Here is a 144179-nt window from a genome sequence, read left to right as displayed (position 1 = left end):
ACTTTGAAAGAATGCGACTCGAGCTTTGAAAGCTGCGTTTAGAGGACATCTTATCTTCCTCAGAGCAGTTCTGTCAAACTGAGGTTAACGCTAACAAAGCCAACTCCGTTTCCCAATAATAAAAAGGATGAAAGTATTTTCTAAATGTTTTCATTGATGAGGAATTTTTCTGATTAAAAGAAATTCCTGAAAGTTTTTTTTTTTTGTTTTTTTTCCCCCAAGGTTGTTTCTGATCAAAAACTGGTGTGAAAAGATAACAGCAGGAGGTTTAATCAGTATCTGTCTTTGTTGCATCTCTCCAGTCAAGTTGCCTTGTTAAGCTTTTTTGTCCCATCGTGTAGATGGATCGCCTCCACCTCTTCTGCCCCGTCAGTGGTGACCTTCGCTGGGTTTCTGATGCGCTGGGACATCACAGAGCCGCTGTGGGGACCCTTTTTCTGCAGCTGATGGGCCACCGCGAAAGGCAAGGACGCTGCCGCCGTGGATCTATCACGTAAACAAACGGCCGCTTCCTTGAGCGGCGACGCAGGAATACATCAAACGGCGGGCTAACAGCAGGTCACCGATGCAGGTGTTGTGCCAAGAACAACAACAGAAGGTTGGCGGTGGACGATTTCAGGAGCTTTTCTGGCATTGTGGTTCACTTAACTTCCACAAGAAAAGTTCAGCAGAAACATTCACTTTATCTTTGTCAGAATAAAAAGAGTTCAGCGTTCATTCTTGACCAAATGAGTTAAATCTCCCGTGATTTCTTTATTCTGTCCCTTCATGGAGTCAGGCTTTCTTTTTTTTTACCTTCTTGATCAACATTTCTACAGACCTTTTATATGTCTTAAGCTGTTCATTTCTCTACTTTCCTGTCCAGTCCAAGCCTTGTCCTGCTGATTGCAGATTGTTTCAGTGCATATTTAAAAACGGGAAAAGTGGACAGGTAGTGGACAAATGTCTACATCAGTACTGGGCGCCACATCTTTCAGAAACAGGAAAACATGACGTTTCTTTCTTGTTAATACTGCTGAATAAAAAAAACAACTCAAAGCTGAGTATAACTCCATTAGTAAGGCTGAAAAAAAAACAGGAGTTGAACAGAAACTTAGCTAAAAGACATGCATGAACACAGGGTTACTCATACATTATCAAGCAAAGGTATTTTTCTTTTTTCTCATTACAATCTCAAGCTTCAGTGCATTTTTTATTTTATTTTAAAGATTCAAAGATTCTTCATTGTCACCGCGTGTTACTGTGATGAAATTTCTTTTTGGCCACTCCAGCTATGAGTACAGATATTAAAGACAAACAAACAAACAAACAGGCAATGAACAATAGTTTTTTTTTTCTCATTATAGCGTCCAAAAGATTATAAAACAAATGAAATGGATGAAGATTTAAAAGTTTGTTTGAACTAGTTGTCCCTCATGAGTCACAGATAACAGATAATGCTTATTGAGAATTGATGATTTGAGGCTTTATTTACAGAAATGCACATTTAGATATTCAGAGATGACAGTGTGTAAATAGACAATACCATTAAGGTGATCTTGGCTTTGACTGGGCCATTCTAACTAGGGCTGTGCATAAAAATCAATACAAAGATTAATATCGATATTTTTAAAATATTCAATATTCTGCCTTTCAATAGTGACACAGCTCCCAACCCCTAGGGGGCGTTATAACAGCGCGTCATTACTGTTCACAGAGAGGAAGAGCAATTGAGACGAATTTGCGGAACGGCCGACAGGATTTTAGAAGCTCCTTCGTCCCTAAAATCAGATGTTTGGTTTCTCTGATACGTTAAATGCATTGATCCAAATGCTCTTTATTTTCCTGTTAATATATCATTGTTCAATAAATTGAACATAAGTATAACATTTGGCTGGTTCTGTTAATTTAATGACTTTGAGCATTAATTTGAAAGTAATAAATATCGATAACGAAGTCAAATCAAATAAAGCTGAGCTACGTATAGAGAATCGTATCGAATCAGCTCCTCCTAGATGATACCCAGCCTTAATTCTAATACATGTAACCCTCCCGTCTGAACCATTCTGTAGAGCTGCGGTTGCATGTTTAGGGTTATTGTCTTCCCGATGTCAATTTGTCTGCAGCCTTTAACACATTTTCTACTGGGACTGTCCCATTTTTCTCATTCCCCACAGCATGATGCTGCCACCACCATGTTTTGCGATGAGAACGGTGTGTTCAGGGTGACGTGCAATGTTAATTTCCCTCCATGCATTGTGTTTTATCTCTAGGCCAAAAAGTTCAGTGTTGGTCTGGCCTGAGTAAATTGATATCCTGTGTTCTACGTGTCGTCTTGATAATTAGTGCGACAGTAACAAAGTCAGTCCCTGACACATTAGTGTGGTTGTAACTTGGCGTATGGGCATTAAACGTGGTTTTAATCGGGACTTTTGGGGCAGCTAGAAAACACGACAGATATTATCCAGTGAAATCCATCCATAAACAAGGTGGGGACCCTGACATTCCTCAGTCCTTGTGGTCTCCCAGTTAGCCTCACAACCTCCCGGTTCAGTCGGAGGTTGATAAACTTCCCATGACGCCCCCGTATGATTAATGATGTTTAGCAAAATTGAATTAAGGTTAAGAGAGACATGGCTGCAGCAGGAGGGGGGCGGTCAGAGGGGAGGAAAGGGGGCAGCGTGGGGTTGAAGGTACCAAGCGGGGTAAATAACTTCTTCAGAGGAAATATACGACGGCCCCTCCTCTGCGCCCTCGCCGCCATGCCAAGTAATTACTCGCCCCGGCCTCCTGTAATAATTCCTATTACAAGCAGAACGGAAGAGTCGGTAACTCAGCGCGCGGGACAAGGTGAAGGCAAGGCCACGGAGCAGCGGATCAATATTTCATTTACTCACCCTGGCTCACCATCCCGGCCCTGGATCAAATACGGAGGGAGACGGGGGGGGGGGGGGGGGGGGGGGGGGGGAAGGAAGGAGAGAAGAAACAAGGTGCACTGAAAACGACGCAGGGCTTCTAATTTCCTCTGGGTTTGGGGAGAAGGAGGGGAGCTGTGGAGGTGCAGGTGTGGGTACGTTACAGTGCAAATGTGTAAAGTTTCTCCCCAAAACTCCCTGTCCGTCATTTAAGGCCAGCACACAGAAGAATTAAAAATGATTATTTTGTTTTTGCGTTTGTCCATAAAGTTGGTATTTCAAAGTTAGGAGGCTTCTTTAAAAGGTGATGCTGTTAAAAACTTTCTGTTGGTCCCAAAGTCAAAATCCTGCGTCTCTCAGATGTCTGTGAATAAAAGTGGGAGCAGAATGTGAGATTTTAATTTACTTTAATTTACTGTCTGAAAATGGCGGTTTTCCTTGCGTTTTCGGATGTTTGGTGAAGACGTCGGTGAGGCAGAAACAGAGAGTCTGCAGTTTATTCGATTTATTCTGTTTATTCTGTCAGATTAACCTGATTTTAAAGTTCAACATTCAGCATTAGAAGAGAATCAGAGTTCACAGCTTCTCAGTTTATACACTTTATATCTTTAAAACAGCTTTTCATCAATTCAGGAAGTTTCCTCACTCCTTCCTTCCTCCCTTTTTGTCCTTCCTTAATTACTCCTTCCTTAATTACTCCTTCCTTAATTACTCCTTCCTTCCTTCCTTCCTTCCTTCCTTCCTTCCTTCCTTCCTTCCTTCCTTCCTTCCTTCCTTCCTTCCTTCCTTCCTTCCTTCCTTCCTTCCTTCCTTTTGTTCCTTCTCTCCCTTCTTTCTGTCCTTCCTAACATCCTGCCTTCCTTTCCTCTTTCTTTCCTTCTTCCCTTCCTTCCTTCCTTTCTTTTCTCCCTCCCTCACCCCTTCCTTCGTTCCCTCTTTGCTCCTTTTTTGTCCTTCCTTCCTTCCCTCTTTCCTTCTTCACTTCCTTATTTCCCTTCCTCCCTCCCTTCTTTCTGTCCTTCCTAACATCCTGCCTTCCTTCCTTCCCTCTTTCTTTCATTCTTCCCTTCCTTCCTTTCTTCTTCCCCTACTGCTCCGCTTCTCTTTCTTTCCTTCCTTCCTTCCTTTCTTCTTCCCTCTCGAAATCCTTCCCTCTTTCCTTCCTTCTTCCCTTCCTTCCTTCCTCCCATTCTTCCTTCCTTCTCTACTCCCTCCCTCCCTTCCTTTCCTTTCTACCATCCTTTCCTTCCCTCTATCCTTCCATTCCTTGCTTCCGCTATTCCTTCCATCCTTGCCTGCCCATTCCTTCCTTCCTTCTTCTCTCCTTCCTTCCTACCTTCCTTTATTTTATTTAACATTTACTTAACGAGGAAAAAGTCTTATTTTGATAAAAATTCTCTTTTACAGGCAGCAGGTTTTACATGTCAGTTACAAACATTCACCCTCACATACAAAACAAAACCTACAAACCAGTGAAAGAAACAAATGTCAGAAGTAACAGATTTTACAATATAATTAAAAATGATCGGTTAAAACAACTACATGTTAATGTGACAGCATCTCTGTCATTTAAAAGTCTTTTAAAAGATTCAAAGGAGACCAGCTCCCTCAGATTTAAGTCATTTTGTAGAAGGTTCCATTCAGAAGGAGCAGCAAACTGAAAATATACAAAAAAATGACTGTTGTAAAACTAATTAGTTCTTGTGTTATGATACAAAGAGATTTTTTGGGGGGAGTTTATTGTATTTTGGGTTTTGATTATTCATACAAGGTAACTTATTGCTGCAGTTGATATAAAACAGATCGATGTTAAGCCAAAGGTTGATACTTTAGATCATAGACATTATATACGTAGACGCGTCATTGGGCGGGATCTGCCTATGCTGCGATGCGTCAGAGCGTCCGCCATCTTAAATGTGGCAAATCTGCAGTTACTCAGTCACTTAAACAGTATCAGAGGGACTTTAATCTCAGAATATACTTTGTATTCGGAATATTTTTATTTTTGTAACATTACAAGTTTTTCGTATCCCTTTAGCTTCATTCTCCTGAATTTATTCTCGTAAAGAATAAAAATAATTAAAATAATCTAACCTGACCCTCTTAATTCTCATAATATGACGTTTTTCTCATAACATTACCACTATGTTGTTTTTTTTTGTTTTTTACTTTATTGTCCTAGGTATTTTTTTTCTTATATTAGTAATTTTACCTCTTTAATACTCCCCCAAAAAATCTGTTCCTAAAGTTTCACATGTGACACGGTTCTATGAAATAATGAAGACCACAATGTTTAGATTTAACAAATGGATCCTTATATTCATAACACATACACATATACACACACAAATATACACACACACACATATACATATATATATATATATATATATATATATATATACATACATATATATACATACATATATATATATATATATATATATATATATATATATATATATATATATATATATATATATATATATATATATATATATATATATATATACACGCATTTTTTCTAGTGTTACCACTCTGCAGCTTTAGTGTGTCCAGTTTTGCCCGTGGTGCAGCCTTAGTTTATAGAAGGCAGATACAAGTAGTGAAATCAGCCAGAATACATTTCCATGCAGCACAGGAATGAGGCATCTTCTCTGATCCACGTTCACTACAACAGAACTTAACTTTTTCTGGAAAACAGAAAAAGTTTTGTTTTTCTGGAAAACAAAACTTGCCAAATGCGGTCAGGAGAAGGGCGAAAAAATCGTTTCCACCAACCAAAGCCTTCAGAGGCGTTCTCTGATGTTCTTTTAATGAAACAATATTAGGTAGATTGGACAACACGGAAGAAATAGCATCAATGTTAACGCTTGCTTCCTCGATGCGAGCCGCCATTGCTATCAAAACAGTCTCACGTCATGGTCGCTTCTCCACTACGTCACATCTATGAAATGCCAGCCCTGCGTCCTGATTGGCCAGACCATAAAATTGGTTGGAGAAATCACTTTCAATGGGCGATGTCCCAGATGTATGTGAGTGGAGCTAGGCGGAACGAAAATTATCTGGCGGAGTCAGGTTAATTCTGATGGCACCTTAAATCAAAGACTGCTGATGTCTGCTGGGATGATCTTGCTGTAAGGCAACAGCAGTAATAACTGCTCCACCGATTATATTTTCAAAATCTTGTATGACCCGATATGTGACCACAGGGGTTTTAAAAAAGACTTTTTTTTTTAGTTCTTTACCAAAGCAACTCTCCTCCTTCTGCCGCCGAGCTGATGGCGGGCTTGGATCGATAAGCCAGAACACTCCCCAACTTCCTCGTTCTTCTCCCACAATCGTTTCGGTCCAGTCTGAACCTTGAAAGGTCAGATTACCTGAAGAGAGGACACAAGACGAATGCATTACACACTGAGGGGAGTTATGGGTTGTTTTTTTTTTTTTGGGGTGGGGGAGCGGGGGTGGATTTAATAAATAACAAATTCCCTTCAACTCCACTGAGGCTTGCTTTGTGTTTAATTGCACTCTATTGATTTTTCTCTCTTCTTTTCTCTTTTCGTTCTTGGGTCGGTCATTGCTCTCATTTTGGAACAATCAGGTGGCCAAGGTGGCCCCCGAATGTCATTTACTCCCCGTTTTCCCCCCCACTTTTCTCCTCTCTTTACTTCCAAGCAGCCTTCTAATAATTCTTTGTGTTTCACACATTTTATTTTTTTTTTGTTGCTGTTTCTTGTCTTTCAAGGTGATCTCTGAGCGCTGTTCCTGAGGCATTTTGATTGCCTTAACTCTCGGCATTTTTGGAGTGCTTGGAAAAAAAAAGATGAAAAAAGATGAAGCAGTGATTGTATTGCTTTTACAGTCTAAGAGAGGTATTTGCACCTGTAGAACCCGAACACCGCACTGTTTTTAAAAAAAGAAAAGAAAGAATTAGAAACGCATTAAACTTCTGCAGGCAGAACTTTTATAACAGACATGAGTCACTTAGCTTCACAAAGAGGCCGCCTTTAATTACATCTCTTACAGTACATGAGCTCAGGTTGGCCAAGTGTTTATTATCATAATTTCTTTGTCCTTTGCTTTCTTCAGCATCACTCTTCATATTAATCAAAGTGTCAAAAAGTTTGAAAAATGCGCTAAAGGTGACTTTGAGTGTTGCAGAGAACGCCAAATAACATGAAAAATAATACAACTCCCGTTAATCCAACTTAGCCAGTGGCCCTCACCTTTAAATAGGAGTGTGTGGTAAATTATATGTTTTGCGCTGACAGGGGGGCATGCAAAATGTCGCGAATAAAGCTGCAGCAGTTCAACCTTTGCTCTGACGAATCAGGTAGAAAAAATCCCACATGTCAACACAGCCGACAGGCCCCTCAGAGCCCAGTAGATGGACGGAGGTGTATATTTTCATCTAAAAGCAAAGCAATTTGCAGAGATCCTCCCCTTTAAAAGCCGACTTGACATTTCCTGCCATTATGAGCACAATGTGCTCTATTATAGAATGAGCGGCAATTAAGTGCATGTGAAAATGTCAGATGAATTACAGCTTAGTGAGGTTAACCCGCTGACCTGAGGTGAGCGTCACCAGCGCGATCCTTCCCTCGGAGAGCAGAGCACGACGACGCAGATCCGACCGACTAAATCGGACGAGGCGACGCCTTCAAGGAAAACAATAAACTTTTCAAGAGAGCAGAAAAAAGATGGAAAGCTAAGCAAGGTTACGGCGTTTGGAAAGAAAAGAACTGGTTCAGATATTAAATCTCAATGAATCAGAATATGAAGGAAAAGTCTATTTGTCTCAGTAATCCATGTAAAAAATGGAAACTCCCATAATATGGAATAATTACTGATTTATTACTGATCATGAATTGATTAAGAATTTATTACTGTATTTATTACTGATTAAGAATTACTGATTATGCAGTAATTTCTGATTTCATTTCAATTAATTTAGCTGAACATGGCTTACAGCTGGTTAAAACTCTCTTAGAATTTTTTTATTTCATATAGGACTAAATATATATATAAATTAATAAATGTGGGTCTTCTGAGAAGTATGTCCATCTACTGGCTCTTTTTGTATGAATCAGTGCAGCGTGACATGGAGGCGATCAGCCGGATGTTCCACGTAGGCGTTTAGGAGTGCCTAAACGCAGGCCCATTTCTCTTTAGCCCATGCTATGCTTCTCACTTTTTCCTTCCACTCAACTTTTCTTTAATGCGCTTGGACACAACACTCAAGAGCCTAGACAGCCTTAGCAATGACCTTTTGTGGATTACACCCCCAGGGGAAGGTGCCGATCACTTTCTGCCCAACGTTTCCCAAGTCAGCAGTCTTCCTCATGAGAGAAGGGAACAAGTTAAAATATTCGCACTGAACATCTTTCGTATTCAGATTTTTGGGTTTTTAATTAGCTGTAAGCCACAATTATCAAAATTCACAAAAATAAACGGTTAAAGTATATCTTTGTTTAACCAGTTCAGACAATGATCCCTTTTCGAATGGAATTACCTTTTTGATTATATTCTAATTTGATGAGATGCTCCTGCACTGTATGTAATGACTACATTAAAAAGCAGGTCGTGTATGGACAAACTAATTTATGAATTATGCGTCTCTAAAGCTTTGGAAGAAGAACCGTTTCGACTTTTATTGACCTGAACATGAACTGGTAACAGATTAAGTGACTTCCTCCTGAAAATCTGTGAAAATCTGTGAAAATCTGTGAAAACGATGAGAACTTACTGTCGGTTATCTTCGATAAGAGCGATCATTCAGTCTCTTGACAAAAACTTTTCTTTTTATTTGTCTTCTGCAAAGAATAAACTCTGCCCTCACGCCGGTAGAGCTTGCAAATACAGAAAATCACAGAAAAGAAGAGTTCCCTAACAGGATACGGTGTTACATTTAAATATGTCAGTTTCTATGCGCTATTGAACACAGCTGTTTTCAAAGTAAGAAATAGTTTGATTTAATTGAATTGCCCTCCCACTCCCACCATGAGGTTCTGCTAACCAACGGTGACAACGACTCCAGCAGAGAAAAACATCTCTCTGCATCTCCAAAGACCTTGCAGTGGCAGTGCAGGTCTTGCTTGTGCTAATTATCTGAATTACCTGCACACGCGCAGCGCCCTGACCCATTTGAGCTGTTCCCCTCTGTCACATGACACTGATACCCCAGAAAAAAAAACAGAAAGTCATGGATTACTTATCAGTAGAAACAAGAAACTCACAGAAATCATCAGCAATCCATTTCTAAGGCGACCCAGCAGACTGCATCAAGCGATTGACCTGCAGCATTCACTCTTTCTGGATGAACTTGCAGCCACAGAGAACAGCCGCTGGGCTTGTGTCGTTGACTTTGCAACAATCTCTCATACCGAGGATGCATGTGGCGACAGTGGAAAGAAAAACTCCGCTTTAACAGGGAGAACCCTCCAGCAGAACCAGAACCAGGCTCAGTGTGAGCTCTGTGACAAACAACTGGGGGTTTGGGAATGTTTGTCTCTTCCTGCCAGAGAGACAAATCTTCTCTACTGTGGTGTCTCTGCATTTTGTTCCAGGCTCCACCAGATGTGGCTGTGGAGCTCTATGTTCACAAGGGACATAATCGTTCTTCATAGACCAATATTGTAAAAAAGACAGATTCCCTTACCGATAAAGTTCTGAAACATTTGTGTCTATATGTCTAAGTCTGCCAGGAAACTGACAACCTCAGTAGCTAGATCCTCTTGAGGCGCCTTGATATTGGACCGGCCCACCAACGTTTATCTGAATAACAAACATCTGAAATCTCAGTGCGCATGCCCAACACGCTCTCTGTAGACAGCAGTGGGGCACGAATCCTGTGGCCCCAAGCTCGGATCGTCCAATAAAACAATGGAAATGCACACGTTACGTTTACATTCTGCCTAAAAATGTGCGACCATCGAGACAAGGCAAATTTATTTGTATAGCACATTTCAATCTGAAAAACTCACACGGATAGAAAAGACAATTAGAAGAATTTTATTGATACAATATTTTAAGACTGGAAACATTCACGCTGAATTATACTTTAATATGCATAAGCAGACGTATGAGAATAGGGATGTTTCTACCCAGGCCTGAAACTGGTGGTAGAGTGGAGATAGATGAAGTTGGTTAAGTCCATATAATGATCTGTTTGAGCTTGATGTCCAACTTGATAAGCGCAGGTTTGCATGAACTGTCCATGATGAGCAAGCATGAAGCGACTGTGGAGAGGAAAAACTCCCCTTTGGGAAGAAACCTCTGGCAGAACCAGGCTCAACATGGTGGTCTTCTGCCGGACCGATTAAAGTGTGACAGGGAATTCCATAAGAGGAATTACACTCTGATAGGGACGAGGATGAAGGAGGACCGTAGGAAAGACAGATGGAGCTTAGCTATGATGGTGGAGAAGGGGATGGAGGTGGGTGAATCAAGTCATCAGAGTCCAAACCAGACATCGCACAGCCACTGCTTGCTTGCTGGGTAGAAGGCTGAGACGTAGATGTGGAGTTCTTTTAAGATGAACCCAGGATGCTGATTGGCTTCGTGGAGGAGCAGTTTAAAGCTGATTGGCTTGCGTCGAACGGATGGAGGTAGGCAATAGAGTTTCTTCAGTTGAATTTCCGCTTAAGCTCCATTTTAGTTCAAGTCAACGCAAAGTGCTCTACATGATTAAAACATTGGAAAATAAAAACAGAATAAAACCAATTAAAAAACTGTTGGAATAATATGTAGGAAAATTGAAACTAAAAGCAAATATTAATCTAGTGTTGGTTGGCCTTGTTAGCTCATTGAAGGATTGATGTGAATCTTTTCTGTCCAATAAATGAACAGTATGGGTGAGCCTTTATCTGTAATTTTATGTATAAAAATGTAATTACATTTAGCTTATACAAAATGTACTTTCTAGTATGTTGGTTTATGCTAATTTATCTGTTTAATTTAAAATTGATTAAAGTCAGTTTGTTTGCATCACAGTTGCTGCTAATAGGGGTTGAGTTTTTGTGCCCCACTTAACTTACCGTGCCAGAGACGCCACCGCTACTATACCATAGTATCATATCTTCACCCCGAATTTTGATGCTTTCTACTGTTAAAATATACTGAATTTTATTTAATATTGGAACCTTCTTTTTTTGCATACTGTCTGCTTTAAAACATTGTTGTATTGGAATAATGGGGTTTCTGACCATTACTAGCCGTGAATAAAAGGTTAGAAGGTCAGCGGTCCCACGGGAGGACCTGAATGGCTGCACAGAAACCACAGTGGATCAGATCAAACCACATTTTAAACCCAAATGGCAACATTTTTATCTGATTAATGTGGCCAAGACGGCGCAAAATAAAACAGAAATGTACAATAACAAAAAAAAAAAAATCATACCACTCAATTGATTTCACTGCAAAAAGAAAAGAGAAATCGCTTTTGTTTCCGCCGTCTTACTTCATACTGACATACTAATCTCAAACGACACATTTCCAATGCAGTCTACCAGAGGTCATGCCTCTTTAATTATCCAAACAGGTCAAAGGTTGCAGACACTTATCATGTGGTGAGAGGTCAAAGGTCAGCGAGCGAGGTCAGATAGGTCAAGGCGGCAGCGGGGCAGCAGGAGAATGTGGCAGCAGGGGAGCAGATCGCTCTCTGTAGCTGGCTCTGAAGAGCCCCAAGGCTGATTGAAGATGCTTTGAAGGCTATAAAAAAAAACTGGTAAAAAGGAGAAGAATTTATTTAGTTTGCTGCTTCATCTTAAATCATGAAAGCTAATCCTGTCTGTAGCTTTACAAAACGTTAAAGAGTGAGCTCACATGAAATGACAAGTTCACCAAAAACTTCCTGTGATCAGCTCGTGGATTATTTTCACATGACTTCAAGAAATCCGCTTGTCCCTTTTACAGGACTGTCTCAGAAAATTAGAATATTGTGATAAAGTTCTTTATTTTCTGTAATGCAATTAAAAAAACATGAATTGTCATACATTCTGGATTCATTACAAATCAACTGAAATATCCCAAGCCTTATATTGTTTTAATATCGCTGATTATGGCGTACAGCTGAAGAAAACGCAAAAATCCTATCTCAAAATATTAGAATATTTCCTCAGACCAAGTAAAAAAAAAAGAAATTATAACAGCAAAACAAAATCAAACATTTGAAAATGTCCATTAATGCACTCAGTACTTGGTTGGGAATCCTTTTGCACAGATTACTGCATCAATGCGGCGTGGCATGGAGGCAATCAGCCTGTGGCATTGCTGAGGTGTTATGGATGCCCAGGATGCTTCAATAGCGGCCTTTAGCTCATTTGCATTGTTGGGTCTGGTGTCTTTAAGCTTCTTCTTCACAATACCCCACAAATTCTCTATGGGGTTCAGGTCAGGGGAATTGGCAGGCCAATCAAGGACAGTAATGCCATGGTCAGTACACCAGTTACTGTGAGAATCTGATGTCGTCTCTTAACCACTACCATACTTGTGATTTAGTTTACTGAACCAAGCTGAGTGTTTTTCAAGGCTCAGGAAACCCTGCAGTGTTTCGAGTTAATTAGACGATTCAAGTGATTAGTTGAATAGCCTACTAGTATACTTTTTCACGATATTCTAATATTTTGAGATAGGATTTTTGAGTTTTCTTCAGCTGTACGCCATAATCAGCGATATTAAAACAATAAAAGGCTTGCGATATTTCAGTTGATTTGTAATGAATCCAGAATGTATGACATTTCATGTTTTTTAATTGCATTACAGAAAATAAAGAACTTTATCACAATATTCTAATTTTCTGAGACAGTCCTGTATTTCTTTATTCCCTTTTATTTACAGTCGTTGTCCTGCTGGAAGGTGAACCTCCGCCCCACTCTCATGTTTTTTTTTTTTTTGCAGTCTCAGACAGGTTTTCCTCAAGCATTGCCCTGTTTTCCATCGCTCTTCACATCCAACACTGACCAGCTTCCATGGGCTCGGTGTGGAAAGGCATTCCCGAGGCATGACCCTGCCAGCACCACGTTTCACCACACGGTCGGTGCGTTCCATGTGTGACGAGCAGTTTCAATTATCTGCCACACATGCGCATGTTTTGCATGAAGGCCAAATTGTTAAATTTTGATCTTGGCCACACGTTGAGTACTCATAACTCTAATAAGCAGAACGTGTTTCATCTCTTGGCCGTCATTCAGGGCATGAGAAAACATGAAAATTTGTGCTGGATTTCTACAGAGATCAGCTGGACTATATTTACTAATTGAGGGACTTCTGAAGGCAGCTGTTTGCAATGGATTTTATTTAGAGGTATCGCACCAAGGCCATACCAATTAGAGTGAGGGGGGTAATTCATACAAAACCATTTGATCATTTGTAGAAATAGGCTTGATCAAACAAGTCTTAGACTTAAAATAACTAAAAATGAGTGAATAATTATTTTTTTTAAGGTATTAATTGACATTTTGATTTGGTTGTATTATTTGGTGGCTGTGTAACCGCGGAAAAATCTAAAAAAAGACTCCCAAAGACACGGCCAGTTGTCTCACTTAGCCTCACTGAATGTGTTCAGCAGACACACACACACATTTTTAATTGACTTTCCTCTGATTTAATTAGCTTCATTAGAAACCTGTCTCAGTTTAAATTTACACCACCTTCGTTTCCCTCCCAACTTAACCCCATCATGTCTCCTGCAAGCTCCTGCACACACTCACACACACACACACACAGACACACACATCCAGGAAGCTGCCGAGTGAGGCGATCGAAGCATGCTGTAGGTATTTCTGTATAAGTATACACGCACAAACACAACACAACACAACACACACACACACGGATGTCCACCAAGTTGCAGTGATCAAAGCAGACAAAGGCGACAGGTAGACGCACCGCAGCCAATCACGGTCAAGCCATAGTGGGTGACCTTGCAGAGCTGCAGCTGATTGGTGGTGTCAGAGCTGTCAGTCATGTCACGAACCTCCTGGCAGGAGACAGACAAAGGAGTGTGTGTGTGTGTGTGTGTGTGGTGTGAATAGTGATGAGAAGAGACTGACTCATGAGGAGAAAAGGAAAGACATCAAATAAAGATACCAGGGAGATTTTTAGGTTCTCGCGTGTTGTGTTCTCTCATTAGGCACCTGGACTCTATACTTTTAAGAGCTAATGATCTTTAGACACGCTCACCTGCCTGCTGTGGAGCAGATAACCCAGCGTTCTGGCTACCGTCTCAGCACTCAACAGGGCCAAACAAACCAACTTGTAAGCCGGCAATTATTAGTGTGCACTCCTTTATTTTCCCTGCCATCAGAGAGATTACGAGTATAATCGGCTTAATGAGCTCCAAACTAAAGATGGGCTTCAGATTCCCCCCCCCGGGGGTGTGTGGGTGAGGAGAGGCTATTATACGAAGGACGCAGTCAACACGTTGCTGCTGTGCTCGACAGTCCAGCTACTCAAATAAGTGTTTTCTGCAGAGGCATCAGCAGCCTCTTTGTTGCATGTGTTCTGTTTGCGTGGGATTGTGAAGAAACCCACAACAGATAACTTTTTGGAATTGACCTTGAAGTCTTGAAGGCTACAATCAGCAGAACACAAGTTGACTCCTGCAACCGCAGTAAAAAGATTTAGCTATTTACGAGTCTTGTTTACCGGTTGGATTAGATCATGGTGAGTGAATGACGAGCGGATGGGTCATTGTTTCCAGTGGTGTGGTGAACGCAGAGCTGAACCGGTTCAACAATATTGGAAATACAAGCAAGGAAAGATTAGATTAGATTAGATTAGATTAGATTAGATTAGATTAGATTAGATTAGATTAGATTCAACTTTATTGTCATTACACAGGTACAGGTACAAGGCAACAAAATGCAGTTTAGGTCTAACCAGAAGTGCAATAGCAGCAAGTGTAGGATAAACAATGGTTCCATAAGTACAGGACATGGATATGTACTGAATAAATATAGAGATGAATACTATTGTACACAGAATTTTACTGATAGATTTGTCCTATGAATATAAAATATAGTATATAGTATATAAAGGCAAGGCAAATTTAAAATATAGGAAAATAAAAACAGAATTAAAGGAAAGTTGGAATAAATTGTAGAAATGTTTAAACAAAATAAAACATGGTGAAATGGAAACTAAGCAAATATAAAAAAAAAGGGAGGACTACAGACTTAAACTAATGATGTTTCAGTAAAACAGTTTAACTAGAACAGCCAAAAGGCAACCCTCAACAAATGTGTTTTTAATCTTGATTTAAAGGAACTCAGGATTTCTGCACTTTTACATTTTTCTGGGAGTTTGTTCCAGATAAGTGGAGCATAGGAACTAAATGCTGCTTCTCCATGTTTAGTTCTGGTTCTGGTTCTGCAGAGCAGGCTGGAGCCAGAAGACCTGAGTGGTCTGGAGGGTTGATGCCCTGATAACAAGTCTGTGATGGATTTAGCAGGCTAAAGGAGGCGAAAGGAGCTTCTTCTAAGGACAGTCAGAAGATTCAGAGGCAGGTTAAACAGCTCCGAGTTGAATGACAGCTTTCTGCCATTGGATTGTACCGATGAAGATGGTATGGACACGTGGTATCGATGACTATTTGATCCTCTCTTTGAGGATTGTAACAAAATGTAACTAAATCTCACATCCAGGTGTTACCCCCACCCTCAGATCAGTGGTCCCCAACTCTGGTTCTTCGATCTTATCATTGATTCTTGAGGACTAAAGCCAGGGATCATTGACAGTACCATTGCATCCTTTATCTGAAGTCAGGGTGGTTGATAAACTATCCTCTTATGGATTGCCATTGATAGGCAAAGATTGATTAAATGTAAAAAAACAGCAGATCCATCCTGTGAGAAATATTCTACCACTTGAACCGCAGCAGAGTCCCCAGAACAGTTTAAATGGTTTATTTTGACAAGCTAAACCGGATACTTCTCTGGATAAAAGGGGGAATAATGGAGCTCAGGTTTGTCCATCTACAAGGTATTCAGGTAGGTGTAATTGTGCTATTCTGCATGTTTTTAAGTTTTTTTTTAATGTTTATCAAATAACTCTCAGTCTGTTAGGTATTGTGCGGTTTATAATCAGACCAATTGGCGGACAATAGTTGAAGGGATGATTCGAGCACTGGCATTCTTCCGCACACATATGTAATAAATGACAGACAAGTTCTCTTCAAGTATAAGAATTTATTAACAAAAATAAATGCATATCCAGAGAACACCATACGTATAATGTTTACCCGAATTAATCCTATTTTTCGATCAACAAATCCTCTCTACTACTAAAACTACTAAACAAAAATTAAGATTAAAGAAATTAAGGAGCTGGGTACACGCAAAAGAACAAAAGGACAAAAATAAAGAGAGTCAATCTTGGGTTTACTGCAGATCTGAGAGAACCAAAGTTCATCTTAAATAATATGGAATGAGGCTAAATTAGATTAACTAATTGGAACATTTGGCATGTGATCAACAATGCAAACCCGCGTAAGTTTAACAGAATCCTTTTAAAATTCTTCACGAGACCAGAGAATGAGGCATGCATTTAAAACATACTGGCTTTAAAGGTTTAAATACTGCAACATGGCCCCCTACTCTGATGAAGATCAGAAACAACAGAATGATGCTGTGAGTCATGGATGATCTGCGCCAGCTAATCATCTGTTTTACTGCAGGTCAGAGGCCACGGTTCTCTACAATAGACGTCTCTTTACAATACACTGATGTGCCCTTGTGATGTCATTTAACCTTGCTGACCTGGCCAGTGTTTTAGAGCTATAATTAGCTATTGACCTCATCTCCTTCCAGCTTACCCATTACACCCTGTGTGACCTCACCGGCCCCAGCAGTGGGCGCACGTGACGAAAAATAAGCGATCAAAACAGTTTCATTTCACTTTTGCTTGAATTGTTGCATTTGCATTAATCTAAATGAAAAAAAAAGAACTCTAAAACTTTGATAATCTAATAAATTATTCCTTAAAATATAATGTTTCAAAAGTATATTGTGCCAGGATAGGTCAGAGAAAAGCATTCCACTGAGAGCAAAAAAGGCAAGCTTTTTTTATATATATATATAAAGTATATACAAGCTGCGTCTCATTTTGCAGGCTGCGTCCTTCGAAGGACGCATTTTAAGGCCAGTGACGTCACAACGATGCGCGGAGGCTGTCCAATTTTGCAAAAATTCTGAGGATGCTTAAAATGCAGCCTACGAATGCGTCCTCCTTTTCCCCAAATTCTGAGGATGCACCGCTACCATCCTTAGTGGCCTCGCCTGCCATAAGATTTCCCGAGGTGCTTTGCGCGCTTTTTTTAGTGATAGTGAAAGTAGTGATTTAAGTCAGTTATTTACAGGGTTTGTACACATTTAACTATTCAATTCAAATTACTAAAGTTACAAACATAAGCTTATATCAAGTCTTACAAATAAATATAAAAATTTATATTTAAACATATTCGTCAATCTGCTGACGATCAGCGTTTGTTTAATAACTGGTATATTATGATCATTAGCAGCCCCCTGTGGGTGAAAATAATAGCAGGTAAGGCAAGGCAAGGCAAGGCAAATTTATTTATATAGCACAATTCAGTACAAGACAATACAAAGTGCTTTACATGATTAAGATATACCAAAATAATAAAATGTAGATATAAAATAGAATAAAAGCAAGTAGAGATAGAATGTAGTAACAAAAAAGAACATTAAAAACAGTAAAACTGTTTAACTAGAACAGTCAAAGGCAATTTTAAACAGATGTGTTTTTAATCTTGATTTAAAAGAACTCAGGCTTTCAGCACTTTTACAGTTTTCTGGAAGTTTGTTCCAGATAAACGGAGCATAGGAACTAAATGCTGCTTCTCCATGTTTAGTTCTGGTACTAGGTATGTGGAGTAGACTGGAGCCAGAAAGGTAAATGTTACCTCTCCACTGCGCTCTCCCAGCCTGAGAAAAATTCGTCGCCGGTTTTGCTGCCGCCGAAGCCGTCTAAACCGACTCTCCTACTCCAATAACAAGTAAATAAAAAAAAATAAAATACAAATTTCCATATCTTTTTTGTGTCGTTTATCCTGTCGGTTTTTGTCTGGCGCTGTTTTTCCTGGGCTTGGAGTAGACGTGATGACGCAGCCTGCGAATTGAGACGCAGCTACAGAGTCTGAGTACTTCAGTCTAAACTAAACCCATGGGTTAAAATGCAACCTCAACACATAAAAGGCCAATATCAATATCCGAACCCACAGACAGAAAATAGTAAAAGCAAACTGCATACTTGTTAGGACTGAGTAGGAAGCGTCGACTCTAATGTGTACTTTATAGTTATATGATGCATATTTGTTAATGAGCAGATTCCCACTAAGTCATTAAATAGACTTTTTATACGACTTCTAGCTAACCGTTTTTTAATTGTTCCTTCCAGGGTTTGAGAGATTAAAGCTGATAAAAGCTTTGGCAGAAATGCATTTTGAGCCTGGCCCCAATCTCCCCATATATTAGCTTGACTAAATCCAGCAATTTCCCCTCCTAGGATCACTCCATTGATAGCTGAGCTTAAAAAAAATAAAAAACTGTCTTTTTACTTTCTCTTCTTCCATTTCCACCTGCACGTCTTTACAGCGGCCTGCATTTTTATATAGAGGAATCGCATTTTTATTGAGCTGAACCAACTGTAATCTGATGCAAAGAGAATGCAACTTGCTTGCACCTGCTCTCTTAAAGGGCTCGTTTATGTCATCATGCCATCAGCACTATTTTATCTCTGAATAAGACAGTGACACAGAGTAGGTGGTGTTAAATGCGTTGAGGTTTGAACCCCCACCCCCCACCACAGTTAAACGTCATGAGGCTCAGGAAACAATAAATCTGAATGGAGAAAAATGATATTTTTTACAAGCCAAATTCCAGGCTGGGGGTGAGCATTCATATTTCTGCACAGGAAGTAATTTAACCCCTCAACATCCCCTAGCTTTGGGTTAACAAAGAAGAACCTGTTTCTGTTTCTATCAGACAGAAAGATGCAGTTTGTGTATGTAAGATGATCGCCCCCTGGTATTCATGGACAGGAGAGGGGCAGATGGGTCGTCCATCGACACCCAAGCATTACAGACTGAGATACCAGCAGAGGAGAGGAGCTGGATTAACACTGTTTCATGGTGTAACAGCTCTCTGTCTGGATGTTAAGAGTTTTTCACACAGGATTTGACAAAAGGTTTAAAAACACAACTCAAAATATTAATGAAGGGATTAGACGTTTTTATGCCTCATGCAGCATCAAAGGCATCAGTGCATTAACTTTACTCCTTGCATCGAGAAATTCCTGGGATTTTTCTGAATGGGCAGACTTTGTGTAATACCATACCGCTTTATTTATAAAGCACGTTAAAATAGCAGCCAAAGTGTTGTAGAATGTAACCACCGCATATAGAGGTCCCAGAACAAAGCACATCAAACGGCAAAGATTAAAAAAATGAAAAGAACACTGCAAAAAGAGAACTAGTAATAAGTAAAATTTTCTTGAAATGAATGTATTTGTCATTGATTTGAGCAGGTAAATAAGATTATTTGCCAATGGAATGAGTATTTTTTACCCCTAAAATAAGATAATTAGATATACTTCACTTCAAATAAGATAATGGAGATGAATTGTTCTTATTTTAAGTTAAAACATCTTATTCCATTGGCAAATAATCTTATTTACCTGCTCAAATCAAGGAAAAATCCTCTCATTTCAAGAAATAAATTCTTATTTTAAATTCTATTTTTGCAGTGAAGGAGTCCCAATAACCAGAATAATGAGGTTTAGAACAACTCACACAGGGTCAAAAGTAAAGGAATAAAAGTGTGTTTTTAAACTAGACTTAAAAACAGGGAGGGAGGGAGCCGGCCTGACACGTAGAGGTATGTCGCTGCACAGTTTTTGGACCTGCAACAGAGAAAGCTCTGTCACTGCGGAGCTTGTATCAGTGAGAGCATCGGATCAGCTGACCTCAGAGAGCGCTGGGGGACATGTGACTGCAGCAGATCAGACAGAGAAGAAGGCCAGAGCTGTAAAGGCATTTAAAACGTACAAAAGGATCTTAAAATGTATCTGCAAGTGAACCAGGAGCCAATGAAGGGATGCCAAAACTGGAGAAATGTGCTCTCCTTTGCCTGTACCAGTTAAAAATCAGCATTTTGAACAAGTGTCAAGAATGCAATGGCGTTCTGACTGATTCCATAAAGAAATATATCACCACTGTCAAGCCTGGATGTTTTAAAAGTATGTATTACTGTCTCAAGGTTTCTTGTTGCAAGAATGGGCTTCAGTTGAGACAGTCATCTCAGTTGGGTGTGACAATTAATTTCACATGACCATTTAATTTCATGGAAGGGTCCATTACACTCCCAGATTAGTGAAAGAGAGGAACGGTTGATGTAGAGATTCCTGTTTGTGTCGCTGGATGGAAACAGGATGACATCAGTCTTCTTCTCATTTAAATGTAAAAATTATTTAAAGTGAAAAGTGGGACTTGAAACTAGGAGTTTTTAAAGATTCACTGTGATTATCTTGTGGTTTACTTGTTTTATTGTAGAACTGAGCAAGGGAAAAAAAATAGTTTAGACCTTTCAAAATTTAAGACAGATCTTTCAAATGGAAAAGTTCTCAATCACAATTTATGTTTTATTCTCTGCATGTGTAGCTGGCCAAGGTTTTGGTACAATTACGCATACTGTCCAGACTGTGGCTCCCTTAAGATCACAGACGTAAAGTTGGATGGAGAACCTGGCCATGTTTATTTTATAGCTTTATTCATGATTACATGAATAAAATCAATCACACGATGGGTTCTTCTCGGGTTCACAGCTGTAGAAAGTGTGTTAGGAAAGAAACTTTGGTGGAAATTCCAGAAAAAAGTTGCTCTCATGATGGGTCCCTCTGTGGTGTAGCGGGCAAAGTCCGTGTCTTCCATGTTTGGGGACCTGGATTTGATTCCTGGTCGTGTCAATAAGGTTCTCTGATGTAAAAACCCAGCCATGTCTGTGTGAAAGTTGTAGTGTCTTTTCAGGCAACCCCTGAAAAAGGGAGCAGCCAAACATTCTCACATTACCTTCATAATAAAACAATGATCCCTATGAAAAATTGTGAAGAATTAGGGTTTCTAATGCTCTAGCCCAGGAGTCACCAACCTTTTTTAAAACCGAGAGTTACTTCATTTCAAGTCATATGAAGGGCTACCAGTACTGACCTTTGAAAAAGAGGACACAGAGCTCACCTTAGTTTAAAGCTATAGTTGTGATCCTCCTCAGAAACACTTTAGTTATACCGGTTAAAATGGTCCTTCCATCCAGAAAGTAATCAGTACATTACTTATCCAGAAAAAAGAGGTAAAAATATTTATCTCTGCGGGAGCTGTAGGCCTGTAAAAACTCTGACCAATCCCTGTCGTTCAGTCCAAATGGCAGGGATTGATCTGAGTTTTGGTCCCTCAGGTTCCTGGGAAATCACCTCATCTACTGGTTGTCCCACATCCCAATCATTCTGACGCGCTCACGTAACACCAGTGTGTGTGCTCGTTTGTTGTTGGTTTCTGCTTGCTGGCTGCACATGCTAACTTCAGTCTAGTGTTTATGTATCCGGTAAGCTTAGCGGCTAGTTTAGTGGTTAGCTTAGCGGCTAGTTTAACGTAAAGTCCCTTAAATTATCATTTAAAATCATTTAAAATCATTTAAGGGACTTTAGTTTAGCGGTTAGCTTAGCGGTTAGCTTAGCGGTTAGCCGTTCATTAGCTCTGCTGCTCTCACCGTAGACAATGACCATTGCTGAGAGTCGCAAGAAGCGAACTGCGTTACAGTTTATGAGAAGAAGAAGAGGAAGGCTTTAGTAGAAAGAAATAAGACCAGAGTGGATTTGGGAGACTTTTTTTCAGTAATTTCAAGAGGCACTTGGAGAAACTTCTGGAAAAATCTCCTACTCTACCTTTAATGCAAAATAAGCATGTTTTTAAAACTTTTTTTTTTTTGCAATACTGTCACTTCTAAATCTATATAAATGCAGGTTTAATTAAAAAGGGAGAGCAGCAGAATCAAATAAAAGTCTAGATGCAGCTCACTGGTGGGTTTTGCTATTTTCAGAACTAGCTGGATGGCGACATTTGAGGTCCTTGGGGGCTACCTGGTGCCTGCTGGCATCTTGTTGGTGACCCGTGCTCTAGCGAATGAAAACGTTGAGATGTGCAGGATGTGGCTTTAGTTGCTCTGGTAAATTGTGAAGTGTGTGAGCCCTAGTCTTTCAGTCGTAAAACACCTAGTCTTTTCTGAGAACACTGGGAAGTTGTGCAGTGTTAGGGATGGACGATATAGCAAAAAAGCATATCAATAAAATAGAAATCATTTTGGATCGATATGAATAATCATCAAAAATTCAAAACATATATTTTAAGTGCAGCCCTGACCCTTTTATGCTGTTGGTTAGTGACCTATTTTTAGAAACAGAAGAAACAAACACTGAATTCCAACTCAACCCTTTATTCAACCAACTTTTTACCAAATAAGAAAAAAAACACCTGCTCTCTGAACTCTTTGAAGGGGCGGAGCTTGGTGACGGAGCGTTCCTGGGTCTGCATTGTGATTGGTTGGGAGGATATTAATGACTGTAAAATTAACCTACATGGCTAGAATGCAAAAGAAAGGAAAACTTTTATTCCATTGAACTTTTTATTGACCCTTTTTTCTATCATGGATTTACGTCTATGGATCGATAGATATCGTTATTTAATTATCGTACAGCCAGCCCTATACAGTGTGTCCCCAACTTGTAGTGTAACTCACCTCAAATCAAAGTTGCAGATAAAGTGTATAAACTGTTTAAAACCATGGAATTCTGTTCATGAGTATAAACCCATGAAAGGATTTCTACCAAGCCGATGCTCAAAGTGTTTTTTTAAATGTACTTTTTGTGATGACTACACAGTGGGAGGGGGGGCTAGCGCTGTTGCCTTGCAGCGACAACGTCCTGGGTTTAGATTCTGACCTACACACGATACCCGAGCTTTTGTCTCCATAAAAGTTTTCATTGGATTTCTTTTACGAGGCAGGACTCTGGAAATTTTAAAGCTTCGGGTTAATTTGAAATTCTAATAATTTTATTGTCCAGAAGGATAAATCTTAAGTATTGTACGTAGATTTCTTTCTTTTCTTCTCTCTCTCTCTTTTGGATAATCCATGAGTGGGTCAGTATTGTCAGATGTAAGACTGTCTTTTCCCGCTCACCACCTTTTGACCTGAAGCCGTGACGGAGCAGCGGAGTTTGGGAATCACGGACCATGCGCGAGTGTGTTTCAGCCTCTGAGGCTCGGCGAGGGCGCGCTGAGTTACAATGTCAGGGTCACCTCTGCAGCGCCTGGTGCACACCCTTCACAATGTGCCACCTTGAGGTAACAATGGCTCAATTGTTCACTCAGACAATGCTGTCTGAAGGCCAGGGTTAAAGGGGGAGGATGCAGGAGAAGGGTTGAGAGGACAGCGGGGTGGAGGGGGGGACGAAGCACCTGGTAGCTCCACGGATTTGAGGTGGAAGAGTCGGGGGGAGGAAGGGTGGTCACAGTCCGCTGATCAGCAATGGTGGTTTCCAGGAGCCGAGGCGACCGCTGACCTGAGGCGGGCTTCACAGGCAGGGGGTTCCTGGGAGGGATGAAGACGGGACAAACTCACTCAGAACCTGGATATGTTCCCCACAGACCCGTGAACCACCGGACCTTTGCCCTCAAATGGCATTACGTTGTGTTAACTTCCTCTCTGCATGGTGAGATGGGAGCATTAGCATTCTGCGGTCACTTTAGCAGATGTCCTTCAAAGGATACCAGACGTTATCAGCCTGGACAAAATGATTGTTTAGTTTTGTTCTGATACGCGTTTGTAATTGCACTGAAAGAGTTGAACAGACATTGAAAGTGGACTTAGCGTGTCAACAACAATTAAAACAGAAAATTAAAAAGGGGAATAGGTGTCTGATTGTGAGTTTATCATAATTTGCAGCATAGTATTCTAGGGTTTAGGCATCTGTTGAGAAAACCTTACTCAGGTGTAAAGTACCAGCGACATTTTACACAGTATTTTGATGCATTTATGATAAAAAAAATTAAAACATCTGCTTTCACTTTAGAAGCTAATGTGGCTCGTTTAGGTTAATGAATAAAAACTGATTGAAGAAAAATATGTTTGCAACATGGTGTTTTTTGGGTTTGCTGTTAAAAGGACATTTCAGCAACAAAAGACAAACTTACAAACTTTTATTTTCAAGTGAGAAAACAAGAAAAATGTGAAAACATGAACTTAATTTTTACAGCAGCATATGGGATTCGCCCCTTCGCCATATCCAGGGATAACTCTTTTATGGTTAAATGATGCTGATGTAAAGGGAGTTAAGGTGAATTACATTTAGACACTTTAAAACATTCATCCCAATTATCCAGACAATTAAATTCAGCTTACACGAGCAGTTGAAAACCACGTGACCTCTAGTTGACTGCGCGATCCTTGCTGTCAGCACCTCATTATCTACTGTATGTCGCACACGTGCACTCACAAATCCATCACTGCAGTAGCCACAAAGCAAATATATCCCATCATTGCCTGGGAATAATGAGCCCATTTTACCCTGACACAGTTGTCTTTATGAATAGTGCATAAACCCATCCTCACGCTGGATCCTCCGGGGTGAAAGGGTGATACTGCCATGGGAGGTGGGAGAGAGCTCAAACACATTTATGCCTTTTATGCCCTCCCTCTGAACAAAGTACTCCTACTTATGCAAACATACAGATTATAGACACACATGACAAATCTACACGCGCATGCACTGATTTCTTTTCACTGAACTCAAGACATTAGAGTGCTTAAAAGCTCCCTCTAAACACGGCCCAAGGCCAGCACTGAGTGCTGCGGTCTTGAATGGCGCTCCATCATTGCTGCATTCGGCTGCCTCTGTGGATAGAAAATTTGCTGCTGTGCATACAGGACAAAGGAGAATCCTGCACTTTACTTTGGTTTTAAATACAGTATCATCCGCAGATTTAGTTTATTTAATCCCAAATCTGTCACATGTTTTTTGCGTGTCCCTCTTTGCAACATTGTTGGATATAGGTGGTTGTGAATGTGTGGACATCCAGTGATCTGAGCCTGTCTTGCTTCTTCACTCCTCGTCTTGTCCTCTGTGTTGTAAAAAAAAAAAAAAAAAAAAGGCCTTTGTTGCTCTGCGGACTATAAATCATTTACAGGCTTTGCATAAATTTGTGTAATCTCTTCATGGGGGCTGGGCAGTCTATCTGATTCACTGGAAACCGGAGAGGAAGCGCTCATGTTGGCTGTGCCACACTGAGATGAAGCAGAAACCTAAAAAACAATGCAGTGGAGAGAAATACCTTTATTAGTCAACTCTAGAATGCCACCTGTGGCATATTGCCTTTTAGATGGCAATATTATTATTTAAATCTAAAATCCTTCAGCATGTTTTTAGTAGAATAAGTGATTTCGTATTTTGAAGTAGGTTTCTAAGATTCTTGATGCAGCAGATTATTGATCGCAACACATAACTTTTCAATAACTTAAATAATACAGTGTTTTCTGCAAATGAACAGATGGATACAGACATATAAATAAAGTGAGTATATCAACACAAAATAGCAATTGTATATTGTTGACAGTTTTCGTAAAAATAACATTCTATTGAAAATGTTTATTCATGATTTTTGCAGCTAATCGAAGTAATATTCTATATTTTCTTTTGCACAATGAAGTACAAGGAACCACATTTTAAAAGTTTAGTTGTTGTTGGGGCTTTTGTTTTTATTGCTGTTTCTGATTCAGGTTTTTTATGTTTTCATCATCTGGGTTTTCTTGTTTTAATCACTTAAAAACAAGAAAACCATCATTCCTTTTATCTGTTGCGGATTGTTTTTACATGTTTACCAATTTATTTATTCTGTTTCTGCATAGTGTGGACACGGTTAGCAAGCTTTTGGTGCATTGTGAGAATTACTCGTCTTTATCATTGTGAAGAAGCTCCATTCATGTTCACCTGTTAGATAAATAAAAACTGATCTAAACTCAGATTATGTGTAAAATGTATTTTAATTAACATAAACCACTTGAACTTGCACTCGTTACCCCCAGCCTCACCACAAGCTAAAGTTGGCATTTCAGCGCAGCTACCGGCTGCAGGAAGTTAGAAAAAGCTTACTTACGCTTTAACGACAATTACTCGTCAACTTCATTAAATTGATGACTCAGGCTAGTAAAGCAAGGCGAGCTGTTAGACGACCAAGAAATATTTGGATGTGCCACAAGATTTTCTAAAATCGTAGAATTAATGCTTTTAAACAAAACTTTGACGGGGGCCTAAAAGTTCAGTTTTGGTCTTATCCAACCAGATCATGTTCTTCCACATTTTGGCCAAGTTCCCACATTCATTTGGATCTTTTACAGCTTTCTTCCAACAATTGCAATCTTTTTGCAAATTTTCCAGAAAAGAGCGCTGAAAGAACGTACGTACCTACGACACACTGTCAAGACTTTCAAAACTGGAAAGTGGCATTTCTTTTTGCTGACGCTTCACAATTATAAATTACTTTGGGTTTATTTACCGCATAACGTTCCCCCAAAATACTTTGAGAGTTGACAGAACGTGGAAAATCTGGAGGGGCACAAATTCCTTTGCACAGCAGCACATATGAATTGAGACTTCATTCTGGAGCTTGTAGTAGAAAAGCACGTTTGGAAATCTATATAAAACATGAATAGAGAGACAATGAATGCAGCTGAAGGGTTCAAGGCAAAAAAAAACTAAACAGAAAAATGAACACGGTCGTTCATGAAACCCTGACCAAATCATCCCCCCACTATTCCATCCAAGTTAGCTTTTTTTAGGGCTAATCCCAGTAAAACCACTGTGGCGGCTGTCACAGCGTCCTTGTGGCTTTCCCATTATTTGCTGCGCAGCATTTTTTTTTGTCTGGGTGACATCATTGCTACAGTCTGTCCCTCTGTCCTTCAGTGCAATAAAAGCCTGGTTAAAACTCATTAATTGTACAATAACTGTGATGTACTAATACGAAACAGATGAGAAGTTTCCAGTATTGAGGCTTCTCTTCTTTATTAGCATAAAATTACATTATATTCCAGTTTATCACAAGAGCTCGGCTTCATTTTACAAATCAGATCCGGTAATAGCTACAACGCTTGAATTAATTGGAATATTTCAGGACATCATTTTTGTCTCAGAGCGCGCTTTCTGCTCTCATACTATGCACGCTCCGTGGGTTCTGGCCGCTGCAGTCACACAGACATGCTCAGAACTCCCTCGGTGCTGCGACGGCGTGACAGTAAATCAGTGCAAGGCGGAGCTCAGCTCTGAGACAGAAGATAAAACATGCATTTTGCCAACTCTCTGCTCTAAACTCTGGCTTGCTTCTGCAGCCAACCCACTCCTCCGTGAAACACCCTGAAGACGTCCAGCCGAATGAAAACGCCCTCCTCCTCCCTGCCAGACGCAGAGGGACTATCTGAGCAGCACTTTCTTGTCTTAAAACAGACGTGTGAACATCAGAAAACAGGTCGGCACAAAATGTGAACTCAAAGAAATGAAGTAGGCCTTATATTCCTTTGGAGAAAATCTGCAGCCGTGGGTTTGCTCCTGTGGCTTGAATGCTCCCAGAGCATTCATAGTGCTCATCCTCCCTTCTCCCAGTCTGCCAGCGTTCCTAGCCTGTTTGTCCAGCCTTTTATTTACTAGAGGGCATCCTCCTGTCTCTGTGTTTCTCTGCTGTTCTTTAAAGCATTTTTTGCCTTGGTTTCACCAGTTGTAATGGGATTTTGAAGTATATTGTTTCTTTCAACCTCCTTCCTCATACCTACATGTCCACCTCACACCATATTAAACCCCCTCAAGGTTAAAAGCTCTTTACCATTATGTGTTTACTGTCATGGCATTGCACGGCTACAGCTCGGAGACTCCTGCAACATCTTTGTCAGGAGCATTCCTAACTAAGTAACCGGGTTAAAACGACTGTTCAATCAGAGCCTCTGAAGTGAGGAGCAGGATTAAATCCCGCAGCAGTCTGTTGTGTGATGAGTTTTAGTCGTGCAGATCAGGCTCCACTCCTCCCTGGCTCTCTGATTTATACAAACATCACCGCACACGCAAATCAAAAATATAAAACAAAAAGGGCTCAGGGCTACAAATGACAATCAAAGAATAAAACAAAAAAAAAAATAGATCTTAAACAACATTCAAAGACAAGGATCGTAATATTGCTGTGAAAAAGGCTTCAGTCACCCCTAATTTCTTGTGTTCTACTCTTGTATGCTTTATGAATATAAACAGTTAAGCTTTGAATGAAGTCTTTCTGTATGTTTGTCAATGTATAAAAGAAGTTTAGTTAAGGATTTACTTAGCTTATTCCTTTGTTTTTCCTATGTCTGTAATGTTTTCCTGTTCATGTACGGCACTTTGAATCTTCTTGTTACTTAAAAGTTCAAAATAAATAAACTTACCTTACCTTGCCTTGATCCACAGTTCCCCAGGTTTTCTCAAAGTATTTAAATATTTTTGGAATTTGAAACACCTTCCACTTAACTTTGATCTACCCACTACACTTTGAAGAGAAAAAAATGGTCCACCGGGAGCATCTTCAAAGATCACATCATCAGAGAGGAAACAGGGTTTCTGTAATGATTCCTGTTCCTATACCTGTTGCCCCATGACGTCATTCACTGCTTCTTGTGATTGACCTGCAATTAAGTCTGAGTGATTACATCTGCGGTAGCTCTGATTACTGGGAGCTGCCCATGGGAGGAGCACTATGTATTCCTGGCTCTCCCAGTATGTAAGCGCCAGATTCTTGAAAGGCATTTTTATGAGTAGACCATCCAGAGTTCCTTGTATTGCCCTCCTGTTATTGACCTGTCTTATTCCTGGTGTATCAGTGGCAAAGTGAAAGGCAAATGGAAGCCTGCATTCATAAGAAGCTGTACAGTAAGGGCAAATGTATATTTTTAGAAAATGAAAAAGTTAAAACACTGTATAGCTATTAGAAATATCATGCCCAGAATGAAAGAAATGGGCAACTGAGTGGGATAATTTACTGGATTTTCTAGGCTTCAATTCTTGGTGATAATTTCAAAACGTGTACAAAATATGTCTGAATATTTATGCATCAAGAAACTAGAGAAAACTGTGAGCTACTGTGGCTCAGTGGGACCTAAGAGTAGTCATCTTCCAATCCAGGGGTCAATAGTCCCCCTGGGTTAGGCCAAGTTGCCCACTGGTGTATGAGTGTGTGTTACCGACTGGGTGAAAGCGGCTTTAAGTGCTTTAAGTGGTTGGTATCACTAGATAAGCGCTATGTTTATTCGAGTCCATTTAGCACATTTACAAGAGAATGGAACATGTCTGCAAGTGAAAGCAAGAATGTAAACAACTTTTTGAGTTTGTTGGGGGCAGTGGTGGTTATAAAGTCTCAGTATGACCCTCAGACAAGGCAGAGAACTTCTGCTCAAGACCAGTTTAAACGATCCCAAGAGCATAGAGAGTTTTCTCTCTGTGAAGATTATTTTTGTTCTGGTGGTAATGATCCTGTTGGTTTCTTTTTCTCGTCATGTGCTTTTGGTGCCCATACGTCATTATTGTGCATCAGCTTGCCCAGGCTATAAATGAGTTTGAGGAATTTAAAATTAGAACCTCCTTCCCAAATCAAACGAGATCACTGCGGTATGAGAGGTGGGGGGGGAGGGGGGTCTTAGAGAGCTGAGCCGCTGCAGTCGTCCAGGCTGTCTGGTTTGTTTCTGTCTCTCAGCGTAATCCCAGACTGACTCCTAGATGAGAGCAGACCTCAGTGGGGGCCGTACCATCTGTTGAAGAAGTCCACGTTTCTTCATATCTGGGCTCATCAAATTCTTCCAAAAAGTCAAATTTCAGACCAACGCTAGTTATTTTTTTCCAGGATTGCTTGCCACCACCTTATCGTTCAGATCTCCAAATCTAAATATCAGATCCTGTCTCTAACCGTTGCATTTGCTTGCAGCGAGACGAGTCTCGTCCACGGCGTAGATAAGAAGGACGTTTGACCTGGAGGAGAGTGCGGAAAAATTGACAGGCACTGAAACGAGTCACACAGCAACAATCAAATGGGTTTTGAAGCAGTTGTGAAGTAAAATAAGAGCCGCAGCGTGAGTCCTCATCGCCTGGGCTTTCAATCAGTCGCTTCCCATCTCTGCCGTTCGAGCACAGAAACGCACACGCGCAACACACAGAGACTGGGAGGATGCACAAAGCCAGACTCTTCGTCTCACACACAAATAACTTGCCAGGATCATTTCACACGATCTCAGTGGGAAACCCCATCAACTTTCACAGCAGGGAAGAGGACAATGAAACGCATCCCAGACAACTGCACCGAGCAGGCAGACACACACACACACACACACACACACACTGCTGCTGCATTTACTCAGAGAGGCTGCAGACACACTCACGCATGCCACCAGAAGATGTAGGAGCTTGTCTAACTCAAAGCACCAAACGCTGATGAGGTTTGAAACATGAAATCATATTCAGATGACTGCTGACAGGAAGATACTGAACTGAACGTTTAACATAAATGTGCTGCAGAGATAAAGCTAATATGACGCTAAATTTATTTTTCATGTAACTTTCTTTTCAATTTTCAAAAAAATGAAGTAGTCTGAAACAGGGGTCCTTCTTCTGTGATCCAGCAGGGTGCATAAGGAGCTGTTTATTTTATTTTAATAAAACGTTTTATGATGAAAAAAAAAAAAATAGTTGGAATGTGTTTGTACGGTTTTCTCTGACAAAGGCACAATTTAAAAAATCCAGAGTGTTCTCGCAGGGAATCCCTGCCTCAAGTACATTATGACTGAAATCAGTAGAAATGTCTGCACACGTGCACAACACAAAGGCTGTCTGCAATAAAAAGAAATAGAAAAAAAACACAGAAGAAGAAAATGGTGGATAGTAGAGTACTATTTGTGCTGCTGACTCTTCTAAATGTAACCACAGCTCTCCAACACATTGTTCATTTTCTACCCAACTACCTCAACCACCAGAGACGCATTTCATCCAGGTCCACTGAAAAGATGTGTATAAAGAACGTTTATTGGTTGTGGCGGCTTTTTAAGGCATAAAGTTTTTGTACACATGCACATGTTAATAACATAGCACCAACTAGTGGCGTAGGGTTAGGGCAGGGGTCGGCAACCTTTACCACTCAAAGAGCCATTTGGACCCATTTCACACAGTAAAGAAAACACTGGGAGCCATAAAACCCTTTTGAAATTTTAAATTAAATCACACTGCATATAACACATTTTTTTTGCTACAGAATGGACCCAGAGCAGAACCAACGCATCTTTGCCTTTTTTTTTTTTTTTTTTGTACAAAGTACAAAACTTCTACTGTTGTTTTATGGAAATCATCAACTCTGCTAATGTCAGAGTTGTTATTTTGAATAAAGCTTGGTGCGAGTAAACCTACGTCATGGTTGGATTATTTGATTTTCATCCCATATAAACGGTACTTTCAGAATACTTTTCTTTTAATCTGAACCCATTTTAATCACATCCGGGAAAGTTACGCACGTGAACGAGCTCCTGTCATTAACCAGCTAACAAGCTAACAGCTGCATTAGACGAGCTATCAGACGTTCAGGCGGCACCTGAAGCTCGACTTCAGCTGTGCAGGACTCTGCTCACAGCCTCGAGCAAAGCGCTGTTCGCTTTTCATCACTTTGAAAATGAACAAACGTCAGATATAGAAATGACTCTTACCCTGCTGTTTAGCTCTCTTCACCCTCATCAATGACTCCATGTTATTTTAGGTCCCGTGTCATCGTGGTCCCCTTGTCATTTGTAGAATTTACTAGAAAAAAAAAACAACATCTGAAAATACCGCCTTCTCTGTGCTCACTGTGTTTATTTTGCTCTGCAGCCACTCAGCAAGCATTATTTCTTCTTCTTGAGTTTATTGGCAGTTGGCAAACATCTTTTCAGTGGGCATTACTGCCACCAACTGGTGAGGAGTGTTCGTCAGCCAGCATTGACGACTGCCTGCCAACAGATGAGCCGCATCAGAGGCATCAAAGAGCCGCATGCGGCTCCGGAGCCGCGGGTTGCCGACCCCTGGGTTAGGGTTACTCTACTTTACTGTTTCTACTTTTGCTCCGTAAATGGAGAATGTAATTGTCGTTTAAATGTGTTGACAGAAACGGGGTAAAAAAAAAAAAAAATCCCATTTTGGATCGTTGAGTTGTTGCTGTGTAAACATGGCCTTAGTTTGCCAGTTCATCTAAACTGCTGAATGAAGGGTCTCTGTCCAGGGTGTACCTGGACAGATCTGAGTGAAGAATGGAGACCGTTGGTCAGTTCAGGCAGAAAGGAGGAAATACAATCGAGTCCTGAGGCTTTTACAGGGCCTGGTCCCCTTTTGATGTAAAACTCTTTCTTGTTTCCAGATAACCTTCCTCAGATGTGACGTGAACCATGGTTTATCATCAGGTCTTGGTCTGCCCACACGTCTTCACAAAAAACTGATCTGTTATGTCTCTGTGACAGTTAACGTATTCAGGTCGGTGGATGAAGCTTCAAACACTCTGTAACATCCATTTGGACTCATCGCCCCACTTCCTAACAGTCCTAACTATTTAGAGGCTTCAGGTTTCTGCCTGCGAGATGGAATAACATCAAGCAGACAGTGATCAGAGTCCTAGAGCTGCATGTGGAACAGCATGATATGCAGCTTTTAAAGGTGCAGAGCCACATTATTTATTTATTATCACGTCCTGCTGGCGTATTAGTTGTTATTTTGGTGTTTTATGCTTTGTTTTTGCTGAATTTGTTAGTAGACAAAGCCTTTCATGTTTATTTACAATATCAATGGCAGTACGTACTGTGCATGTGCAGCAGGGGTTAAAACAAGGAAGTGGCTAACAGCTATTAGCATCTACCAGTAAAACAATGAAGGTCCAAGATACAGTGAAAAAAAAACATAAAAACATATGATTCCAAGAGGGAAAAGCCTGGAATGTCTCTGGGAATACATTATGAAAGTTGGTGTTCACTGAACCGGACACTAAACTTGCCGAGGCTCAGATGTGACGCAGAGTTGACTGACGTGAGTAAATGTTCTGATATGAGGCTCTTAAAGCTGCTGTAGATCGGTTTATTTAATTAATACCGGTTGGTCTTTGATAACGCCGAGCTGCAGCTTTATTGCAAGGCATTGCAGAGGGTCAGGCTCTGTCCGGCATTATTTAATTTTGATTTATTAATTAAGCAAAACGGCATTATAGTAGTTCTGCTTTACTGTCGCTAGATGGCACCACATTTGTTTATATCTGCTCATCGCGCACAGCGCTGAGGCTATTTTTATCCACAAAAAGGACCATCTAAACATTATCAGGATGGAGGCTTGGAGCTTATAACCTTATTTTGTCACAATCAAACAATTTGTCTTTTTTTTTTTAGAGGATTAAAGCTGTGTAACAGTGATTCCAGAGTGATTTTATCCCTGGTGGGACACTTGCAGACTGATCTTCAAGAGGTTTACACATAATGAAACGTGTACAAACTAATTAGCGTGTACATAGCTGATCATCATACCAGGTGCAAAGCAATTTGCGTGTGTGAAATGAGCAGAACAGTGAGGGCAAAGTTTTTTTGCATGTATCCTCTCATGAAAATGCAGATCACATGCTAATGACCAAACTGTGCAAATCTATGGTAGGAGGACATGCAAATGTAAATAGTTACCAGGCGCAAAGAGATTTATCAAACCTGGACAAAAACGTTTGGGTCTAAGACAATGATTTTCCATTCAAATCATGCACTTGCGAATTGTCCCCCTGTCCACCCTCCGCTCACCAACTACTTCCTGGAAGGAAGAAAGGAGAGCACCAGATCAACCAGAAACACCTGTCAAGATGTAATGATAGCTCAATCCTCATTATTTCCTAAAACAAATATGAATACCTCTCTCCTTAGTGCCATCCTGGAACCCAGTCCAAGAACCTGATAAACACAATTTGTGTATTACCTTTGCAATGAAACTTTTCTAAACATCTGATCTTATGTCTAAATTACTGCCAGCACTTCAGTCAAACAAAAATCATGAAAAAAAAACACACATCTATGGGAGCAAGCTATTCTTCTCCCATTTGAGGTACAGGCTACAGAAATTTGATAATTAAGCCACTGTGTTAGTATGGCTCCCTTTTCTCATGATTTTTATCTTTTAAGATTACGTATTTTAACGATACACAAATGAGGAGCAGATAAAACGTAAACATCCTGAAGACTTCCTGGTTGCAACATCATACTACAGGCGTTCCTTTTACCTCGGAGATCGGGACTAAGGAGTCGCAGATTACGTAATCTTCGCCTTTTTTCCAGTTTCCCTCCATCAGACAGTAGGAAAAAACATGAATGCTCGTGTCGGGTACTATCCTGTTGCACCGACTTTACAGTTAAATTTTCCGACCCGGATATCAAGAATTAACCTGACTCCGCCAGATAGATTTGCTCCGCATATCCATCTGGAAACCTTCCGTTGAAGTAATTTTGGGAAGGGGCGAAAATACTGGTTAGCTGATTGGCCAATGTTGATGATCCCAACTACCGAGGACAAATGTAATGCACCATAATCATCCAGGATATTGGATGATATTAAGAAAACCACAAAGTGAAAGTACCGGGAAGTCTGATTTAGCACAGGTGTGGAGAGCAGGAAGGTAAGTATAACAAAGAAAAAAAACCAACCTAAACTGCAATTTATCTAATAAACCTTCATCAGAACTAATGGTTTAGACTTTACAAAAATAAAAGTCCAATACTATGTGTCCAGGTTTCCTCCTTTAATATGGACAAACTAACTTTGACAACATAAAAAGGTTGTTGTACAGTTTGCGTCTTGGATTGTTATAAATATTAAACACAAATATCCACTATCAGGTTTTTTTCTGCCTTATAATTTCAAACTTGCGGCAAAAAAATGAATAGATAAAAATCAAATCATCTTGTTGCAATTCGTTAGCACCACCAGATTTACCCAAAAAGTACAACTTGAACTCGGCCATACTGAATGCATGCCCAGCATCTAAATATTTTAGTGTGGATTGTTCCTTCAGTCTTATCTCTTCCATCTGTTTATCCATATTTTTGCTTCACTTGTCACTCCGCTGTGCCTCCTCCTCCTCCTCCTCCTCCTCCTGCTCACTCTCTCTGGCTCGCTCATTGTCTTTGATCCGATGCGTCTGCCCTTGTTCTGTTGCTGTTTTTCTGGGTGTATCTCAGTGTTTGCAAGTTCAGCCCTCTCCGTCTGACCAGCTGACCCGATGATATCCTTTTATCCAACTGTGGTCTCCTCCTTCTACTCTCACGCAGACTGATTTTTAGGGACTGCAGCCAAAGAAACAACATTTTTTAATTTAACTTACAGTTAAACAAAGCAAATGTTATTTATTCACTCTGGGTCTCACGATGCATGTTGATTTTTATTAGAATTTCCTCAAAGAATTTCTTGATTGTAAACTAAGTAAATCTTCTTTTTGATATTTCCAAATAGGTGGAATACAATTGATTTTGGTATTGATAAAGTATGTCAAAGTATTATTAATATATATGATGAAAAATCAGTTTAATTGAATACACGTTTTATACAATTATTTAGCCTCTCGGTTCAATAGAATTTATTTATATTCAATTCAATTTTATTTATATAGCATCAATTCACAACACATGTCATCATCAAGGTTTTTTCCAAAGTCAGATTCAGTCAGATCCTCCAGGTTGGTGAGAAAGTTTCCTCTCTAAGGAAACCCAGCAGGTTGCATCAAGTCTCTCCAAGCAGCATTCACTCCTCCTGAAAGAGCGTAGAGCTACAGTGGACAGTCGTCTGCATTGTTGATGGCTTTGCAGCAATCCCTCATACTGAGCATGCATGAAGCGACAGTGGAGAGGAAAACTCCCCTTTAACAGGGAGGAGAACCTCCAGCAGAACCAGAACCAGGCTCAGTGTGAACGCTCATCTGCCTCCACCCACTGGGGCTTAGAGAAGACAGAGCAGAGACACAGAAAGCACAGAAGCTCACATTGACCCAGGAGTACTTTCTATGTTAGATGGTAATGGTGGATGATCTGTCTCCCCTGATGATGTCACAGCTAACAGAACGCCAGACCAGGTGTACCTTCTATGAAGAGAAATGACAGAGAACACAAAGTTAAAAGCTGAAATAACAATAAAGATCTGAATGAAGATTGAGGACTGTTTTAAAAAAAAAACGAAAACAAATCCATAACTTTCTAACTTCCCTTCCTCATTGAGCTGTTGCTCAACTGTGGTTATGTTTGTGCTTAATAAATGTGTGGATTGTGTTGCATATGAAATCTAGGCTGCAATTTGAAGGAAAGGGAGTTGAAGTCTGTTGTTTGCGTAAAAAAACACACAAAATAAACGATGATTATCAAATATTTAAGTACAAACTGATAATAATAATCATAATTATTGTCATTGCAACATACATTGTAATGACATGTGTCCTTCTGCATTGAATCCATCCCTGAAGGCTTCAACTGTGCAGCGCCTGGGGAACATTCTGGGGCTAGGGGTCTTGCTCAGGGATCCAGATGGACAGTCTGTGGGAGTCAAACCAGGAACCTTGCAGCCTTTCTAGGACGCAAGCGCCCTACTCTCTAACCTCTCTAACCAGTCAGCAGCTCGATCCATATTTGGGTGTATTCAACAAAAAGTTTTATAACTGGCTTATAGCTTCTTAGGGCTTCAGTCGAACTCTTTTAGTACCACCCCATAACTTACTCATCTATATCTTTTGATTTATTAATTTTTTTGGTTTACTTTGTGTTTTTGCACATTCACCACAAACGTCCTAGTCCTGTAAAATGTCTTCTATTTTATGGCACCTGGCAGTAAAGTGTTTCTGACTCGGATTCCTAAAAACAAGAGCAAGTTTGGTCGGAAGATTTCTCCATTTTCTCAGTAAAATACATTTAAACTGTCCGAGAGGAATCAGCGTTCTCTGTTGAACTGAACAAAGAGAAATAAATCCATGAAAGCTTTCTTCTTGATTAGCACTGCGGACAACAAACGCCTGCCTGACAAGCTTTCTAGTCTTTCCTACTTTGAAGAGTGGCAAAGAGAAACGTGCCCCTGTGTCTAAAACAATACAGTGCTGTTAAAAAAGAATATATCCCCTTGCTTTTTTTGTAACATGCAGCTGTTTCAGATCATCAAATAAACTTTAACATGAAACGAAGACAAGCTGGGTAAACACAAAATGCAGTTTTCAAGCAATGCTGTCCCATAAAGTTAATAACAGGTTGTTTTACGGCCGCCATCGCAGGCATTTGCCTCGACTGGGAGTTTTTTTTAACCTGAAGGTCATGCCAGATAATCTCATTTGTTTAATGCCTGGACTTTGACTAGGCCTCTCAAAAATCGAAGCTCTGCATTTTTTTCCCAGTGATTAAGAGGTGGAGTTGCTGGTGTGCTTTCGATCCTTGTCCTGCTGGAAATAAGGTCACAAACTGAGGGATGGATATTCTTCTCCAGGTAGTTAGGGTGGAGAAAGTTTGACTAGTAACACAAACACATTCTGGCCCTGAAGGAGCAAAGCAGCCTCAGGCCGTCACGTGTTTTTGCTGTCAGTATGATGCTCTTCGTTGTCAGTTTTATGCCAGATATAACGGCAAACAAGCCTTCCAGAAAGCTCCACTTTGTCTCATCGGTCCACAGTATATTTTCCCAGAAAGTCTTCAAGGTGTTTTGCATCATAAATGATCCAAACTTTGTTGTTTCTTAGATCAGCAGTGGTTTTCACCTCGGAGCTCATCCATGGATGCCATTTCTTTTTTCCCCCCCAGTCGCTTGCAGCTGCACCTGAATATCCAAGCAAGTAGGTGATGGAGACGATTACCCCGGCGATAAAGATGAAGGTGGATTAATTGACAGCGTTGGTGCTGAGGTCATCACCTGCGAAGAGCAGGAACTACTCTAACAGGACTCTGAGCAGCTCCACAGTTGTCCTTCTGTGAACTCTATCTAATCAATTAACGTGATTAAATACACAAAGCCACTCTGCGTGGAAGGCAGCGCGACTCAGTGCTCCCCTTAATTTATACAGAGCTGACTGCTCAACTCGCACAGAGAGAGAGAGAGAGAGAGAGCGAGAGAGGAAGCTAAACAACACAGATTGTGCTGAAGGGTTGCGGGTGAAGCTGCTTCTCAGGGGAAAAGCAAAGGGATTGTTTTATTTTGACCGTTAAGCAGAAAGAGCCCGGCTCAGACTCGCTTATCCAGCAAGGAGCCTTCATCTAGCCCTTTGGCACAGAAAGTGAGCCTGCACATTACCGAGTCCATCACAGCCCGGCAGGAGAAACGCGAGGAGGATGAATACGCTTGGCTGTAATGCCAGAGAGCTCTTCTTCTCTCCCTGATTATTGCTCAAAAGCAGAACGTCTACGTGCTATTTGTTAAAAAATAGGAGAAACTCCTTACATGTGCTCCACGCGTTCCATGCCAGCAGCGGCGGCAGCGGCAGCGGCGGCGGCTCAGTCTTCTGGGTGCAGCAGAGGCCCAGGGGCAAACTGTTTTTGCTTGTGTTTGTGTGTATTTTACCGGCATAAACAGTATCCAGCTCAGCCTCCATCTCTCTGCCTCCCATAAATCTGAATGGCATTAACATTTAAAAAAAAACCAAACCCCTGCCTGTGTCAGGATGGGACTCTCAGAGTCACACAGACGGAGCTCCGTTTTATTCATGGCAGACAGGGAAGACGGGCATGGCCACACAGGGACATAAATCTGTGCAGGTTGGAGCCGGCGCACCCCCGCCGCTGCCAGGTTAAGTGAATATCACCCTCTGCCTCCAGTAGGAGCTCACACTCTTATTTCTTTCCCCCCATTAAACACATGCTCCATTTTTTTTTTACTCTTATTTGGATGGAAAACCATTTCACCCTCTTTTATAGAAGGTCATAAAATATATAGAGTTTTTTGAGCGCAGTGCATAACATTTACATTTTCTATTGTATAAATGTGATCAGTGCGACACAGGGTTGAATAAAACATTCATGGCAAAAGCCATTTCTTCAGTGACATTTGGTCCCGTATCTATCATCAGTTTTCCCACACGCAGCCCGGAGAACAAACGCTGGTCAAATGTTTAAATGTGGCCCCCGCCACATAAAATTTAAACCCTGCTTTCACATTAACACCCGCCGGCTACGAGATGGAAATGCTTTTCTTTTTTTTTCTTTGTGCAGATAAGAGAAAAGTCAAATGGAAATGACTTGCAGGGTTGTTGTGGCGGTATGTGTGTGTGTCTGTGTGTGTGCAGATGGGCCTGGGAAATTGAAGCATGTCAGTTAAATTAGAAAAAGGCAGCTCTGCTCCAACTGGCTGACATGTAAATGTGGTAGAAGAACCCCCACCCCCCCCCCCTCCCAGATACGTCCGTTATGGATCGTCCCACACAGCCTTTTCTCATCAAAAATCCCATCACTACATTAAAAGGTATAGCCTTGGCACTGACAAATTATTTTCATCTCCTGCTGAATGATTTGAAATGCTTTTTAACTCTGTGATGAGACGCATTTTAGAAAAATAATTTACCTTCGGCTGAAAACTTGCTTTTACTCTGTCGGGTTTTATGTTGTGCTCATTGTGGCGAAGTCGCTACTGCAGCAGGGTTTCGTGCAGACTTACCCTGGTGAACTCAATGTTCCACGTCAAATCCAATCAGGTTATCCATAAAGCGTCGATTCACAACACGACGCCTCTTTACAATCAAGTCATTCAGATTGGTCAACAAGTTTTCTGTTTACGCAAACCCTGCAGATTGCATCGAGTAATCGACGACTGCATCGTGTCGTTGACTTTGCAGCAATCCCTCATAAAGAGGGACTGTGACAGCATGTGGCGACAGTGGAGAGGAAAACTCCCCTTTAACTCCACACAAACTCATCCAGTCTTTACACCTGTATTAAAGTGTAATCCATGTATGTTAATGGGGTTTTATGTGAGCATAATACAGTGAATTGGAAGGAAAATTATACTTTTACAAGAAGGTGATCAGGTCAGATGAGCCCAGAATTTAAGTCGTTGGCCAACATGCAAGATGTGACGAGTGGCTGAACGGTTCCCATCATCATGGACTCCACATCTGCGTCATAAACCATGGCGGTGGTAGCGTCATGCTGTGGGAACGCATCTCTACAGCTGACTGGAAGATAAAAGGAGCTAAACGCAGGGCGATACTGGAAGGAAAGCTGCTACAGGCTGCAAAGACATGGAGGCAGAGCCACAACAGAGTGGTTCAGCTCAAAGCCTTTTTATCTTCCAGAATGGTCCAGTCACAGTCAACACCCAAATGCATTTAGGGAATCTGTGGCAAGACCTGTAGGGGAAATAAGAAAGGATTCCAGACGGTAGATGTGCAAAGCCGGTGGAGACATACCCCAGAAGACTTGCAGCTGTAAGCGAAAGGCTGCTTCTTAGATGTATTGACTGCACCTCTGTAGTTTGCAGAAAGTGTGCAGCACCGTGCCAACATGTGCATGTTTTTGCAGCTAACTAAGCACCCCTCCAAGAATTAACTTATTTGCATGTCTTTTTTAGCAAAATCCAAGAATCCACTGTTGTCCTCTTGTCTTAAAATCCTATTTGTTTAGCGAGTAAAAGTGGTTCATCCCCTGAGTCAGATGCAATCAGTCTTCAGTCAGTTTTTTATGTGCTTAACAACAAACCAACAAAAGTAAACGCCTCTGAAAGTGATCAGATACAAAAGCTTAAAATAAATCGGTTTAAGGGGTGAAATAAATAAGCAAGCAGCTGAAATCCCCCCTAAAAAAAACCTGTTCTGGATGATAGGGAGACGTTTGAAGCCTCTGCAAAAAAAGGCTCATCAGTGAACGTGCTTTTATCAGAGACGCTGTGGTTTAAACATGAATTTTACTTCTCTGCGAATGTTTTAGTCTCAGTTTAATTAGTCCTTATTGATTTTAGCTTTTATCTGTTGGTCTTTTAACCAGAGGAAAACAGGAAAAGTGTTGAGTGCCGTCAGGGTGTGCAGCACATTTTGCTGGTACATCCTTCAGTGACCTCACTGACTTGCGCAAGGAGAGGTCAGCAGAAAAGGCCAAAGCGATCCTGGCGGGTCCAGCCCACCCACTGCATGACGAATTTAAGCCGCTTCCACCCAGACGCAGAAATCTGTTGCCAAGATTCAAGACTAATGGACTAAAAAAATCCATTCAGCCCTACATTGATTAGAATTTTAGATAACATAGTGTGATTTGGGTGCATATGTTGTTTTGTTACGTCTGTCTTTGTGTTTTATTACTGCCTGTGTAATCAGGATAATAAAGATTGTTAAACTTGAAAGTGAAAAGGTTGGAAGGTGACTACGTAATATTCAATTCAATTCAATTATATAGAGCTAATTCATGATACATGTCATCTCAAGGCACTTTCCAAAGTCAGACTCCATCAGATCCTCCAGGTTGGTCAGAAAGTTTCCTCTCTAAGGAAACCCAGCAGGTTGCATCAAGTCTCTCCAAGCAGCATTCACTCCTCCTGAAAGAGCGTAGAGCCACAGTGGACAGTCGTCTGCATTGTTGATGGCTTTGCGGCAATCCCTCATACTGAGCATGCATGAGGCGACAGTGGAGAGGAAAACTCCCCTTTAACAGGGAGGAGAACCTCCAGCAGAACCAGAACCAGGCTCAGTGTGAACGCTCATCTGCCTCCACCCACTGGGGCTTAGAGAAGACAGAGCAGAGACACAGAAAGCACAGAAGCTCACATTGATCCAGGAGTACTTTCTATGTTAGATGGTAATAGTAACCAACAGTTTCTTTGTCGTTCTAACAATTTTTCCTATTATAGGTGCACTAAAGTTGCCATAAGAAAAACAAAATCTCACGCGTTTTCATGGTGACATCTCTCTAAAAAGGAATAAGAACAAATGTCAATCTCTGCTTTCTTATGCAGAAATAATAAAGAGCTTCCTGAAAAACAAGAACAAAATTTAAACGCTTTTAAACAAAGCCACAGGTCAGACATTAAAGTGCTAAAATCAGTAATTATGTTTATGTGAAAGATATAACAGACAAACATCCCCCTGATGATGATGATGATGCTGATCTTGATGATCAAGATGCTGTTTTTATACCCAGTCAGCAAGTTGCAGGTTTCACCCAGTTTGGAAACTGTGTTGCCCCACTTCCGGCCGTGTGATGGATTCCCAAAGGTACTAATTAGGATTGTTTAGATGTAAACCCAGAGGGGCCACGCTGTCTTCCTATCATGGATTAATTTACACCATTGTGTTACACCTCAGCACCAGTTTCCCACACATCTGTAATCCTAATAGGAAGTATTTCAGCTCCAGATCAATGCATATGTAAGGAAAAATGCGAGTTATGTTGAAATAAAAAGTAAGAATGAGAGATGCAGATGCTTAGGCAGGTGTCCTGGTTTACAAAACAAGTTTGAGGAGCATCTATCTATCTATCTATCTATATCTATATCTATCTATATATATATATATATATATATATATGAATGAAATATTGTCTTGGCTGGTGTTCACCATGCTTTTATTTAAATGTAATAAATCAGATGTATTAGTAGTTCAGACATAAAACATGTATCACTACCGTTAATTCTACTTTGTAATAAAACAAATCAGAATGGAGTACGATCACCTCATGTCTTCATAAAGGCAGAACTTTAGCTTGAAATACATAGAACCCAGATACTTTATACCCTCGGTCATATATTTAGAAGTAATTTCGCACACCAGAGTACACTGCAGCGTTTCACGGCGCTAGACAATAAACTTGTCTTTATTTCTCTTACTAGATTTGAATATGGTATTCACGTCGACACACATTTATTACAATATAAGTACATACGTGGTGAACATTAAAGGCTTACATTGTGAAGGACTTTAGAACAGGAAGTGTGTTGTTTGTGGAGGGAAAAGAAGGATTTGTAAGAGATTGTTGCTTTGTTATAGTGGAAGCTCTCCATTAATAAAGGTGAGACATCATGTCCCTGTTTTTTGAGAACTTAAACACATATCCATTCATCTTATTGCCTATAACTGCTTATAGGTTGACTAGTGCACATCTCCAAGGGCCAATGGGGGAGAGGCGGGGTAAAGTGTTGCCAGTCCATCACAGGGCTACGCAGCTTGGACAACCATGTGCACAAAAACTCATACCAAAAATAAATTTGAACAGTGAGCATAAGCTGCAATATTGCTTAACAGAGTTACAGAATTATATATATATATATATATATATATATATATATATATATATATATATATATATATATATAAAAATCATGCAACGGCTCATTGTTCCTCTGCAAAAAGAGAAACTGTCTAAGCATTGAGTGCATACTGGCCATACATTACAGCAGGCCGATTATCTATTAAATAAATGTTGGGATTTCATTAGCTGTATGCCACAATTAAATTTAACAGAAATAATTGCTTGGAAATTTACAATGTGACTATAAATCTACTCGGGTTTCAATTTACGGTGTAAATTACTGAAATAAATGAAAATTTCAGTGATTTCCTAATGTGTTGAGATCTAACTATCTACCTGCAGATGCTGGAAAACCTTTATTTACAAATGCATCGTAGGCCTGCTGCCTCCCTATCTACACATCCTAAGATTTCGCAAAGACAATACAGTCACAGTACTCCCAGGATTTTATTTCCTCCAGTGTCCCACCTCAGTCCAAAAAAAGGCTAAAAAATAAAACAACTGGACTTCTATTATGAGGCTGAGAACGTTTAACTTCCCATCCAGTTGTTTTATTTTATAACCTTTTTTTTTTTGGGATTGATCATGACCTGGATGACTGAGAATATTCACCAACATACACCCTCGTCCCCCTTCAGTTCGCACGGAATTAGAGAATTAAAGAATATTTTGGTTTGTAGTTTATGATTTTTTTTAAGTATGTTCCATTTCAAACGCTGACATAATTTCATGTAAATTATAATAAATAATTTTTTGTGTAACTGGTGTCTTTTTGTGTGCTGCTTTCAAGTCTCTTTCGTGAATTAGACCCATGAAGTGTGTAAATAAAAAAAATAAACTAAAAAAATACACCTGTACTTTATTCACGTCTCACGTTGATGCAGGACATGTGATTTTCGACGGTCATTGAACGCAGCATAGAAGCGCGAGCCCCTCTCCATCAACCCCCCTCCTCCTCTCGCGCCTCAATGCGTGTGTGTGCGCGTCGGTAAAGGCGCGCGCACGAGAGAGAGAGAGAGAGAGAGCGAGAGAGGGGGCGCTCGCTCCTGCTCTCTGACCCCAGTGGCAGCTCCGACTCACTGCACTCCGGCTCCCCCCGACACGCCGAGGCTGCCTGCCCGCTCTCTCTCTCCCAGTGTCTCTCGCTCTCCGCTCCGGCTCGCTACCCACTCGCTCTCCTCCTGCTCCGGGTTCTTTCCACGGGAGCCAGCCGAGGTCCCGCCGGGTCGAAGGTTCTCGCCTCTGCCCGCCTCAAGCCTTCTGCAAACCCCCCCCCCGCCAGCTCCAGCCCTGGACGGCCGCTGAGGAGAGCCACCGCCGCATGGACCCGAGTCCCTCCGCTTCCTCCTTCTCTTCTTCTTCTGCTTCTTCTTCTTCTTCTTCTTCTTCTGCCGCCGCTTCTTCTTCTCCTTCCCCGGCGTAGAGGGCGACCCCGACCCCGGCACTCGTCTCTCTCCGGCCGGATTAAAACCCAAAGAGGAGGAAGGAGGGAGGGAGGAACGCAAGCCCCTCCAGGACGAAGGTAGAGCAACCTTTCAGCTTGGCTTGGGGAGCGGAGACGGGGAGGAAGGAGGAGGGAGGAAGGAGGAAGGAGGCATTCCTGACACAAAGCCGTCGGTTTAAAGGTGGCTTGTCATTTACGAGGAAGGAGCCAGAGGTTACCGTGGCGGCGCTTTTGACACTCGCCACCTCTGGCTCGTTTCTCCTTTTTAGTATTATTCACAGAGCATAGCTCCGGGGGGGTTAAAATTAAGTTTTCTTTTTTTTATTATTTTATTTTTATTTATTTATTTTGCGTGCACGCATGCTGCAAAGCGGCTCCACGGCGTAGCTCTTGCCCTGCACGGTGAGATGAGAAAGGGTCAATTTTTTTTTATTTATTTATTTTTTATTTTATCCGCCTCCTTCTTTCTGCTCGCCGGAGTGGGAAGTTAGCCGCCGGGCTCTCTTGTTTATTGTGCTGCCAAAATAAAAGAAGAAGAAAAAGATAAATAAATAGATAAATAAAAAGAGAAGCGAGGCTCGACGCGAAGCGAAGCTGCAGCGTTGAGCCTCATAATAAAACAATTTAGCAGGCTAAGCTACAGAGCTAGTCGCTGCTGCTGCTGCTACTGTAGCCATAAGGCAGAGACGGGCACCCAGAGCCATGCTGCACGCTGCACACACAATGAATTCACTGCACAGAAAACTGCAGCACAGGTGCAGCTTCTCAGTCAATCCTCATGTTTTTTTTGTTTTTTTTGCATAACTTTGGCTGTTTTTTTTATTTTATTTAAAAAATAGTACAAAAGCAGCCAGTTTTTTGTTTTCTTTCTCCCCTCCCTAAAAGATTTTATCCCTACAAACTGAGCACTATATTTTCCTTATTCATTTTAATTGGCAATTAATTGCTTAAAAATGCATAAAAAAAGAATACCCTAGCAATTAAATTATAGTTTTGTCAATAAACGTGTCAATCAAGTTGAATCAAATCATTTTATTGTCAGGTCACGTAAACACCGATGTGAAAGGTGAGTGAAGAGCTAAGGTGCAAAGACCCTCAGAGTGTGTATATGTTTAGATGTATTGCATGAAATCCAATTAAAATATCAAGTTTGTGTTAATCTGTAACATTACCTCAACCATGAACTTACATAAAATTGCATTATCTTTCAAAATATGCAGATGTTGTTAGAGGCTATATATATATATATATATATATATATATATATATATATATATATATATATATATATATATATATATATATATATAAATACATGGAAAGGGCACAAGAAAAAAGGACATGATAAAAAAATATGTTTATTCTGGATTTAGAACTAAATAATTATCAGAAACTGTTGCTTCCTTTATTTTTTTCTCTTCCTAGGCTCAGATCATAACCCCCATTTGCATGCATTTGCACAATTTATTTTACATTTACTTTTCTGTGTTTTTATATATATATATATATATATATATATATATATATATATATATATATATATATATATATATATATATATATATATATATATATATATATATTTCAATTATTCATCTGCAGACTCATATGTGCAAATTGGTAGAGACGATGAGTCAACGTTGCTGGCAATTTTTGACTCTCCAGGCTCAGATATTATTTTTCCACTTCTAAAATATGAGAAGAGATGAAAAAAAAAACATATTTTTGTTTCTAAAAAGAAAAGACTAACTGCTAAATCTGCCCTTTTATTTTTTTTTTAAAAAGGTTCTTAATTCAGAAATAGGAATATTTATGCCCAGTGTACATAGGTGTAAAAATGTTTTAGGTACCTTAAGAAAAGTGATGGTCTCAGTGAAATTTACAGCTTTTACTTGGAAGTCAGACCAGCTTTAAAAGAGCAGGAAGGGTTTCATTATGCAAATGTGATTGAATGTGTTTTCCTCGCTCTAATATTAACAGCATGCATCATAAGAAGGAGCATCCATCTGACCCAGAAAACCAAAATCGATGCTTCAGTGAAAATGGGCCAGCTTTGAGCTGTTTGCTTTAACTTAACCTGCAAATGTTGTTGATTTCCCTCCATATAAAAGATGAGATTCCCTTTTCTTTTTTTTTCTTTTTTTTTTTTTCTTGGGCATCTTTTTCTTTTCTTCTTTTGCCCTTTCATGTGTGGGTGCATGAGGACAGCTGGTATAAAACGCTCGGCGGTAGCCACGTTGCTAACAGTGAGGCAGGTCAGAGTGAAAGGAAGCTCAGGGTGCAGGGAGGTGCACAGGACAGCCGGGTGAGAGACGTCGTTATGGAGCTTTTTTCCAAACCTGTTTCTGTATAAATGAGATGTCTACGGTGCCTGTTGTCTCTCGCTTCCACCCGGCTCAGTTTCTCTCTCTACTCGTGCAGAAATCCACCTGTTTCACGCGTGCATTTTTCAGTTTCTTGTCTTGCTGAAGGCTCTGCAACAACACCGATGCCTGCGGTCCCTCTCTTTTCGGACGCTGTAAATTTGATAGGCTCGTGCATGCACGATTACACCTGGAGCAACTTTTTCTTTTCTAGCTAAACATCTTACTTAAATGCTTCATTGAACCAAACATTTACCTTGGATTTTTATTTTTTTTTATTTTCCAAGACAATCTTATCAAATTGGGATTTCTTGTGCCTTTTTTTTCAGTCTTTAAACCTTTACTTAATTTTTGTCTTTGCATATTTCTGAATCCCTGTATTTAATTTATAGATAATGTTTTTTTTGTCCTTTTTCCATTTGAAATATTTGTTTTGGGAGCTATTTACAGCCTCCTGCTGTGCCCTCAGACGTGGACGCCTGCCTTCTCCACACAGCTGACGCGTGGCTCTTCTTCTTCTCTCTGCAGATTGCAGCGTGTGTCGGTCGTGTCGGTCGGCCGGGAAGCTGCTGCCGGCCCAGCCGCCGCCGCCCCTGCTGCTGCTGCTGCTGGGAGAATTCCTGGGCTTCTTGAGCGGCTCCGAAGGATGACCGCCGCACGGCTCGTTGCTGAATCCCGGTGAACGAGCGGCGTCTCATGTCCAAACGGCGGAAGGATGGCTCATGGCAAAGTGACCATCACTGTGGACGAGTACAGCTCCAACCCCACGCAGGCCTTCACGCATTACAACATCAACCAGAGCCGCTTCCAACCTCCCCATGTCCACATGTAAGTGCACCTTCCACCCGCTCCGTTACATATTTTGGGCTTTTTGGATGAAAAGGAACTCCGTAATTCTTAAATAAATCTCCACCAAACAACCTTTTTTTTTTTTTTTTTTTGTTACGAGTTGCCAGGAAAGTTTTGCATGAAGTTGAGCGTATTTTTAGGACTTGTTGTTCAGACACCTACAAAAATAAACACACGTGGACAGAATGAGCTCAAGTCCAATCAGGCTGCTCCGACTCACTGATATCAAGTGAATCTGATTGGCTCAGAATGTGTGCGGCGGCCAATCAGGACAAGCGTTGAGGAGAACAGAAAATGTCGAGTGGGACGTTTGAGGGTGCTCCAAAAAAATCTGGAAAAGTATGGAAATTGATTATGAGATCCAACCATCCATCCATCCATCAGTTTCTACATCCATCCATCCATCAGTTTCTACATCCATCCATCCATCCATCAGTTTCTACATCCATCCATCCATCCATCAGTTTCTACATCCATCCATCCATCCATCAGTTTCTACATCCATCCATCCATCCATCAGTTTCTACATCCATCCATCCATCCATCCATCAGTTTCTACATCCATCCATCCATCCATCCATCCATCCGTTTCTACATCCATCCATCCATCCATCCATCAGTTTCTACATCCATCCAACCATCAGTTTCTACATCCATCCATCCATCCATCCATCCATCAGTTTCTACATCCATCCATCCATCCATCCATCCATCCATCAGTTTCTACATCCATCAGTTTCTACATCCATCCATCAATCAGTTTCTACATCCATCCAACCATCAGTTTCTACATCCATCCATCCATCCATCCATCAGTTTCTACATCCATCCATCCACCCATCCATCCATCTCTACATCCATCCATCCATCCATCCATCCATCCATCCATCAACCATCCGTCCATCCATCCATCCATCCATCAGTTTCTACATCCATAAGTTTCTACATCCATCCAACCATCAGTTTCTACATCCATCCATCCATCCATCCATCCATCCATCCATCCATCAGTTTCTACATCCATCCATCCATCCATCAGTTTCTACATCCATCCATCCATCCATCCATCCATCCATCCATCAACCATCCGTCCATCCATCCATCCATCCATCAACCATCCATCCATCCATCCATCAGTTTCTACATCCATCAGTTTCTACATCCATCCATCCATCAGTTCTACATCCATCCATCCATCCATCCATCCATCCATCCATCCATCAGTTTCTACATCCATCCATCCATCCATCCATCCATCCATCTCCACCATATTTAAAGTCTGGATGTAGTAAATATTCCTGCCCTAAATTTATTGAGAACTTTTCTAAAATAAATAAATTAAAAAAAATAAAATAAATGAATAATAAAAGTTAAAATGAACGACTGAGAACTCTGGAAAATTCAAGTCTGGACAAATCAGGAATGCAAAACTGTAGGAACCCTGTTTTAACGGAACAAAGGCGATCTGTTGCACAGATCTGAGCTTAGGCTTTCCTGAATTCTGGAGCCGTATTTATTTGTTTATTTTTTTTCTGTCTGTGCATCATCCTTCTCTGGTTGGCACGCTGAAACGTGAGCGCTCGGTCCGCATTACAGTTCTCTGTTCATCCATTTATCAGCAGTTACTTGAGGCTGCTCTGGCCGGACGCGGTTAAAGCCGGGCTCCTCATTAGCGGGCCGGGGTGAGGCGACCTGTTAACCCTCTCCACGTTTTACTCGCATCGGAGCACCGTGCATCCCTCTTCTGTCGGCGGCTCACTTTTTGTCTCGCCATCAACCTGTTTTTCATCTTTGTGACCTTTTTTATTAGTCGCGAGCGCGCTTGTGGCGTTTTTAGCTGACCTGTGTGTTCTATTTCTGTGTAATAGAAGATTAATATAGACACAGATATCAGCACAGTTTTATTAAGATTAAAAGTCTTGCTGTTAGCAGCCATTCATCTAGTTGAAAGAATGCTGGCTGTTTTTTTTTTTTTTATCGTGACATGCTTTTTAAGGTTAAAGCAGTGAAAGCTTAGATGCATGCTCAGGATGCAGGAACGACGCGTCTGCAGAGAGCTGCGCTGCATTTAAAGCCTGTTCAGCGAGGGCTGCAGGTGACACAGGTGTGCAAAACACGAAATCTTAGATGAAGCTGGACTAAACCAGAGTTGGAGGACGAGCTCTCTGCACAGCTTGGCTTTTTTGGCAGACACAAAGTTTAAGTGTTTTCTACATTTCCACTTGTTTTTCCCCAAGCATTGTTCTGCTTCAAAGGTTCCCACCATTCAGTCTGTTCTTGTAAACGCGACTATTTGAGGGAAAGGGAATTATGTAAACGGCTAAATTGGAGCCTCACCTTCCTCCTGGCAGCCGGAAGCGTGCACAATTGTGGCACTGGGGGTTGTTTTGGGAATTCCTCAGCTGCAGACGTTCGCTGGCAGCTCAGAGAGCGTCGAATGTGGGAAAGGAGGCAAACGTCACCCCTTCGGTCTGTGTTGTTTCAGTCGTTTCTGTTACAGTTGATAAACCAGGTCCGATGCTTTACTTTAAACGGAGGTGAAAATAAATAAAAAATAAAAAACGAGCCAGCGCAGGATTTACAAGCACACCTTCTGTTTTTAGACTAACAGCAAAAGAAACAAACACTCAGAAAAGTAATTTGTGCTGATGTTTCCACTCCTTTCATACTTTTGTAGCTTAGCTTTTTTTTTTTTTTTTTTTTTTTTTTTTTGTATATGCTGTCCGGTCTCCGTATGAAACCAGCAAGGTGGGTCTGGTTGCCACGCATGGTCGGCTCAGATTTGTGCTAACAGAGGGAAGGGTTCAACATGAACGTTTCTCCTGTTGCATAATTGGCTTAATTGACTTCTGGGCATGATGAAGAGTAGGGCTGGGCATTGTTTCCAATTTCAAGAATCGATTCCGATTCTCAAGATGTGGAATCGATTTCTTTTCGGTCCGATCTCAAATTGGTATTAAAAACAATTTTTACCTGTTACATGAATTTCATGTACCGTATTTTCCGGACTATAAGTTGCACCGGAGTACAAGTCGCACCAGCCATAAAAGGCATAATAAAGAAGGAAAAAACATATATAAGTCGCATTTTTTGGGGGAAATTTATTTGATAATATACAACATCAAGAACAGACATGTCATCTTGAAAGGCAATTTTAATAGAATGGAGGCAACCACAGGCTGAATAATTGTACGGTTAGCTTACGCTAGATGACACAACTGTGAACGTGCCTGGTATGTTAACATAACATATTAAAAGCTATTCAGATTTCTATAGCATAAATAACATGCGAAGAAGTTAACCAAAGCGCCCGTGTCACTCCAAATAACTAAAATCCAGTGAAATCTTCATCCTCGGTGTCACTTTCAAATAACTCTGTTAACTCCGGAGGTAGAAGATGCGGCACTTCCGCTTCTACGTCGCTTACGTCTGATTCAACACAGGCCTAGAGCGCCCTCTTGCGGTTTGGTGTGAAAATAACAGGTGTAATGATATACTGTAATGGTATAATGATATAAAATGTGTAATAAGTCGCACCCCCGGCCAAACTATGAAAAAAACTGCGACTTATAGTCTGGAAAATACGGTAGTTATGCAACATATTGATACTACTAACATACTAACATTCAACAGCAAATTAATAAAGTAATGGTGGCTGTAAGGACCAGACCTTCTCCCTGAATGTCGTAAACATGCTGTGGGGCAGAAAACCCAAACAGATCCACTCACCAGAGATATCTACAGCTGCTATTTCTGTTCAGTAAAATTCAAAAATACAAAAGGGACACTAAAATTGGACACTAACCTGGTGCATTATTAAAAATAAGACATTCAAAATTCACCTCCCGGACTGGAGGCTCCTGTGACGTATGCTGCGTCCATGCCTCCGACCACTAGGTGGAGCTAGGCGCTATGTTTTCTTCCTGCTGAGATCTCAGAGCAGAAGAAGAACTAATGAACAGATTAACTCGGTTGTTAAGCTAAAGTCTGCTCTTGCCGTGTTTTACTGATAAAAACACAATATCACAACTCCCACGTACTTGGGCATTGAGCTGAGCGCTGCTCTGACTTTCTGCAGACGGTTTTCCTTTATTATCGAGCGTAGCTGTTGTCTACGTCACTTGTGACAAATACACTTTTACGGGGAAGGGGTGGTTAAATACTAAGTTTAAGTTTAAGATAATTTTTATAGTGTGACACAACTTAAACTCTATGCGTACGTGTCAGCGTTGAGTTAGCGGACTCATGTCCACGCAAGTAATGCCGGCTCGCACATTTAAGTTCACAGTGGAATTTTTATTTTATTTTTTGGTTATATGAATTGATCTTTAGGAATTAATATGAGAATCGATTCATAATTGGAAAATCTTTTTTTAACACAGCCCTAATGACAAGTGCTGCTCTTTTTACTTTCTGTCCTATCTCAAGTAATTGTAGTTTTGGTCATTTTGTGCCTGAACTCTTCGCCATGCAGCCGTTTCTTTTCTAACCTGTTTTGTCAATCGATGATTTAAAGTCATGTTTTATGTTCTACATCTGGCCGGAGCTGTTTTTTTTTGTTTTTTTAACCAAGGGGTCGTTATTTGTCACATTTTTATGAATCAGCTGACCCAAACAGGGATCAAAAATGGCAATAATATACAAGTTAATTAAATTATATATGTGATCTGAGCATTTTTTATGACAGTTTGTCTCCTTAATTCATGGAGACACTTATCTAGAATGGGGAAAAATAAACGTGTAAGCCATGTTTTGAGTGCATGGGTTGTAAATGGGTTGTTTAGGGGTAGGAAATGAAAACTGACCTGGAACCACCCGGTTCTGACAGCTCAGACAAACAGTTCAGTGGGTCTGGTTGCCTTTTAATGTGGGCTCAGATTTGGTCTACAAGGCGGAGGAAGTGAGCTCCTTCTCCTAAATAATTGACCTTATTGAAGCTGCAACTCGTCACGGCCCGGCAGGAGAGTCTCATGGTATGATGACCTTAAAATTACTACAGATTCACCTTTTATTCCCCACAAAAAATGAAGAAAAAGCATGACCTGATTTTTTCTTTTCAGTCCAGAAAAACACACATTATTCCTTCTGCTGCTAAAATGATGACATATTGATTCTACGCAATCATAACTATGTTGTGTATATATTATTATTTAGATTTTTATACATGGAGTGCAGGACATCAACAAAAACGTAGTCAATATCTGTCAATTTTGATATTTCTCACAAATTTATTAGGTAGAGTTGTATCTAGTTTGGCTGTTTTTGGATTTTTTAGAATGAGCTGATATCAGCCGGTTTATTAGTCAGGTTATCTGCTCAGGTAGCCAACTTCCAGTCCATCAGAAGTACCTGAAACCAAAGGAAGGGTCTGAAAGCGTCTTAAAACCTTGTTATACCTTGATACTGGTAACCGGGCCATGCATGGGAAGGACGCACTAATCGCGTTTCCATTGACCAACAAATCGCGCAAATTGTAATTACGAAAATAAATTTGTGTAATGGACACACGGCAATTTCATAAGTGTTCCCATTTTTCGATAAAAGGTTTTTGCTCTAGGATGAGGTGGTTTTTCAGCAACCTGATCAACAACCAGACGTTACTACTGGTGAAATAGACGAAGAAGACGACAGGAAGTCGTAGCAAGATGACGGCGCGGCGTGTTTGAAATCATGAGGAGACGGCGTATTTTTATATTTAGTTCCTGATAGGGGGTGTTACCAACATGCTAGATTAAAAACAGCAAAGAAATGCGAGCATTTACCAAATCTTACGTTGAAAATGGAAATACCTGGCGGAGAAGAGAAAGCTCTGCAAAAGTGGTGCCGGTGGAAAAGATAACATTTGTTTCAAATACTTCTCCCTCCTGAACGAGATAATCGCGTGAATAAACGTATTAACGTATGGTTTTGATTGCATTTCTTATTTAATGGCAACACCGCAATTGCGAAAATGTGTTTTATCGAAATTAGCAGAAATGTTTTTGCGCACATTTGCAACGGAAACACAACTTCTGTCCAGTTACGGCAACAAAGCGGACCGGTTACCGCAGTTATAAAGAAGCAGTGGATTGGAAACTATAGCAGTCAAGTGCAATAAAGCAAAGGAGAATTTTTGTAGCTCTTAGGCTGACAATGATTTAGCATTTTGTGCTTGATCTTGGCTTTTCAGCTTTACAGCCTGAGAGGTCGACTTCTACGAATAAAGTCCTGAAAACGTTTGATTTTTGTTCTTTTGAGGCGTCATCTGCGGACGACTTATTTTCTCTGCAGCAAAATTAAAAACTGACGGAAGGTGACGCTGCTTTAAGGTTGAAGCTGTTATCGGTTCTTTTGGATGCATTTAAACCGCAAATCCACAGGAGTTGGTTTGATGAAAGCCTCGCTGAGTTACGGTTCCTCATTCCTGGGACAAAAACATGGGGATTGCTTTTCTAGTAAATATGGATTTCTTAGCTTTTTAGCTTTTTTTTTTTGTGCAGCGGCGTTGATTTTTCTTCCTCCATTGTTAGTTTTCAGAGGTGAAGTCTGTGCCGATGGAGACGGTGGTGGTGGGGGGGGGGTTGTGTGTAAGCCGAGGGGCCTCTCAGCAGATATGTGTTTGGATAAATACATTAGGCTGTTTCCTGGGTTCCACAGAGCCTGCAGTGTTTTACCCTGTCATTCTTAGACTCAACCTGGGAGCCCTGCGATGACACACACACACACACACACACACACACACACACACACACACACACACACACACACACACGTGTCTATGAGCCCATCCCCCCGCCATGTTCAAATGCTTATAGAATAAGAGCTCTGTGTTCGAGGACAGCAAAGGCTTGTTTAGATTTCCTGGATAATGATCCGGCTCGTTCCTCTCCGTGTTCACCGCGTTCAGAGGGGGGGGGGGAATAAAACGTTAGCTTCTCTGACAGAAAATGGAAGACGTTACGGCTTCTGCTTGCCTTTTTTTTTTTTTTAAATCCTATCCCTTCTCTTCATGTTTTCCTCCCTCTCAGACGGGAATATTGAGATATTTTTTATTTATTTTTTTACCAAACGGGGGTACAGCGGTGCCTATTGTGCGGCGTGGAAGGTATCGCTCGGCGAGCCGCGAATGAAAACATGCATGTGGGGCACGTTCGCAGTCATGCACACACTCGGAGAGTTGCAGATAGGAGCTAACGCTGTGCAACGTGACCCAGGAGTCAGAGCGGGTTTTACTTCAGAGCGTGGGACGTCTCCGTCTGCCTCTGGAAGCCCGACCCAGTCTGGCCCTGTTTGCTTTATTTTTCTGCGTGGTCCCTTTATATCTTCTAACTCCCCCCCAACACCACCCTTCCTTTTTTTTTTTTTTTGTCGTCGTCGTCTTGTGAAATGAAACGCTCAGCAACTTGGGAGCATATGCTTCCAGTTGGGAGTCTAATTGAGCCGGATTTGGCCGAGATGCAGTCAGGGAGCTCGGATTGAGAGCGTAGTTTAACGGGAATGTCTCAAATGTTGTTTCTGGACCACAAAAAATGTTTACGACAAAACGGTTTTGGTAATGTTCTGAGAATAAACACGTGAAGCAGCCGTTTAGTTTCCTCTGGCTTTTGTTCTCAAGGAATTTTCCCCCGTGGATTTAATCCTAATGGTCCAGCAGCTAATGATTATGTTCACGGTCAATTACCCCGTTGATTTATTGTGTTGTAATTAATTTTTTAAACATCTCTTATTATTAAAAAAAATGGCCTTATATGACCTTCCATAGGACCTAATTTATCTTCTAAATGATTTTTTATTTTTGCCTGTAGTGAAAGATCCTCACCTGCAGTTAAGTGGAAATATTAACCATTTATTTTGAATTGTTTCACCATTGCAATTAGGAATAAGTGATCCAAACATTAAATAACATTTAACTAATCAAGTGAAACCGACCGGATTATGCAGGTAGGTCCCCTCATGCAAGATGCTTTAAACACATTAAGCTCTTAATGTCTCCAGTTTTTAAGTAAAAGTAATATGAGATTCTGATCCAGAGGGAAATTTGTTTTAACCGTTAACATCCATGAAGGAGGGAGGTTCATCTTCATTTGGTTAAATCTTGACCTGTGCTCTACTACGTATCTATTAATGTATTTTATTTTCTGTAGAAAATTAATGCATTTTTAAATCAGGTTAGGGAGAGAAATCTCTTCCAATATTACGGTGAACAAATAACATTTATAAAAATAAAATAGAACTTTGAAAGGATTCGCAATTACTTTACAACTTTGGTGCAAAAGTCAAACCAACTTTAACCGTTTGCTGTTTTTCTTTTGCAGATTTTATTATAAAATGTTTTTACAAATTGCATTATTTTCCAATCCAATTTATTCCGATTTGCTTTCTCTGCGTTCCTTGTCTACACTCTTAACGAGGGCGGGGCTTTCGCTGACGAGTTTCTATTGGTCAGCGAGGACGTTAGCAATTGCACATTTAAGAGTACCGTAATTTTTGGACTAGAAGGCGCTCTTAAAATCCTTAAATTTTCTCAAAAATTGATGGTGTGCCTTTAAAATCCGGTGCTTACCGACCAATTTTATGTGGTGCAATGTGCTCAAAAATCTTTTAAAATGTACAAGTTCGCTTCTCCGTTCAATGGATATTTGGAGCATTACGGTAAACTGTGTCACTACCTGATAGGACCCCTGAGCTGTCTACAAGACTGCCTGACTATAATGTCTAAACTAGAAGTGCATTCATGTAAGTCAGCCCGTGCCCACTAGCAGCAATAAACTGAAGGGTTATTTCTAAGGTTTCTATTGGTCAGCGAGGACGTTAGCAATTGCATATTTAAAAGTAGGCACGCTCTTGCTTAACCTGAACAAAGTAAATGATGCCTTAAAACATCTTAAAACAGCATTTTTGTGACAAATTTATATTGATTTAAAAACGACTGATTTCTGCAACCATTTCCATATCCATTTATCGCTGCAGTTGGTGCAATGCATTATGGGTTAAATTGCAGTCCAAAGTCCACAGATGGATGCATCTGGGCACTTTGAGCGTTCTCTGACGCTTGCTTAGGACTGGAGCAGTACTTGGGCAACAATTGACGTTTCACACGTACGATAGTACACAAGACCAGACAAGTTCTGAAGAAACGGCCCAGGTCTTCTGTTCAGTATTATCCTGCCTGCCATTATTTATGCGGGCAGGCACAGACCAATAGAAATGCGTGTTTGGCCCAACCTTCAGTGGAAGCCCCGCCCCCAGACACGTGTAGATAAGGAACGTAGAGAATGTCACGGTGGTTTGCAAAAGAACTCAAACTCGTCAGACAAAAGCAGAAATCTGTGGTTTAAAATCTGTTTTATGAACTCTAGAGGAGTTGGTATAAATGGAATATAATCTTGAGAATAAACAAACGATGCCAAAGTTTAATCTGGTAAACCAATTTATTCAATTACACAACTGCATCCACAGCCGGATGAATAGTATGGAACATGCCTGGGAGGTTGGATGGGCTAAATCAGCATAACAAGCTAGCAACTTCCACCAGGAAGGTTCTTTCCAGAGCATTTCAGCGTAACCCTAACGCTGAAAGTTATCAAAATTACGCTGAAATTAGACCGCGGTTGTAACGGTGCTATGTGTTAAGCTAACAGTACGACGCAGATGTTTCAGAGCAGCAGCAACAGGGTCTGGATTCTTTGAGCTGGAGTCGTCAGAGCGGGACAGAAATATTCTGCGCTGAATGCAGGTAGAAGAAGAGTTTTTGGTGAAATCTTCTGATAAATCTTAAAGTCGTGTGTTGCGTCGCCTCGCCAGCAGAACGCTGATGTGCATAAAAAATAATAGAGCTTGGTTCCCAAATCCAATTTAGACCATAACTGCTGACAAATGGGGATGAAAGTGTTCCTGTAAAGTTCTTTGTTAATTAAGTTTATTTTTTTTGTTTTTTATTTGTTCGTACAAAACCAGTCTAACTGTACTGACCTGTGAATATGAGTAAACATAATTGTTGTTGTAGCATAGTTGGACTCTCCTTCAGGATCACCAAAAGAAAAGTTTCCAATATTTCACCTTAAAGTTTTGTTTTCATTGTTTTTACAGGAGCACTTCCTGCCTTTAGATCTCCGCTCCCACTTTGTAGCTTTTTTTTTTGTTGTTTTTGTTTCTTTCGGCCTGCCACTGCTTGTCGGCAGGAACGGAGGGGATTTGGTAACAGGAGAACCCCTGATTAACCCCCCCCCCCACCCCCCCACCCCTCCACCCTCTGACCTGCTGATGGTGTCTGGCAGCTCTGCGGTGATGGAGTTGATGTTGTGGGTTAAGTGATGGTAGACAGGACCGGTCTTTTTTTTTTTTTTTTTTTTTTTTAAGATGAAGATTAAGTTCTTTGGATGTCTTTGAGATTTAGTCCCTCTGAGCCTCTTGGACCTGGCACAGCGTGGCGAGGCACAAGTCCCTGATGATGTCACTTCCTCCCCAAACATGAAATAGAAGCACAGCTCTCTCTGTGAGCCTGCAACTCCTCAGCTAGACGCGTCTTTATTTGTGCAACTTTAGTTGGTCCTGAGTGATGGATTTTTTTTTTTTTTAGGACTCTTTTTTTCTATAGATGCTCCTTTCTTTGATATTTTTCTAAGATCATGTCTTACCTTCTTCAATAAATGAAATATTTTACTTTGTTCTGGGTTCTGTGGCATAGAGTAATCCCAAAGTGAACCCTTTCCAGAGACTTTTGTTTTTCAATATTCAATGTTTTATTGGTGTTGGGATGTTGGTAGTCAATATTTAGCTGCATTAGATTTATGTTTTTCATATTATTTTGTCTTTTAATTACAGTTGAAATGTGAGTTTTTTTTTTTTTTTTGTTTTGTTTTTTTTTTTTTTTTTAAGAAACAATAGAATTAATTCAGGTTCAGCAGTTTTTCTTTAGTATTTGTTAACGATTTGAGGTATTTGCTACTAGTTAGCTTGGAGGATTTGGCCAATTCCTCCTGACAGAACAGGTCGTTGTCAGTTTACAAGACACGTGTGAATCCAACCTTCAGCTTCCTGCCTGACGTCCTGAGATGCTGCTTCAGTATTTCCACATAATTTTTCTTCCTCCTGATGCAATTAATCCCACAGAACGTGATGCTGCCACCCGATTCAAGATGGATTGGAAACGTCCCTCTTTGTTTTTTCTTCCTCCCAATGTAACGACGGTCAAAGACTAAAGTTTAATTTTATCAGACCGCATGACATTTATTTGAAAAATGTGTTCTAGTCTGTTTGCATTCAGTAGTCTGGGTTTTATTGTTGTTGCAATGGACAAAATTTCTATGTGGATAATCTCTAACAATCTTTTAAAAGTTTTAGCTTATTAATGTGCAAAACATATGACATTTTAGAAATGAATGCATCATTCTGTTATTGTTGAAGCAAGAAATAATTGGGAATTTCGCCTAAAACAGGAATAATTTAGTTTGATCAAATGTCAGAGAGAAAGTTATTTCTCTCTCTTTATACGGTGTATATAAATATTCAGTTCCAGCTGTGCCTGATATTAATTTTAAAGGACTAAATGGGCTTAATTTATATTGCCGTATTCCACTAATACTGACCACTTTGTGCTTTGCCCTAGGGTGGCACGATATTAAGAAAAGTTGCGATTTTAGTAAATGTTGCGATAACGGTACGGCTCGTGATAAATACTGAAAAAATTAAAGTGTTAATGTTGTTCTGCTTCAAGATCATAGCAAACCTAGACTCCACATAATTATTCGTCTATCCAGCTACTAACAAGAAAAGGTTTTAATGAAAAGTTTGCTTCTGTCAGACCTGTGTTTTGGCAACGCAACAACTCAGCTGTAGTCTCATATCAGCTTTACCATTTATCATTCTCCTGGCAATTATTTGCGGTATGCATATTGAGATCCATGATATTACAATTACTATAAATTTGTGAAGCCCTACTTTTCACTATAGTCACATTAACTAAAGAAGGAAATGCACAGGGCACGTAACGCGAGCGTTGCGGCTTATGGGCGTGTTTTTTAAAAGCGTAAATTTACACCAGATGCTGCAAAGAGGCGTCAAAAACGAGGTGATTATCTGCCACTGAGACTCGAGACTCGACTATTATTTTTGGGATACTTTCGAAAGAGAAATTTGATACAGGATGTTGTTTTCCCTGTTTATTCCCTGCCAAACAGGAGCGTATACGCGTCTGAAATTAGAACTTCAACCTAATTTAGGCGTCGCTTAAACACGAGTGTTGCATGCGTGTATTATGCAACTAGTGCAAATTTATTGACTGATTAAAACGAAAAGCTAACCTACACGTAGGACGCGCGCATACTGCTTTGCTGCAACACGTCTTCTTATTTTCTCCTTAACACACACATTCATTCACTGTTATACAGATCAGTATACAACTTGGGTTTAAGTTCCTTGCCCAGGGGCATATCGGCATGTGGCATGGGAAGTTGGAATTAAACCCACAACTTTCCTATTGCAACCTGCTAAGCCACAGTTACCCCACAATTTGATTATATTGATGATCCGCCAAAGCAGACAGGCTGGGGTATTGTTTATAATAAGGGTCACAAGATTTATGTATAAATAGTTGGGCAGATCAAGAATTTATTGAAATTCAGAATTTTTAAATGTTTGTAAACGTTTTTCCCCTTACAATCCTTCCCGCTTTATTGTCCTTGATGAAAAAGCCGTAAAAGACAGACCGTGTTGTTTTGCCATGGCTTCTAACTATAACACATGTTGCTACATTTCACAATTTTCAAAGCAATTTAACTTGGTTTACGCAGCGACACTGCAACAGTTTATGTAAGTTTAATCCACAAAAAAATAGCTAGAACTGTAAGAAAATAGATAAATGATCAACTAGCCTTATTAAAGAAGAGAGGTTGCAAGCTAGCGTTAGCTTAGCCTAGCCTAGCCTAGCGTTGCACATTTACTGGAAACACTGTAGCTGTATGTGCTGAGACATGATGAAACCATGTTTTATGTGTTTAAACTATTTTATTTTAAAATTAAAAACTACTTTTAGTCACATTTTAAAGTCTACCTGTTTTTTGTATATTTTTGTGTTTTTTACTTTTTTTTTTTTTTTTTTTTAACAAAAAATTCTTTAAATAAGGTAAACATTTAAAGAGCCTTACAGGGTATAAAAGGATTAGGATGAATCCTAATTCGGCTTGCTTGTGTTATGACTGAACCAATGAAATTAATGTAAATCGTTTGATTAGATGTTAAAGAATGCTTTTTGTTGTAAACCAGGAAGTTCAGTTAAATTTTCCCCCCCAAATCCATAAATTGTTTAAGACAACAATGGGAAAATCATAAAAGATGCAGAAATCAATCAGCCATTTTCCCACCATCAGCACTCATTAAAATGCATGTAAACTAAAACTTCCTGCTATTTTCCAGCCCATAAATGCATCAACCAGCAGTGTGTACTCTAGGGCTGGGTATCATCTAGGATGAGCCGATTCGATACGATTCTCGATGCATATCTCACGATACAATACGGTTCTCAATATAGCTTAGCTTCATTTGATTTGACTCCAATATCGATATTTATTATTTTCAAATTAATGCTCAGTCATTCAGTCAACAAAACCAGCCAAATATTATATTTATGTTCAATTTATTGAACACTGATATATTAACAGGAAAATTAAGTGCATTTGGTTCAATGCATTTAACGTATCACAAAAATGTGCCCAAACGTCTGACTTTAGGGACGAAGGTGCTTCTAAAATCCTGTCGGCCATTCCGCAAATTCGTCGCACTTGCTCTTCCTCGTTGTGAGCAGCAACTGCGCGATATAATAACGCCCCCTAGGGGTTGCGAGGTATATTGATATTAATCTTTTGTATCTTTATGCACAGCCCTAGTGTACTCTGATGCAGTGTGATATAACTCTCATTAAGTTTAAGGACATGTTCTTTGATGCATTCAAAGAACCTGCAGCAGTTTTTACTGTTTTTTTTTTTTATAGTCCCTGGAATAAAAAAAATAAACAACCTTTTTAATGAATAAAATAACAGTTCTCTGTATCGGCGAAGAAAAGCCTGACCGGCTCCTCTGTAGAAATGACTGATGTGCGGCTCTGAGGTGCGTGCCGGCTGCGCTGTGAGCCGTGTGGTCCATGCAGGTGAATGCTGCTGCACTGGCTTATTCTCTCTGTGTGCAGCTGCTCGGTTCTTGGCCTCATCCTTCCTCCCATCAGCCCCGCAGCCAGGCAGACTGTCAGCAGCACAATTAAGGGCTGTGCCATAATGAAAGGGGCATTAACAGAAGCAATTTATTTCCCAGCGCAGCGCCGGAAGGTTCCTCCAGTGCTGATATTCCGACGGAGGCTTTTGTGTGTGTGTGTGCTGCACTCTGCCATTACGGGAAGGGATGAGGAGGACAAGCACGAGCTGAAACAATGGTGTGAAGGGGGATGGGGGGGAACTGTCACCACATAAAGCTGTCTTTCACCACCCCTGAAAATCAATTTTGTGTTCAAATTATTTAAAACAAGCTATTTTTCGTCCCCATAACCCTACTTCACCGCTTGCCCCAGATTTTCCTGCCTCCTTGTTCTTGTCTCCCACCTTCGACTCTCTCTCCGCTCTGTTGTGCGCCGCCCACCCCACCAGCAACCCTTTCTCTGTTATTTCTGTGTTCATTTTGTTCCTCTGAAGTTTATTGAATTAGCGCAGACAGCTGAAACGCACAAGATAAGAGAGGCGCTCCGTGCGCTCCTCTAGGAGAAATGGTATTGCACTTTGGAAAAGTGAGCTGTGTGTGTGATTCTGTGGAAACGGGGGGGCTGATGCTGAGGATATACAGAGGAAATGGAGAATGGTCTGTTTTGATGTTTCTTGAAGAAAAAAAAAGAAGCGATAAGACGGTGCAAGCCTTGTGAAAAAGATTGAATGTTTTGCCTCCAGTTCATTTGGGATTTACATTTTCTTTTCTTTGAGCAAACCGGCCGCGTAAATGTCCGACTGCGTTAAGTTGTCACCGAGATGATGAAGTACAGACGTACGCAACGTTTTATCGGATGATTTTGGTTCTGATCGTAGACTCTGTCTTTTGTCTGCCGTCAGCCTATCCTGCGTTCTTCAAACAAAAACAAAAGAAAAAGTTAAAACTGATCAATTCTGTTTTATTCAAGATATTTAGTGTCATATTGGTGAAAATTTCAAATTTTTACCACAATTTAGTGAGATATCAACAGAGGTCTCGGTTCAGTTGTCAGAAAAAATTAAAACATTTATTTTAATAATGCAGTATAAAAAAGAACATTACATCATATGCATTACTTGTTACAAATAATTAAACAAAGAAATTACAGGTTTAAGCATTTAATCCTTATTTTTAGGGCAGCCTCAACTAAAATGACCACATACTAACAATTATGCAGGAAAAAATAAAAAAATTTTGGTTTAGTTTTTAAAGTCCTTCAAACTCAAGTTTTGTGAAAATACATTTTAAACCATGCCAACAGCATAGATGAACTCTTCCCTTCCTCTTTAGCCCAAAAGCCTTCAATCATGGCTGAAAATATTCTTCCAGAAAATTATAAACCGTTATTTGTTGCTAGAGTGCGTGAATGTGAACAAATTTACATTCAGCTGATTCCAGTCACAATTGTACAAACAATTGTTCCTGTTGAGATAAAACCAATAGACTAGATCTAGTCTATTTAGAGTATATTGCAGCAATAGTGAGTGATTTAACCCTTTAACTTATGTAGACTGCATGTGTTTTGCACATGAATCAATTTCTTTTAAAATATCCAAAGTCACACTATTGTGTATCTGCTTTTTCATTTCAAGGGCGTACACAGATAAAAAAAAAAAAAAAAACATTGCTGCATCGCTTTGATACACATTTGGCACTCTAGCATACACAGTTTGTCCACTAGTTGCCAGATTTTTACAGATCTTCTTGGATGTGTCAAAAAATTTCCAGCGCATGAGGAGCACAGCTTGCATATGCTGTGCAAAACTGCACATCTGCTGTGCTGCTGGTAAAAATATCCCATGAATGGCCCAGCAATAACAGCACATAACCTCTTGCCACACTGAACCGACTGCACTGAAAATTCACTCCCCTCAGCATGCCAGGTGCTTGAATCCGAATAGTGTTCAGCTACAGAACCTGGGGAGTGTCATAATGTGACACTGTCAACATGTCCCCCATGTATACGACACTAAGCTACTGCTAATAGCTACAGTTGTCGTGTGCAATGGTTTTTGGCACTGTTGCCAAGTGTGCTTGATCTATTTGTTGATTTTTCTAAAGTAACTTGTGTTTATCGTCGCTGATCTTAGAGCCCAAATAAGCGACTGCATGTTCAGAAATGAGTCCAAAAAAACATGACTTACAGAAAGCCTGCAAACTCTGCATGTATTTTAAATCCCTGCTTCCTCATGAATTATTTCCACCTGGTAATAATAGCTACGCCGATATAGACTCTTGTTTTCTCCCAGTTATTACTACTTTTTCTTTTCTTGGTTACTTTCTCGTCCCTCTCGCTGATCAATGAGTATGAATGGTCCTCAATTTCAAAAGAAAGCGGCAAATAGGATGATCTACGGTCGTCTTTGCTTGTTTATACTCCTCCACCGACAGCACGTCTTGATAAAGAAGACTGATAGAGGAAAAGCGTACATGGCTGACAAGTTTGGTTCCTTTTGGCTGTTGAAATCAGAAATAGCGACGTAACGTGGCGCCTCCTAGTGGGTGGATCGACACCTATGTATTTATAAACTATAATACTAATTCTAAGCTATGAGAACGCTGTCATTTTTGGTGTGTTGTATTTATAAAAGCAATACTTGGTTTTTGCTGGTTCAAAGCCAAATTACATTCAGACTAACCTGGTCAGCCGGATTGATAATGTGCAGCACTCTACGTTCTGCACATTATTAATCTGGAAACTGTTATTGAATCTATTTGGGGAAAGGAGCAGAACTCTCCAAGCTGATTGGACGAAGCAACACCAAAGGTTGGGTTTTAGCCAATCACGGTATCAAATTACAATGTAAGCTGCAGACGCCATGAGAAACCACAAGACTGTACGCTAGTCGCAAGTATTTTAATTTCCTTACTTGAAATATTTGCTTTGACTACGATGGATCTTTTTTAATACCCTTGTGTATGTTTAAACTTTGAACAGTTTCAGGAATTAAAACGGCAGCTTCCAACCAGCTCGGTCAGCGAAGAGGCGCATTATTGTTCTTGGAAAGAGCTTTAGTATCCAGAGAAACGGACAGAAACAAGCCTGCTCAGTCTAATGAAATATCCTCCTACAGACATCAGAGACATATCCTCCATCCCTCCTGCTGTACCGCCCAGGCTCAATTTTGACCCCTTTCCACCATTATTCAATCTACTTTTCTATTAGGCATGCGCGCCATAACTGTTCTGCCAGTCGTCAAACTTTTAACTCTGGTCTTTCTGCTCTGTGCAATAAATCATTCATAAATTTTTTTACTTTCTTTTACCAACTACATACATTTTATCAGTGACGTTCATGTAATAAAGTGTGCAAAAAAAACCCCGCAGCAACGCGGATCCTCCACCGTACTTAACAGAGGGCATGCAATGCTTTTCCTAAACAGCAACTATATATTAGTCTTTAATATTTTAACATTTCCATTTAAGATCTCAGTCTTGGTGACCATAAGAGGCGCCACTCTTTGCTGCAGTTGTTTAACACTGAGCTTTGGAGATTCTCTTTACCTCCTTTTATCCTCCCCGCTGTTTGTTTTAGTGAAATGAACTTCCAGCCCTGTCACAGTTCCAGATGTGTCAATTTTAGTACTAAAGCGGTGGGCAAGTTTAGGCAAGAAGCTTTTTGACTTGGCAAGAGTTTCAAAGCCATGTTCCTTTGCACAGACCGTGCTTCACAGGAGCAAAAACAATTTAAAAACTGACGGGGGAGCTGCCACCTCTGACTTGCAGTCATTGGGGTGAGAGGAGGGCTACACCCGGGTCAGGTCGCCTGTTTATCACAGGACAAGCGTCTATGCCACGGGTGTCAAACTCAAGGCCCGCGGGCCCAATCCGGCCCGTCAAGGTAAATTATCCGGCCATCAAGAACCAAAAAAAAAGGGCATATCATGTCATAAACTAGAGGTATATATCCTTTTTAAAGTGTATAAAGTGGCTAAAACTGTTCCTCCTGTAAGTGTAACTCACCCCAATATCAACTTTTCTTGCAGATAAACTGCATTAACTGGGCCTAAGGTTGCTATTTTTATGTTACTGTGCATTTTTTATACTTCTAGTGAACTGGAATGGGAGTTCTTATGCATAATGCATAAGTAAATGTTTAACTGAGTAAAAGTATTGTTGAAATTGCACATAATTTTCTTAAAAACGCTGAGGTTATTCATAATATATTGTGTAAAAGTGAAATTAACTTGATATAAAAATCAACAACAAGTCCACATTCATTAGTTCTATTTAATCTTGCAATGAGTTTACTCGTGTGGCCCTCTTGAGATCAGATTAATCTGTATGCGGTCCCTAAACCAAAATGAGTTTGACACCCCTGTTCTACGTGAACTGGAATGAAATTATGAAATGAAAAGTATCATCTATACACGTGCAACCGGCCCTTTTAATGACTTCATGACGCCAAAGTGGCCCCATATAGAAATGAGTTTGACACCCCTGGTCTACACACACCCAACAGTGAAACGTTTGGGCTGTGGGAGGAAGCCGGAGTACCCGGAGAGAATCCAAGCTTGCACATGGAGAACATGCAAGCTCCATGCCGAAAAAATCTCAGCCTGGGATTCAGACCTGGGACCTTCTTTCTGCTTCACCTTTTTAAAGGAGTAACAACTAGCTATCCTGGTCCTCCATGTTCTAGATGTGCCTCTGCTCCAGCACACCTGACTAAAACAGCTTATTACCTCCTCTTCATGTTATCAAGTCGAGCTGAAATGTGGAGAGTTTTTTTTTTTGCCGTTGCAGCTAAAGGTGAGCAGAAGTTTTCCCCCCCCCCCCCTCCATGTTTCTCTGCTCAAGGATGAAAAGCCATTTTGTTCTCCGAGCAGATCCTTCTGCAGCCACAGACCTCCGTCTGTGTGTCTGCTCCGGTGTCACGGTGGATTGCAGAGCTTCACGGCGTTCCCCCTTCCCCTCGCTCGGGCGATTTCGCGTCCCTCCCCCTTCATCGCTTCCCTCGGCAGGCTCTCTCCTGTGCCGATGTCACGGCGAGGCTCAGACACGTTAACGCGAACCGTCATGCTAACGCGGCCCTCTCTGTCACCGGAGGATATTCTTTTACCTGCGGCTGGAGCTGCAGGAGGACTTTTTTTCCTTTTCACTGTCTCCGTTTACAAAAGATCAGAGGCCTCTGCTGCGCCGCTGAACTCCTGAACTCCTGTATACATTTCCAGTGAAGCTCGGGTTGTTACAGTCATATGTTAACAGGAAGACTGGGGCGCTCTGTGTCTCAGCGTTGCGTGTGAGAGAGACCAATGCATTACCATCATGAAGGTTTCTTGGCCTGAGCTTGCTCTAATTGATAGGGGCTGCTGGTATTTACTTACATTCTCCGGGTGGATTAAATCTCAAAGGAAAGGGGAGGAGAAGGAGATTGTCTTTCTCCTGCCTTTGTTTTAATATGCATGTGTGTGTGTGTGTGTGTGTGTGAGATATGCTTATATACACGAGCACGTTTGTGCCTGTTTTTTCGTCCCATGGGGTTCTGCATTCATGCCTCCTCCATGAAGAGAACTGTCGAATCCTTTAAAGCCGCGCGGCGTCCAGGCACCACAGAGCTCCAAATCTAATCAGCAGCTTCTCTGCAATGTACGCGCCACTCTTGCTTGGCTTAGAGGGACGCGAGCTCGCGCGCATGTTTGTGCCCGTGCACGGAGTCCTGTTTTTGTTGCACACTGTCGGCAGTAAATATCATTATCTCTTCTGCTGCGTCTCCCATGTTCCAGATTGCTAATATGCCATGCAGGCCTGCTTTGTACCCGTGTGGGAGAACAAAGCAAAAAAAAAAAAACGTTCCTCAGGAGTGTAAAACAAGAGAAACTCATGTGAATACTGAACGTGGAGCGTGTGCAGCTGCAGACGAGAACATGCAGGACTCGTACGGCGGACAAATCCTGCATGTTTAACATGTGGCAACTTTGGTTGCTTCATTCATTCAGATTCAACGTCCAGCCGCCATACTGTTGATTTGAAGTCAGTTTGGACGCATTTAAAGGATTAACGGTGAACTTTCTCCTGTAATCGATGAAGAAGCATCTTTCTCCTCAGGAAATTTTAGTTCCACATGGCAGACTCAAGACAGCAGGATTTGGAAATCACAATATTTTTTTTTTAGTGCAGTTGTTTTGCCTCCTCCCAACACAGATGTGGGAGAAAACCGAATCGCACACGGTTTCTTTGCAGTTTGGAAAAGTTTGGAAATCGCTTTGATAATTTTCCAGGTGTGGAAACGCGTTTACAGATGTTTATTATTTATTCTCGTCCTTCATATACATGAAAAAAAAAATTACAATGATAACAAATGTTACACAAGTCTCAAAACTTGGGTTTAAACAGCCTAATATTACTGATCAGCTTCAGGCCGCAATTGGAAAGGTACCGCAAATCCTTAAATTTTCTCAAAAATTGACGGTGCACCTTTTATATATGATCACCGTTGTGCTTACCGACTGATTTTATGTGGTACAATGAGCTCAGAAATCTGTTAAAATGTGTAAGTACGACTTTGGTTAGCAATGAAGCCGCTCCTCTCAATAGATATTAGGAGCATTACGGTACACTGTGTCACTACCACTGAGCTATATTATACACTGGAGTGCTAATCACCATCTGTTTTGAACGAGTCGCTTTGAAGCCACCAGCCGCCATATTGGTACTCCCTATTTCCCCTCAGTAACTAGGGAATATGTGCGCTACAGCATCGAATAACGAGGATTTTCTCACGTTCAGGGGGGGGCTTAAGACTTTTAAAATGTCAAATGCCATATAGTTTTATGTTATGTTCTAAAAATATCAAGTACTGAGAAAGTCATGTGCTGAAATATTTTGCATTTTATTCATTTAAATATATATGTTTAACATTTATAAATATATAAATAACAATATACAAAAACATATATTTACATATTTGTATACATATATATATACATATATACATATACACATACTTATATATACATATATATATTTAATATGAATAACATGTAAAATATTTCAGCACCTAATTTCCTAGTAGTTGATGGTGTTAGTACATCCACTGACTGTAGAATTACCTGTGAAACGTTTTCAAACAACCAGAAAACTGCTTGTTGTTGCAACCAAATCCTGTGGGATTCTGTGAGAGTAGGGAGTAGCAAGATGGCGGCCAGTGACTTCAGTTTTTCGGCAAAATCAGCACTCCAGTGTATTATATAGCTCAGTGGTCACTACCTGATAGGACCCCTGAGCTGTCTACCAGACTGCCTGACTGTAATGTCTAAACTAGAAGTGCATTCATGTAAGGCAGCCTGGAGTACGCACTAACAACAATAAACCTAGTAAGTTAGTTCAATATAAAAGAAAAGATCTTAGTTCAATGAAGAAAAGGAGGAGAAATGATGCTGAACGTGTACCGATTGGTAATTATTTTTATGTGCATACATGGTTCTCCATGGGAACGAACACAAGCACAGCGGCGGCAGCTCGTTAGCTGGAGGTCCAGCAGAAGTTTTTAGATAATGGATTTGCGAACTGACGCAAGTATCGACTGATAGAGGGAATAAACACAAATATCGGTCGACCTCTATGGACGAGTTTGCCTCCCCTCTCCACCCTCAGCAACACCTCTGCTTCCTAGGAACCACCCTTTCAAGGGACCTGAGCTGGAGAAAGAGACTGGACTTCCTGCTGCAACTCAAGAAGTTCATCCTTTGGTTCCATGCTGGACTCTTCTGGATCAGAGTCGCTGCCTGTTTCTAAGCCGGACCGTTCTGGGGGTTTTCACAGATAAAGAAGTCGGCTGCACATCTTAGACGTTTGCTGCTGACTTTCAGCTCCTGTCGTCTTTTTTTTTAAACGTGACATTTTCACCTCGTTGTTAGAATCTACTTCCCGTTCGCGCTCCGTGTATAATAGCCGTCACGAAATGTTGCAGAAATGTGAAAATTGGGCCCAGAATTAAGCTTCCTCTGCAATCTTGTCCTTGGATGTGTGTGTGGGGGGGGGGGGTGCGTTTTCCCGAGGAAAGGAAAAGTGTCTTGTTTCTCTTTTTAATGGCCGCCCTCAGCCTGAAACCTTTTGGATTTCATCCGCTTGTTTTCGTGCCATCTCTGGACGCGCATTAGAGTCGCCTCCGTGTGTGTTTGTGCGAGCTCGTCACGGCGGAGATTGCAGGGTTGATTATGTGTCTGATTTTTGTCGGCAGAGTGACATCCCTTCTAATGAAATAATGGCGTAGAGGCAGAGTGCTGGAGGATTGCACGTTGTAGACTTCAATTACAGACGAGATGATTTTTTTTTTTTTTTTCCTCTCTTCCTTTTTCTCTCTGCTTTCAGCCTGAAACAGTGAAGCGTTTTCTTGGGCTTCCCCCCCCCCCCTGCAAACAAAAAAAGCCTCCATTAAAGAGCTTTTTTTTTCTTTTTTACACAGACTTGAGTTTTTCTTTTTCTTTTTAGATAATGGATTGTAAGTACACGCCATGCTTTGATTCACTGTCTGTTTTGCCAATTTTATGCCAGGGGAAAAAAAAAAATTAAAAGCATTGCCCCCTCTTTTGAGCACTAATCAGCCACATTATTGGTTTAAATGCTTATTTTTCATAAGATGGATTTTGGTTCCCGGGATGTGTTATTCTGTCGAGGGTTAGATTTATTTTAGCACAACAAATTGTCCTGCTTTTTTCCTGCCTTGTGCTGTTTAAATTCACAAGTCTTTCCTTAATGTAATTCTAGCCAAGACCGTCAAACAAAGGCAGGAATAAAAAGAAAATAAGCAGGAAACTTTACACTCATAAAACATCATTTATTTATTTTTTTCAACTTTTTGTCAGTGTAAAACAGTCATATTCAATAAATTAGAATATTATTGACATCCACGTCATACAGTTTTACACAGAGTGATGTTTTAAGTCTTTATTTATGTTAATCAGGATTTTCTTTCCCACCTCCAGCTAATACAAATCCAGCATTTAAGATTAAAATATTGTATCAGACCAATCCAATAAACATTTTTCATGCAGAAATGTGAGTTTAAGTAAAGGCATGTTTAATACCAGCTTAAAGGTTGTTTTTAATTTTTTCAAAAGGTACTTTTAATCTGACCAACAAGCCTGTTAGAAATGCATATACTAATTTATTGAATATGACTGTAAATGCTTTTATGAATTTAGATTTTCTAACCTCTGATTGAATTCTCCTGACTTTAACGAACAGAACTAGACCCCGTAGCGGACGCTCTTAATTTAGTTAGAGAAGTGTCAAGGTCTGGATAATTGGAGAGGTTTGAAAAATTTGGTTTTCATGCAGACTTTATTTGATGTCCTGCGCCTGCCGGTCTGTCCGTCCACATGTCCAAGTACATCTATAAATCTGCTCATCATCCATTCATGCATTTGTCGTTTAACCTGCATATCCATCCATCAACCTATGCATGCAGTCAGTGCGTCTTTATCCGGCCTCATGCCGATCCATCCATTCATGCATTCCTTCATTAATCTGTCCGTGTAGTTTGTCCATCCCTGCATCGGTCAGTTTGTCCGTCCCTCTCTTAACTGCCTCTGTCTCCCTTTTTATGTTGTGATTTCCTGAAAAGTTGGAAAGGTTTTGGAATTTTGTCTTTGGGAATCCTGTTTTTTATATTTTTATATATATATATATATATATATATATATATATATATATATATATATATATATATATATATATATATATATATATAAAAATAACAAAAAAGGTTTAATTTGGCCACTAAGGCACAGTGTCTCAACCCTCCTCCTCCTCCTCTCTGTCCTCGCAGGGTAGACCCCATTCCTTATGACACTCCAAAGCCGGCGGGACACACCAGGTTCGTGTGTGTTTCCGACACGCACTCGCGCACGGACGGCATCCAGATGCCCTACGGCGACGTGCTGCTCCACATGGGCGACTTCACGGAGCTTGGCCTGCCGTCCGAGGTCAAGAAGTTCAACGACTGGCTAGGTAGGAAACCGCCAAACACACACACTGGGCTACCTGCTAGCTAACTGGACGCACACGTCGCGTTGGCCTTTGTCTGTACACTGCAAAAACAGAACTAAAAACTAGAAAAAGCTGTTCCTGCGTAACAGCGAGTGAGAATGCTAATCTGCAGAATGATTTGAGCAGAAGATGCAGAAGATCCCTGCAGCAGAGAAAAAGTAGCTGAAAAACATTGAAATCAGAGTTGAAGAATTTAAAAAAAAAATTGCAGAATTTGAAGGGATTTGAAGAAATTGAAAATTTTGAAGAATTTGAAAAAATGTAAGGAATTTGAAAAATTTGAAGGAATTTGAAGAATTTGAAAAAAATGTGAAGGAATTTGAAAAATTTGAAGGAATTTGAACAATGTGAATAATTTGAAGGAATTTGTATCAATTTGCACTGATTTCAATGGGAACAGCCATTAAAAAAAAAATAAAAAATTCGCACAAAAAGTGAAATATTTTAAAAAGAATAAAAGTTAGCATAACCATGAGATATAGCAGTCATGCCGGGAACGAGCCGAACGTTTTGATACCAAAATTGTTGAAATCGGTTGAAATATGCGGGAGTAGTTAGACGCCGACGGAATAATAATAATAAAGAAAAACGGGAAAACAATAAGTGAGAATGCTGCATAGCATTCTCACTGATAAGTAAAATTCTCTTGAAATTACTCTACGTGTCCTTGATTTGAGCAGATAAATAAGACTATTTGCCAATGGAATAAGATTTTTCCACTTAAAATAGGAACAATTCATCTCCATCTTATTTCAAGTGCAGGGTGTCTAATTATCTTATTTTAGGGGTACAAATACTCATTCCATTGGCAAATAGTCTTATTTACTGGCTCAAATCAAGGACAAATAGATTAACTTTAAGAACATTTTACTTGTTTTTAGATCCCTTTTTGCAGTGTAATGAGCAGAAGGAAGAGCCACAGCCACAAGGTGCGCGTCTTCCTGGCAGCCAGACCACACAAGAACTGCTTTCCCTGTTGACCCAGCCAGCTGGTCTGCTAAAGTGTCCAGTTTAACCCTACTGACCTTACACCCTGCCTCAGTTAACCTTTGACCTCTCTCTCTCTTTCTGGCCCCGTGCTGTGGGTGGGATCTGTGTGAGGCATTTGGTCCCAGAGTTTCTCCTCTGGCTTGTGGCGCCTCGGAGGAACTCTGTCAGGATAAAGGAAGGAAGAAGTACAGGACTGTCCAAGAAAATTAGAAAGGATAAAGCTTTTATTTCGAATGCAATTAAAAAACATGAAATGTCATAATTATGGATTCTTACAAATTGATCGAAGCCTTTTATTTGTTTAATATCGCTGATTTGGGCGTACAGTGAAGAAAACTCAAAAATTATCTCAGAATATTATTTCCTCAGACCAAGTAAAAAAAATTTATACCGCAAACAAATAATTTGAAATGTCCATTGCACTCAGACTTGGTGGAATCCTTTGCACAGATTACTGCATCATGCGGCTGGCATGAGGCATCAGGTGGCATTGCTGGGTTTTATGGATGCAAAATGCTCATACGGCCTTTGCAGATCATTATGATATTCTAAATTTTGGTAGCATTTTGAGTTTTCTTCAGCGACGCCATAATCACGATATTAAAAAAAAAAAGTTTCGATTTCAGTTGTTTGTATAACCAGAATGTAGTGACAGTCATGTTTGTTTAATTGCAAACGAAAATAAGACTTTATCACTTCTAATTTTCTAAACATGTAGCTGTGAAAAAAAAAGAAAAGGTTTTTATCACTAAACACATTTTCATATCAGAGGAAAAACAACCAGGATTAAATCCTAAAAGCAGTTCATAAAAGAGGATTTCATTTATTGGTAGAAAAAACGTTCCAAATTAACCTTTTCTCTGTGTGAAAAAGTAACTGCCTTTAGTGTTAAATCATGAATAAATAGCGATTAATCAAATTTTTTTTGGTTCAGCTTCATAAGCCACACTGAGGCTAATGAAACCCAGAACAACACACTCCACAGTTATTGTTTTTGCTTGGTTTTTTTTCTACCGATTTGCGGTCTGTAAATTTACAGTAAACATTTAACATGGCCCAGACAGAAAATCCACATCTGGAAAATTCAGATTTTTCACATCTGGACACCGTAGACCTGTAGTTTCTAATAATAAACACAGAAGAACGCAGACACGGTACCTGATGGTGCAGAAATAAATAAAATAAAACTGATAATGATACAAAGAAGCTGCAACTTCTCTTCGGATTCAGTCGAGATTTGGGGTTAAGATGTCTTATTTTTTCCTCTTTCATCGTGCATATTCATGCTTGATTCAATGCATGTTGTTTTTGGAGTTCATGCCAAAAATTCCCACTGCCAGCAAAGTGGACATGTAGGTTCATTTTAAGAACCTCTCAATGTTACTAGCAGCAAAAATCACATCAGCAGCTACCAGCATTTAAAATCTCGTTAAAGGGGCGCTTCTTTAAAAATGGTCGCCGTCCGTATCAAAGAGTTGCACCCTGTCGAGTTTTATGGTCGCAGTGAAACATTTCCCCCCGAAAACACTCTGACCTAGTTTTGTGGCAGAAATGAAAACTATAAAATCCTGTTTAAACTCAGAAACTCCTCACATCCATCTTGTAGTTTAATCAATTAGTCTCTTTCTGTGCTCAAGATGTTTTTTTTTTTTGTTTTTTTTTACCTTTCATGCAAACTGCATGAGCAGAGCTTTGGAAAAATGACCATTCAGATCATCAGATAATATCATAAAGGTTATCAGAATTTAAAAAATGCTCTTTTGATTGAAAAACATGATTATCTGTCTTGTTAAATCATGAATTAATTGTGATTAAACCCAGTTTTGGTCCACTTTCCCTGGTCTGATACAGCCAGACCTGTGAATTTAAGAAATCCAATAAGTAGAACCTGTCTGGCAACATGAAGTAGGCTGAAAGAGCTCAAAAAGGAAAGAAAAGTACAATGATCTGTTCTGAATAAATTCAAGAACAGATAATCTGTCGGTGTGTAAAGGGTTAAAAAGCCATTCCTAGAGCTTCGGGACTCCATTGAACTGCAGCTAGAGCCATCGTCCACAAATGGAGAAATGGTGAGGATCTCTCCCAGGAGAGGCCGGTCGACCAAAATTACTCCAAAGGACGACCCAGAACAACAGCTAAAGCTCTGCAGGCCTGACCCGGCCTCAGTTAGGGCCAGAGCTCATGATTCAGCAACAAGAAGAAAGGGCCTCTGTGGAAGAGCTCTAAGGCCAAAACCACTGCTGACCCAAAAGAACAGGGGAGACAGGGTTATGCTTTGGGTCTGCTTTTCTGCTCGATGCCCTGGACAATGTGCCAAAAAACATTTTTTCAGCAACAGAGACCAGGATGAGCGGGACACTTAGGTTTGCCAAAGTCTGTTTTTGAGTAAAAGTGTTTACTCTTTACCTACTCACTAGGGCTGAACGATTTTGGAAAATAATCAAAGTGCGATTTTTTTTTTTTTTCTTAATATTTTTGATTTAATGCGATTTTTTTTTTTTCTTTTTTTTTTTTTTTTTTTTTCCCCAGTTTAATTTATCATGTCTTTTTAAACATATACAAACAACAAATCAATTTGTTTCCTCGCTGTGCAGATTAGTTGCTAAAAGACCCATAGCATCTAAATTCATGAAATGATTGCGTTCTGCCTACGATTAATTTCAACCAAAATTGCAATTTTGACTTTTCTCTGCGTTAACCACAAGCAACAAAAATGTCCTCCAAATAAAGATGTTTGTAAACAAGGACTTTTTAAAACCAGAACTTTTAATGTTTCTATTAATCAGAATATTGTTCAAGAGAACAGCTTTTAGATGATTTGGACATCGATCGTTGTTGAACATAAAGTGCAACCAACAAGCAATTCTATGTATTAAACTGTACTTAATGCTATGTATGATTATATAAACTCTAAAACAAGTAATACAAGTTAGATTATCTCACTACTGCAACTGTCTTCCCTTCCATGTGGAGGCAAACCCACTTTAAACATTTTACCAACACCTAATGGACGTGTCTAATTCCCTAATTGTTACATAGCCAAAAATCGTGATTATATTGAAAATGCAATTAATTGTTCAGCTCTACTACTCACTATCAAATTTAAATAACGTATTGTACATTTTACATTGTAGGAACATTTTAAATCTGTGTGCAACTTTGTGTCGGGTTAAAATCTGCTGAAAACCGTCTGTCTGCTTCCCCCCGTGCCGCACTTTGGACACCTCTGCTTTAAACTAACATCAAAGTCCATTGTGTTTTATCAGGATACGATGTGATAGGCTAACACAAAGTAGAATCTAAGAGCGAAGTGGGAGGAAAAGCATGGCATGCATCTGTATTCAGACCCTTTTAAATTAACTTCTAAAGACGTCCACTTAGACGACAGGGTGGAAGATTTGCAAGAAGAAAGCCTGTGGGGGGGGGGGAAGCATCAAGAAGTCATGTTTGCAGTCTGCCACAATCCGTGAAGAGGGCCTAGCAAATTCACTGTGGTGCCCAAAGTATTTGCTCACCTACCTTGACTCACATATGAACTTAATTGACTTCATATCCTTATTATAATGATGTTGGTCCAACCTCTGCAGCTATAACAACTTAAGCTCTTCTCGATTCTTCACAAGGGTCTCAGTTTCTGCTGTAATTCACCACAAAGGTGTTCTGTCTCATCAGATGTTTTTTTAACGGACCTTGCTTTGTGTTCTGGTGCTCAGCCACATTGGAAGAGGAAGCGTCCGTCTCTAAACTGCTCACAATTCATCTCCATCACCTTATTTCAAGTGTAGTATATCTAATTATCTTATTTTAGGGGTAAAAATACTAATTCTATTGGCAAATAATGTTATTTACCTGCTCAAATCAAGGGCAAATACATTAATTAAAATTTTTTTTTTACTTATTTTTAGTTCTCTTTTTGCAGTGTGAGCAGACCACGTCATCTCCTTACAGTCAGCTGACATTTCAGACATTCATAAAAATACCAGCTTCCCTACCGTGCCACACAGTTTCCAGTGATGATTCTTCTTAGCAGTGTGATGAACCTCAGCGTCTGTCGTTGTTCCCTGCGTCTGTAAATCCTTATTAGACGTTCGTTTGTCTTATCCACGTCCCAAAAGCCGACTCTGTCAAGTAAATTCACCAAAGGTTGCTTTCTTCGCCTGACTCTCCACAAACAACCAAGTATCACAATAATAATCAAGCATAACTTCCTGAATGTTATGGGCGGCGCCATTTTTATTTGCTTGATTCCCTCCTTCAACCTTAGAGAGCAGTAGTACCGCAGATCGTCACTAGGAGGCGAGGAACCGTGCTAGCGTGATGTGTAAACGGCCGTTAGAACCAAGCTCGGCACGGTTAACTGATCCAAGGTCAGTCCGAGATCGGCACGGATTGGTGGTCTGAAGACCACATGAAGTTTGGAGGTCTGTCATGACCGACTCTGCAGATCGTTGGTTACCTCGGACCACTGGCCTGAACACGACCAGGAACACACAGTGAAACATGGTGGTGGCAGCATCGTGCTGTGGGGGTGCTCTACTTTAGCAGAAACATAGAAGCTCGGATAGAGTTGCAGGGAAGGTAGACGACGCTAAATTCACGGCAGGAAATCCCGGCAGACCTGGATCCAAGTGAGAGATGCAGGCAAAACCAGCAAAAAACCCTCTTCAGTAAATCTCCATCAAATCTGACACTTACAAAAGAAGGTTGAGCAAGAATCTACGTGTCTAGATGTGAGGCTTGCTTAGAAACATCCCAAGAGGGTTAGAGTAGCAGAATCAGGCAGCTTTTATTATTTAAGTCTACAGAAGGCATTTAGCATTTTCCTTTTTTACTACACAATGATGCGCTGCTCCGTGTTGGTCCATCGTTTAAAACCCCAACAAAAACCAGCAACAAAATGTGGAAAAAGATCAAAGAATATTAATACCTTCTGGGAGGTGCTGTATTTAACCAAATCTCTTGCATTTCCTGGATAAAAGAGGAACTGCCACTGAAACCGGCAAAACTGAAAATGCATGATCTGCTACCTGTGCTGCCGGCGGTTCTAGATGCGTTTGTGTTTCTCCTTTCATGTCTCTTAAACTCCCGAGAAGACAACAGTTTGTCTGAGAGATTGACTCCTGTTTGGCCTCTTGGAGGAGATCAGTGCAGATCGATGCAGCGGAGTAAGCTTCCCCGTGACCCGGCTTATCTGATGATGCCGCTCTGACTCTGATCTCCTGCTTTTAGATTCAAACGGAGGTCTTTCTTTCTTCCCGGGGGTTCGAAAATTGCTGGTGCCTGTTTAAGTTTGCATTTTTCGTGTGTTTTCGACGTCTTTATATCTCCAGACGAGATGTAAATTGTGAAACCAGTAATCGAGCCCTTAGTTTGTGATATTTATTTGGTAAGTTTGTTAAAGTAGCAGGAAAATTAACTCCAGGCACATAGTTACACTCCAGGTGTTTGACATCTTAATCTTTTTTTTTTTCTTCTTCTTTTCTGCTTCTGATCTAAATATAAAATCCTTATTTGATTTGTTTTTGTCACATTTCCTCCAGGATTAATTTGGAGATGTGTGAGAAGGCATGACAGATTAATTTTCTTAGATTGTCACCTCTTTAACGTGCGTGATTTCATGTAGGATATGTCGGATCTTTTTTTAACCGGTTTGGAAAGGAGTTATTTTTAGCCTTGCACCGACAATAAAACTTTAATTGAAAATATATTTTTTAAACGTCTGTTTTGTTCCTGAGGTGTGACAAAAAACATTTCACAAGTTCACATTCTGCACAGTTTTTTTTGCTTTCTTTTTTCTTTTTTCTCTTTGCAAGAGGAAAAAGAAAATTGTAGACGGATCTCTCCATCTTAACGCAGAGACGTTTCTCTGAGGTGATAAAGATCCGTAGAGGTTCCCTGTGGGGGGGGATGGGGGTGGAGGGGGTGGCGGAGAGACTGATGTTGGCGTGGAAATGGACGCGTGATTCAGTTAGTGTGTTTTCATTTAACGTTTTGCTGGAATTTATGATCCTCAGATGCAACAAGAACTCATTTAGAGGAGCAGAAATGAAACCTGTAGACCAGGGAGCTTTTATTCTTTCATTTCCTGCGTTTCACACTGACTTTGGACGTGGTAGATGTTATATTTATTGACCCTGTGTGGGGGGTTTTTTTGTCGGATATTTTTTCTCTTTCTCACTTTCTATTAGTTTTTGTTCAATTTGACCACCTGCAGACCAAAAGCAGTGCACTCTCATCTCGTTTTGTTCTCTCGTCATTGTAAATCAAAACGGTTTGTGCTGAACACATCGGTCTTATTGGACTCTTTATTGAGCATTTTATTCAATTTGCCCTCTTGGCTTGTATTAAAAACTTATTTTTTTTTTTTTTGCTGACCATGGCCATATGGTGCAATATAGCAGCAAACATTGGTGAAAGAAATATCTTGCTGTCATTCAAGCTTTTTTCTTTAACAGTGAGTGCCGTTGTTGATTTTAAAATAGTTTTGCAATTAATTCACCTGCCTACACGCTAGACTATTTTTCATTGTATTATTATTTCTTTTGTCCAGAGGAGGAAGCAGATGCAATTTTCTAGACTCTAATATGCATCAGTTTTAATGCCTGGCTGTTGCAAATGTTAAGCGTTTAGCTTGTTAATTGCAAAACTACAAGTTAACGAAAATGAGCGCCACAGTCCATCACGTCAATTTGTCAGCAGTCCAGATGTTGATCTGCAATGCTTTAGTATGGTCATGGTATAGAAGTAAAAATAAATAAAGAAATATTTCTTTTTTATTGTGCAAAATGTGTAGTGGCCAACTAACAATGTAACATGCAGTTGTGTGTGTGTGTGTGTGCCAGGACAAAATTACACAGCCAGAAAAAACTATTTCTGAAAACAAAATTTCTCTAAGGTTATTATGGCAAATGTTCTGCTGCCAAAGTGCCTTTTATGTTTCCAGAAGGCATTAGCCAGTGTAAGATTAGATAGTCATTAGGAATGCTCCGATATGAAAATTTGGGCCGATATCGATATCCAATATTAATATTGCAGTTATGTCCGATAACCAATATTTACCTGTGCGTGTGTGCGTGCGCTGGCAGTCCACAGCAACATTTGGATGATAAGGCTGAGTTATAAAAATAATCTTATCATATCTTATTCTGTGCGGTAATGAGACGACGTCACAACGTCTGCCGTATCTATACTCTGTTCAACTTTTCCTCTGAAAAGAGCTACTGCACTATTCTCCTAGACTCTAGGGGGCAGTGTTGTGCTCCTACACCAAGCATACTACATTTCTAGAAGTAGAAAACACAGTTGTTTCCAACATTTAAACCACTTTCCTTCTCCCAAGAGTGACTTCAATTTCTGTTTGGGAATTGTTAACACTTTGTTGATCACAGTGATCTTTAGGGGCCAAATCATACAGATGTCTATATTTACGAACCTCCGCCAGAAGAAGCGCTTGCTCGTCCGCCATGTTTTTTCCTTGATGCGTGAGACTGTCAACATAGTTAGAAATCCTGCAGGTGCGGCGCGTAAACTTTTGGGCACGCGGAGGGGCGTGGAAGCCAAAATGACGTAATATGGCCGCTTCACTCTGTGGTCCATACAATCAGAGAAAACTGACAGCTTCAGTTTGTTCAAAAACCTGTGGGAACATTACATTTTAACAGGTTTGAAACTGTAATTTTTCTTTCTCTTTAGTTTATCTCGATACTGGAAATCTAATTAAATTCGGATTATTTATCTACCTCCAATTCACAACAGATGTAGTCTCAAGGCACTTTATAAAAAGTAAATTTAATTCAATCATACAGACAGATTCAAAGTAAATAACATTTGTTTTAAACAATGCAGTGAAGTTCTGTTAATTATTTCAAATAAAGGTACCAAATCTAGTATAATAATGTGTGGCAAATATTTTATTGCATGGGTTTTGGAAAGAAAAGGTGTAAAATGTAGTTTCTTTTCTTCTCACATGCCTCACCATCTTGGGCTTAGAATTGAATGCATGATCACCTTTATTACTGTAAATCCCGATGCTTAGCGTGAGTTAGGTATTATAACCTGGGAATATAACCTTTTGCACTTTAAAGACCATAACATTTTCCTAGCTGGGCATTAATTCGTTCTAAGATCGGGATGATGGCGCACTACCACACACAAGATTTTCAGTTGTCGCCTCTAATTTAAATTCCAAATTTATCTTGATTCCTAATCTTCTGGCAGCTGATGGGGAAAAAAATCTTCCACTGATGGCAGAATTGCAATGTGTTAATGTGATAAACTTTACAAGCAACAAGTTAAGTTTCATCTGATAATAGGTGCAACAGACAATAACACAACATATTGAATCTTTGCAGAAAAAGCCCCGAGGTTTTTGGTGATGGAAACAGAGATAATGCAGGTTTACTAAACTGCAAACTGGTTTCTTGTAAAATAAGGCTCACAACATAGTATAAGCTAACTTATTATAATGCGTAACTATAGCTATCTTTGCAAAACTTGTGCAAACAATCCCAAGAAGCCACGTTATTCAACCATAACTATTTGAATGAATCAAAAGACATGGCCGTCCCCTTGCTGTGTCCGTCTGTCTAAGCATTTGGCCTGCTGAGGTTGATGCATCTTCGTAAGTGCAGACAGAGCGTCTGTATAGTGTAGCAAGGGAACAAATACACATTTTAGTCATTTCTACATCTGTGTCGCACAGATGTAGAAAAGCTATAAGATTGAATTTTATTTAGTTCTGTTGGTTCTGTACGAAGTTACTCCAAAGAAGAAAGTTGACCACCTGAATACACTGTTTAGGGTTTTACAATCCTCTCTGCTTTTACTGGACAGGGCTTGAGTTTTTACACTCCAATAATTTATAAGAGAAAATGCCAAACCAATTCATTGCAACATGCGTTCAGACTTGGCAGAGTTTTTAATCCGGATCACCTTCCTGATGGGATTCAAATCCGAGTCCCCCGTATCATAGCTGCTTAGCCTGCTACACCGCGGAGGGACTTATCAATGTAAAACCTTCTTAAAAAAAGGAAAAAAAAGATGTTTGCACTTTTAATATACTTGCTTTGAACTCTAACGTTATATAAGTTAGATAGATAGATAGATAGTTTCCAATTTACTGTTTTAACCAATGCTCTGTGTGAGAATATTTTAGCGCTATGGGTTTAAAAAGTAGGACAAGGTGCATCAGGTATATACAGAAGTAGATAAGAAAATAAGAATAACAATACAAAATAGAAATAGAAATAAGACAGAGGACGTCTTATGTATATTCACGGTGACTTATATACATGTGTATTGACATATATATTCAGGTGTAATAGCAGCAGAAGTCACTTCTTTCAGGATTATAGCACAGTGTATTAAATATAATTGCACATTAGTTATTGCACGTTGGTTATTACAGTTACAGTTGTGGTTGCAGTTATAATTACAGTTATAGTGCAGCATTGTATAATGCTGGTTGATATCTTTGCTGTGGGCAAAATGTTTATTTATTAACCAAAAGGTTAATAAATGGCAATGATTTATAATGCACGCAGTCATAAATCATATCAGGCAGGCTTTGGTAAATACTATTTCTACGATTCCTGTCATTCTTTCAATGCTTGACATAAATTACCCCTGAAGTTCACCCATATACAGCCATTAAAAAAAAAAGAAGCTCTGAGAGGTAAAAGAGAAATACAGAGTGAGAGGAAGGTGATGAAGGTCCAGCCTTTGGTTGAGTGCTCAGTCGGCTGGAATAAAGCAGTAAGTCGGTTTCTTGATAGCGGAGGGGGAACCGGGACAAATCACCTTGACAGTGGTGCGAGAAAAGGGCAGAGCAGAAGTTGAAAGATGAGGGGATGAGAGTTGTAATAGATGTTCTTCTCTATTTAGTTCAGGTTCGGGTTCATGCTCTTTTTTTTTTTTTTGCTGTCGCCTGACAGCTACAGAGATAGACGGTGGCCTGTTGGGGTCAAGCTGAACCCTCAGCTGTGGTTGTAACCTCTATGACTGCCTGAATTGAAGGTATTTTTCTCTCCAATTATCTGACTTTCTTTTCAGTCGTGATCTGTGCTCAGGGTTAGGTATACAGGGAGCTGCAGGTGGACAATATTTGGAGAAGCTAAAAACGTACTCTTTAGGTGGAAAATACTCAGCTTTATTGCAGTTCTATAGATTTCAATTTTAATATTTAAATTAAATAGATAAAAGGATTCAGAGCATCATTGGTATGCCTTTCCAATTAGATTTTCTCTTCTTGAGTTTAAAATTTAGATTAATATCGCTAATAATTAACCACAAAGAGGAGCTTCGGTCACAATTTTGTGAAATTGTTAAATTAGTTATTTGTAGTTCAGAAATTTTCACAATTACCTTTTACGTTAAATTAGCTGTACAGTGGTTATCCAACATCTCTGACATAATAACTTAAATAACTATTAGGGTGTAACAATATATCAATCCATATCGATATATCGATTCAGCGATTGACGATTCAATTATTGATGCAAAATTAAAATATAGACCTATATCGCAATTTGTAAGATACACTTATTTTTAAATTCAGGCATGACACTATAGTAAACAGGTGATCTATTATTACTTTAAAATTAGAAGATTGCTTTTTTTATTACATGCCTGATACCTGTAATAGCTTAGAAATAAAATGGTCATATTTGTTTTTTTTGTGAACTCTTTTTGGTGTAAATAATAATTTTGGATGGGCAGATAATATCACATTGATCAGAAATCGTAAAAGATTTGGTTATATCGGCAAATATCGTATCGTCTTCCAAACAAATCGATATAACATCATATCACGACAAAGCTGGTGATTAAAACCCTTAATAATTACATAAACAACTTAGATTGAGCTGTTTAGTTGAGTGAATTTTAAATCACCTGCATCATTTAAGAATTGAGCTATAAATAATGTTCTACTAATTCTCTTTCCCAGAATCCTTTTGGTTTGATCAGGGGTCTTAATCTGCCATGTTTCAGTGTATTTATGATAGAAAGCAGCTTTTTAACCTTATCTGTCTCAATGATTCGATACAAAGGATTTCTTAAAGTGTCTTGAGATGACATGTTGTGAACTGGCACAATATAAATAAACCAAACTCAATTGAACTTAAGCGAGTTCTGTGCGTTTATAATTATTAATTCAGATGTTTCTACATCAAAAGAAATTTACTGGTGGCCGTCACATGTTCAAGTCGTGGTGCGTAGACTTTTGCCGCTTACTTTCATTCTCTAACCCCCGTGGGTGGAGGCAGATGAGCGTTCACACTGAGCCTGGTTCTGGTTCTGCTGGAGGTTCTCCTCCCTGTTAAAGGGGAGTTTTCCTCTCCACTGTCGCTTCATGCATGCTCAGTATGAGGGATTGCTGCAAAGCCATCAACAATGCAGACGACTGTCCACTGTGGCTCTACGCTCTTTCAGGAGGAGTGAATGCTGCTTGGAGAGACTTGATGCAGCCTGCTGGGTTTCCTTAGAGAGGAAACTTTCTGACCAACCTGAAGGATTTGATTGGATTTGACTTTGTAAAGAGCTTTGAGATGACGTGTATCGTGAATTGACGCTATATAAATAAAATTGAATTGAATTCTCTCTCTCTCTACCCCATTTCCCATTGTTTAACTGTCAAATTAAGGCCTTTAGTTCCAAAAAAAAGAACAAAAAGCTATAGTTTATGTAAAGACCTGACCACTTTACAGTCTCTTTTATCACAAACTTGTTCATACTGCATTTAACAACAAATGTCAGCAAAGTTCTTACAGGTGTAGAGCGCCTGGATGCATGGTACTTCAATAATTAGCCAAGATTTATTGCAGTTAAAGTAGTTTAACACTATATGCATATTATGTACTCATGTTATTGCGATGACAATAAATTTGTGATATATTGAAGAGGTCTAGTGTATAATGAGTATAATGATTTGTGCGCTCAAAGCTGTGATTTCAGAAACTGAACTGGTTTCAGATAACTTCACCTTTTTTTCTTACATAAAGGGAAGCCTTTAAGGTAATTTTCTTCCCTCAGTCATCGGACCGACAGTAAGCAGCAACAGATGGGGAAGGGAAACACTATGCTGCGTACAACTGGATAAAATCTGTCTTTAGAAACTTCTTTTAAGGAAATTAAACTGGAACATCATGGTGGAAAACTTCGGTGACTCTAAATCTTTTATATTTAAGTTAAACCTTCACATGAATCCATGCTTCACTCTGTGTACATAGAAATGTTCAGCTTGTTAAAACAATCTTGTTTCATCAAGTCTGTAGACGTTCAGTGATTAAAAACCAAGTTTCTGTGTGATGATGATAATAATAATAATAATAATAATAATAATAATATTGTCTTCTGTAACCCCCAGTCGGTTGAGGCAGATGACCGTTCATACTGAGCCCGGTTCTGCCGGAGGTTTTCCTTCCCGTTAATGGGGAGTTTTTCCTTCCCACTGTCGCTTCATGCTTGCTCAGTATGAGGGATTGCTGCAAAGCCATCAACAATGCAGACGACTCTTTTTGACCAATCTGTATAATATGATTGAACTTGACTTTGTAAAGTGCCTTGAGATGACATGTTTCATGAATCGGCGCTATATAAATAAATTGAATTATTATTATTAATAATAATAATAATAATAATAATAATAATAGATAATTGGTTTCAGTCTGTGAATTCTAATGAAAAAATATCCCCAGTTTTTGACCAAATTTCTTAAAATGATCTAGACTGCAACAAAGATGTGAAATAGAAATATCGTGTTTTGAGGAAGATGTTGCAGAGGCGACAGAGTCCAACACGAGGAAACGAATTTGTCCGCTGTCGTCTCTTCCAGGTGGCCTTCCGTACGAGTTCAAGGTGGTGATCGCCGGGAACCACGAGCTGACCTTCGATAAGGACTTTATGGCCGAGCTGGTCAAGCAGGATTACTACAGATTCCCTTCGGTCTCCAAACTCAAACCGGAGGACTTTGACAATGTCCAGTCGCTCCTCACAAACTGTGTGTACCTGCAGGACTCGGACGTCACCATAAAGGGCTTCCGGATATACGGCACGCCATGGTAAGAGAGAACCACGCCGTCGTTTACCGCTTCATGCAGACCGCTGTTGTTTCTGTTGTGCTGTTGTGTTGCTCCCTGAGGAGAAGGCGCGTCCTCTCCACTCTCTCCACTCGCTGGTTTTCCAGCTGCTGTACGGTAACCGCTGCTCCCCCCCCCCCCGTCAGCGAGGGGCCTCTCCTGTGCTCAGGGTGTTATTCCCAGCTTGCACATTCCTTTATGAGCTCAGGACCTTCACCTGCTCCCTGCGCTTGTGTTACTCCTGTGTTTTGACACGGGGTTAAGTGATACGGGCGGTACGGAGGACTCTTTGTCAATGGCCTCTGCGCCGTAGCGGGAAGGAGCGGGTTGGCCGACGGACGGCGGAAGCGTCGCTCCTTCAACAAACACAGGCAGATGGGATGAAAGACGACACTCCTGGGAGGTGTTGCTTGTTTTTCAGGATAAATAAGGCTTTTGCTTTTGGTTTTGTGGCCCAAAAAAAACGCCTGTTTCATGAAATAAGGCTTGGTTACTAGGGCTGAACAATTAATCGCATTTTCAATATAATCGCGATTTAAAAAAAAACACAATTTCTGCAATTTTTGGCTATGTAACAATTAGGGAATTAGACGCGTCCATTAGGTGTCAGTAAAATGTTTAAAGTGGGTTTGCCTCCACATGGAAGGGAAGACAGTTGCAGCAGTGAGATAATCTAATTTTATTACTTGTTTTAGAGTTTATATAATCATACATAGCATTAAGTACAGGTCAATCAGTTTAATACGTAGACTTGCTTGTTGGTTGCACTTTATGTTCAACAAGGATTGATGTCCCAATCAACTAAAAGCTGTTCTCTTGAACAATATTCTGATTAATAGAAACATTAAAAATTCTTGTTTAAAATAGTCCTTGTTTACAAACATCTTTATTTAGACGCCATTTTTGTTGCTTGTGGTTAACGCAGAGAAAAGTCAAAATTGCAATTTTGGCTGAAATATATTGTAGGCAGAACGCAATCATTTATGCTCTGAGTTTAGATGTTGTGGGTCTTTTAGCAACTAATCCGCACAGCGAGGAAACAAAATGATTTGTTGTTTGTATATGTTTGAAAAGACGTGATATATTAAACTGGAAAAAAAATCGCATTAAATTGCGATATTAAGAAAAAAAATCGCAATTAGATTATTTTCCAAAATCGTTCAGCCCTATTGGTTACTATAAGGAATGTTAAAAATGTATCCATTTTAGGGTAATTCTTTGGTCATTCTGTGCCACAGAATGCGTCTTATTGGAGAAATTATCCAGATGTAAAGATTGAAACATCTGACAGTATTTACTGAATTTCTTTGAAAGAGAAAATGAGGAATTTTAGGACAAGTAATTAAAAAAAGGGACGCCGTGAAAACATTAAAGTTGAGGGGGAAAAAATCGTCCTATATAAAGAAAGGCAGAACTGGAAGCCTTCAATTTTAAATCTAGGTGATTAATGTCTGCAGCACAATCATATCTGTCCTTCACAACTCTGATCTTTCAGGTTTTTGCATATTGATATTTTAATAATCAAAACTGTCACAACATGCCTGTGCAAATCCTCAGTTATCCGGGTCACTTTGCTCAGGTGCGGATTGATGTTTAAACATTTTCAGAAAAATACTGAGCAAAAGTCCAATTTAAACACACAGTTCAAACTCAACTGTCTGAGTTTAACTCATATTGTTTCCTTGTATAAATAGTTTTCTTTCAAGGTTTTAAATAATGTTGCAGAACAAAACTCCACACCAACAAAAATTAAATAAAAGGATGTTTATAAAAAACAAACATCTACATATATTAGCAGCTACCGTTCACCAATATTTAAGAAATTAAATTTTTTTTCCTGCTGGTACCAACTGTTCTTCAGACTCGTTAGGATCCCGAGCTGCTGGGTTGCAGATAAACATGATTTTAATGCGGAAACAATTTGGAAATAAGAATAGAAAGAAAAGAATCACTTTCTAGTGAGGGGGAATGGCGACGGTTCAAATCCCAAACTTCAGACCCCTTTTCTCCATTCCTTCAACCCCAATTTCCTGTCTAATTATAGTCAATAAAAGTCTCTAATGCCATAATAAATAAATAAAAAAATACAAATCAACCACATTAGCCCTGATCTTATTAAATTAGCCACTTTGTTTGAGTAAAATAATCACTTTCACTGCTGAATCAAAATCAGCGAATAACCGATTATAAGATTATAAGAATGAAGAAATGGTTGCACTACAATTTTTCCCAAATTCAAAGTTTTATCCATCCTAGCCACCTACCCTTTTTATCCATCCATCCATCCTGCTTTTGTTCCCTTCACCTTCAGGCTTGCAGGATCCACATTTAGGTCCTGAACCTCCTAAAAAATGTGGGAAATTCAAGCTAGGAAGGTCCGAGAACACTGAAAGTTTTACTTATGGCACGAAAACGCACGATGGAGCCCTGCAGCTTGGATTTGGACAAGTGGGCTCAGTGAACTTCATTAAGTTAAATAAATATGTTTGGAAATAATTTGTGAGGTATTTTTTTGCATGCATGTTTATTCCCCCTGAGATGGTTTGGTGGCCTGGATGTCTGGGGGAGCTGGAGGGACGGGACTGGACAGCATGTTGCAGCGATCTAAGTAGGGCTGAACAATTAATCGCATTTTCAATATAATTTAAATAAAATAATTTAAAAAAACGCAATTTCCAAATCGCAGAGTCTGCAATTTTTGGCTATGTAACAATTAGGGAATTAGACACGTCCATTAGGTGTTGGTAAAACGTTTAAAGTGGGTTTGCCTCCACATGGAAGGGAAGACGGTTGCAGCAGTGAGATAATCTAATTGTATTACTTGTTTTAGAGTTTATATAATCATACATAGCATTAAGTTCAGGTCAATCAGTTTAATACATAGACTTGCTTGTTGGTTGGACTTTATGTTCAACGAGGATTGATGTCCAAATCAACTAAAGGCTGTTCTCTTGAATAATATTCTGATTAATAGAAACATTAAAAGTTCTTGTTTTGAATAGTCCTTGTTTACAAATGTCTTTATTTAGAGGCCATTTTTGTTGCTTGTGGTTAACGCAGAGAAAAGTCAAAATTGCAATTTTGGTTGAAATATATTGTAGGCAGAACGCAATCATTTCTGCTCTGAGTTTAGATGCTGTGGGTGTTTTAGCACCTGATCTGCACAGCGAGGAAACAAAATGATTTGTTGTTTGTATATGTTTAAAAAGACATGATAAATTAAACTGGAAAAGAAATCGCATTAAATCGCAATATTAAGAAAAAAAATCGCAATTAGATTATTTTCCAAAATCGTTCAGCCCTAGATCTAAGTGAGGCTGGGAGGCTTTGATAGTAGCTGCTTAAATGATGTCAGCTCAACCTAAAAATATCTTTAACTTGCCTGAACAATGCTGTCTGAGGTGGGAATGGGTTGAGAGTAAAGTGTCGGTAAAGTATTTTTTTTAAATCATCATAATAAACTTGGATTGGCCATGATTAGATGGGTCTCTGCAGGGACGTCGGCGCTCTCGTGCCTCGCCGAGGGTATCGGAGCGTTCTCGGCTGCGTTTCGCCCGTTTTTGACGGGCCGAGGCTCTCCTCCTACTGTCCTGCTGTGACTCCTCTCTGCTCTCCCTGCGCACGGCGCCTGAAATAGCTATCTGGGTCAGACCTTCGTCCTTTTGGCGGCTATAATTAGCAGGTTTGCACCCTGGCCTCGGCGGTGGCGGAGGGAGGAGGCCGGAGCGGATCCTCAGACGTCACAGCAGCAGGAAGCGGAGCTTACGGTTGCTTTCCTTCTCCTTCGGTTTGAAGGAGGAAGGATGCTACCTCCCCCCCCCCCATGTCTCCCTTGTGGGTGTTTAGTGTGAGGCCTGGTAAGTGTCTGTTGTGACAGCTGGGGGTCTCATGAGAAGCAGAGTGGACAGCTTGGCCGCTCACCCACCCTCCTCGGCTTCCTCACCTCCTTCACACCCATATGCCATCGTGGCCTGAGCTCTGGCCCGCCTGTCCAGTGTGAGGTCTCACTTAGCCCCTCCATGACCCCTCGCTTCATCAGCAGCCTGCTGCCTGTGTGGCTGAGCTGCTCCGAACCCCCCCCCCCCACCGGTGTGCTGCTGCAGACCGGGACACATGGCATCTGAAACCTACTGGAAAAACGCCGCCGTCGTTAGCTCTGCTGCTGCGTTTTAGGCTCACAGGCCCTCTCCTCTAATCACAGATCCACTCTCGGTCACGAAGAACTCGGTGGCATTTAGTCCCCCGACCATCGTGATAGATGGCATTAGGTGTGTGTAGGAAATCTGGCCTTTTGGTTGCAACTGTGCAATTTGCTTTTAACTCCCAAATGAGCACGTTTCATGACAACTTGTGTCGCAGTCCTGCCTTAATAAATCAGGATAGAGTCAGTTATGGTGTAATAATGCCGCGCTTTTTGGTTTTATTTGGCTGTAACAAGGTAAAAACATGGCCTGGTCTGGCTCTAAATGATTTTATGGCAACAAAAAAAAAAGTTTCTATTGGTATTTGTTACAGCTATGTGTGTGCGATTAAAAAGTTAGTCGTTAACAACTTAAAGGAAAAACCATGCAGCATAATAATAAGTGTCACAGTTGTGCCGGTCATTAGGATTGTTGGGTTTGGCACATAACTACTGAATTTTTCAGACTATAAAGTGCACTTAAAATCCTTAAATTTTCTCAAAGATTGACGGTGCACCTAATATATAATTAAAGTTGTGCTTACTGACTGATTTTATGTGGTACAATGCGCTCATAAATCTGTTAAAATGTGCAAGTATGACTTTGGTTAGCAACAAAGCCGCTCTGCTCAATGGATATTAGGAGCATTACGGTACACTGTCTGATAGGACCCCTGAGCTGTCTACCAGACTGCCTGAGTGTAATGTCTAAACTAGAAGAGCATTTATGTAAGGCAGCCTGGAGTATGCGCTAGCAACAATAAACCTAGTAAGTTAATTAAATATAAAAATTAACTTTATTTTGGCCTTATGTTAGAAACAGGTCAGTGTAGTCCAGCTACTCTGTCCTCCTGATAGAGACGGATAGAGAGCTGTGGACGTGGAGGAGTGCGCCTTATGGTGTGAAAAATAGGGTACATACATGGTTTAAGACTGAATAATATTGCTTTAAATTGTAATGTAAATTCTAAATAATCCTAATTTTCCAAACCCCTTTTCTTTACCGTTATGTCACCTTCCCTCCTCCCTTCATGAGCTTCTCAGCCGGTAAGGAAATACCTCGGGTGGAGTAAGGAACGTTGGAGTCTGTCCAGCTGGCCAAATATGGTATAGATATGCAGAACAGGAATGCGTGACACTTAAAATACTATATCCTCTTGAATATTGCATTGCATTCCTTTGCTGATATTGCAGTTCGATATATTGTGCAGCTGCAGCAACAACACTCACTCGTCACTCGTCAGTCAACAATCCAGTATGACCACAGGAACGGAAAGCAGTAGCCTCCATCTTTATTCACTCCACAAGGGACGGGCGATGGCGACTTAAAGATTTTATTGATGTTTGTATTTAGCGATATTTAGGCTGTCGTAACACTTTGACCTAATTTCTCTGCAGTCAAAGCCTCATAAAATAGCATCACCAATTATGAGTGATGAAATAAATTAGTAGGCTTCTTCAAGCCACCAGTTACAGGCAGAAGTTTGATTCTTCTCACTACCCTAAGAAATTTTGTTTTGCCTCAATGGGGAAATACAGGTGTGTCAACTGCAAAAACACAGACAATTACACACTAAATCAGTAATGACAAAACAAGCTAATCTAATCTAAATTTGGTCCTAAAGCAACAGAGGATGAACTTGACAGAAAGGTGAAAAGTGTTGCACCGTTATTGATAGTGTGACGTATTCAGGTGAAAGTGAAATGTTCAGAGGAAATTCTGCTGCTGATTTACGCAACAATGTGAGAAAAATGTGCAATACGCATGATTTTACTGCAGCATTTCTGCAAAGAGACATCAGCATCTGAGAGACGGTGTAAACAATTCATGCTCGGATCAGAACCCGTTTGCATGTTGTAAACACCTAATGAGTTTGTTGTGAGCAGCAGATTATAAAGTAAAAACAGCAGCTGGTAGGAAGGACCTGCAGAAGCACCTCTTTGAGCATCTAGGGTGCAGCAATCTGTCACTAAATAAGCTCTGCAACAGCTACATGCATGGGGTGGGAGGCATTCATCCATCAGTTACGTTGTTTTTCTTACAGTCTTTCTGTCTCCCACCACCTGCACCGGGTCCAGGGGGAATTCCAGGACAGAGCTGGTCCTCCTAATCAGCTTATCCAGCCATAGAAGATGGTTTTTAAAAATAAAATTGGAAAGTTTTTTCCACATTGTCAACGTTTTCTGCCTCCGCGTCGCCCATTTTATGCAAAACCTCCTTGTGCTGCTGCCTATGCGGTTCCTTTGTCACAGCGTTCACTGTGGCGCCCACTAGTGGTGGGATGTCTGAAGTTGGCCCATTAAGACGTCAAAGCAAAAAAAATCGTCTGAGAAGCGGCTAGTTCGTTGAAAAACTCGTTAGGACACTCCTAAGTCAAGGTTTGACCTTCATTCCAAAAAAAGTAAAAAACAAAGCAACTGGACTTGTTTTCCGTAGTTGAAGACGTTTCGCTTCCTCTCCAGGAAGCTTTCTCAATTCAAAAAGTCTGGAGTAATGTGGAGTAACAAGCTTTATACTACTGCCAAACAAAGGCCTTGTAGTGACTTAGATAACATGCAAATACAACAGCAGATTATAAAGTAAAAGGTTTGACCTTGTGTTTTATTTCCCTTGAAGTCAATTTAAAGGAAATCTTGTGTTGCAGAAAAAGACAATTTACGAATGCTTTTCATACATTTTTAAGATCTTTTTTGGGAAACCACAAAGCGAGGCATCAAATCCCTGCATTTTCAAGGAAAAACTAAACAAAACCCACAAGTCCTTTTGTCTCAGCTTGACAGCCTTGTTTCCATGTGGTGAAATGTAATTAAATAAATTGATATTTCTGGATTGAAATCCTCCAGATTTTGTGGATAAGTGGACTTTTCTTGATTGAGTTTGAACCTTTTTGTCTAAACTGCCGCACTGACCTGCCTGGGGGAAAAGACGGATGGAGTGAACGCAGTGTACCATGAAAGACACACAACTTACACTGTTTAATGACAGATGCTTAACAGGCCGAATGCCTGACCCTCCTCCCCTCCTGCTCACACACTCCTACACGCCGGCGCCGTGGAAGGATGAACGGGCTCCTGCACCTTGTCTGTCAAATCTCGTTAAGAGGAACTGAAGGTCTTTTGGTACGAAGCAGTTTGGGATTTATTAGAGGCTCTTTTGTTTCTCTCAGGCTCTGGAAAGAGAAAAAGATCCTCAAATCTAAAATGTTGGATCCATATACAAAAATGACCAGCTGTTTAATTTAGCCTCATTACATATTATTTTGGGCTTTTCACCCTGGATGAATAACAATGTACCTAGATGAACCCACTGCTCTATTTTTTTTAGATTTCACTCAAAATAATTGCAGTTTTGAACTTTAACTTATACTACTGGTTTAAGTACATCATGAACAAATTGAGGGTCATGCAAATTAATCTGAAAGTCACATTGACTCACTGTATACTTTGTGCTTCACCTCGTCCCCTCATTGAAAGGCCAGAGATCCACAGCAGGGCAACTATTAACCATGCATGCTATGAATCTAAATCTGGGTTTTATGAAAGGGTTGAGAGATGAAGTCCCTTTTTAGAAAGAAAGCTACAAGAAGACCTGTTTAAAGGTGCATAGCCACATTATTTTTTGCTCAAATTGTTAGGAAATAAAGGCTTTCTCGTTTATTTACGGTTTTGAAGGAAGTACGTGCTGCGCATGCACAGTAGGGGTTAAAACAAGGAAGCGGCTAACGGCTATTAGCATATCCCAGAAAAACAGTGAAGAAAGATCCAATGAAAAATACCACAAAAAATATAATTTCAATAGGGAAAAGCCTGGAATGTCGTCTGGGAATACATTATGAACGTTGGTGTTCACTGAAGCGGACGCTAAACCTGCCGAGGCTCAGATGTGACGCAGAGTTGACGGACGTGAGTAAATGTTCTGATATGAGGCTCTTAAAGGTGCAGTAGATCTTTTTATTTAACTAATTAAACAGTTGATCTGAGATCAATGTGAGCTGCTGCTTTACTGTGAAGCATAGCAGAGGGTCAGGCTCGGTCCAGCATTATTTAATACTGATTTATTAATTAAACAAACCTGTATTATGATAGTTCTGCGATACTGTCACTAGATGGCGCCACATCCGTTTATATCTGCTAATAGTTCCCGGTGCTGGGGCTATTTAACCACAAAAGGAGTATAAATACATTATCAGGATGGAGGCTTGGTGCATATAACCTGATTTTTATCATCATCAAACGGTTTTTGGTCTTTTTTTTGAGCATACAGTATAATGTGGCTATATACCTTTAAGGTTTGTCACGGATCACAAGGCAGTGGCTTCCGGACCACTGCTGGATCAACATTAATGCAGAATGCTATGATTTATATAAAACCAATATTAATGCTGTTCATTAGCTTGAACACAAACTGTGACTGTAAAACATGGTGGCGGCAGCATCATGATGTGGGGAAGCCTTTCTTTGACATGGTCAACTGCTGTTGGACGGGTTCACCTTCCAGCAGGACAATGCAGTGATTTAGATCACAGCATAATAATGTGTTAGAATGGCCTAGTCAAAGTCCAGACCTTAATCCAGCTGCCTTGATGTCTCTGGGTGTGATCCCGTATGGTTCAGGCATGCTGCTCCATCTCTTCCTGCCTTGAGTCCGATTAGGTCGACTGTAATTCGATTCAATTCAATTTTATTTATATAGCGCCAAATCATGAAACATGTCATCTCAAGGCACTTTACAAAGTCAAGTTCAATCATATTATACAGATTGGGTCAGATTATACAGATTGGTCAAAAATGTCCTATATAAGGAAACCAGTTGATTGCATCAAAGTCCTGACAAGCAGCATTCACTCCTGGGGAAGCATAGAGCTGTAGCAGCAGTAAGTGCTGCCGGGTCACAGTTCAGGCTGAAATCCTGTCGATTTCTCTCTGCTAAGCTCTGCCGGCTGATTCAGAGCAGAGTTCACCCAGAAACAGGGAGACTTTGTTTTTCTAATCTCTGTCAGAGCTGACCCGTTTTGTGATTCCGGTCCTGACCAGAATTTAGCTCCCTGGTCGAAGGTTAAACTGTTGCTGCTCCCTCCGCTCCTTTCTCCTTGATCCTCCCGGTCCTCCTCCATCCGTCTCAGCGTGCCTCGGGGATGGAGGGGGGGGGTTCCTCCCCTGTCCTCCCTTCCTCCAGTTTTCCACCATCGGTTTTTCTCCTCCTTTTCCTCTTTGCTTCTGAAAATGCTTTTTGAATTCTCGTCGTTTTCCTCTTTCTTTTACAAAAATCTCTTTTCAGCTATGAAGCTTTGAGGAGTAGGGATTTAAATATTTCCTTTATGCAAAGGTACGTGTGTGTGTGTGTGTGTCAGTCTGCATACATCCATGTGTGTGCATGTGCCTCCCAGAGGGTGCACATTAAAACAAAGTGCCCTCATTTGACTCTCTGAAGCCCACCTCAGGGGGAAACCCCAAGGGCCAAAATGCAGATTTGTCATTTGCAGATTTTAGTTCTTTGCATTAATTTTTTTTTACTGCAAAGGTCAGCCGTGTGTGTGTGTGTGTGTGTGTGTGTGTGTGTGTGTGTGTGTCAGCATATGAGTGACAGAGGCAGCAGTACACAGTGATGATGGTGGGATATAGGCGTACTTGTTGCGGCGTTTTCAGCGTGAGGGGGCGGAGTCCCAAACAGTTTGTTTTTTTTCTCCGGACTCCTTTTTAGCCTCCTCTGCTCACCTCCCAGTCCGCGGCGTATGAACAGCTAGTCCGCGCTCTGTCAACAGATGGCTTTCCACCTACGCGCTTTCTTGCACTTTTTTTTCTTTTCTTTTTTTTCCAGTTTGTGCATTAAAACGTTTGAGTAGAAAGGCGGCGAAAGGAACCATAAACTAATGCTGCGCACGACAAAGGTGGGGAGTGGGGGGAATCGAGATGGTAGAAAGAAGACAGACGGCAAAGTGTGCTTGATGGACGGGAGAAGGTGTCCTTTTAGTTTGAGTTCTTTAGTAGCTTTATGTGCATGCAGTTCAGCTTTGTCTGGGTGGAAAATGTCCCTTTTTTTTGTTTATAGGGAAAGCGACAGAGAATGGTGGGTTGGAGGTGATCAACTCCTTAGAATTACTGCAGCTGTTGCCCTTTATTTGATGCTAACCTACAGCTACTTGGTATGAAATATTTAAAATATCACGCAGGTTTAATATTATTTATTGTTTTTTTATTGTTTCCTTTTAAGATCTATGGTAGGAAGAACATTTGTGTTTCTGACCCCTTCACACGTTCACACTCTGCTGTAGCCTCTTGTGTATTCTGGGGGGGGAAAAATCGTTTTTAAAGGAAAAAGTGTTTATCTTTGATGCTGCAACATTCACTGATATAAAAATACCTGAAATCAATAGAATTACACCCAACTGCAAAAACGACAGCAGCTTCTAGGACATTAAAATTTGTATTAAACTGACATTATTATTAGTAAGGAAAAATCCCTACATGTTACTAAAACATCTGATACGCAGTCGACCCAACTGGGTATTCAACTTATAAAATGAGACATTGAAATGATATTTAAAGCTTCCTGACTTCTACCTTTTATTGCCTTTTTGTCTTCACAGCTGGAAACTAATGCGATGTCTTTTTAGGATCAACTACAAAAAAAAAAAAATATATATATATAAAATTATTATTATTGCCGAATCCATCAATTGACTCCTTCCTGAGATTAACTCTTGAGCAAAAAACAGATATTTTTTGGGTGAGCAAACTTTCTAAGGTTTTTTTTTTTTTTTCCCCAGTCCAGAGGAGATATTTGGCGGTTGAGTCTGGAAAATCTCTGTTCACAGTCTGAGTAGCAGTGGCTCTATTATAAGCTTCCTCTGGATTTTCATCATTATCCTTCTCAAAGACCTGGTGAAGACCCAATTCTGGTAGAGTTTGGTAGATGTTTTAATTTTATTGTATGCTTGTGTTTGGAAAAAAATTGTAAATTCTTGCATTTCAGGGACTTAAAGGGATAAAGCCACGTAATATGCCTATTAAAAATAAAAGACCAAAAACAGTTTGATCATGATAAAATAAGGTTATACACAGCAAGCCTCCATCTTGATAGTGTTTTGATGGTCCTTTTTGAGCCGAGAAATAATTTGCTCTCGGGTGCGATTAGCAAATATAAACAGATGTGGCGCCATCTAGTGGCAGTATTGCAGAGCTAGCATAATAGCGGGTATGATCAAAGACCTACCATTATTATTTTAATAAAACGACCTAAAGCAACTTTAAGAGCCTCATATCAGAACATTTACTCACGTCAGTCAACTCTGCGTCACATCTGAGCCTCGGCAGGTTAAGCGTCCGCTTCAGTGAACACCAACTTTCAGACTGTATTCCCAGAGACATTCCACGCTTTTCCCTCTTGGAATCATATTTTTCCCACTGGATCTTGGACATTTCTTCATTGTTTCGTCTGGGAGATGCTAATAGCCGTTAGCCGCTTTCTTGTTTTATCCGATGCTGCGCATGCACAGTACGTACTTCCGTTAAAATCGTAAAAAAAATAACATGAAAGGCTTTATTTACTGACAAACTGAGCAAAAACAAAGCATAATACACCAAAATAACAACTAATACTCCAACAGGACGTGATAATCTTTCAGAAAAACTTTGTATGCAACCAGAGTGAGCTACTGACGTATAAAAAAAGTAAAATAACGTGGCTATGCACCTTTAATAATCCTATGCACTCTTAACGAGGCCCTTTGTAGAAAAAAGGAAAAAAGCTGACCCACAGCATCACAGCTCTTCCACCTTACCTAACAGTGTGCATGAACTGCTTGCAGACACATTTATCCTTTGCCTTAAATTAGCAAAGGATAAATTAGCTAACACTTAACAAGCTCAGCAGGTTTTCTCTGGTGACAAAAGGCTTCTTCCATGCAGTCGTCCCTCACTGCTTAAATGTATTGAAATTAAAATGGTAGTTTTGAGGAGCTGTAACTCATCTCCTATAATGGGGATCCATATTAATTATTCCCTAACTACGACATCGTAGGTTGGTCAGAACAAGAAAATCAAATGATGACTTCATTAGGTAGTTTCTGGCTGTGTTGTTCTCACCTTTAGCGAAAGACATTTGATGCTTTTTAACTTGATTTGTCCAAGTCTTTGTTATCTGGCATTCATGTCGGCTGCTTTTAACGTAATCACCCCTAAGCGACCTCTTGGTCCACGGCAGCCTCTTTCACTCTGAGTTGGCCGCCTGCCCACAAAACACACAAACAGTTTCTCTGTCACAGGGTGAACACAGAAAAGTCGAGGGCTTGCGGATCGGCCCGTAGCGTTTTTGACTTTCATTCGGTTCATTTTGTTCGGCTCTCTAAGGCCTAGTCCACACATAGCTGGATAGCTGGGGAAATATAAATTTTTGTTCGTTTTTTGGCCTTTTATTCACATGAAAACTGTTTTTTTTTTTTTTTTTTTTTTTGTTTTTTTTTCCTGAAAACTCCAGCCAAAGTGGAGATTTTAGAAAACTCAGTTTTTTATGTCTGTGTCAGAGTTTTAGGGTCCGGTTTATAGACTTGGCCGTGCAGTGCAGGAAAAAAAAAAGAATGCTGTCGGAGAAGTGCTGATTTTTACGCTTTTTGCTTGCTTTTTACAAGCCCAACTGCTCCAATACGAGCTTTTTTACACTCGGACAGACCATGTGGTTGTTTTGAACGATTCTGATTGGCTGAAATTGGTTTTAGCGTTGCTATACACTGTCCCCTAAGTGCTAGGTGTGTTTAAAACAATGCTCAGTGGCTTATTTGTGTTGGTTCGTGTGGATGAGAAGTTTTCTGAAAACAATCCCGCGTGTACGATATTAATTCTTGAAAACGATATGGGGAAGATCTCCATTTTTTATTTATTTTTTATTTTTTTGTTATTAAAATCTGGCCATGTGTGAACAAGGTCTAAATCTCAGAAATGTCACAGTCCGGTCAAAAACATGGAGAGGGTTTTCCACCAGTTACACATGTGTAATCCTGGCTCTGCCTTTACAACATGGACGTTTAAAATAAGGTGATTGCATGTAAAGAATTTCATTTTATAATAGGGCTCGGCAATACATCAATATCAGTATATATCTGATCAATAGCAATATAAAATATATTGATAAAATGTTCAATAATTCCACTGAACTCCGATCCAGAACCACCTGGTATTCTGGGGGATATAGGCAGAGAAAAGGATTTAGACTCTCAAACTCTCACGGCCAAATTTGGCGAGGTTGGTAGTAAAGCTGAATTATTTTAAAGTTAAAAGTTACAATTAAATAGGGTTAGATTAAAGTTTAAATTCGGTCTTTTTTCCCCCCTGGTCCTTGTTTCAAATAGATAAACAAAACATTGATCTATAATTATCAGTATGAAAGGCTTATATTGTGATACACTTTACAGCCATATCGCACAGCCCTGTTTTAAAATCATTACCTGTTTTCTTCAGGCGGTCGTTTTGTTATTTAGCTCAGCTTCAGCCAGCTGCTTGTCTTCTATCATAAAAATTTAATTTTGTTGATTGATTATAAATTTGTGACATATTTTTCATCAATTTTGAATTTAAAGCAAAGCATTGTCCGAAAGCCAACAGGCATTTCATCCTGTTGATTCTTTGTAGCCTGATTTATTTTGTTCTATTTTTTTCTCATCTTGAATGCGTCAAGTACTATTTGAAGCTCAAATCATGAAGACGTTTTTTTTTTTGTTTTTTTTTTATTAAACAGTTATTTAAATTAAAATAATGTAACCTGACATCAGTGTTATCTTAATTACCGTAATATTTCAGCTTTAATGAGGAAATTATTTATTGTTGGAAAGATGCGACGCTCCGGCTTAATGGCTCATAAAATAAAAATTGTCAAGCATCTGTTAGCGGGGTCTGTGTTTGATGGATGGTCCCTTCGTCAGGGCGTGTTGCCGCTGCAGGTGCTGGTCCGGTTACAGATGTGGGAAGGAGCCGGCTGCAGCTGGCGAAGCCGTCCCAGGGAGGAGGTGGAGGTTTGTTCTTACAGACCATCCAGGCATCCCGGCAGCTGTAGATTCGGTGCATATTACTGCGTAATGTCTCTTAGTGTGTGTCAGGGGAGTGAAGGAGAGGGTTTAGATTTGTTATTGTGCCCTCGCGCTCTGCACTAGGATGGCTCATGCATCCCCCCTGCTGAATGACTCACCCTGCATCCAAGCCCACGGCCAAATGCACACGTGCACACGCAGGCGTGTTCGTCATACGGGCGTAAGGCAAGAAAAGCATCCAAATAAAACTGAAACGTGGGGGGAAAACCGGCACACGGCTACTGTACATTCATTAAAGATGTGTGGAAATATTTCACGTCTCCCTGATAGTGCAACCCCCCCTCCTTCTCCCTGCCCAAGGTGAGACCCCAATATGTCAGAGGGAGAGTAATGGGTCCGACGTTTAATAAAGTTCTCCTCCGTGGCCTCATGTATATCAGTCACCGTCTGCGACGCGGCGTCCAGTGGCTCCATCAAACACCGGCGGCGCTGGAGAAAAGGCTGATGCTGCTGCATTCCTGTTCAAGATCCAGGCCACAACACAGGATTTATTTCTTAAAAAGCCCAGTTTGGGTATTTTATTCTGGATGTTTCTCATCTAAAGCAAATATTGGGGGTTTAATGTTTTGCACATCAGAGCAAAACAAGGATAATCAAGTTTTAAAATTATTTATTCTGTGCTGAAATAATGCATCAAACAAATGTGAAACCAAAATGGAAGTAAAGGTGTTTTTCACAACGTGATGCTCATCTTCAGTTGTCAGATAGCCTCACATTTGGCGTTTTCTTTTTTTTTTTTCTTTTTTTTTTTTTTCTTCTTTTTTCTTCTTTTTTTTCTCCTTTTTTTCCTTCTTTTTTCCTTTTTTTTTCTTTTTTTCCCCTTTTTTTTCCTTTTGTTCCTGGGAATCCAGTCTGGACATTTGGCATTTTCAATCGGAGTTTCCACTAAGTGAATAAGCTGCAAAACGAGCCAAACCGTTACCGCTCCACCTCCGTGCTTTTCAGTCGAGATTTGTGCGGGCAGGTTTGGTTAACTCCAAACATGGTGGCCGTGCGTCAAAGCCAAACGTCTCTACTTTGGTCTCATTTGTCCAGACAGCAAGGCTTGTGCTTTATTCAGATGCCGCTTTGGAATATTAAGTTTTATTACCCAGCTTCTCCATTTTGCCTTCATTGTTGTTTAATAATTGGTGTGAGTTTGGATAGTTTGATACATAAAACCCTTAAATTGAAAGAGCATACTTTCCATGGATACACAACTAAGTTTAGGTTGTAGTAATTGAACATAAACATTAAAATTCCCAATTGTTTTTCTTTCAGAAATTCAAACAAAATTTAGATTTTGCCACCTCGCTATGAGAAGTACTACAGTTGTGTGACTGCATGACCAAAGTGGAAAAATTTATAATTCTAACTTGGATTTTTTTTTATTGTCTGGCTTTCTCTGAAGACTATAAACACCCCTCGTACAAAATGTAAAATAACAATTCTCTAAATGATTGAATAAAAAAAAAAAGATACTATCAGATTTGGCCAAAAACAGTTATTTTTTACTAAAACTAAATCTCCCTGGAGGGGGAAAAATCCACATTTGTTGTTCTTTCTGTGTGTTATATTTCAAATCAGAGCCTGAGAATTGGGCTGACACTTTGTCGACACCTGTAGTAGAGCCAATAAAAGACATTTAGGGTTTGTATTGATCTAGAAGGTTCTCTCAAAGTCAATGTTTGGTTTCTATTGATTGCTTATGTTACTTTGTTTTTGCTCGTCGGACCAGGGCTGCGATTGAACGAGTCATTTTAAGCCAGGAGGTGTCCAAAGTGTGGCACAGAGGCCACTTATGGCCCTCGGCATGATTTTGTGACTGCAACTCAGAGGAATCAGAAATTACTTTATTAATCCCCATACGGAAATTTAGCTTTGCCACAAAGATCCAAAGGTCAAGAAGAAAACTAGTCTGAAAGTATGAGAGAAAAAGTTACTAAAATAAAATTAAAATGGTCTAAAATATGGCAGAATTAAACAGAAATAAGCTATTTATGTAATTGTAAATATCCAATTTGCCTCCAATTAAAGTGGTGAAATAGTGTTTATCAAGTATATGTTGGACAACTTCTCTTCGTCCTTGTCACATTGAGCTTTAGGTGGTTGTTCCTGCTCCATGTGAGAGATTAGTCCGCTGAAGTCAGCAGCCAGAAACGATTCGCCGATGGTTCTGGGCCGAAAATTGATTCTTTTTGTTCGTGTTTTGGCATAAATGTTCAGGATTGGGAACTTTGAGTCACTTCTCTGGTTTCGCCCTGTCTTTTATCTTAGGGTCCATTTTTTTTTTTTTCCTTTACTGATGTGAGAAATGTCGTATATGGCCGTCACACAGTTCATAGGTGGCTTATCCCCTTATAATTTGCCCCAAAACACATAAAAATGCCTGTAAAACACACCAAATTAAGGTAAGGCAAGTTTATTTATAGAGCACTTTTCAGTAACAAGACGATTCAAAGTGCTGTACATGAGCAGAAAAACATCACAGAGGGAAATATTACATAGGAGACAGACATTACATTAACAAAGGAATATGCCAAGTAAATCAAATTAAAGCAGCACTGTGTAAGTATTAGCTTAATTTGAGATAAATAAAGTATCTTTCCAGTAATTATTCAGCACTGGGTGCATATGGATGCTCAGTGCAGGTTGCCCTTCCCAAAAACTTGCCTATGTAACTTGAGTTAATTTTTTATGCTAGTGCAGCGATTCTGACCCTTCTAAACAAAGATGGCCGCCACCTCCTGGGAGAGTCCTTGGTGCCGATTAAGTGTCTGGGAAAGCTGAATCTGTTGTTTTGTTTTTTTTTTAAAACTGTCCCAATATGTTTAGGGTGGATCCAGAACTACACTCAGTGTTTAAAGTTTGGAAAAAGTATACTTTGCCTCTATCCTTGTCCAGGTCTAGATAAATATGAGACTTTTATCCTTTTTACATTTTTAAATGATACATAAAAATAATTTCCCAAAGCTTTTTACATGCATATATAAATGGCATCTTCTATCACACCACACCAGCACTTGGAGTTGAACATTTTAGCCATTTTAGTACTTTGATTTTACAGTTACTAGCTGAAAATAAATGGTGTTGAACTCTCTTGGTGAAAAGCCAAAGCAAGTATTAGAAGCGCTGTTTCTGTATTTGTCGAACTTGTCTGAGTGTCATAATTTTTTAAATGATGTGTTCCAGATGCAGGAAAAAATGCTAAACAGACTTTCTCTTAACTTTTGAACCAGCTTCCAGCTGTATGCTTGTTTTCTTTCACCACTGACTTGGAGAACCTACAGACAATAACTGCCAGGTACTGTCTAGGTATTTCTGAGCTAAATGTTTATATACCCGGGCGTCCACAATGTTATAGTAGGTCATCTAGAAAGTTAAATCTCTGGATTTATTAAATCAAAAGTGTTTAGCTTATCATTTCAGACACTTTTGGCGCTATATGTGTTTATGGCAACGTCCACTGCTTTTATTTTCATTTAGATGGTTGTGGGACTGAAACTGACCCTTAACATCAGGATAGAAATGGAGAGTGGATACATTTACGTTAGGGCTGAACAATTAATCGCGATAAAAAAAAAAACGCAATTTCCAAATTGCAGAGATCAGCAATTTTTGGGTGTGTAACAATTAGTGAATCAGACGCGTCCTTTAGGTGTTGGTAAAATGTTTAAAGTGGGTTTGCCTCCACATGGAAGGGAAGACAGTTGCAGCAGTGAGATAATCTAATTTTATTACTTGTTTTAGAGTTTATATAATCATACAAAGCATTAAGTTCTGGTCAATCAGTTTAATACATAGACTTGCTTGTTGGTTGCACTTTATGTTCAACAAAGATTGATGTCCAAATCAACTAAAAGCTGTTCTCTTGAATAATATTCTGATCAATAGAAATATTAAAAGTTTTTGTTTTAAATAGTCCTTGTTTACAAACATCTTTATTTAGTGGCCATTTTTGTTGCTTGTGGTTAACGCAGAGAAAGGTCAAAATTGCAATTTTGGTTGAAATACATTGTAGGCAGAGCGCAATCATTTCTGCTCTGAGTTTAGATGCTGCGGGTCTTTTAGCAACTAATCCGCACGGCAAGGAAACAAAATGATTTGTTGTTTGTATATGTTTAAAAAGACACGATAAATTAAACTGGGGGGAAAAATTGCGTTAAATTGCAATATTAAGAAAAAAAATCACAATTAGATTATTTTCCAAAATCGTTCAGCCCTAATTTACGTACTTACCCTGTTTGCAGTGATGTCTGTGGAGAACGCTTGGTGCTGTTGGCTTCTTTCTTAAAATAAAAGGGATTTTGCAGTGAAATCGATTTATTTTCACGTGATCTGTTGTCGTTTTTGCACTTTTGCATAGATTTGATTGACATAATTTTGTATTTCTTCCAGTGTGGAAAAAAAAACATGCCGTGTTTTTTTTTTTTTTTTTTATCAGCGTGCACACGTAACCCGAGTCCACTTTTAAGAAAGAAGCCGAATGTTGTCGTCTCTGAGGAGGTGGATGTTGACAGCCAGCAGTTTCCTGTGCTCAGAATGCCAAGCAGAAGAAAAGGCAGACCCTGAACAAGCTGCAGAGATTACGCTGTTGACTCGCCGCCGCCTCTGCAGCCCGAGCCGTCTGACCCCGACCGGCAAACCAGACCTCCGAGTCCCTGCGACTTGTGTTTACAAGCGCTGCTTCGCTTGTACCAAACCCATCAAGGCGCTAAATTGGGGAGGGGGAGGAGGGAAATTGAATTTTTCAATGCAGTTTCTTCCTGACTAGGTCCAGGCTGTAACTCTTAAAGTTCCTCCTCCACTTGTTTTCTCAGAGAACAGCCTTGCTAAGGTCAACAGTTTCTTTGTTCTGGTCGTTGGTATGTGAGCTACTTGGAGAAGTAGACTTTTCCGCCCGCGGTAGTTTGTCTTGTTAGAGCGCTGTTCCCGCTCTTTCCTCTTTGCAGAAAGGACTCTCGTGTTCGTGTTTTCTACACATGTCGGCGTTGTTTTCCAGTCTTCCCTCTCTTTCTCCTCTCTGGTCTAGGGCTGTGCGATAAATCGATTTAATCGATTAATTCGAATTTACAATTCTTTAAGATTTCATTTTTATAAAATCTGGATTTTATTTTGCCAATACACTCATTGGGTTTCCATTAAGAGAACAAACAGCATGTGATGCTGAATATATGTTTAGGCAAATGTATTGATAAGATAAGATAGTCTTTATTGATCTCACAATGGAGAAATTCACTCGTCATATCGGCTCATGCAAGAAGGTGCAGAGTAGGGAAGGTGCATTCAGTTATATACAGTGAATCTTCATATAAACAATGGATCAAAAAGAATACCAAAAATACAAAAAAGGAAATAGGAATATATATATATATATATATATATATATATATATATATATATATATATATATATATATATATATATATATATATATATATATAATCTATGCGCCTACATACATACGTACCTATTGTCAAAATATTAAGTGGAAACTTTTTTTACCATAATACGAGGTACTTCATTTACTTATTTACTTTTTTTTTTACTTAGTTTGAAGTTCACAAGTGCAGTGAAGCCTGTTCTAAGCTCAATGTGTAATACCACTAGCAGCAAATGTTTTGTTATATTTTCATTGTTTATAATGGCACGGCTACCATCATGTTTTACATGTTTCACAGCTTGTTTTTAGTAACACTTTGAATTCAGGTCAACTCCCTGACGAAATACTTGACATAAAAAACAAGGTTTTAAAATAATTTTTTTAATTTCTTTTTATGAAACAAAAAGGAGGAGAAAAAATCGATTAATCGGATTTGGTATGATAAAATCTGAGATTTATTTTTTTAGTCCATATCGCCCAGCCTTACTCTGGTCTTTCGCTCTCATGCCGTTGGGGGTGTGAAAGCTTTTTTTTTCTGCTTAAAAAGACAACATTTGGGATGGAGGTGGAGGGATCTGGGGAAAGGAGCGAGGTGCAGACTGGTAGGGGGGTCTGCCATTCCTGCCCTTTCACAGTGGCTTGGGTACCTGGCGGTTTCAGAGGCTGCATGGAGACCTTTGACACCGTGGTCGGCGGGCCTCAGCGGCGGCGTCAGCTTTAATTAGAAAGCCACACGACCGGGCGCTCGGCGGAGCCTCTGATCCCAGACTGCAGATGCTCCGGTTGGTCTGTGCCACACAGACGCGACGCCAGAAGCAGGCAGAGGCTGAGGGAAACGCGCCCAGAGGGACGGGAGGTTTCCAGACACAAGACCCCAGGAGAAAAGCCGGGGACCTGCGCCGTTCTCGCCAGCCAGAGTCAAACGCCGGTTCTCGTGCTCCTGATGTCTGAGAGAACAAAAATACTCAGAGGGAACTTGCTTTTTAATTCCCTGGTTTGTACGTGGGGCAAAAAAAAGACAAAAGAAATATAAATGCACGGACAGTTGATGTCAAATGGGGACTTAAAGGTTTTGGGTTGTACGGAACATGGCAGCAGATGATGTTCTAAAAAAAAAAAAACATGTTTAAGGACTGAAATCTTAACCAGTTATGCCAGAGATGTCTTCTTCCGAGCACGTCTTCCGCCCCGCCCCTTCTGGGACGTTAACATAAGTGTGAAACCAGGACAGAGGTAAATCTTGTATTTTGGGAAATTTATTGCAGGCTGAAAAGAATATATATATATATATATTTTTTTTAACTTTTCTTTTTGTCTGCAGCTGCTTTCTTCTCGCCTTAGCACGGTGGAAGCATGTGGTATCGATAGCAATACATCACGCAGCCTTATCGGGTTCTCTCCAGAGCGTAACAGAACCGCAGCATTTTTGCCTTCAGCGTCACGTTCTCCTGCTGCAAAGAACCGTCTGTGAGCCGCAGTCTAAAGGGGAAAAGGTTCTGGACCAAATGTCTGAGCAGTTCTAGTCTTCATGTGAAAAAGAGGGAAAAATCTTTGCTCTGTTGATCAGGAACAAAGACCGAAACTTTCAGCTCAGTTACTGTGACTGCTGGTTATTTGTACACTTTAAGGGCTTTTCATAGCTGGCTGTTGGTGTCATATTTGATCTAAAATTGGACTTTGGCCTTTGCAGTGTCAGCTAAATTGAGGTATTTATTGTTTTGTTCTTGTAATAAATAATGTGCTTAGTTTCTTGGTGGTTTGTAAAGGAGGAATAACTACAGCATTAATTGAAACGCTTATTAAGACCTTTAATCACAAAGCGTCAGTTCACAACACGTGTCATATTAATGCACTTTACGGCGTCAGTTCCATCAAACCCTCCACACAGATTAGTCAAAAGGTTTTCTAAGTAAACCCAGCAGATTGCATCGAGTCATTGCCTTGCAGCTTTCACTCCTCCTGGATGAGTCTAGAGCTACACACTGCAAAAACAAAACTAAAATTAAGTAAAATTTTCTTGAAATTTGTATATTTGTCCTAGATTTGAGCACATAAAATAAGATGATTTGCCAATGGAATGAGATTTTTGCACTTAAAATAGGAACACCTCATCTCCATCTTATTTAGAGGGCGGAATATCTAATTATCTTATTTTAGGGGTCAAAATACTAATTCCATTGGCAGATCATCTTATTTTATGTGCTCAAATCAAGGACAAACACACTCATTTCAAGAAAATGTGACTTATTTTTAGTTCTGTTTTTGCAGTGGTGGAAAGTTGTTAGCATTGAGTCGCCATTTTCGCAGCAATCTCCCATACCGAGCTGCACTCCACGTTACATAAGGACCATGAGGACTCGCCGTCTCTTTACGAGCATGCACAACACCTCTGGAAGGCTGCGCTGGCTCGTTACGGCGGTGGCACTGCGTTGTAACGTCACCAAGGCGTCTGGCTAGCACCGCCTGTTTGTCTGGAGAAAATCTGAGCAACGATGAGGCGTGCAGGTCTCCTTCCAATCCTACAACCTAACGGCGCCAACACCAGGCGGGCAGCAGTTTATCGCCATATCTGCGGCACCTGCCGTCGCTCTGACCGCAACATCAGATCTCACCAGGCGGCAGAAACGGTCCACATCCTAAAGAATAAGGAAAAAGTCTCTTTGTACGTCAGGGGTGGGCAAAATAATTGTCATGACGATGCATCGCGATTCTAATTTTCGCGATCTACTGCATCGATTCTTGACGCCAAGTATCGATTATTAATTTAAAAAAATTAATAAATAAAATTGCATGAATGGTTGGCGAACATCAGCCAAAAACAAGTGGAATACAACTTCACTGGTTTAAAGGACCAGTGAGGCCATGTAAACGGCACTGATTATCCTTATTTTGTTCCAAAAAAAAAGTAAAAAACAAAAGCAGCTGGACTTGTTTTCCGTAGTTGAAGACGTCCTTATTTTGTTATTTTAAGTTTTATAAATCCTAAGCACTTTTTGTCAGTGTGTCCAGTCCAATAATAATAATATTTGTGTTCAGTAACATTAATATGTATTTTCATGGCAATACCTCCAAAAGTCATTTCAATAAATACAGCTATAGATGAATTCAGTTGCTTTCAGTTATGTATCAATTGAAGACACTATCCAGATCATACACAGCCAGTCAGTCACTGGTAATGGCTGTAATTTTTTCTAACAGTGTTCAGTGAAAATATCGCAATGCATCGCGATACATCGCAATAATTAAAGTATCGTAATGCATCGTGATAGAATCGGATCGTGGCATGTGAATCGAATCGTGACTTTTTTGGCAATACCCACCCCTATTGTACATCAGGTTAAGCCTTTTTTTTTAACTTCAATCTAAAATTAGGTTTCCCAACTTTGCCATGTTTTAGGAGACATTGAATGGTTGCAGAGCTCCCTGAGAGAGTGGTGTTGGTCTGAATATGGTGTGAAATGAGCATTTCGTGCACAATCAGAGGAATTTTTCCAGTTTTGATTACTTTAAAATGAATGCAGCCCAGTTGGATTCATAAGACAGTGCTGCCTTTTGTATTTCTCACCAAGTTCTGCATCAAAACTCAAATTTATAGAAGATTTTGTCGCTGTCTGGTGGGTTGACCATGTTTGCAATTTCTGTTTTTAGTCTAATGTGCTTACGTTAATGTATTAATTAATCTGACTAATAAAGAGACAGGGATCTATGTTTAGCCAATTGAAAAGGGCTGTTGTCTTCGTCCATCGTTTCCGTTGAATCACTATAAAACAATCTTTTAATTTTTTTGTTTGTTTATTAGGATCCCCATTAATTTGCACCAAAGTGGTTACTCATCTTCCAAGGGTCCAATTGAAAGAATACAAAGTAGTTCATACACAGATAGGACAATTTGACATTAACATGATATGCACATGACTAATCTGACATCACATGTTATAAATTACATACATAAACCTGAATTTAAACTTACATTTAAAACGATAGATCTCGGTGCTCTTTTAAAAGTAAGTGTGCTTTTTTTAAATCTTCCATTCCTGAATATTATTACATTGTTCTTGGTGTGTTTGGCTGGTTCATAGAAAGCAAAATTACTCCTGGCAGCAAATAAATGGCAAATCTGCTGCCACGATGCCACACCCAGAAGAATTACATAAATTAGGATTGTTTTTGTTTTTTTCCAGCCACAAACTAAAATATTTGTCACGGCATTTTGTACAAAAAATTATTTCTCTTTTTTTTTTTTTTTTTTTTATCTGTGGGCCGTGACTGAAAGATAAAAATTTAACAAGAAACCCGGGGAACCCAGGCAGAATCATTTTAATTAAACCAGGAAAAAGATTGTTGTCAAGCAAATGAAGTGAGATGTGGGAGATGCAGAATGGGCGCCGGATGAAAAGGAAGCCGGTGCAGGAATACAGCGGGGGATTAAAGACAGTGAGCGAGTGTTACAGACCCCTGGCCAGCTTGCTGCTGTAATGAACATTAGGGCTGCGGCATAAATTTAATGACCTGTGAAACAAACAGCGAGGCTGCGACCAGCGCCTCTGAATGCTAAGTGGCTCTATTATTAATACCAGCTCAGAGATGCAGCCGTGTAAACACACTGATGGTCTGTTTCCCCTGCGAGGCCCGTTAACTACACGGCAGTCGCGTGACCGGCCTCTCTGCGGCTCTCTGAAACGGCTCCGCGTCTCTTTGTACCTGCAGAATTAATGACACGCTGTCGGTTAACAGTCTACCTGCGCCCGGCTAACAGCAAATGAATGGGGCTGCGGCTAATGGCTGCGCAGGTGAGTCTCCTCCGTAATAAATGGCTCAGCGGCGGGGCAGGTGAGGAAGCGGTAATAAAACGGCTGCTAGCAAATTAACAGGTGGCCGGATGAGTGGCGCGTTTTTTCTCCTTTTTGCTGCTTGGCGACGTGAGTTTGTGCAAATCGAGGTGAAAAAGCAGGTTTTAAAGGCAGCAAATTGTTAACGACTCCCAAGCAAAATCACCCCAAGGAGCAAACCCTGTGACGTAAATATGTGCAGTTTTATGGCTTCAGATTAACGAGGAAAATGATATACAGAGAAATATCAGAACCTGGTTTGTTAGAGAGGAAGTTTGATTCATGGTTTTATCGATGCTTGCAGTAAAAGCCGATGATCTGGATAAATACGCACGTCTGAGTGAACTTCACATCCTTAAGAAACGCTCACCTCCTCTAGATGGGAACATTAGAAAGTGTCTGGTTTATTTATAAGCAAGTTGAGATATAAATTACAAGGAAGGGTTTAAAATATTCTTTTGTATTCATTGTATTTATTTTTTTCGGCTGTAAATGTGTTTTTAGAACGATAATCCCACCTGTACTTCCACTGATCTTATGTCTTTATCTTTCCTTTTTTATTCATCAATTTTTAATGATAAAAACGTGGGACAACATTGATGTCACAATAAGAAAATAGGCAATTAGATAAACACACAATATGGTTTTCCATACAGCAATCAATCCATTTTTCTAACTCCATTCTCAAGGCATATTTATGTCTCTCCATGCAAAATATTTCTTTAAAAAATCCACTTCATTGGTTCAATGTCAAAGGGCTGATTTGTCTATTTTTAGGCACTTTCCTGCTACTTGCTGAAAGGATCTTCAGGATATATTTTCCTTGTTGGGGACTATTTCAGGTATTTTGGCTAGATATAAGTTAGAGAAGGAAAAACTTGTTCATCTCTGAGCCAACCATCGTCTAGAGTGGTTGAATTTTTGGACAAAAGAAGCTGTTGTCACATATTGTTCATAACATCTTTAGGCTGGTCAAGGGGAAAAACTGCATCTAGTATTTTGTGATCTTACTTTTTTTTTTTAACCATCTGGAATATGGATATTTAGCGCATAGGGATGGATATTTGATTGAAATTGTCACGTTTGTCACACGACAGTCACAAACCTAAATGTATTGCCTTTAATTTTTACCAACACAAAGTACAGCCTGAAGAAGGTAAGAAACAGAAGAGAAAGATGGAAAATTATTATTTATATATATATATATATATATATATATATATATATATATATATATATATATATATATATATATATATATATATATATATATATATATATATATATATATATATATATACATACATTGGCAGTAAAAGTTGTGGGATGAGTTTTAATGAAATTGGTGGATTTTAATAGCTTTTGGAACCACCTTCTGCTCCAATTACACCTGCAATCCTATTGGGGGGTGTTCCTCTGACAGCTTGGCACATCGAGAGACTAAAAATTGTGCCTCGTTGTCTTTTCACTACAGCTGAAGTTCAGTCAGATTAGACGACATCTGTGAACTTCAGTTTTAAAAGGCTTCCCAAACATTTTCTCTGTGCAGTTCTAAGTCTATTTTAGAGCCGTGGAACCTCTGTTTCTTCTGCAGCCTCCACCTCGTTTTCGTCCATGATTGTAGCTCCTTCATCCTCCCGTCAACTCTGATCAGCTTCACTCTTCCTGCTTCAGAAAAACATCCCTGAAGCTCAGGGTTGGCTCTCTGCCACACAGTTTTTACACGTGTGCATTAACGTTTGAATTTTGTCCTCATCGGACCAGAGTACCTTCCCCCACATGTTTGTTGTGTCTCTGGGACGCACTGTGGAAAACTATTCAATTAAATTTCATTTATATAGCGCCAATTCATAAAACATGTCATCTCAATGCACTTTTCAAAGTCAAATTCAATCAGATTATACAGATTGGATGAGATTATGCAGATTGGTGAGAAAGTTTCCTCTGTGAGGAAACCCAGCAGGTTGCATCAAGTCTCTCCAAGCAGCATTCACTCCTCCTGAAAGAGCGTAGAGCCACAGTGGACAGTCGTCTGCATTGTTGATGGCTTTGCAGCAATCCCTCATACTGAGCATGCATGAGGTGACAGTGGAGAGGAAAACTCAGGAAAAACTACGGAGGGGAATTTATTTGGCGTCGTTCATTTTGTTTTCTTTAAAATGTGGGTGTGCTTCCCCACATGAGCAGAGGATCTCTGCAGCTCCCCCAGTGAAAACATTGGCCTCTTGGCTTCCTTGTCTGTAGAATAGAAGATAAAAAATAAATATAAATGTAAAAGCTTTGGTCTATTGTTGAGTCAGGTGGTAACTAGCTTTCTTTTTACATTACTAGGCTTTACCGGAGTCACATTAGCTGACCACACCAGATACAATAAAACCTCCTCGTTTGTAGTTTCTCCCTGAAATCAGCAAGTTGCTCAACTCCATCACTTCTCCTGGCTTTTTGCTTCATCTGCCCTGCTGGCTCTCACTTAATGGACACGGCAACGGCAGGAACGAACAAACCGTGGATGCTCAGTTTATCACAGCCTAGAAGAGGCTTATTATTTATTGCGACAATTAAAGATACTTTCCTACTTTTGTACAGTTTTTGAAAATGATGCTCAGGTCATCATAATGTAAAAACCTTTTTTTTCATGGCATTTTAATAATTTTTGTTGAGTTTATTTATTTTTTGTGTGTGAGCATCTATTTTTGTGTTTCTTGATATGAACCTTTTATTCCCTGGAGCGCAGACAGTTTTGAGTCAGATTTAGAGCGACACGGGTTTAATAAACCAATCCTCCAAAGCTTGTGAGCACGGGAAGGCTGGAAAGAACCCCAACACTGCAAAAAAGGGAACTAAAAGTAGGTAAAATCCTCTTGAAATTAGTGTATTTTTCATTGATTTGAGCTGGTAAATCAGACTATTTGCCAATGCAATAAGATTTTTGCACTTAAAATAAGAACAATTCATCTCCATAATCTTATTTCAAGTGCAAGATGTCTAATTATCTTACTTTAGGGGTAGAAATTCTCATTACATTGGCAAATAGTCTTATTTAGTTGCTCAAATCAAGGACAAATATACAAATTTTAAGAAAATGTTACTTACTTTTAGTTCCCTTTTTGCAGTGAAATTACCCAGAAGTGCTGATGCAGCTGAAGATGCTGCATCAGGGCCAATGATTCGCCACAAGGATGCAGCTCAAAAGGGTTTTAAACTCCCTTGTATCAAACCCAAAATAGGTTTAAGGTGATTTTTATTTATTTTTTTGACTCATGCAACAGATTATGCAGTTCCATCGGTTGGTAGATGTCATGCCGGCATCGTTATCCAGGATGAAAAAGGAGATTCATGCGTCTTTGACATCCAAATCTGTCTGGCTTTGTGTTTTTCCCTCTGTTGTTGTTGTCCTGGTGTGTTTATTCTTGTAGGGCAGACTCAGCTGGACTTCAGCTTGTTCTCTGTCCCGTGCTGCATTTCATGAGCGGATAAATATTTAAAAAGCCGAGCAAATCCTCAGTATACAGTTGGCAGGGGCCAGAGGTGGAGAAGCTCGGCATCAGATGCAACTTTTACCAAAGTAACTTTTTTTTTTTTTTCTTACCTTAACATGGATTTCAGGGCAAAGTGTCCCTCGCTGGCGGGGCCACCGTCCTCTGCAGAGATGGGTGAGAAAGGTCAGAAACCTAAGTGCCGGTGCAGCTGAATTCAGCAGGCAGGAAAAAAAAAAGGACCACATGAATAAGTTATACCGTCGATGACAACAAGTCAGGACATGACTCTGCTGATGCTAAGTGCTGCAGGGTTTTTGATAGGAAAGAGGTGCAAGCTCCGCTGAGATTTTTTCTGTGCAACTTTTAGGGGAAAGAAAGTATTAATGATTCAGGATAGAGAGCAGCAGGAACGGTTAACAGGCGGTCGCAGGTGTCCTTAAAAAAAAACGAGCCTGTTGTTGTTATAAACAGAATAAAAATAAAACTTGAATTTTATTTAACTCATCTGAAAACTGAAAAAAATTTTAATGGTATGCTTATAAGGCTGTAAAAAGGTATTTTTCCCTTTAAAGATTTCCTCACTTTTTGCTTTTTTTTTGTCTTTCATGTTTCGGAGCATCAAATAAAACTTAATTTCACACAAAGGTAACTTTAGTAAATTCAAAAAGCAGTTTTCCGCCACCTTTACCCCCTTTTTTTTTTCATCAAAGACCGGTAGCATCGAGAAAGCAGTTGTAAAGAGCCAGTCTGACAAGATGAAGTAGGCTGAAAGATCTCAAAAAACAACACATCATAGCTCGATTTACAGGAATATAATAACAGTACTATTAGTATTATTCACATCCATCGGTCTGGAAAGGGTTCAACGTTTATTTTTCAGGCTTTGGAGCTCCAGTACTTTGAGAACCATTGTGCACAAATGGCAGAAATATGGAACGGTGGTGCACCTTCCAGGGAGTGGCCGGCCAGCCAAAATGAACATGAAGGGTGTCAACGTTACATCCAGCTAGGAGAGGAAGCACCTGGATAAACTCATTAGAAGGTCCTGGGATTCCCCCTGGACCCGGTGCAGGTGGTATGAGAAGGACTGTAAGGAAAAACATCTTCACTGATGGACAATGTCTTCCCCTCCATGCATGGAGCTGCTGCAGAGCTGCAGAGCTCCTTTAGTGACAGACTGCTGCATCCTAGATGCTCTAAGGAGCGCTTCTGCAGGTCCTTCCTCCCGGCTGCTGTTAGACTTTATAACCTCTGCTGCTCACAACAGAATCAATAACTATTTACATCATGTTACTGGTTGATTCTACTGTACGATTATTATCTAGGGCTGGACGATGTAGAGAAAAAAGCATATCTATAAAATAAAAATCATATTGTCAACAAATTCAAAACATATATTTTAAGTGCAGTCCTGGTCATTTTATGCTGTTGCTTAATGACTTATTTTTAGATACAAACACTGAATTCAAACTCAACCCTTTATTCAACCAACTTTTTACCAAAACTGCAAGTATTTAAAAAAGGAAGGTAAACTTTTATTCTACTGAACTTATTGACCCATTTTTTCTTTCTATCATCGATATACATCTATCGATTGATATACCGTTATTGAATTATCATCCAGCCCTAATATTATCTCAAGTTCTGTAAATAGGCTGGAGATTTTTCCCACTGTTAAGCTTGAATACTTTTTTTTTAACCTGATTATGTGATATTATCAATAACGGAGCAACATTTACTCTGGTATTTACTTTTTTGCTTTTTACTCTTGGAGTTTCTTCAGAACTAACTTTAGCTTGTTCTGTTTTTCTTCACTAATTATTGTGCGTAACGCTGTCTGCGTCTTTGCCTCTGTCACACACACACATTTTCCCATTGTGGGACAATAAAGACATTTCTTTATCTTTTGAACAATAAGCAAGTTGGACCAAAAAGAATACAAAGGTCCGTCTCACATTTGCCAGAAAAACATCATTAAGATCGTAATGTCCGGTTATTAGACCCGTAACTCACCGACGGGTCAATAAATACACAATACAGGTCCAGTGTGTTAATAATAATAATAATAATAATAATAATAATAATAATAATAATAGTTCATGCCAGAAGGAATCACGGTTTAACTGCAACGTTGCGAGCGTAGAAAGTGAACAACTGGGCCAGCGTTGGGTTGCCTTATATCAAAGCTCAACAAACACAGTCTCCCACTCTTGTTTTTTCCCCCACTCCATCCCCCACCCTGTTGTGTGGCCCCGGGAGGGAGATGTGGATCGACTGCAGAGAGCCATCAATCACGGTCGCAGCAACAGCTCCGTAAACAGAAGGGCAGCTTTACTGACTGATTTCTGCTCGGAGGTGATAGCATTCACGCCGTCCTGCAACCACTTCCACCCCTTCCTGCTGACCTCTGCACAGCTTCGGTGGCAAGGACGCAGTTGTGCTTATCTGCACCCGCTGGATTTAGACCTCTGATAGCGGCGGGGCTGTTCAGGCTCACAGGTGTTTGGAAAGAAAACAGTGAAAAGCCGGCCGAGGCGTTTCGCAATCGGTGTCGCAAAAAGGCTGCCTTTCCAACGGCGGGTTAAATTAACATTCACAGAATCCATCCCGTGGATTCATCTGTAGATTCTGTGCTAGGGTTGAACAATTTTGGAAAATAATGTAATAGCGATTTTTTTTTTCTTAATATTGTGATTTAATGCGATTTTTTTTTTTTCCAGTTTAATTTATCATGTGTTTAAAAATATATACAAACAACAAATCAATTTGTTTCCTCGCCATGTAGATCAGGTGCTAAAAGACCCGCAGCGTCTAAACTCAGAGCAGAAATGATTGTGTTCTGCCTACAATATATTTCAATCAAAATTGCAATTTTGACTTTTCTCCGCACTAACCACAAACAACAGAAATTGCCTCTAAGTAATGATGTTTGTAAACAAGGACTATTTTAAATATGAACTTTTAATGTTTCTATTGATCAGAATATTATTCAAGAGAACAGCTTTTAATTTAATTGGACATTAATCCTTGTTGAACATAAAGTGCAAAGTCCAACCAACAACCAAGTCTATGTATTAAACTGATTGACCTGTACTTAATGCTTTGTATGATTATACAAACTATAAAACAAGTAATAAAATTAGATTATCTCACTGCTGCAACTGTCTTCCCTTCCATGTGGAGGCAAACCCACTTTAAACATTTTACCAACACCTAATGGACGTGTCTAATTCCCACTCATTGTCCACAAACTCCTGAGACCAACAATGCCAGTTTGTGTGTTTCCTGCTTCTGCTTCGTTTCTCCACTTGTTGTAAGGTCAAGACAATAGCTGCAGACAGAGGTGCCATTTATCTGCTCTGACCCTTCCTGTTGCCTTCACAATCGCTCCATCAGGTGCAACGAGAATTTTCTTTGCACATAAGACAAATTAATAAATGCTGACGCCACAATTTAGGAAATAAATAATGCATGTGCTCTTAAAGCCATTCATAAATAGCAAATAATATATTCCCAGCCATTGGCGCTAGACTTTTTTTTTTCTTCTTTCTTAAGAACAACCATTAAACATTTATTTATCAGCTCCATCAGTATGTTACGAGTTTGCTTCAGGCAGTGTAGTTTTTATGTATGTCGTGTTTAATGTCTGAAAAGGTGTTTTCTGCTGAGTCAGACGCCTGAGATAAGAGCTTTGTTCCCCTCTGTGCTCTGCTCAAAGGAAATCTCTGTTTATTTATGCTACTCCCGGCTCGTTGCGTTAGTTAGTTCCCCCAAGGTGAGTTTCCGTTCAGAAATCTGTTAATTGCTTCTTCAGATAATTTAAACAAAATACGCAGAAAGATAACACACAAATACATTATATACATCAGGACAGCAGTTTGAGATTTAGAGGTATCGGGTAATAGGGATTCAGTAATAAGCCGTCCTTTTCGTTCTTTGGCAGCTAGACATCAACATCTGTGTTTAATATCCTTTTCTCCTTTAAAAAGCCAAATACGTTGGGGTTTCTTCTATTTTACATAAGATAACAAGACGTCTCCCATATAAAAGTACAATCATGTTCGTTCATCAACGCACGTTTCCACACATTTCAACAAAAAATGTTCCCACATGTTTTCAAAGCGTATTTATTTACCCTGAATCATAAAAGTCAGTTTCTGCAGAGCGAAGGGATTGGATAACATGAACGACTGGGTTAGAGGGAAGTTATTTTGAAGTGTAACTTTCCAGGAACATGTCATACAGGAGGCGTGATAGTATTTAAAATATTTTATAACGGTCTAAAGGGATTCCATTGATGCCAGTTTTTTTTTTCTGCATTTAATTTGTCTAGTGCATTTAAAAGTTCACTCAAACGTCCCGCCGTGAAACTTCAAGCATCCAGGTGTGCAGGACCGCACACTTTTGTTAAGTTCCTGAATTTTTTTGCACAGGGAGGCCTCTTTATTTGTTATTGAGAAGACGTCATCTTGAACTTTACTAATTTGGGATTTTGCTGAGGCGACCCTCTTGAAAAACTCTAATTGTGTCCTTTATTTTTTAATCGGTGTTGTTTCGCCCAGTTAAGCGAGGTGCATTTTCAGCAAATTAATTGGAGCCAGAATGTTCGCCTTGGGGTGCGTCCCAATTCACTCTGACATGTGCGTCCTTCTTCTTCCCGATTTGAAGGATGGATCTGGTGTCCTTCATGGCTAATCCTATCCCATGATTCATTGCGGGTCGAAGTGAAGTTTTTAACCAGAAACAGCAATGGTGGAGTGGAAAGCTGTGAATAAAGTTGAGTCTTATTACTCTTTCTGTGACATAAAAGTAACTTTTAAAAGGCTTTTAGGCGAGAAGTTAGCTATGTTAACCCAAAATATAGGCTTGTTTTTTTGACATATCGCTTGATTTTAAAAAATGCTCGGACCGTAGCCGGCTCACCTCGTTGGCTTCCATCTGACCGGGCGGCCGAGGCTCTGTGGTTGGTTCATTATTATTATTATTGTTATTATTATTATTATTATTATTATTATTATTATTATTATTATTATTATTATTATTATTATTCTCTACAAATACATTGATTTAAGCTTTGCTCAGAAAGTTAGAGGGTTAGTGTTAAAGTAGTAAAATGTTTCACTAATAAACTACAGAAATTGTTAATTTTGGTTTTTTTTTAGTGGCATATATCAACATAAAATTAAACATTTAGCTAATTAATGAATTAGAACATGTTAAAAGATGATAAAGGGTTTATTATGATCTGTGAACCGGAAAAGATGAACTTTAGGCTCTTACATACAAAAGTTAAGGCAGATAGGAGAAAAAAAAATCACAGCAAAACCTGCTTTCTTATGACACCAGGGAGGTTGCTTGCTAGCGTTAGCTTCTTCTATCCTCTCGGTGTCAGGTTTGTTGCTAGCGTCGTCTACTAATCCGTCTTCTGCAGTTGTCTTTGGTTAGATCTGCGTTTATTTAGCATCATAAACCCGTTTCAGGGCATGCACTGGCTCTAGCTGTGGCACGGATGCCAGCAGAGCCATCCCTGCATCCTACCCCTCCATTTGTCTAACAATCCGTCCAGGTATTCATCCATTCATCCTGTGTTTTACCATCCGTTACCCTTTTCTCTCTCTATTATTCGTCAGAAAATGAAAGTTTTATCAAAACTGTGTGTATTTTTCCAATTAACTTGCAGACCTGAAGGGTGTAGTCTTTGTAAAGAAAAGCATAGACAGGAGAAGTGTGTTTTACAGTCTCAGGTCACCTGGTCCCGCTAGAAATGTGCAGCTAAAAAGAAAAAATCTGTGGAGCAAAACCGGGAAATTAAACCTTGCCGGTCAGTCCTTGTCGCTAAGGAGAGCTCATTCAATTCCCAGAGATATTATCCTCCCCCCTGCCTCTCTCCTCGCTCCTTTCTCCTCCGCTTCCACCCTCCCAGTCTTACATTGTTCCTCAGGATCAAGTTCGTGGAGGTCGAGGCTGGAGAAGGGTAACGGGACCCTCGTCCTTGTGTCTGGGAGCGGGTTGAATGGGTCTTGGCCCCTGCCCCCAGCCCCCATACAGCTTCTCTGAATAGAGCCCAGATTCCCTCTTTCTTCGGCGGCCTGGTCTCCAGTTTCTGCAGAGCTGCATTACTTCCTGGCAGATACATATTTCAAGGATTTAGTGTCCACATGCGGTCGAGTCTGTTGGGATAACGCATTGTTGCCTCGTCCAGGTTCAATTCAATTCAATTCAATTTTATTTATATAGCGCCAAATCATGAACCATGTCATCTCAAGGCACTTTACAAAGTCAAGTTCAATCATATTATACAGATTGGGTCAGATTATACAGATTGGTCAAAAATGTCCTATATAAGGAAACCAGTTGATTGCATCAAAGTCCCGACAAGCAGCATTCACTCCTGGAGAAGCGTAGAGCCACAGGAAGAGTCATCTGCATTGTACATGGCTTTGCTGCAAGGTTGATGGGAAAACTGCCAATTCTAGCTTTCCAGGTATAAATGTACATATTTACCCCAAATTCACTCAAGTCCCACAGCTTATAAGAACATTTGTGGCGTTTTGGACTTTTGCAAATGACAATTTTAGCACTTTATTCATTCTTGAAAACTGAAACCAAATGAACAATTTCTATATCCACTAACTGTGAAAAGCCCACTTGACTCAAGTGGAGTCTGCGGGTCTATTTCCAGCCCAGACGTCCTTATAAATAAACTGCTGTACGAACACAACCATGTTCACGATGGTAGCGTCAGTTTGCAGACGACTAAACCAAAACCTCTGATCTACATACTTTCAGTGTCTGGATGAGTATAAAAAGGTGTTGGATTTGGAGATGTAAACATCTTAATTTAAATAAAAGAAGAAGCTTCTATCAGTGTCCTTTTCATGTTAGTATTTAAATAAAGTATGACCATTGAAGTGTTGGATTCATTTTGTCAAACGATGTTTCCATTTATCCATTTTTAGTAAGTATGTCCAATTATATATCTTCCCTCCATGTGCCGTTCATCCATCCATCCATCCATCCAGACATCTATCATCCATCAATATATCCATTTGTTCATTCATACGTCCATCAGTTCCTCTATACATCCAACTATCCATCCCCCCTTCAATCATCCATCTTTTCTTTCCTCCATTCCTACAGCTTCCATGTTTATATCAGAATAAAGTGGAAATCGCTAAGATTACTTTATCATTTACTCACAAACGAGGGTTGAAAAATAGCTTTTTTGGCTCTAATAAATGTTCATTTGACCAACCTGGTAATGCAATGATAAAATACGGGAGGAGAAAAAAAAGCTACTGAAATACTGGGAAACTGTTAGTTTCAACGAGTGTTTACTGGACCAGAGCAAATAAGCAACTTGTTTTTATTGCAGCAGTTTAGAGACTTGTTATGCTTTATCGACTCGGCGTGTGAGATTTGTGACTTTATTGACTTTATCGACGATTCGGGATAAATTAGGCGTGGATGGTGAAGGTAATGCGTGTGAATAGTTTGTGCAGCTACTGTCTAATTATTTGCACCAATCCTACTGTTCTAATGCTGCCTCGCAATGGAGGTAACGCTTATTTCCAACCGACCGCAGAGCTTTTCAACGACCCGAGGCTTTTATTTTTTATTTTTAACACTTTCCAAAACGAGGACTCAGAGCGCGGCTCCATTCCTCTCTTTCATCGGCTCACTTTGTTCAACAATATCTAACACTCTACTGTCGGCATGCTTTTCACATGAAATGCCCTTCCTTTTAAGCAGATTTTCTTTTTTTATTTTCCTGCGAGTTGTTGCACAATCATAATTTTTCTCACACCAAATACATATTCTGAGTTATTTATCAGCTCATTGTTGCAGATATGAATCGTTTCCTAACTTCCGTCATCAGCTTGGTGCAGATTAAGCGTTTTTATGTCGATCCTATCACACTGACATATAAAATACTTGCACACTGTCATGTTGGCTCTTTAGCTGCTTTACTCTGAGCTAATCCAGTCTGTCTCTGCCTGCCAGACGTGTGCGCGTTGCAGAAAGGAGGTTAGGGAAGAAGATTCTTAGAAGATGCACTCTAACCTCCTCTGCTTTTATTTGATTTCCTGTTACAATGTAGGGCACTCACACCCCCCCCCCCTTTTCAGTTATTTTCCTCCACTCTTTTCTTTCCGCACACTCAGACCTGAGTGCAGTGAAGCGCCGCGAGCTGCCAGCTTGTTTGAGAGCAGCTGTGTTTGCTGTGAAATCTCCGCTGTGGTTGTTTTTATATTAGCAGCCTGCAGGTCAAATTGCAGCTGGCTGCATCCCAGCGTGGAGGTGAGCCCCAGAGGGGGGGGGGGGGTGCAGCGCGCCTCACTGTATCTGTGCATGAACCAGACCGTCCCCGCGGTTCTAGCCTCTCCTAAGTGGGCTAAGTCTGCTGGCTAACCCTGGGAGCCTCTGCGTTTGGCAGCATGACGGCGGCGGGATTAATCCGTTCCACACTCCATCAGTCACCGGGCACCGGTTATTAATGCTGCGACAGAGCAAACACACTCTCTGCCGCGCTCGCACCGACGTGGCTCCTTCACCCCTGCGACTTTCTGCCTCGTCCCCAAAGTTTGCAAAGGTGGCCTTGGCGTTGAGAGGCCATTTGTCAAAGCGCAGCCTGAGTCTTCGCTTGGCTCCGTTTTAATAAGGCTACCTGGGCTCTGGGAGTTCACGCGCGCACGCACACACCCATGCACGCGGGGCACGCACTCTGCTTTGCACATACTCCTGCAGGACTGAGTGTCAGCCGGGCGCCTCCCGCGGGGCTTATAAAAGTCCCATTAACATGGCCCTCCTCATTGGTCCTGGCAGCTTGATCAATTAGACCTCTCCCCTCCACGACCCCGGGGCCGCCGCGACTCAGAGGTCAGACACGATGGATGGCCGGACCTTCACGCCGCCTCTCGGCCTCGCTCTCCCTCTCTCTCTCTCTCTCGCCGCCGTTATCTCTAGGCTGGTCGCGGTGCAGGTTGTTCATCACGCCCCGTGAAGGCTAATACCTTACCTGAGACGCGTCTAATCTTTCTTTTGCTCTTTGACATAAAAGTGAGTTTCCTCCTTTTTTTTAAAGTTTGCAACTCATTCTTAACCATGAAACAACCCTTTTTTTTTAGCATTTTACTATTATTTTTCTGGGCTTTAAATCTTGCCGCTGGTTCAAAGATGCCATCTTGGTTCGGATGTCTGGCTGAAGAATGGAGGTCAGACTTTACAGGTGTTCTGTACACAGAGTCCGCCTGATCTCTCCAGCCTCCGTGTTTGCTGTCAGGACTGTGCGATGCAACCGGAGGAGGTCGGAGAGTCTGCAGTGTGTTTGGTAAATAGTAAACGCTCCACAAAGCAAATGAATGTGCCTCTGCTGTGTGTCTTTGTGCGGGGAGGCGGGGGGGTTCCTGTGGACCTCCCTGGTGTCATAAAAAAGCAGGATTTGCTGTGATAAAAAAAAATTTTTCCTCCTATCTAGGGCTGAACAATTAATCGCATTTTCAATATAATCGCGATTTAAAAAAACGCAATTTCCAAATCGCAGAGGTTTTAATTTAACAATTAGAGAATTTGACACGCCCTATAGGTGTCGGTAAAATGTTTAAAGTGGGTTTGCCTCCACATGGAAGGGAAGACAGTTGCAGCAGTGAGATTATCTAACTTTTCTACTTGTTTTAAAGTTTATATAATCATACATAGCATTAAGTTCTGGTCAATCAGTTTAATACATAGACTTGCTTGTTGGTTGCACTTTATGTTCAACAAGGATTGATCTATTAAAAGCTGTTCTCTTGAACAATATTCTGATTTATAAAAACATTAAAAGTTCTTGTTTTATATAGTCGTTGTTTACAACGATCTAGAGGCCATTTTTGTTGGTTGTGGTTAATGCAGAACATTAATGCAATTTTGGTTGAAATATATCGTAGGCGGAACGCAATCATTTCTGCTCCAAGTTGAGATGCTGTGGGTCTTTTAGCAACTAATCTGCACAGCGAGGAAACAAATTGATTTGTTGTTTTGTATATGTTTAAAAAGACATGATAAATTAAACTGGGGGGGGGGGGGTGGTCGCATTAAATCACGATATTAAGATAAAAAATCGCAATTCGATTATTTTCCAAAATCGTTCAGCCCTACTCCTATCCGCCTTAACTTTTCTATGTAAGAGCCTAAAGTTCATCTTTTCCTGTTCACAGATCATAATAAATTTCCATCTAAAGAAAAATAGCAACCAAACAAACCAGCCAAAGATTGAGTTTGAGGTTTAATGTAAACACAGATTTTAACATAGAGACCTATTAGACCGGCACCCTTCTCAGGGATTTAAAAGTTCTCTGTGCTCAGCCCTGGCTGCCTGCACTGCAAAAAGGGAACTAAAAGTAAGTAAAATTTTCTTGAAATTAGAATATTTTCCCTTGCTTTGAGCAGGTAAATAAAACTATCAGCCACTGGAATGAGATTTTTGCAATTAAAATGATAGCAATTAATCTTGATCATCTTATTTCAAGTGCAGGATAGCTAATAATCTTATTTTACGGGTAAAAATACTCATTCCATTGGCAAATAGTCTTTATTTAGCTGCTCAAATCAAGGACAAATACGCTAATTTCAAGAAAACTTTACTTACTTTTAGTTCCCTTTTTGCAGTGTGTAACTCGTCGTAGTTTCATCAATTGCTGGCAGGTAGCAATAATTTCTGCTTACACTCTGACCCGCATTATCTCTCCTTCTCGTTGTTGTTACCGTCGTGCTATCAGAATGTTTTTATATAGACTTGGCCTGCATTGGATGTGCGAATCGTAGCAGCAGTGAAGGGAAGCAGCTGAAAATCTCCACGTTTTACAGAAAATCCGTGATTCACTCATTCAGTTTTTCTGCTGTGTATTTCTAAATAAACATGTTGCTTGGCCCAGTAGAGTCACTTCAGAGTAATGGTGCACACGTAGTGGATGGACGAAGTCAGAATATGGATGAACAATCTGCTTATTTGGCTTTGATAAAGAGAACAAAAGCAGCCAAAATGCTAGTAAATAACGTGTGTAAAACCACGCAGGAGATGATTTATTGATTAAATAACGAGATTTGCTGACTCCGTTAGTTACTAATAGAAAGCTGATAAGTTAAAAACAAAGATTGAAAGTCTAAATGTCCTTTTTTTTTATCAGCAGCTACACGTGGATTCTGCACATTTTCATTAAAGCAGCTTTTTTTGTTGAGAAAACAGCCGGTTTTCATGATAATTGACTTAAAACACCAAGAAGAACGCAAAAGAGGTATTATCATTTCCGTATGTGATACGATAATAACATACGGAAATCAACCTATAGCCATATTTGGCTGTGGTTGTCTATCAGGTCATCAGAAATTTTAAGTATTTTAAAATGACTTATCAGCTTCTTTTTTTTATAAAATAGAAAACAAACTGTTTGATGTCATTTTTGTTGCGCTACCAAGGCCTTAAAATCCCAGAAAAATGATTTTCATTGGACTTTAACGTTGTTTATTTACTTATTTTCCTTATTTTACTCCTGCTTTCACCTCCCCTATAGAGGTTTTCTGATATTTAGAACTATTATCCTCGCAAAAATGCAAGAAATCTTCTCTTATGCAGGTCACTTGAAGTGCGTCTTGGTGTTGCACTGCAAAAAGGAAACTAAAAATAAGTAAAAAATTTCTTAAAGTTAGTGTATTTTTCCTTGATTTAAGCAGGTAGATAACACTATTTGCCAATACAATGAGATTTTTGCACTTAAAACAGGAACAATTCATCTCTAAAATAACATAATTAGACATCCTGCACTTGAAATAAGACGATGGAGATGAATTGTTCCTATTTTAAGTGCAAAAATCTTATTCCATTGGCAAATAGTCTTATTTACCTGCTCTAATCAAGGACAATTACAATGATTTCAAGAAAATTTCACTCACTTTTAGTTCTGTTTTTGCAGTGTGCAGGGTTTGCCTTGCAGAAAAACGCTCCTGGACAGATCTTCATTTCTTGTCTCCATGTTGATCCACTCTGATTACAGAAACTGGGATTTGAGTTTACATTACAACGATTTAGTGAGATCATCTCTGTAAGCTGATTTTCAGAGCATATGTTGGGTTTTTAAATCTTTAAGCGCAGAGCTTAAACTCTGAGGTGGAGCACGGGCTTTCTTTAAAAGTTTTCCAAGCAGCCTTTTCTTTCATCAACTAATCAATCACTCAGTAATTTACGATAAATCAGTCGGTCCGATCTTTGTGGATTTTGTAAATACTCTGATGCTTCTCTCTGCCTTCAGATGACGGAATCCGGTGAGCTGTAAAAATGCTTAAAATGATCCATTAAAGGAAGGAGGAGTTGGGTAAATTTAAAAAAAAGGACTGAAGCGCTGTTTCAGGGGCGTCCTGCAGCCTGGCAATGGACCCGGCGAGCGCCGCTCAGTGGGGGGGGGGGGGGAGCAGAGGGGTTAAGAGCGGTGTCACGCCCGCAGAGACGCTGCGCCGCCGTCCTAATGATGTCCACAGGCCTAATTGAATATTGACGTTCTGCGCACGAGGGCTAAATAGCTTCTGTCTGCTCCAGCTCCGCCGCCGGCCTCGGCTGCAGCGTTTTAACCCGTTTGCTCTGCTCCTCCGGGGGGGAGGGATCGTTAATGCTCCTGTTACCAAGGTTACGAGCTTTTTGTCCATTTGAAGCGCTGATTCTTTTTTTTTTTTTTTGACATGTGCTGTTGTAGATGTTTTAATTGAAGAAGGCGTTTTTTTTGTTTGTTTGTTTTGTCGCTGACGTGACGGCCTCCTCCTCCTCCTCCTCTTCCTCCTCCTCGTCTCTCTGTTTTCGCTCATCGTCATCGCCGTCGTTCGTCTTCCATCTTTGCTGCTTCTATTTCTGCGGCGTCGCATGGCGTCGCTCAGCGCCGGCCGACAGATGGCGAGTGTCGGGGCGAGAGCTTGCTCCAGGAGTTGTGTGATCCGGGTAGCACACGGAGCAGTACAGTGTAATAATAGCTGTGTCACAGCCGCACAGGAAACAATCCCCCCCCCCCACCTCACCCCCCTTTTTTCATGCGACCGGGATGTCGTTAATCTGGGCGGAGGTTAACAAACGCGCTCGCATGGAAGGTATGTTTCATGGGCAGGCGGCTGACAATGGGGGCCATTGTGGCGTGGAGCTGCTGTGCTGCGGTCTGCATTCAGTCAGGACCTTCTGCTGAATGCAGACCCCCGGATCTGGGTGGGGGGGGGGGTCTGTGTGTCCAGATGAATTAGTATATATGCAGGGTTTCCGCGGATCCTTAAAAAGTCTTAAAAGGCATTGAATTCTGTAACATAAAACTAAGGCCTTAATTGGCATTAAAATGTCTTAAATCAGTCTTTCTTAAGTCTTAAAATTGTTACCAGGTCATAAATAGGATTTAGTTTTTGTAATCCTTACCAAACAGTAAAATAATTGACACAATTATATATTTTTTTTTAATTTACCGAATGGCTCAATGTAACCATTATTGGTTCCGTCCCGATAGCGGAACCAATAAAAACTGTTAAAAAAAAAAGAGTTGGCACTGATTTATAGTTTATTTTAGTAGGGAACAAAGCAAAGTTTGTGAATTCAGTTCAGTAGTTGTTAAAAATATATCTGTAATTTGTGTGTTTTTTAGCTTTATTCCTATATGGAATGTTTTTCAAAATTTTAAACATGTCTACTGGGCCAGAAAGTAATGGTTTATGTGAAAATCAACATTTGGGTGAAGTTGTCGCAACAAGGTTTATCTTGTTTATCGTGAAGTTGGTCTTAACTTTTTATTTCAAGTGGCATTAAAAAGTCTTAAAAAGTCTTGAATTTAACTTCCCTTATGCTGTAGGAACCCTGATATGGGAGAAAACATGTAGTACAAATCAAGGCTCCCAGCTGTTTGTTTATTTTTGTTTTATTTCGGGGGGTTTTTATGGTGGTGGGATGAAGGGGGTTTCGGGCATTTTTCAAAGTGTGGCTTCGCTGCTATTAGTCAACACCCAGAGCCAGATGAAAACGCCGCCGCCGCCGCCGCTGCTTCCTGCCGACCGAGCCGACTCCGCTCCGGTTCGCTCTCGTCTGAGTTCCTCCAGCTGCGGCGTTTCCATCTGGAAAAAAAGTGGCGAGCGTTCGCGGTAATCCATTAGGCTTCCATTAGCTTCGATTTGTGTGATTAGTTCTAATTAATCAGTTCGCTCCGTGGCCTTCGCTCCGCCTGCGCGCTCCTCACATTTCATTTTTAACCTCGTTTCTCAGCGAGAGGGCGAGGCGGTGGCGGCGGCGGCTCAGCCAGCCAATCAGAGCTCTGGGATCGGGCCGGGACGGCGTTTTCCGACGCTCACTAACATTAACGGGGTCGTTTTTGTCGTATCTGCCGATTCCTCAGGCTGTTGTGGTGCTTTAAAATGAACCAGAGGATGGGGGGGGGGGGGTTCTGATCTTGGCGCGTCTCCCCTGCAACACTTCGTATTGATCAGAGCCGGAGCGTCCATCCTTCACTGTAAGGCGGCCTATTGATGCCTGCGGAGTCCTGATTTCCCCCCGGTCAGACACCAGCAGCGCCATCATCGCCGGGTCCTGACAGCGCCGGCCCTCTTTGCTCCCCACCTCAAATTGTAATGAACTTTCCTCGCTTCGTTTGAAGTAGCAGGTCCGATTTATATACCCAGGTATTACGGGATGATAATCTGTCTTCCTTTCCTCTCTTGTCAGGCCTCTTACTACTATTGTGATTAATGAAAGCTCAATTTATCAACCGGCCTCCGCTCGATTTTCTCCTTCTCCCCTCTGGTTTGGATGGATCGGCTCCCATATCTAACCTCTGCACCGTTCTCCTTTGTTTCCTCGTCGGTTTTAACCATCCTTCCTTCCCTGTTCCTCATTCCCCTCTCCGGCAGACCGGGGCTTTCTTTGTGTCTGCCGGGGGAAGGAGCTGCCTGTCGCCTCAGAGATGCGGGCTGCTGGAGGTGGCCCAGCTGCTGTCACTCAATCTTCAGAGCAGGTTGCAGAGGGAGTAGCAGCTGACACATGATGTGGCTCCCTGCTGCTTAGAAATCCACGTCTCTTCTCGCAGACCCGAGCTTCTGAAACTAATTCATCCTCGCTCGCTGTGAGCGCTGGAACGTAGACGCACATCCGACGCCATTAAGCAGGAGCTCGTTAGCGAGCGCTCGGAGGTTTTTGTCTTTTCTAAAATGATGTTGTGTGTTCAGATTGAGCTGGAAGCAGAGATCTCCTCCTGTTTACCGTTTTCCTGTCCAGTGTCTATAAAGCTGAGCGCCGGCGACTGATTTAAGCCAGTCATGAGTTACAGCATTAAAAAGAGAAGGTGTTCCTGGTGCCTAGCTTAATGAGATTCATCCTTTCAGTACTCTTCTGCTAACGAGGAGCCCCGCCCATTTTTTAATTTAACCTCTCCTCTCGTCTCAGGCTGGAAAAGATTCATTGTTCTGTTCAGAAATCAAAGTGACAAACATATTTTTAAAATCTATAATTTATAACCCTTCTATGTTCAGCTCTGTGATGGTCCCAGTCACCTGGAAGGGACTTCCTGTCTATTTTTTTTTTACGTCCCGCTCCACTCTTCTGTTGTTTCTGCTCATCAGAGTTATACCAGGGTTTAATTAAATCGCTCCATTCAGCACAGAATGATACCAATACAACACGTTTATTCAGTTACTTAAATGGGAAGATGTAATTTAAAAGTAGTTTGTCTGTAAAGAAATGTTTTTGGGTGTTTCCTTTCTTAGTTTTTTTTGGACAGAACCCATCTAGGATAATTGAAAGAAAAAAAGTTTTTTTGAAATAATGTTTAAATTCTTTTTCAAATTATACATATTTTCTTTTTTTATGTCAAAAAAATACATTTTGACATTTTTTTATGTAAAAAAAAAAAAAACGCAACTTCCCTTTGTACCGTAATAAATAAAATAGAAAATAAAAATAAAAAAAAGAGCCGCACCAGATTATAAGGCACATTAAACATTCTTCCCAACTGTGTAATATCACTCCTCCACGTCCGCAGCTGGACTATACTGCCCTGTTTCTAACTTAAGGCAAAAATAAACTTTTATATTGAATTAACTTCCTAGGTTTATTGTTGCTAGTGGTACTCCAGGCTGCCTTTACATGAATGCACTTCTAGTTTAGACATTACAGTCAGGCAGTCTGGTAGACGGCTCAGGGGTCCTATCAGTGACACAGTGTACCGTAATGCTCCTAATATTCACTGAGCGGAGCGGCTTCGTTGCTAACCAAAGTGGTATTTACACATTTTAACAGATTTCTGAGCCCATTGTACCACATAAAATCAGTCAGTAAGCACAACGGTGATCATAGATAAGGCGCACCGTCAATTTCTGGGAAAATTTAAGGATTTTAAGTGCACCTTATAGTCCAAAAAATACAGTACATGAATTTCATTAAATTATATTTCATTATCTTTACCTAAAATATACAGTTACACTTAAATTCATTACCTCTAAGCCTATAAGGTCTTTAACATATTTCTAGCCTGGCTTATATCACACAATATCCAACTTAATATCTTTAGTAAAACTGTCGCTGTTGAATCGGATCTGGCAGGTTAAATCAGTTTCATCTTAAACTATTTGTTGTTAACTCATTAATTTTTCATGTGTGTATCAAATCCAATCCATCTTTTATTTATAAAGCACTTAAAACAAATAAAAGATAAAACAGATGAAAGCAAAATATAGTTTGTAGACACCAGCTGAACCAATACAATGTTAAACGAATCAAATACGTCTGGGCGGAGATCAAAATCAACGGTTTTCTGTCTAAGGACACCCAGCAGGTCGCATCGAGTCACTGACGTGGGATTTGTGCGCGCGGTAAATAGGGTAAATTAGTAAAATTTAATTTAAAAAAGTCGAGCATTTCCCGTAAAAGTTGGAGGCTGGAAGCTGGAACTGATGAAACGGAGCAAACTTTGATCCAAACATCATGTAAGCATCATTTAAACAGAAAGAAGACTATTGATGTATTTCTTATTACAAAGCTTTTGTTATTTTTCCCCTTATCCACAGCTTTACTGAGAACTAAAATAATCAGCAACAGATGCAATACTTTTTTTATTATAAGGACTGAAAAACATCTTCTGTTCCTGATTCTTGTTTTTTATTTATTTTCAGTTCATTTTTCGTTGTGTCTGTTCATAGAAAAGATAAAGCTTATTTATAGAAAATCTGGGCCACAGAGGCATTGCAGTGTCCCCCTCCAGAGGTGTTGAGTTCATCCCACCATGAGTAAATGATTAATGATGATCAGACGACACACAATACAGATAATTCTTCTTTTTTTTTTTTTTATACGTCTGCGTCAATTATTTGGTCGTAAAACGATGGAAGAAAGTGGGGGAAACCTGTCCTGTGTATTGCTGCTGGAGGTGATTGTTGATGTGTGCCGTATTAATGGTGGAGTGAGTGATGCTAATGCGATCTGCCCCCCCCCCCCACCCACCTCTGTCTCTGCAGGACTCCATGGTTTAACGGCTGGGGGTTCAACCTGCCTCGGGGCCAGTCTCTGCTGGATAAATGGAACCTCGTCCCCGAGGGCATCGACATCCTGATGACCCACGGACCTCCCCTCGGTGAGTCCAATTAAGCAATCACAGCCCCCCCCCCCCCTCCCCCTCCCCTCGCCGACATATAGACCTTAAAGTTGGGCCTCGTTATTCAACGTCTGCATGAATAGACTGGAGTCCTCGCAGCAGCGCCACATTCGTTGTGGATGCACGTCTCGACGGCGCTGCTTTGCATCTGAAGACGGCGGCGTGTGAATATACTCACTCATTCAATATTTGTTTTTCACAGCATGGAGGGGGGGGAAAAAAAAAGTAATCTTGGATTTTTCTTTTGCTTTTCACAGCAGATTGATTAGGTTTTCCTCCTAGCTGTTTGGGTCCCAGTTATTTTGTGTGTGTATGTGTGTGTTTTTCGTCCTTTCGACTCTCCATCTGGCTTTATTGAGTGATTTCCTCTCCTTTCGCCCACGGAGAGTTGCTGCTGCTGCTGCTGCTGCTGCTGCTGCAGTGACTCTGGCCGTTTGATTGCATGGAAACTCGATTTCGCAGACGCTGCAAACGACTGGAGAGGGTAGCAGACGAGAGCAAAGGGAGGAGCGTGCTGAAGATGTAGGATGAGCTGAAAGGGAGAGGCCGGTCGAGGCTGCGTAAATGTAGCAGAGATTTCAAGACCGGGACTCATCTGGTTGGATTTAAAATGTAGACTCAGAGTCAGCCGTCTTGGCATGATTTCACAGGGAGGACTATAAAAAGCTCGTCCTGAAATAGAAAGGCAGTAAGTGTGTGTCTGGAAATAACCGTTCTCTGAATATTTGCACGAGCAGTTGTCTGTTGTTCCATCAGAGTGGTCTTCATTTGCTGTAAATGTGGTGGTGTTGCAGCAAAACTGCAGCTCAGATGAAAAAAGGGATGAAAGACTAGAGTTTCAGTTCGTTCATGAAGCGCTAGCCCGAGTTCCTGCCGTCTGGGGACGTCTGGAGTTTGACTTCAGGCCGTTCCAGGTCTGGAAAAGTCCAGAGAAAGATAATGAAGTGTGTAAAATATCCATCCATTGTTCTTACTTTAATCAATCAACTAATTTCCTTATTTTTCAATCAATCCATTTTATCAATCATCTGTCCCTTCGTCCAATCATCCCTTTGTTCATCCATCCATCTGTCCATTGATCTATTTATTCAACCAGCCGTCCACTGATTTCTCCATCATCCTTCCATGACATCTGCAATAAATTTCATATTGAGCTTTTATTTCAAAAATGCCTTAAGTATTAAGAACTTTGGAAATTTGACTCTGGGAAACACATTTATACGTTTAGAAAATAGTGATAGGTTCTCTAAATTGGCTCAAAATAATTAACGTCTTTATTAAGTTTCAGGGTTTGAAATATGGTTTAAATGATAGTTAGTTGTCTAGCACTGCAAAAACGGATCTGAAAATAAGTAAAATGTTCTTAAAATTAGTGTTTCTGTCCTTGATTTGAGCAGGTAAATAAGATTATCTGCCAATGGAATGAGTATTTTGACCCCTAAAATAAGATAATTAGACATCCTGCACTTGAAATAAGATGATGGAGATGAGTTGTTCCTATTTTAAGTGCAAAAATCTTATTCTATTGGCAGATCATCTTATTTACCTGCTCAAATCAAGGAAAAATACATTAATTTTAAAAACATTTTACTTATTTTTAGTTTGTTTTGCAGTGTGTTTATTCCAGATCTTCTGAGGTCTTATTTTTAAACAGGGCTGCCCCTTTTGGTGCTGCAGATAATGCTTATTCTGGTGGACGTCTAATCTGTCAAATTAATCTTTTGGATTAGTCCATCGTCACTTTGGTTTCCTGTTGACGCACATTGTTGCAGGACAACTTTGCTTCTGCATAATTTTAACCAAGTTAAAAGTATACCAAGTATTTGTTACGTTTCTGTGCTTTTATGAGTTGTAGGAGCCCAGAAATGTTGTAAAGCTTTATCTAAGAAATAAACGTCAGTGTAAAGGTTGAATGTGAATGTCTTTGCAGGTTTCAGAGACTGGGTTCCTAAAGAGCTGCAGCGGGTCGGCTGTGTGGAGCTTCTCAACACGGTCCAGAAGCGAGTGCGACCCAAACTTCATGCTTTTGGAGGCATTCATGAAGGTAATGCAGGAGGGAAAGTCCTCTGGTGAACTTTAAAAGGAGTTAGGCGAGGAACAACATGCACTGATGAAGATGTGTAATAGTGCCAATTTCATTGTTGATTCCTGGGTCTCAAAAAGACTTTGAGTAATCGTACTTTTAGACGTTTGAAGTCTCTTTAATATGCCCAGATTTTCCATAACAGGCCATAAATATGTGTACTTGCTCATTCAGTGCTCCTTTCTTGCATGTTTGGGAATTTGCTTTGTTTTGCTTTGACTGTGAAATTGGAGATCCAGGACAGCGAGTAGCTCTGTTGGAGGGAGTTTAAATATTTATGATCTAAATAAAAAGCATTCTTGTTAATTATCACCATAGCTGCTCTTTTTCTTTTAAAGTCTATATTTATTTAACCAAATTTGTTTTTAATTTCAGCCATTATGATTCTTCCAGTTTTCTGTATGTGAAAGCATTAAAGGTCTGGGTCACTTATAAAAAGACTGGAGTCACGTACTAAAGCTGATATGCACACATATATATATATATATATATATATATATATATATATATATATATATATATATATATATATATATATATATATATTTATTAAGGCAAGGCAAATTTATTTATATAGCACAATTCAGTACAAGGACAATGCAAAGTGCTTTACATGATTAAAATATAGCAAAATAAAACAGAATAAAAGCAAGTAGGAATAAAATGTAGATAGAAAATAGAACAAAAAAGTGGCGATTCAGTTAACTAGAACAGTTGAAGGCAATCCTAAACAAATGTGTTTTTAATCTTGATTTAAAGGAAGTCAGGCTTTCCGCACTTTTACAGTTTTCTGGTAGTTTGTTCCAGATCAGTGGAGCATAGGAACTAAATGCTGCTTCTCCATGTCTGGTTCTGATTCTGGTTCTGCAGAGCAGGCTGGAGCCAGAAGACCTTAGTGGTCTGGAGGGTTGATGCCCTGATAACAAGTCTGTGATGTATTTAGGTGCTAATTCAGGGATTTATAGACCAACAGAAGGATTTTAAAGTCTATTCTCTGAGATCCAGGGAGCCAGTGTAAGGACTTTAGAACTGGGGTGATGTGCTCTACTTTCTTAGTCTTAGTGAGGACGCGGGCATATTAGTATATTTCCTCCTCAATACTGAAATGTAAATTAAATGGTCATTATATTATGAGAAAACTGAGGTGTAAAAATTACTAAGAGATACGAGTAAAATGTGTTTAATATAGCGTGCAGATCAGTGCACCAGGCGGACGCTAACACTGTCTCTACCATCAGGGTACGGGATCATGACGGACGGCTACACGACGTTCATCAACGCGTCGACTTGCACGGTCAGCTTCCAGCCCACCAACCCCCCCATCGTGTTCGACCTGCCCAACCCCTCCAGCTCCTGAGACCAGATCACCGGAGACTGGGAGCGCCGCGGGCCTTCGAGGAACGACCTCTTTTCTATAAATATTTCAAGTTTAAAACAATAAAAAAAAAAAGAAGGATCCGATGTTTGTTTCTTTGCAATTTTTTATTTTTTTCTTTCCTCCAAACTGTTGGTGGGACGGAGGAGAAAATACAAGGGTTGGGGTTGGGGTGGGGGGTTTAAAGGAGAATACCGGTGTTTTTGTTGTTGATTTTCTTTTTTCAATCTGTGCCAACAGTCCGGGTGTCTGGCCTGGAATCACTCCGTCATATTGCTTTCCTGTTTGGTTTGAAAGACAATGAGATGAGCTGTTTTTTCCGCTGAGCCGATAGGACGCTCCGTTTCTGTGAGCCACAGCGAGAAGGCGAACTAATCCTTTAAAAAGACCTTTCCTTCGTGCCAAATGGAATAAACGCACAGCAGAAATATAACTTTTTATTTTTCTGGTCCCGCCTTCATCACGTTTTCAGGTTGTTCGTAAAAACCAGCAGAACCTTGGAGTCTGTCCCACACCGGTATCCTCCTTTTCCTTGAGATTTTGTGGCTAAACAATCTTGCTCTTGATAAATATTGGTCATAACTGTAAAATAAATGATGCTATGTGAATTTGTACAATTTCTTTTACGTTTGGTTTGGCCAGACAATGGATGCCATTGTTTTCCGTTGTGTCATATGAAAAATATTTGGTTTCTTTTTGCGCTTTTTTTTTTTTTTCTTTTTTCGTCTATTCTTCTTGTCTTATTGGCTGACAGGGACGCTGCCTTAAACTAGCTTTAATGTTCTCAGCTAGAGCCCCGATTCTCTGCAAGCTCAGAGGAAAAGTCCTTATTTATTACCCATCATCCTCGCAGAAGAACGCCCGACGATCGCAGGGACGGAAAGTTATCGATTTACAGCCACAACCATCACTTTTTGATCAAGGCTCTCTCATCTAATTTGGAAAATGTAAAATAGCATATATATAAATTATATATTCATCTTTTAAAACGTCTGTACTAAAGTTGTGTTTGACAAAGAAGAAAGAAAATGTTTTTTGTTTTTTTTCTGTACCTTCAATGCTTGCATCATCCGACGCTTCTTTTCATGTTTTAGTAGAAACTGATTTTATATGAGAGGAAAATGTGTTGCTCACAATCCAACAGGTGTTGATTGATCCCCTGCAACACACCTGCCTAAACATGGATAAAATGTCCTTTTAAAGTGTAAAATCTGATTATGAGTATTTGTGTTTTGTTGCTTTTTTTTTTTTTTCTAATTTTGCACTGTGTGTAAATGCAATCTTGCTAGCACAAAAAAAAAAAATGTTGCCAATAGTCGTCTCAAGTCGTTTTCAACAGCTGTAAATGCTCTTTTTCGTGCTCTCTCTCGCGCTCTTTCTCTGATTGTATCCCTCTTCATGGAAATGTTAGTTCTCTCTTTCAGTTTATTGTGATATATTTAGCTGCCTTTATATGCAAATAAAATTGCAAGATTTTTACTTATGGAAGTGTGTTTGATTGGGTGTCTAAATTAAGATCAATTTCTTCACTAGTTTGAAGATTTTATGCTACTTCTAGTTTACTCATTAAGGAATAGTGACTATTTTAGTAATACTGAATCTTAAGAATGTTTAATGAATTATCTTCCACTGTAGTTTCACGTATTACACTTATAAAGCTAAACAACTTAGGCATCTTACAAAGCGGCCTAACATTGAGTAAAAGGTGATAAATCTTGTTTTTATCTTAGACTGCTTCAAGTATATAACATCTATACTCGTTTAAAAGAAAAGGATGAATTAGCGCGCGCCCTTCACCTTTTAAGTAACTTTTATTCTCTTCGTTTGAGAAGGACGTCAGGTTAATCCGTTTCGAAAGGTTTCAATTTCCCCTTTGGCCTCTTCCACTTGGCCCAAGCCCTCCGTTTTCAGCTGCCTTGCAGCAAAGGTTGTCCTCTTCCTGTTGACAAAGGAGTGGATCCTTTCACTCTTAATAGACGGAAGATGGATTGAATTTTCTAGTGGTAGCACCATTTAGAGATAGAAATGCGTGGCACTATAAACATATGAGACAGGCACCGCCTCAGGATGCATACAGGTTACATAAAAAACACAAAACATAATATTTCCACACTTCTTTTTAATGAAATCAGTTGATTGCACTGACCAACATGCTTCCTGAGAAGCTTAAAGAGTCCAAATAGTCTTTAGTGTCGTCTGAGACGTGTATCCAAGTCCAAAAAGCCTGATAGCAGTCCCTTTGTGAACCAAATGAATTACTGTGTTGTTGCATGAATCGATCATCCAACGCTCCCTCAATGATGCACTCATGCCTGCAGTAAATACAGTGCAGTAATTTTAAACCTTCAATTTTAGAACTGTAGAATCTGAATGGATGGATGGATGTCCAGCGCGACATTCCCTGAGAAATGAGTGTGTGCAAATAATAACCAGTGGTGTCACTGTACCATGTAACAGACCACAAACTTCTCAGCAGGGGGCGATAGTCCCCCCCCCCCCCCCCCTCCCCCTCCCTTAACACAACATAAATGGAAAGAAAAGTTCAAATTGTTAAACTCGAAGTGTATGAATATATATATATATATATATATATATATATATATATATATATATATATATATATATATATATATATATAGTCTGGACATATACTTGTATATAAACACACCTATTTATTTAGAATACTTCAAAATCTATATATGCACATCACTCAAAACATCGATCAAAAGCCAATCTGGCTGCCAATCTCTATCAATTAATCTCAATTTTTTTTTCAAGTATATGTAAGCTCCATCTATATCTTTCTATCTGAATACTTAAAACATGTATACAGGGAACATAGACGTTCACTACTTTCTGCCACATACAATATGGCGGTGACGTTGATGTTAACGTACAAACCTGCGCCCAAAGAGGCGTCTACGTATATAATGTCTATGGGTGCGTTCACATTGAACGTGAACTAGACGATGTTCTTTCCTGGTATTTTCACTTGCTGTTGCCCCCTGCTGGCTTGGCATGGTTAAGGCAGTACTGGTTGAGATTGTGTTTTTCATCTGGACAAAGATCTGTTTTATTTTACGTAAAAACAAATCTGGAATAATGTAGTTAACACTTTTTTTATAAATAGGAAAAGGTGATCAGAATCTTTGCGGACGGTTTTAACTGTGGTTAAAAAAAAAAAGTCCAGACGGACCGGTAGCCGTTTCACAGAACCTTTGACAGATCACAGTCGGGCTTGAATGAGACCCGACTCCACATTTCACAGTCAGTCCCAGAAAAGAACAAAATGTCTGATTCCTCCCAAACCTATCTCCATATTCACAGCGTTTCGGCTTCAGATCTGCAGGTTTCATCAGGTTTCGTTCCTTTTTTTTTTTTTTTTTTTTTTGCCTGTCGCCAGTCCTGATCCTCAAAGGCCAAAAATGAAATCAGCTTGAATTACGAGGCACCTATGCCAGCTTTTTCCCCCCAGCCCCCCCCCCCCCCCCCCACCTTTCACATCACCACAACATCAAAGCAGCCCAACCAATTAAGTATTCCCCCGAAACGAGAGCAGCATGGCATCGCCCCACACCCACCAGATCCCCCTGCACATTACCATAATCCAGTCTAATCATATTAACATAGGCTGCCGATGAACAGAGGAGACATGGCAGCTCTGGCTCTGCAGGGTTTGCTCTGGATGTTGCGTATCAGAACTGTTCAGTCCTTTGACACCGACCCTCACACGGCGGCAGACTTTAAGCCTTTAAACGTAGCCCGGGCCTCCCTACCACAGGAACATGTTGCATCCTAAACATTTCCAGACCGGACAATAAATGCTTGCACGTGCAAATGAAAAACGGTGAATAGCATGATTTAAAATGACACATTGAGATTAAAAGTTTCTGGATTGGCACGGGAGCTCACTAAGTGCATGAACGTTGACGTTCGATATCCGCAGAGGGAGTAAAGTATTGCAACTTCTTTCTAAACAGTGAAGCGCAGCAATGAGGATAAATTGGGTGAACCAGTCGCAACGTCTTCATCTGGATCCGTTTATTGTTACTGCTCATTATCGTAGTTACGTTTTATGGAGTCTAAATAAGTGGGGGTTTTAGTCTGCAAGACAAAATGAAGAAATAACAACCATGTTTACAATTTTATTGTTGATTCAAGGCCACAAACTGTTGATATGAAGAGTTTTTTTGCATCGTGTTAGGATATCAACAAGGTCAAGTGGAACGAGCTGTTTATCCCAGAACTGCATGGCACACTTAGATGGCACTGACCCAAAAGATTGGCACATATCTATCAGATACCACCCTGGAGGTGACGCAGCCTCCCTGCTGATGTCACAGTTTGGATGTGTACCGCCCTTGTATGGGTGTGTCCCGAGATCCCTTTATAATGTTTGCGTGATGAGCACTCGAGGCCTCCTGCCGATCAGGGGCCCATCAGCGCTGGTGTGACTGTAACTATTTCTCTGTCTTTACCTAGATAAAATATAACTAAAAGCATACTTGTCTGTTTTATGCTTCCTACATTCAAGGTAATAAGTAAGTGGGGGTCGCCTGACTGGGTAAAACGAGCTGGGTCCACCGAGGGTGCTTCACCGTAGTCACGGCACGGTGAAACAGTAACAAAATGGTGTTTCCACCCGGACCCAAAGGACGACATACCACCTTCCGTTTTTTCGGTCAGGACGTCATTCCGGAAGAAAAACACACAGCGTGCGGCCGCACAAAAAAGGTAAGGAGATTTCATTCATCTCCTAGTGTCTTTTTCTTCCTGGAGGGCCGACTTTTTGTATTTCTAAAGGCAGAGAAAGGTTTGAGGATAATTGTTTGCAAACGTGTCGATGAGAATTTGGGATTTGCGTGCGGTCACAGAGGTGAGAGTCCGGGAATCCTTGGCCAGGGTTCCGAAAATACTGTGCACCTTGAGAATTTAGGGTTTAAAAGGTCCCCTTGTTAGGCACAGAGGAAAATACGTGTTCCTCTGTGTGTAACATAAAAGCGGCCATTCTGACAGACACGCCTGTACGCGTGGCTTCTAAAACATCGTGTAGCCTAGAAAATGTGGGTTTAGATGCCCCCTTATTTTCCGCGAGGACGAACCTAAAAGTCGTTTTTGCGGTAATATAAAAGCAGCCTTTTTCGAAAAACGAGCGCGTACGACCTGGCTAATACACAATAGTATGAATGCGGTGGTTTGACGTTTTGCTAAAACCCCGATTACAGACGAATATAGAAAGAGAAAAAAGCCAGTGGACGCACACACAACCAGCAGGACCGGAGGTACGTACTGAGTTAACTAAAGATTGGCCAGAGAGTGTGAGTGTATGTGTGTGTGTGTGTGTGTGGGACACGTTACTACATTGAGCCGTGGAAGTGAAGGGTATGGGTGCACCTGTTCAGGTGACATATGACCGGCTCTTCCTGAGTACACTGGCTCATTGAAATTGCCGTGTAAAAACACAATAATAAGGCATATAGGAACATAATAAGTTTTGGTGTCTGAGAGATAAAAAATAAGCTCTGATTGGACCGGGGTCAGGACGCTGTCCCAGCAGGTTGGCCAAGACGTGCGAGTGCTGGAATGGCTGAGAATCAGGTAGAAAATGAGCTCCAGGGGGGTTCTTTAAGAACACTGCTGGAGACAGGAAAAAGGAGCATAATGGCAAACTTCCCACACAAAGATGCTGAAAACCATTTAAAACAATTTGAGGAGTGGTGTGAAAAAATGAGGAGAGACGGGGTTTTTGGTGATACAGAAGGGTCACCACCAGAGGCCGAAATGTGCACTTACTATTTGCAGATGTTAAAAAATAGATTAGCCCTAGCACAAGTAGAAACGGGTGATGCAGGTGAGTTTGCTCGAGAAAAAATACCAAAAAGAGGAAATCAAAATAGCAGGCTTGATAAAACTAACTGAACTGTATTTCAGCATGTGCTTCTGAGGCCTCGACAAACAACAAGAGAGTGAAAATCTGCAAGGGGTAAGGGAATCATCTTCTTTCAAACAAGAAGGTAAGTACACAACTATGCAAAACAATCTGCATGGTGATAAGGGAGAACTGTTATCCAAGGCCAGGAGTGTGGTGACTTCATCAGACCCTTCGGTGCAGGTGCCTGATATGGTGTTATGTGGGGGACAGATAAGCTGTGACGTAAGACCCAGATGTAACCTGCATTCTAGCGAAACTGATCTTTCTTTACCTGCAACAAAAACAAAGTGTGCAACTGCCATTGTTTCAGACTCGCAGTGCTACAGGACAGGTGAATGCAGCTGTTTACAGCCCTCTTTCATGTGCTGACAACGTTCATCTGAGGCACATGTTCCCTGATCCCAGAAAAGGGGCGCACCTTTGGATCCAAGCATTCGTGGAGACTTTAAGCAGGTATGTATTGGCTATTGGGGATGTGAGGACTGGCTTATCAGCATACCTGGAACCACAAGAGGTACATGCGGTTGAAGTCTCTGCTGGAACTGACGTACTAGGAACAGCTGCTCCTTTGGCCCCAGTGGCACGGCAACTTTGGAGCACATTGAGGACATTTTTATCCAGTAAGTACGGATTCTGGCCTTTTTAAATGACACTACACGTTGGGCAGGGGAGACGGCTTCAGCATATGTGAACAGAATGTTGAAAGTTTGCGCGCAAGCTGTCTGTCTGATATTGTTGCCTTCGTCATGTCTTGTACAATATATTGTGTCTGTTGAAATGAGATTATTGAGTCAGAGTGAGTGGGGGAGAGACTGCTTGGATCCGCGGATATTGAGTGTGTCTGTGTGTGTGTGTGCAAATGGGTCTTTGTGTGTAAGTGAGGTTACAGATAAATGTATTGTGTTTTGTTTTGTTTTGGGGGTTTTTGGCGCAGGGGGGGTGTTCAAAGTGCAACCAGTTGGTCGGGGCAGTTGGATTAATAAGAAAAAGAAAAGCGAAAGTTTTTAATAAAATAAAAAATAAAAAGGAAACGGAAACGGAACTAAAAGGGCGTTGCACCGGGGAAGCGTTTACGTGGGGACCGACTGGGACTTCCGTTGTGGATAAAATTGTTCGTAACTATTAAATGCAACGTATAACTTTCAAAAAGGGGTAAGCGTCCAGGTGTCTGCGAGACACAGAGTTGTATCCTTGCGGGGCTGAAGAGTAAAACCGTGTTTGGACGAAACATTCGGGGGTCGTAGCCAGCGCAAGCTCTCCACTTTTAAACTAAGCGGGAACTTAACACGTTGAAAATACATCTTTCGGCGTTGCTATAGACGTTTAAAAACTATGAAAAACATAGAACTATTTAAGACAGTCAGAAAAAGCAGGCCTGCAAGTGTTTGTCTGTCTGAATGTCATCTTTGTATGTAAATGTATGTATTTGTGTATCGTATGTAACTAAACGTTCGTCTGTGTGATGTTCATGGTTTCAGAATGTTCATTTGTTTTGGGAGAACTGCAGCTCCGTAATTCAAATGACGTTTTTAATCATGAACTACGTTAACTAAAAGCTGAAGAAAGGTAAAGAGAGATTTCAATAACAGTTTGTTTTCTTCCCACATTAAACATCCGGCCAAATTAAATTGTTACACTGAGAGATGTTAACGTGTCTTAAACAGAAAATATCCCAGGGCTGTAGGAACTACTTGGGACTAGGGATAAAGGTTTTTTGTTGTTGTTTGGAGCTTAAATATGCAGTACAGCAACCAGAGGCGTTAGGGCTGTATTCAGTTATGCTATTAGATTGTGCTTGGCTTGTGTTTGTCAATGAATTCATGACAACTGAAATAATAACAGAGAAAAAGCTTTTATATTGTAATTTTAGAACATTAATAAAATGGCAAACAGCATATGGGGAGCATATGGGAGAATGTTTGGGAGAAATGGAACCGGATGGGATTTGTTTAAGGGGACATTTTTAACTAAGGATTTTAACAGCTGCCTAAAAAGAAGAATTTAAGAGCACTAAGATATACATGATTTTTGATTTAAATAGATGAGACAAACTGTGCTTTAAACAAACTGTATGGGACTAAATATGGTTGCTTTTCTAAGGGTTCTGTATTAATTTATTTTATTTTCTTTTACTGGGGATTTGAATGCAGCTAATGAGAAATTTAGAGAAGTGTCAAGATATCACAAGGCCACATTAAGCATGTCATCAGTTACAAAAGCATCTGATGTTATTAGTTATGCTGAGCTGAGGCAAGCCTCAGAGGGTCAGTTTAATCTGAAACAGGACAATAGATATGATAAACAAATCTGACCATGATGTAAACATCTGAATGTTATGGCAAGGCTGGGTCTGTGTGTTCTGGCCTGGGGGCACGAAAACTATGTCAGAGGGAAAAAATAAAATAAAGCCAGCTTGTGAAGAGTTAGATTATACTTCTAATCTCTTTGTTTTTGGGTAGCCTTCTCAATGTGCTGAATTACGGGGAAAACTCTTGTCATGTATAGAAAATCACTAGAAGCTCGAAAGCCTGAAAGAGAAAATGGTTGCTTTAAAGTTTCACCCTTGACCAATTTAGATTGAAAAGTTATATATGAATAAAAGTATTACTAATAGCAAATACACGTGGTCAAAGGACCAGAAGGATATCAAAAAGTTTGTAATACGTCAAAAACCTATGTCATATTGGAATAGACATAATTGTGCTCCTTGGAAGACAATTTTGTTTGTTTTTGTTTGTTAATTTCTTTTGTTTTTTTGTTTTCTTTCTGTTGGAGGGGTTCTGAACAGAGTTCAAAGGAAAGGTGAGGAATAGATCTAATTTCCCAGGATCAGCAGAACAACATCACGTTAAAGTGACACTAAGGGGACCAGGGTTTTAACTACATGCTATTAACACTCTTGTTTTTTCTCTGAGTTATTGCTTTCAGAATAAAGGAGACGCCACCTTTCTGCCAACGGGGGGCTCTGAGGAGACAGTGCGGTAAGGAGTTATAATCAGATTTGGACACTAAATTATACTTAGTTTTGACTGAGGAGACCTTCCGGCAGGAAAGGTGGTGTCTTAAAATT

General features: G+C 40.2%; 1 protein-coding gene across 2 annotated transcripts; it reads left to right on the top strand.

The window, feature by feature from the left end:
* Window positions 1-44259: 44259 nt before the first annotated feature.
* Window positions 44260-136654, top strand: mpped2a (metallophosphoesterase domain containing 2a). Of its 2 annotated transcripts, none has more exons than XM_012870784.3 (7): window positions 44260-44759; window positions 47573-47872; window positions 71871-72052; window positions 85914-86139; window positions 131583-131698; window positions 133650-133763; window positions 135041-136654. In XM_012870784.3, the coding sequence occupies exons 2-7, from the start codon at window positions 47760-47762 to the stop codon at window positions 135157-135159; spliced, it is 870 nt and encodes a 289-aa protein (XP_012726238.1). In that variant the 5' UTR covers window positions 44260-44759; window positions 47573-47759; the 3' UTR covers window positions 135160-136654. The 2 variants fall into 2 exon arrangements, with proteins under 2 accessions (XP_012726238.1, XP_035985736.1); XM_036129843.1 differs by lacking the exon at window positions 44260-44759 and adding an exon at window positions 46904-46986.
* The last annotated feature ends 7525 nt before the right edge of the window (window positions 136655-144179 follow it).

Source organism: Fundulus heteroclitus, unplaced genomic scaffold (assembly GCF_011125445.2).
Source record: "Fundulus heteroclitus isolate FHET01 unplaced genomic scaffold, MU-UCD_Fhet_4.1 scaffold_232, whole genome shotgun sequence".
NCBI classification, from domain to species: domain Eukaryota; kingdom Metazoa; phylum Chordata; class Actinopteri; order Cyprinodontiformes; family Fundulidae; genus Fundulus; species Fundulus heteroclitus.
The sequence above is the reverse complement of the archived record's forward strand: the minus strand, read 5'-3'. Positions and strand labels throughout refer to the sequence as shown.

Bases quoted from the DNA above. Each gene is read 5' to 3' on its own strand.
- mpped2a (XM_012870784.3), top strand. From the start codon at position 47,760: ATGGCTCATGGCAAAGTGACCATCACTGTGGACGAGTACAGCTCCAAC. The intron at 47,873-71,870 runs GTAAGTGCACCT...CTGTCCTCGCAG, and splicing joins CAACCTCCCCATGTCCACAT to GGTAGACCCCATTCCTTATG. The intron at 72,053-85,913 runs GTAGGAAACCGC...CGTCTCTTCCAG, and splicing joins GAAGTTCAACGACTGGCTAG to GTGGCCTTCCGTACGAGTTC.